The 107,017-nt window shown below is 40.7% G+C and overlaps 1 protein-coding gene across 1 annotated transcript; it reads left to right on the forward strand.

Annotated features, from left to right (window-relative positions):
* Positions 1-21,808: 21,808 nt before the first annotated feature.
* On the forward strand, positions 21,809-101,544 carry IRAK3 (interleukin 1 receptor associated kinase 3). Its single transcript, XM_049883793.1, has 12 exons — positions 21,809-22,193; positions 48,604-48,786; positions 55,477-55,541; positions 56,164-56,218; positions 60,469-60,620; positions 64,499-64,563; positions 69,115-69,229; positions 73,340-73,458; positions 92,655-92,853; positions 93,115-93,177; positions 93,265-93,429; positions 95,785-101,544. Exons 1-12 carry the CDS (start codon positions 22,049-22,051, stop codon positions 96,202-96,204), a joined length of 1,746 nt encoding a protein of 581 aa, XP_049739750.1. The 5' UTR covers positions 21,809-22,048; the 3' UTR covers positions 96,205-101,544.
* The last annotated feature ends 5,473 nt before the right edge of the window (positions 101,545-107,017 follow it).

The raw sequence follows: 107,017 nt of genomic DNA on the forward strand, positions 1-107,017 counted from the left end.
TAGCTGCTTGCTTTGTTTTGTTTTGGTGTACCCCTATGGGTTGCTTGAGTGAGCTAGCTTGATTATTTTCACCTTTGGAGCTCTGGTGTCCTGTCCCCAGCTGGCTAGAGCTGTTATCAGGTATATCAGTCCAGGAGTCCATTCAGTTTTCTTGAATGAATTCAGCTCATGTTTCCAGGTAGCTGATCAAGTGTGTGGTACAGGCTCTGTCCTACAGTCTTAGAGGTGCAGGGGTGATTGGCGTATATACCGGTATCTGATTGCCACAGGGGGTCATGCTCTGAACAAGGCAGGGGGCTGAGAACCAACCGCCAAGTGTCTCTGAGGGAAACGCATCTCTTTTTCCTAAAGAGTGCTGGTGGGTGGGTTCTGCAGAGGGAATGTGGTCACCCAAAGTTTTTGGTTGTAAGGACTGGGAGGTACCAGTTATCTTTGGACCCCTGTCACGGGTGGCTGGGTGACCTGAGTGGAGCTATAAGTCCTTAGGTCCCTGATGTGGGTAGGTGAGGACCTTGTTTAATAGGCAAAGCAATGTCAGACATCAAATACACACCTCTCCACCACACAGCTGAAATCGTTGAAGTTTGCCAACAAGGGCCTATTCTCCCAAAATACGCCCACACAGGTCCATGCAGAAGGGAAAGGTGCTCAAGGTCCACGACAGTTTATGCCTGGACAGGAGCCCCTTCTGTCCTGAGCTCCCCTGGTTAATGGAGCTAGCAAACTATCTTTTCCCCCCAGTTGCAAATTTTTTCCTTTCCCAAGGCTGGGAGGATGGCTCTAGGTGGTCACCAGGGTCTATCTCAGGCCCAGGGATTCAGCTGCTGAAGCTGGCTTGGGAGTGCGGGGGGGTGCAGTAAAATATACACAAGTACTTAGCTTTTGCCAATAACGCTGTTCTCCTCAGTTTCTGGAGGTGTGAGTAGGCTGTGTGGCTGGCTGCTTCTCTCTGAGGAAACTGTGGCCGAACGCTAGTACCAGCCCGCTGCTGCTGCCACCACCCCCACTACTGCTCCAGGAACGGTACCTGAGGGCTCCCAGCTATTCAGGTCTGGTAACTCCTCTCCACTTCTGAGCAGTCTCTTCTTTCCCCTGCCCCTCAGTTCATTGTCTAAGCTTGCCTTTGATGCTCAGGGCTCCCAGTTTGTCACAAATATACTCGTTTCATTTGTTTTTACTGGTCTTTGTTGTACAGAGGGCTCGCCGGAAGCATTTGTCTATTCTGTCATCTTGGCTCTGCCTTACTTACTTTTTGAACAACAGTCCCACATTTTTATTTTTCAGTTCAACCCACAAATTATGTAGCCAGCCCTGCTAGTGGGAGTGTAAAATGGAGAAACACCCTTGAAGAATTTTTTGGCACTATCTTTTGTTGTTGTGTGCCATCAAGTTGATTCTGACTCATAGACACCCTACAGGACAGAATAGAACTGTCCCGTAGGGTTTCCACAGTCAACATCCCTGGAAACAGCAGTCAAGAAATCAAATGATGCATTGAATTGGGCAAATATGCTACAAAAGTCCTCTTTAAAGTGTTAAAAAGGAAAGATGTCACTTTGAGGACTAAGGTGTGCTGGACCCAAACCATGGTGTTTTCAGCTGCCTCATATGCATGTGAAACTTGGACAATGAATAAGGAAAACTGAAGAAGAATCGATGTCTTCGAATTGTGGTGTTGGTGAAGAATATCAAACATACCATGGACTGCCAAAAGAATGAACAAATCTCTCTTGGAAGAAGTACAGCCAGAAAGTTCCTTAGAAGCAAGGATGAGGAGACTTCATCTCACATACTTTGGACATGCTCTCAGGAGGCACCAGTCGTCCTGGTAAAGTGGAGGGTCAGTGAAAAAGAGTAAGCCCCTCAATAAGACTGACTGACACAGTGGCTGCAACAATGGGCTCAAGCATGCAACTATCAAGGGGATGGTGCAGGACTGGACTGAGTTTTGTTCTGTTGTACATAGGGCCACTGTGAGTCGGGATTGACTTCACGGCACTTAACAACAGCAGTCTTTACCAGGGAACCCTGATGGCACAGTGGTTAAGAGCTCGGATGTTAACCAAAAGTTTGGGAGTTCGAGTCCACCAGTCGCTCCTTGGAAACCCCATGGGGCAGTTCTACTCTGTCCTATAGAGTAACTATGAGTCAGAATCAACTTGACAGCATCAGGTTTGGTTTTTTGTAATCTTTGTAGGAGCAGATTTCCAGGTATTTTCTCCTGTGGAGCCACTGGTGGGCTCGAACCACCAACCATTCAGTTACCAGTTGAGTTCTTAACCATTGTACTACCAGGGCTCCTAAAATATACACAAGTTCTATGATCCAGCAATTCTGCTCCTAGGTAAAGCATAGACCCAATTGAAATGCATGCATATGTTCACAAAAGATATGTAAAAGGATGCACGTAGCAGCATTATTCATAATAGCCCAAACCTGGAAACAATCCAGATGTCCACCAATGGAAAAACAAATTGTGATATATTCATATAATTGCATACTTTATATAATGAAAATAAACAGATTACTACTACATGCAACATGGGTGAATCTCACAAACATAATGCTGAGCAAATGAAATCAGATACAAACAATACAGATTGCATGACTATGTAAAATTCAAAAGCAAACAAAATTAATCTGTGGTCTTAGATGTCCAGAAAGTATTTATCTTTGAGGAGGTGAGAAGGGTAATAATTGGGAGTAGGCACTTAGAAGGGCTTCTGGGATCCTGATAATGTTCTATTTCCTGGCTGATTACATGTTTTTAGTTTGTGATAATATACCAAGCTGTATATAGGATGCATATACCATTTTACATGTTATTCTTGAATTTTAAAAATTATTTTAAAAGAGTGAAAAAAATTATTTGTTCCCTCCTTGTTTAGATAAGAAAGTCATCTTGTGACACTAAAAAAAGCATTTACTTACAGACCTGGAATCCAGTAACTCAATATCTGATTGTTCCTCTATTTCTTTTAAAGCTGCAATTTCAAGGAAAGTGCTTTGTAAATAAAATCACTAATCTAAAACAAATTTTAGTGGTTTTAATGACCTTCCTCCTAAACTTTTCTTCCTGTTTCTCTCAACTTTTTCATCTGTTTGTTTTACAAACCCAGGCTAAAATCTCTTCTAGGCTATTCTCATTCTATAATAATTCTGTCCCTATTCCTTGGCCGATTAGAAAACACTTTTTTTTTTTTTTTTTGGCTTTTAGATTATAACCTACTTCCATCATTAAAGGCAATGGAGATTTAAGCTGCAATGATCTTTTTTCAATTTTTCATCTATAGAGTTTTACCTATAATGGAACTTTAGGGTCAGACCAGTGGAGGTTTATAAGTCTTGTGGGTTTCTGAAAAACAGCATGAGATTTAGAGCCAAATAAAATTAAGTCAGAGTCTTAGCTCAGTCACTTGCTAACTTTTAAGCACCTAATCTCTTTAGGCCTAACTTTTCTTTACTGTAAAATAAGAATTAGAATATCTAACCTATGGATTTTTTGGAGAATTAGATGAGATAATATATGTAAAACACATATCTCTGTGATAGAAGGTGCTCAATACATGTTACTTCTCTCCCTCACTGAACCTAGGATTTGTTCACTGTTGAGGAATGAACACACCAACTGTGAAATGGACTTAGGGAGCCTTGAATGGTAAGGCTTTATCATGTAATGGAGAGCCACGGAAGACCAAAGAAGCAATGTGATGAAAACCTTGTTTTCTGAAGTTTAAACTGGAGATAAAAGAAAGTTTCACCACCCATCTGTCATTTTGTCATACCATGGTGGCTTGTGTGTTGCTCTGACACTAGAAGCTATTCCACTGATATTTAAATATCAGCAGGATCATCCATGGGGGCACGTTTCAAGCAGAGCTTCCAGACTATAACTGACTAGGAAGAAAAAGGCTGGCAATCTACCTATGAAAATTAACCACTGACAACTCTATAGACCACAACAGAATATCATCTGATATAGTGCTGGAAGATGAGCCTCCTAGGTTGGAAGGCAGTAGCAACATGCCAACAATCACGAAGATGGCTCAAGACAACATTTCATCTGCTATACTTAAGGTCACCATGAGTTGGAGCCAACTCAATGGCAACTAACAACAACAAAAAGAAAGATGAGGAGCATAGCCAAGATGGCAGAGTAGTCCGACACTTCCTGTAGTCCCTCTTACAACAAAGATCAGAAAAAACAAGTGAATCAATTATATATGACAAGCTAGGAGCCCGGAATAACAAAGGCAAAGTTCAGGAATCAGACTGAGTGGCAGTAGGAGTGAGAAATGGTTCAGAAGCAGCAAGAAGTCCCCAGGCCTGAGCTGGCAGGATCTGGTACCCCGCAGGCCAATTCTGCTGCTGCTGTGAGCACCGTGAGGCAAGCAGAGGCACTCGGGACACGTCTTCCACATCAGGGGAGGCCAAAGAGTGGAGAGACTGTTCAACCCTCCAGAACAAGCTAGAAGTGGCCCAAAATCAGCAAACGATAAATACCTGTGTTTAACCTACCGTGATACAAAAATATTCCTTTGGGAAAAACCTCTAACCCATGTACCTGCTCCCTTCCTGCTCTGCACTGGATCCCAGCTGGCTACATTCTGTGGGCCAGAAGAGGGACTCTGCACTCTTCTGAGCCATTCTCCTGTCCTTAGAGAGGGTACAAATTAACAAACAGGGAAAAAATAATCTGCTGGATCCCCTAAGCCAGGAACTCAGGCCAAAAGAACTCCTTTGCCTGGGCACAGGCATAAGGGGTCCATGGATTTCGAATGCCTTTCACCCCTGTGTGGGCCCATTTCAACAGGGTAGGCACTCATTAGCATAGTACAACAGTGCATGTACCTGAAGCCTAACTTCAACTGCTTCAGCTACACGGTGAAGAGGCAAATTCATGGCATTTGACTCTACTCTGCCTGTTAAGCAGAGTCCTTACCTATCCACATCAGGGGCCTGAGGACTGGTAGCTCCATCCATGACACCTAGCCACCCTCGACAGGGGTCCAAGAATAAGTGCTGCCTCCCAGTCCTTACAGCCAACAGCATTGGGTGCCCATAGCTCAGATGCAAAACCCACCCACCTACATGCTCTAGGGAACAGGGACACTGTTTCATCACAGACACTCAGGGGTAGTTGTCAGCCCCCTGCCTTGCTCATTGCGTGACTCCCTACTGTAGCCAGATACCTGCGCCTACACCAATCAACCCTGCTCATCTAGTACTCTAGGTGAGAGCCTGCACCACACACTTGGTGACTGACTATCTGGACATGTGAGCTGAATCCATACAAGAAAAGTGAATGAACTCCTGGGCTGACATACCTAGTAACAGCTCTAACCACCTGGCGACAGGATGTTACAGCTTCAAAGGCACCGATAATCAAACTAGCACACTCAAGCAGCCTACTTGGGCATATCAAAACAAAACAAAACGAGAAGCTAGAACACAGTAAGTAAACATAAAATAAATGAGTCCAATAACTTATTGATGGCTCAGAGACAACAGTCAATATCAAATCATATAAAGAGGCAGACCACGATGGCTTCAGCAAGCTCCCAAAACAAAGAATCAAGAAATCTAGATGAAGAGAACTTCCTGGAATTACTGGAGGTAGAATACAAAAAATTAAAATACAGAACGCCTCAAGAGACCAGGCAAAATGCAGTAGAAGCCAAGGACTCACAGACAAAGCATTAGAGAAACTAAAGCAGATTAGACAAGAGCATAATGACAAATTTAATAGGATGGAAGAATCCACAGAGAGACAGCAAACAGAAATTCAGAAGATTAACAATAAAATTTCAGAATTAGACAAATCAATAGAAAGTCATAAATGCAGAACTGAGGCACTGGAAGTCAGAATTAGTGACAAGGAAGATAAAGCACTTGGCACTGACAAATTTGAGGAAAAATCAGATAGAAGAATCTTAAAAAATGAAGAAACCCTAAGATTTATGTGGGACTCTATCGAGAGGAATAACCTACGAGCGATTGAACTACCAGAATAGGGAGGGATAACAGAAAATACAGATAGAATTATTGAAGATTTGTTGGCAGAAAACTTTCCTGATATTGTGAAGGATGGGAAGATATCTATCCAAGATACTCATTGAACCCCACACAAGGTAGATCACAAAACAAAGTCACCAAGACATATTATAATCAACCTGGTCAAAACCAAAGATAAAGAGAGAATTTTAAGAGCAGCTAGGGATAAACGATTTTTTTTTTAGGTAGGGATAAACAAAAAGTCACCTACAAAGGAGAGTAAATAAGACTAAGCTCTGACTACTCAGCAGAAAGCATGCAGGCAAGAAGGCAATGGGATGACGTATATGAAGGCTTGAAGGAAAAAAATTGCCAGCCAAGAATTATATAACCAGCAAAACTGTCTCTCAAATATGATGGTGAAATTAGGACATTTCCAGACAAACAGAAGTTTAGGGAACTTACAAAAACCAAACCAAAATTATAAGAATTACTAAACGGAGTCCTCCAGTTAGAAAGTCAATAACATCAGATAACAACCCAAAACTAGAACACAGGACAAAGCAACCAGATATCAACCGAGATAAGGAAATCACAAAAATAAATCTAAGCTAAAATGCTCAAAACAGGGAAACACAGACATAGTTATGTAAAAGATGGCAACATTAAAACAATAAAGAGGGACTAAAAAAAAGTAGTCATAGATCTTTCATGTGAGAGGAAATCAAGGTGATATGAAGAAACAAAAGACTGCTTTAAACTTAGAAAAATAGAGATAAATATGAAGGTAACCACAGAGAAAAGTAACAATCCTACACATCAAAATAAAAAAACAAGAAAAACATAAAGACGCAGCAAATACAAAATCAACAAAAATGAAAAAGAGGAAAAGAAAATATATAAAGAAAAACAACTCAGCATAGAAAATTAAGTGGAACAAAGAAATTGTTGACAACACACAAAAGACCTCAAAATGACAGCACTAAACTCATAAAAAAAAAAAACTCATACCTATCAATAATTATACTAAATGTAAATGGACTAAATGTGCTAATAAAGAGACAGAGAGTGGCAAAATGGATTAAAAAACAAGATCTGTCTATATTCTGCCTACAAGGGACATACCTTAGACTTAGAGGCTCATCTTCCAGCACTATAGCAGACAGACAATGTTCTGCTGCTATTCATAAGGTTTTCACTGGCTACTGCTTTTCAGAAGTAGACTACTGGGTCCTTCTTCCTAGTCTGTCTTAGTCTGGAAGTTCAGATGAAACCTGCCCTCCATGGGTGACCCTGCTGGTATCTGAATACTGGTGGCATAGCTATATGAGGGATATTGGTAGGTAATTTTCTTTTTTTGCTGTGTCTTTACCTGGTTTTGGCATCAGGGTTATGCTGGCTTCATAGAATGAGTTTGGTAGTATTCTGTCCTTTTCTATGCTCTGAAATACGTTTAGTAGTAGTGGTGTTAACTCTTCTCTGAAAGTTTGGTAGAACTCTCCAGGGAAGCTGTCAGGGCCAGGGCTTTTTGTTGTTGTTGTTGTTGATGGGAGTTTTTTAATTACCTTTTCAATCTCTTCTTTTGTTATAGGTTTAGTTGTTCTACCTCTGTTGTGTTAGTTTAGGTAGGTAATGCTTTTCTAGAAGTTTGTCCATTTCCTCTAGGTTTTCAAATTTGTTAGAGTACCATTTTTCATAGTACTCTCTTATGATTGTTTTAATTTCAGTTGGGTCTGTTGTGATATTGCCCATCTCATTTCTTATTCAGGTTATTTGCTTTGTCTCCTGTTTTTCTTTTGTCAGTTTGGCCAATGGTTTATCGGTTTTATTGATCTTTTCAAAGAACAAGCTTTTGGAAGACAGCTACCTGGCCAACCGACTGGAAGAGATCCATATTTATGCCTATTCTCAAGAAAGGTGATCCAACCGAATGTGGAAATTATAGAACAATGTCATTAATATCACAAGCAAGCAAAGTTTTGCTGAAGATCATTCAAAAACGGCTGCAGCAGTATATCGACAGGGAACTGCCAGAAATTCAGGCCAGTTTCACAAGAGGATGTGGAACCAGGAATATCATTGCTGATGTCAGATGGATCCTGATTGAAAGCAGAGAATACCAGAAGGATGTTTACCTGTGTTTTATTGACTATGCAAAGGCATTCGACTGTGTGGATCATAACAAACTATGGATAACATTGCGAAGAATGGGAACTCCCGAACACTTAATTGTGCTCATGAGGAACCTGTACATAGATCAAGAGGTGGTTGTTCGAACAGAACAAGGGGATACTGATTGATTTAAAGTCAGGAAAGGTGTGCATCAGGGTTGTATTCTTTCATCGTACCTATTCAATTGTATGCTGAGCAAATAATCTGAGAAACTGGACTATATGAAGAAGAACGGGGCATCAGGATTGGAGGAAGATTAACAACCTGAGTTATGCAATGACACAACCTTGCTTGCTGAAAGTGAAGAAGACCTGAAGCACTTACTAATGAAGATCAAAGACCACAGCCTTCAGTATGGATTACACCTCAACATAAAGAAAACAAAAATCCTCACAACTGGACCAGTGAGTAACATCATGATAAACGGAGAAAAGATTAAAGTTGTCAAGGATTTCATTTTACTTGGATCCACAATCAACACCCATGGAAGCAGCAGTCAAGAAATCAAAAAATGCATTGCACTGGGTAAATCTGTTGCAAAGGACCTCTTTAAAGTGTTGAAGAGCAAAGATGTTACCCTGAAGACTAAGGTGCACCTGGCCCAAGCCATGGTATTTTCAATTGCATCAGATGCATGCAAAAGCTGGACAATGTATAAGGAAGACCGAAAAAGAATTGACACCTTTGAATTGTGGTGTTGGTGAAGAATATTGAATATACCATGGACTGCCAACAGAACGAACAAATCTGTCTTAGAAGAAGTACAATCCTTAGAAGGAAGGATGGCAAGACTGCATCTTACATACTTCGGACATGTTGTCAGGAGGGATTTGTCCCTGGAGAAGGACATCATGCTTGCAAAGTACAGGGTCAGTGGAAAAGAGGAAGACCCTGAATTAGGTGGATTGACACAGTGGCTGCAACCATGAGCTCAAGCATGACAACAATTGTAAGGATGGCTCAGGACTGGGCAGTGTTTCATTCTGTTGTGCGTAGGGTCACTGTGAGTCTGAACAGACTCGACGGCACCTAACAACAACAGCAACAATATCCTTCATGAACTTAGATGCAAAAATCCTCAAGAAAACTCTAGCCAATAGAATTCAACAACATATCAAAAAAATAATTCACCATGACCAAGTGGGATTCATGCCAGGTATGCAGGGATGGTTCAACATTAGAAAAACAATTGATGTAATCCACCACATAAATAAAACAAAAGACAAGAACCACATGATCTTATCAATAGATGCAGAAAACGCATTTGACAAAGTCTAACACCTATTCATGATAAAAACTCTCAGCAAAGTAGGAATAGAAGGGAAATTCCTCAATATAATAAAGGGGATTTATACAGAGCCAACTGCAAATATCACCCTACATGGAGAGAGTCTGAAATCATTCCCCCAGAGAACAGGAACCAGATAAGGATGCCCTTTATTGCCACTCTTATTCAACATTGTGCTGGAGGTACTAGCCAGAGCAATTAGGCTAGAAAATGAAATAAAGAGCATCCAAATTGGTAAGGAAGAAGTAAAAGTGTCCCTATCTGCAGATAATGTGATTTGGTACACAGAAAACCCCAAAGAATCCTTAAGAAAATTACTGAAACTAATAGAAGATTTCAGCAAAGTATCAGGCTACAAGGTGAATATACAAAAATCATTTGGAGTCCTGTACACCAACAAAGAGAACTTTGAAGAGGAAATCACCCAATCAATACTATTTACGATAGCCCCCAAAAGACAAAATACTTAGGAATAAATCTAACTAGAGATGTAAAAGACCTGTACAAAGAAAACTACAAGACACTACTGCAAGAAACCAAAAGAGAACTACAAAAGTGGAAAAACATACATTACTCATAAATAGGAAGATTCAACATTGTGAAAATATCTATTCTACCCAAGGTGATCTACAGATATGATGCAACCCCGATCCAAATTCCAATGGCATTTTTTAATGAGATGGAGGAACTAATCACCAACTTCATATGGAAAGGGAAGAGGCCCCGGATAAGTAAAGCATTACTGAAAAAGAACAAAGTGGGAGGCCTCTCAGTACCTTATACCGCCACACCAGTCAAAACAGCCTGGTACTGGTACAACAATGGATACATAGACCAATGGAACAGAATTGAGAATCCAGACATAAATTCATCTACCCATGAGCAGTTGATACTTGACAAAGGCCCAAAGTCCATTAAATTGGGAAAAGACTGTCTCTTTAATAGATGGTACTGGCATAACTGGATATCCATCTGCAAAAAAATGAAACAAGACCCATGCGTACCTCACACCATACACAAAAACTAACTCAAAATGGATCAAAGACCTAAATATAAAATCTAAAATGATAAAGATCATGGGAGAAAAAAATAGGCACAACATTAGGAGCCCTAATACATAGCATAAACAGTATATAAAACATTACTAACAATGCACAAACACCAGGAGAGAAACTGGATAACTGGGAGCTCCTAAAACTCAAACACTTACGCTCATCAAAAGACTTCACCAAAAGAGTAAAAAGACAACCTACCAACTGGGAAAAATTTTTGGCTACCACAAATCGGATCAGCATCTAATCTCTAAAATCTACAAGATACCGCAAAGCCTCAACAACAAAAAGACAAATAGCCCAATTAAAAAACGGGCAAATGATATGAACAGGCACTTCACTAAAGAAGACATTCAGGAGGCTAACAGATACATGAGGAAATGTTCATAATCATTAGCCATTGGAGAAATGCACATCAAAACTGCAATGAGATACCATTTCACCCCAACTAAAAAAAAAAAAAAAAAAAACTAGGCTGAGATTAATCAGAAAAACACAAAATAATAAATGTTGGAGAGGGTGTGGAGACACTGGAACACTTATACACTGCTGATGGGAATGTAAAATGGTACAATAACTTTGGAAATCGATTTGGCATTCCCCTAGAAATCTAAAAATAGAACTACCATACGATCCAGCAGTCCCTCTCCTTAGAATATATCCTAAAGAAATAAGAGCCTTCACACAAATAGATATATGCACACCCATGTTCATTGCAGCACTGTTTAGCAAAAAAAAAAAAAGGAAACAACCAAGGTGCTCATCAACTGATGAATCGATAAACAAATTATGGTATATTCACCCAATGGAATACTACACAATGATAAAGAACAACAGTGATAAAGAACAACAATGAATCTGTGAATCTGGAAGGCGTAATGTTGAGTGAAATTAGTCACTCACAAAAGGACAAGTATTGTGAGACCACTATCATAGGAACTCAAGACAAGGTTTACACACAGAAGAGTGAGTATGGGAGAGGGTATTCACTAATTAAATAGTAGACAAGAATTATTTTAGGTGAAGGGAAGGACAACTCACAATTCAGGGGAAGTCAACACAACTGGACTAACTCAAAACCTAAGAAGTTTCCTGAATACAATCAAACACTTCGAGGAACAGAGCAGCAGGGGAGGAGGTCTGGGGACCATAGTTTCAGGGGACATCTAGGTCAACTCGCATAACAAAGTGTACTAACAAAATGTTCTGCATTCCACTTTGGTGAGTGGTGTCTGAGATCTTAAAAGCAGCAAGTGGCCATCTAAGATGCATCAATTGGTCTCAACCCACCTGTAGCAAAGAGAATGAAGAACATCAAAGACACAAGGAAAATGTGAGCCCAAGAGAAAGAACGGGCCATATAAACCAAAGACTCCATCAGTCTGAGACCAGAAGAACTAGATTGTACCTTGACAGGAACCACAACAGAGAGTCACTGATAGAGCAGGAGAAAAGTGGGATGAAGACCTTGAATTCTCAAATTCTGGTAAAAAGACCGTACTTAATGGTCTGACTGAGACTGGAGGGACCCCAGAGTTCATGGCCCCTGGACTCTCTGTTAGCCCCAAACTAAAACCATTCCTGAAGCCAACTCTTCAGACAAAGATTAGACCAGATTATAAGACATAAAATGGTACTGGTGAGGAGGGTGCTTCTTAGCTCAAGTAGATACAAGAGTCTATGTGGGCAGCTCCTGTCTGGAGGTGAGATGAGAAGGCAGAGGAGGACAGGAGCTGGTTGAATGGACAAGGGAAATACAGGGTGGAGAAGAGGAGTGTGCTGTTTCATTAGGTGGAGACCAGCTACACACGTACATAGCAAGGTGTATATAAGTTTTTTGTACGAGAAACTGACTTGAATTGTAAACTTTCACTTAAAGCATAATTAAAAAAAGAAAGAAAGATGAATTGTGAGAGCACAGGGTTAGAGAGACAGTATGTTTGGTGGTTAGGCCTCAGCTCTCTTGTCTGTAAAGTACAGGTGGCAATGAGACCTACTTTAAGGAGTCCTCGTGTAATAACATATATAAAGTGCTAACACAGTGAGTGCTCAATAGATGGTAGCAATAGCTATTATGGAAACCCTGGTGGCATAGTGGTTAAGTGCTATGGCCGCTAACCAAAAGGTCAGCAGCTCAAATCCAGCAGGCACTCCTTGGAAACCTTATGGGTCAGTTCTACTCTATCTTACAGGGTCGCTATGAGTCAGAATTGACTTGATGGCAATCGGATTTTTTTTTTTTTTTTTTTTTTAATAGCTGTTATGGAGCCCTGGCGACACAGTGGTTAAGAGCTTGGCTGCTAACCAAAAGTTTGGTAGTGTGAATCCACAAGCTGATCCTTGGAAACCCTATGGGGCAGTTCTACTCTATTCTATAAGGTCGCTATGAGTTGGAATTGACTCGATGGCAACAGGTTTGGTTTATTTGGTTTTTACAGCTATTATGGATGCAGTGGTTAAGTAACAAGCAGCTCGGCTGCTCACTGAAAGGTCAGTGCTTTCAACCCACCAGCTGCTCCACAGAAGGAAGGTGTGGCAGTCTGTTTCCATAAAGATTACAGCCTTGGAAAACCTATAGGGCAGTTCTACTCTGTTATATAAAGTTGCTATGAGTTGGAATCTACTTGATGACGATGGGTTTTCAATGATACAGTGGTGGAATTCTTGCCTTCCGTGTGATTCCCGGGGAATGCTCCTCATGTGCAGTCACCTTCCACCTGTCAATGGAAGCTTGTGTGTTGCTAGGATGCTGAACAGGTTTCAGGGGAGCTTTCAGACTAACAAGGAGTAGGAATAAAGGCTTGGCATTCTACTTCCAAAAATCATCCAATGAAAACCCTATGGATTACAGCATCTGATCCATAATTGATCATGGACAGGCAGCATTTTTTTCTGTGTATGGGGTCTCTGAGTCGGGGACTGTCTGCTCAGCAGCTAACAACATAATTATAATTGGCTAGAGTAAAGCCCTTTACCAAAAGGTCGGCAATTGGAATCCACCAGGAGCTCCTTGGAAACCCTATGGGGCAGTTCTACTCTATCTTATAGGTGGCAATGAGTTGGAATCGACTCGCCGGCAATGGGTTTTTTTGAGAAGAGCAAAGCCATCACTTCTTTCATTTGCTGGATATTTATTGAGTAGTTTATCTGTGCCATACCCCTACCATCATCAAGCCAACAGGAAAAAATGTGAACAAATGATAACAAAAAAAGTAAGGGTTATAATAGAAATAAGGGCTGAGTGTTATGGAACCAAGAAAGAAATGATTAACTTTGAGGAGATTACAAATAGCTTCACAGAGGTTGTGACTTTTCAATTAGATCTTAAAGGATAAACAGGGATTCACCAGGCTGGAGATACTGTAATAAAGGAGTTACTCCAAATGTGAAGTAACTAGTACAGGCAAATTGGAAAAGAGCCAGATGGTATGAGAGACTTTAGAGAAGAAAAACAAGATTGGGATATAGGGATCTAGCACAGCGCCTGACACAGTGGATATTTAGTAATTCCTTTTGCATATATTGGAAACCCTGGCGGAGTAGTGGTTAAGAGCTATGGCTACTAACCAAAATGTCAGCAGTTCAAATCCACCAGGTACTCCTTGGAAACCCGATGGGACAGTTCTACTCTGTAGTATAGGGTCACTATGAGTCAGAATTGACTAGACCGCAATGGGTTTTTTGGGTGTTTGAATATATCAGCCAAAATTACTCAGAGTTCCCCTGGCTCATGTGACCAGAAACAAAGAAGTTGGCTTTCTAGGAGATGATCAGCCCTGGGCATGCCAATTTCAGTTGAAAGCAAGAACTCCAAATGGAATTGTTTGAAAAATACTGGAGACAGGAGTTGAGAATGGAATTTTCTGGCCAGGAGGTATTGCTGAGGGCACAATCAGTCAAGTGATCCTCTTAGAGATAACTGGTGAAGAATGAGATCAGATGAGATGTTCAAGGCCTAAAATGAAAAGGTCAAAGAATTCAGCCTTTGTGTGCATAGTACAGGCCAGAGTGTGGAGGGGGAGCCAGGGAAGGAAACAGAAGCAACAGTCAGGAATGTAGGAAGAAAACATTGCATATCATCGCGGAAGTCAAAAAGACAGAATTTGAAGAAGGGTGTTGAGGGACACATACTGTGGAACGGACAGAATAAGGCATAAAGAAAGAACATTGGACCTGAAAAATGACTGTTACTTTTAACCTAAATATACTGAATATTTTCTTATACAAATGTTATTGTTGTTTTCACTATTAAGAAACCAAATTAAATTCTAATCTTTTATTTTTCTTTCAAGAGCTCAAAAAAATGCTGTAAATTCTGTAAAAGAAGAACAAGAGGAACTACGACCACTATCAATGGCTAAAAGATGTGAATAACTAATTGCAAATCATTGTTAGTATGTGTACTCTGAAACCTGGTGTTGTAACATAATTTCTTGAACTTCCTGCAGTGGGTTTATTTGGGGGATTTACCCACTAGCAAGGAAGAGACAGCCAAATCCTTGAGAAGGAAAATACACAAGATTTATACCCGTAATACGCCAAGGGATTTCTGGAAATCTTGAATGAGTCTTTTTGTAAGCATTTTTCTGAAAAATATTACACCTAGAATTCTTACAGCCAGTTGACAGTTTTTTCATCGGTAAAATGTAGCAGTTGAACTCAGACCTCTAAATTCTTTTTTCCAGCCTCAAACTACAGTCCAAGTAAATATTTTATTGCCAGAGAAATATTTTTGTTATAATCTCATATTTCTTCATGTCTTGGCTTCTTCCAGAGATAAACTTTTGCTTAAAAAATAGCACTTTAGCTAATATTAAAATTATGGAGGGCCCTTGGTTGAAACCTATTCAATTATAAAAATCAGAATTTAAAAAATCACTGGTAAATAGGCAGAGGTCATTATAGCAACATACCCTGAGTTGAAAAGTACCATGGAAATGATCAAGAAAAAAGAACAGTCAATTAAGTCAACCATGAAAGTATTAGAAGAAATTATTTTTTATAGACAAAGGTTTTCTAATCGCAGGGACAATAAACGTTAACTGCAGAAACTTTTGAAAGCACGAAAAGCACAAGTAAAAAAAATAAATTATTAATAATTCTTTCCATTGCCCTAAAAGTATAATCATTAAAATGTTAATATATACCATGTTGTTAAAGAATAGTTTTTAGAAAAACGTTTTTGATATTGTAAATGGAAAAAGTTGAGTTATAAGACAATGAAACCATAATTTTTTTGAATATTATGTATATAACTGGAGGAATAAATTAGTTCTTTTTTTAATGAGGTCATTTTGGTGAAAAACTAAGAAATTATTCAACTTTCACTTTTTTTAATTACCAAGTAATGTATACTACAAATGTCCTAACCCCATTCCTGATCTTCACCCTATTCCTGAACCCCAACTGTTGTGCAAAGAATCACTTTTATATGGTCTTTCTTGCTATGGTTTTGTGACTTCTACAAAATGATCGGGTGGGACTATGCAAATATGGTGCTTATAGCTCACCAAGAAGCATGGACAGCTTGTTAATAATGCAAATAAGGCACATGGAACCCCCGTGGGGGTGGAACCACACAAACAAGGGGATTGGTCAGTTTTGCCATCCTGCTAGGCTTAAAAGAGAGCCAATCCCAGAGAGGGGACCTCACTACCACTAAGAAGAAGAGACAGGAGCGAAGCATGTCCTTTGGACCTGGGGTATCTTCATTGAGACCATCCTAGACCCAGGAGATAGAGAGAAAAAGCTGTACCATTGGAGACAGTGTGAAACAGTGACACAGAGACAGTGGCAGCAGAACTAAGAGATTGGTGTGAGATGGCAGTTACAGTGGGCTACCCAACCCATGGAGTGAGAGAGCTGAGTGCCTTTAGACAAAAGTCTTACTAGCAGAGTAGAGTGCCCCCAGGCACTTATTGGTGGAGCTGAAGAGCTTTGTAATGTTTGATGGAGCAGGGAAAAAGACAGGCCCAGGGTCTAGAGGTCTAGGGGCACAGGGGCCGAGAGAGAGGCCTCCCTACATGCATGGCTGAGAAGCTGTCCTGACAAAAAACTATAGCCTGAGTCAATCTTGATCCTGAATTTAACCTGTTATTTCCCTAATAAACCCCATAACTAGAGTATGGTCTGTGAGTTTTGTGTGGCCATTGCAATGAATTATTGAACACAGCAGAGAAATAGAGAATGCTGCAGCAGAGATGGCTTGTGTCAGAATTGGTAAAAAGGTTGAAGAGAGGAGGTATGTCATAGGAATCAGCCTTGGGCCATTGATTTTGATTCTCCTCTCCCCTTGTGAAGTTAGATGAGCAGGCCTGATGCCCCTACCACGCCATTTTTATACCAACACACCCATGACCTTCTGGGGTAAGGCTCAGGAACCGGAAGAGGCTCGAAGATGGAACAGTGCTGCTACAACAGAAATACCACAAGTGGATGGCTCTTACAGTCTAGGAGCCTAGAAGTTCAAATTCAGGATGCCATTTCCAGGGGAAGTCTTGCTCTCTCTGTCGGCTCTGGAGGAAGGTCCTTGTCATCAATCTTCCCCTGGTCCAGGAGCTTCTCAGCACATGGACCCTGGGTCCAAAGGACATGCTCTGCTCCTGGTGCTTCTTTCTCAGGGGTTAGGAGGTCCCTCTCCTCTCTGCTCACTTCTCTCTTTTATATCTCAAGAGATTGACTCAAAATACAACCTAATCCTGTAGATTGTGTCCTGCCTCATTAACTTCCTCTAAGCCTGCCTCATAACATCATAGAGGTTAGAATTTATAATACATGGGATAATTACATCAGATAACAAAATGGAGGACAACCACACAATACAGGGAATTACGGCCTAGCCAAATAGACACACTTTTTGGGGGGACACAGTTCAATCCATAACAGATACGTTAATGATCATTTTTTCAAAGTTATTTCCCAAACCAACAAATAACCTAGGTCTCACAAGCCTGGCTGTCCTTGGTAAATTAGAAGATCTGGCAAAATAGGAGAGGAGCCCTGGTAGCACAGTGGTTAAATGCTCAGCTGCTAACAGAAAGGTTGGCAGTTTGAACCTACCAGGTGCTCCGCAGGAGAAAGATGTGGCAGTCTGCTTCTGTAGAGATTATAGCCTGGGCAACCCTATGGTGGCATGACAATTCTACTCTGTCCTGTAGGGTGGCTATGAATTGGAATCAATTCGATGGCAATTTTTTTTGGGGGGGAGGGGTTGTGAGGGTGGGCAAAATAGGCCTTATTGACCAGTTCCCTCATTTACAGTGATTTCCTGGCTCCTCTCTGACTTTTTTCTCTGTATTTAGTTTGCAGTACAATTCCCTGTTCTACCAATTCAAGAATTACTCTATACTTAATTATGTCTTGCCTCTGTCGCTTGGCTCAGGCAGCTAGTCCCTCAGTCAGGTGTAGGGTTTCTTAAGTGTGTACAGAATGGCAGTGAAGGCCCTAGTAATTTGAACACAGGGATATTGAAATTCTTGCCTAAACAATATTATTGGCTTTGCCAATTTTCTAATATATTTTGTGGAATGCTTTAGCTGAAAATTCAGGTAAGAGTACTAAATGATAGTGTGTCATCACTGTTCATCTCTAGGAAGCACCATTCCCCAAAACCACAAAGTAAAGATTTCACATAGGTGTTGCTAATATTTTCCAGTTCATGGCCACTGCCCATTTTTCAGCTCATTAAAGTTGGGGTTTTTCTCATCACTCTCCCAGTATTTCCTCTTTTTGACAGTAGCATTTGTATCATGCCTGCTGTGGGGGATATTACAGGTATAAATGTTAGAAGATTTAGAAACAATAGTCAATTTTACCTAAACTTCATGCTGAAAAATAAAGGGAAATATATATATATATTTTTTTCTGTGAAGCACCTTGAGGAAGGAGTAAGTGGTCAAACATTTCATCAGGAAGCCCAGGTAGAAGCGAGTACAGCAAAAACAAATAGCGGTATGGATGAGGGGCAGCCTTGTGAAGAGGAACACAACTTTATTCTGATTTGGTATCTCTTCTGTTTTTCTCTTGTTGGTACCTATATAATCCAATAATCACGCCATATATGCACATTATCTGTTAAAAATCAGGAAAAATTGGGAGGGAAACATGCCAAAATGTTTAGAGTGGTTGTCTTCAGCTGAGTGAGGTTATGAGTAATTACTTCCTTCTTTCAATTTTTATGTTTTCTAAGTATTCCTCAATGAATGTATATCTGACAGAAAAAAAAAAAGACTTTTTAAAGAAGTAATGTTGTGCTGATGTCCCCCTTACTTTGTATTTCTTTCCCCTTACCCAAGCTATGAGTTGGCATCAACTTGACAGCAACAGGTTTGGCGGTTTGGTTAAGTTAATACGTGTCTAGTGTCTGGTTAATGATTTTCCCTGCTCCTCCCCCCACCCCCCCATCCCTGGTAATCATCAAAGAATGTTCTTCTGTGTGTAAACCTCTTCTTGACTTTTTATAAGAGTGGTTTCATACAATGTTTGTCCTTTTGTGATTGACTTGTTTCACTCAGCATACACCTTCCGAGTTCGTCCACGTTGTGAGATGTTTTGTGAATTCATCATTTTTCTTTAATGTTGCATAATATTCCATTGTGTCTATGTATTGTAGTTTATTTATCCATTCATCAGTTGATGGGCACTTAGGTTGTTTCCATCTTTTTGCTATTCGGAATAACGCTGTGATAAGCATGGGTGCGCATATATTTATTCATGTCACGGCTCTTATTTCTCTAGGATATATACTTAGTAGTGGGATTGCTGGATCATATGGTATCTCTATTTCTAACCTTTTAAGGAAGCACCATACTGTTTTCCACAGTGGTTGTACCATTTTACAATCCCACCAGCAATGTATGAGTTCCAATCTCCCCACAACCTCGCCAGCATTCGTTGTTTTCTGTTTTTTGATCAGTGCCATTATTGCCAGGGTGAGATCATATCTCATTGCTGTTTTGATTTGCATCTGTCTAAGGGCTAATGATTGTAAGCATTTCTTCATGTATTTGTTGGCTGCCTGAATATCTTCTTTGAAAAAGTGTCTGTTCGTATCCTTTGCCCATTTTTTTAAGTGAATTCTTTGTCTTTTTGTTGTTAAGATGTTGAAAATTTCCATAAACTTTAGAGATTAGTCACTTGTCAGATACATCGTTCCCAAAATCTTTTTCCCAGTCTGTAGGTTCTTTTACTCTTTTGATGCACATAAGTGTTTAATTTTTTGAAGGTCCCAGTTGTCTAGTTTATCTTCTGTTGTTTGTGCATTTTTCAGTTATGTTTGATAGTTGATTTATGCCATAAATTAGGGCCCCTGGGTTTGCCTCTATTTTTTCTTCCGTGATCTTTACGGTTTTAGGTTTTGTATTTAGGTCTTTGATCCATCTTGAGTTAGTTTTTGTATATGGTGTGAGGTATGGGTCCTTTTCCATTTTTCTGCAAGTGGATATCCAGTTTTGCCAGCACTTTTTGTTAAAGAGACTCTCTCTTTGCCATTTAATGGATTTCAGTCCTTTGCTGAAGATCAGCTGTCCACAGGTGGATGGATTTACTTCTGGGTTCTCAATTCCATTCCATTGGTCTATGTGTCTGTCATTGTGTCAGTAACAGGCTGTTTTGACTACCGTGGCTGTATAGTAGATTCTGAGACCAAGAAGTATGAGTCCTCCTACTTTGTTCTTCTTCTTCAGTAGTGCTTTGCTTATCCAAGGTCTCTTGCCTTTCCATATAAAGTTGATGATTAGTTTTTCATCTCTTTAAAGAATGTTGATAGATTAGGATTGCATTACACCTATAGATTGCTTTGGGTAGTACTGACATTTTCACGATGTTAAGTTTTCCTATCCATGAGCATGGTATGACCAAGGCAAAGGAAGACACTGGGGGGTAGGCAAGAGTAAAAGGCAACAATGGTAAATACTGCTATACACAGAATCCTGCAGTAACAATAATAACAAATAATTTGAGTGGATACATAGGTAGATATGTAAGCTGAACAGGTGTGGGACAGTGTATGGGAGTACACTCATGAGCATATACAGGTTTGGCAGAGGATATTTCTACATACATATCTGTATGTGCTGCAAAATATCTATGTATATAGTAGAGCACACAAGGGGCACAGTTATGAAAACTCCTTAGCTATAATCGAACACCTTCAGGAACTGAGTCACTGGTCTTGAGGGCTTAGGATCATAGTCTCGGGGGACATCTAGGTCAATTGGCATAACAGTCCCTAAGGACAATGTTCTACAACCTACTGTGGTGAGTAGTGACTGAGGTTTTAAAAACTCATAAGCAGCCATCTAAGGCGCAACTATTGTTGTCTTCCTCTCTGTAGCAAACGGTGAAGAAAATCAAAGACTCAAGGAGACAATTAGTTCGAAGGACTAATGAACCACCTGAACCACCAGCCTGCGACCAGAAGAACTAGATGATGCCTGGCTACTACTACCAACTGCTTTGATCAGGATCACAATACAAGGTCCTGGAAAGAGTGGGAGAAAAATGTAGTACAAAATTCAAACTCATAAAAAAGACCAGATTTACTAGTCTGATAGAGACTGGTGGAACCTTGAGATTATGGCCCTCATACACCCTTCAAAGCTGGAACTGAACCCACTCCTGGAGATCCCCTTTCAGCCACAAACAATAGACAGGCCTATAAAGTGAACAGTAACACCTGTGAGGAGTGTGCTTGTCAGAACAATCAACCATAGGAGACCAAAAGGGTAGCATTTGCCCAAAAACAAAGTTCAGGAGGCAGGAAGGGCCAGAAAGGCTGGGCAAATGTAAATGGAGAACTTTAGGAAGGAAGCAGATAGAGTGTTGTCACATTGAGGGGATTGTAACTGTCATGAAACAAAATGTGTATAAATTGTCAAATGGGAAACTAATTTGCTCTGTAAACTTTCACCCAAACCACAATAAGTTGTTAAAAAAAAAAAAAGTAATGGCTGTTTCCATATCCATTCACACCACAAGACAGCCCATCCTAGGGCAGGCAGACAGGATGGTGATGTTGTTGTGAATTGCCCTTGAGTCAATTCTGACTCATGGAGTCCCATTTTGTGCAGCTGTGACCCTTCAGAAGCAAATCGCCAGGCCTGTTTCCCCAGTTGTCTCTAGGTGAGTTCCAACCAGCAATCTGCTGGCTAGTAGCTGAGCACTTGTCTGCACCACCCAAGAATTAGTTCTGCAGTTCTGGTCTTTCTCCAGCTCTTACTCTTTGCCTTGTCTCTTCTATCACACTCTAAACCCAGAAGTATGAAAGGACTCTGTTCGAAACAGGAAGTCAAAAAGGAAGGGATAACCAGAGGAAGGGAGACCCCACAGCCAGGCTGGCCGTCCGCGGACGCATCCCTGGGGAGAGGCGCCTTGCGTCATGTGGGTCCGCCCCTTGAACGGCCTGAGCACAGCGAGTTCTGCTACCTTGGCCTCTGTCGTGGAAGGAGGATTTCCGCGGTTGTGAAACAGTAGCTCGCGGGCGTGGAGGCAGACTGGGCTTTGCATCCCTCCTTTGTTTTCCCTGGTCTTCGGCTGCCGAACCATGGCCTGGGCGGCGGCGGGGAACCGCGGAGCCCGCGGCGCGCTCTCGGCGCGCACCTTACTGTTTGACCTGCCGCCCGCGCTGCTAGGCGAGCTTTGCGCGGTCCTGGACAGCTGCGACGGCCCGCTGGGCTGGCGCGGCCTCGGTGAGTGCGGCCTCCTCACGGGGGCGGAGGGGTCGGGGAGGCGGGGGCCGCAGTGCGCAAGGTCCGTGCGAGCTGCTGTTCGCGCTGCTGGATGAGCTCTGCGCGGCTGTGGGCAACTGCGACGGTGCGTCTGGCTGGCACCGCCTACTGAAGGTTCCGACGGTCGGAACCGTCCTTTCCGTTCCTTGGGAATTAGGCATGAATATTCCCTCAGACCCATACAATAGCTCCCACTCCTCTTTTAAGGAAACGTCGGGTATCGTAATATTAGCGACCAGAAGATTGGAAAAGGAGCCCTGGTTGCGCGATGGTTAAGCACTTGGCTGCTAACCTAAAGATTGGCGGTCGAAACCCACTCAGCCACTTCCCACGGGAAAGACAGCCTAAGAAACCCTATGGGGAGCAGTTCTACTCTGTGGAATGACTTGAGGGCACACAACAACGGCGGCTTGGAAAAGGAAGATAAACCAGCGTGATACCATCCTGTTTCTATCATTTTTCAGCTTTATCTGCTTCGGAATATTTTGTCTTTTCTCTCCGCACAATTACCCCAGAATATAATTTACATGTTAAAACATTTTTATAACTCTAGAATATTTATTCTTTGGTGTTTTCAGTGCACCCCCAAGTCCTCAATTAAGTTGCAGGTGAAATTCTAGGTTAAAGTATTATTTGTAATTAACTTACCTTCCAATTTTCTTAAATAAATGTATCTTGCTTATTTTTTCCAATTTGGTGGAATGAAGGTTTATGTTAAAGAATGGCTGTTTAATTTAATCTACAAAATTGGCTGCAAAACTTCATTTTATGCAGACCTTGTGGAAAGCTGAGCAAATGTCAGAAGTGTTAAAGTGTTGAATGTAATCATCAGAAATAATTCAGACAAAACCTTTTGTTTTATTAAGTGTAGGCTTTTTGCTGTTGGTTTTTAATGCTTCGTTATATCACTTTTAATGCTAATTCATAATAAACATTATGTCAAAACATTAAATTCTCTGAAATAGCTATTTTTCTTTCCAAGAATAGCGAAGACCTATGAAGAGAACAGTTTTGTTGTTTGTTGGTTGATGAACGAGGTAGTCACACTTTCTGGAATTGTAGCATTGGGCTTCCAGTTATTTTATAAATTGTTTATATATTATAAACTCTGTAGTTTTAAATTATGGCCCTTAAGTAAACATCTCAGAAAAGAATACTCAACTCTTTGGTTCCTAGGAAAAAAAAGGGAAACTTCCAGTAGTCATTTGAGGGATAATATCCTTCCGCCACCAGATCTCCTTTAAATGGATGATGGTGTAAGCAGTATCTGCACCCACAAATTTTCTACAGTTACTGAATTTGTGAGAGAAAAATGCTCTTCATTCATTCAGTCCATGGATAGTGAAGGGGACCAGGTAGGTAACGTTCATGAAGCAGGTTGGTGGAGACTGTGAAAATGAAAAAATACATACGCCCCATCTAAAAGGAACAGCGCTCAGCCCCAGGTCATTGCTGCTTCTCGGAAGTACAGCCCAGTGTTGCTGGATCTTATCTTTTTTTTAATTTTTAACTTATTTTTGAATAGCCAGAGAAATCCAGATATTCATGCTTTACATCGATTGTCTCCTATTTCAGTTTCCACTTGTCCAGTGAAGCAGTTGCTGTTGTCACCACCAATGTTTTAACAGGTTATGAAACTGAAGTACAAAGAGGTTAAGTAACTTGCTCAAGTTCAACAGCTAAGAGGAGGCAGAGCCAGGACTTGAACCATGGCAGTCTGGATTCAGAGCCTGTGCCTTAACCACATCCGCCCCACAGTTCCCCTCGACAACTTCCTCAAGATTACAGCTACTGCTATGCTCTTTCCTGCTGCGTCTCAGAGCCTCCCTGAAGTACAGCCATTTCTGACAGGAAAGAACAATTCAGTGAGCCATTTCATGCATACAGCCTTGTCTTCCCAGTGGAAAGGGCTGGAGTGTTGTTTACTCCTTGATACTCCAGCTATAATTTATTGGGCAAGAGGTTGTGTCTACTGAGTGCCTGGACCACGTAGCTCTGAAAAGGACTGGAACTGACAAGCCGCTTCATGAATTGTTGGCTTGGTGAAAAGGGAAGGCTGGCTCAGCCCAGGGCCCTTGAGGACAACTGTGTTTTCATATTGGTACAGTGAAGGGAGAGAGGGCTAAGAGGTGCAGGACCCTAGAGGGGAACGGGAAAGCGTTGGAAGAGTGAATTAAGCACCAAAACCAAAGTCATTGCCCTTGAGTCAATTCCAATTTATAGCGGCCCATGGGACAGAGTGGAATTGCCGCATAGGGTTTCCAAGGCTGTACTCTTCACAGAAGCAGATTGCCACATCTTTCTCCTGTGGATCGGCTGGTAGGTTCGGTTAGCAGTTGGACACATTAACCACTGTGCCACCAGGGCTCCTTGAGTTAAGGACAGTCCCTTTTATACTCAGAACAGCTCAGGGCCTAAAGGTACAGAGGGCCCCACATTCCATATAGAAGACAACTGGAACAATGATAGGCAAAGCTGCCTCAAACTGATCATGATTCTTGGTAGTGAATATCAGAGCTGTGTTTACGAAGGTGGCTCAGAAAAAGACAGATCATATAACAATATATATGATATCATCAGTGTGTACAGGATTAAGTAGGCCAGATGTTCACAAGCCTGAAAGCTGAGGAAAGTTGGGCAAGTGTTAAGTGTAATCATCAGAAATAATTCAGACAAAAATCTTTGTTTTTCTTAAGTGCAGGTTTGCAGTCTGGTAAAGATACAAATGCTCAAGCTCTCCCCCTGAAGCTGTTGATTCAGTAGGTCTGGGTTGAGGGTACAGCACCTCTCTGGTTATTGCCAGGCCCCACCGTGATTGTTATGCAATGTGGTTTGGGAGCCATTGCTTAGGTCAAATTCTCCTCTTTAATAGTATCTTAATATTTTTTTAATATAAGTTAGTTTGCTATACTCTTTTGCTACTGCACTTAGTTCTTTGTATCTTTAAACATATTCTACATATGATCTTCAAATCACTTTTGTGAAGTATTGCTATTAGAAATATGGAATGTCAAGATAATGTATCTTCTGGCTGACATTGATGATTTTGTGGTTTTATAGTGAAAGCGGGAACTTAGATTGGAAAATGTTAACTTATAACGCCTTACAGACATGATAACGTCTACGCAGAGCCTCTGGTGACAGTTCATTTCATTACATTACCATAGATGGGTATTTAAATTGTTTGGAGCAGTTCATTGGTGGCACAGTGGTTAAGAGCTCCATTGCTAACCAAAAGGTCACCAGTTCGAATCCACTAGCCACTCTTTAGAAACCCTGTGGGGCAGTTCTGTTCTGTCCTATAGGGTCGTTATGAGTCAGAATCATATCGACAGCAATGGATTTTTTTGTTTTTTTTAGTTCATACCGTAAAACCTCTCAACACTTACAGTACACTAAGAAACTTTTTTTTTTTTCCAGATAGGTTGTATTCAATTTTCTTCCTCTCAGGAAAGAAAAAAAAAAAAAAAAACTATCATAGAAATTATTATTAATAACTTTAAAACAGTTAAATGTAGAATCACATTAAATTTGTAGTTGAATATTCAATAAAGATAAAAATAATAGTAATTGTAAGTACAGCTGCCATCTATGAGTGCTTGGAGCCCTGGTGGCTCAGTGATTAAGTGTTAGGCTACTAACCAGAAGGTTAGCAATTCGAACCCACCAGCTGCTCCACAGGAGAAAGATGTGGCAGTCTGCTTCCGTAAAGATCGCAGCCTTGGAAACCCTATGGGACAGTTCTACTCTGCCCTACAGGGTCTCTATGAGTCGGAATCCACTTGACAACAGTGGGTTTGGTTTTTGGTTTATTGAGTGCTTTACTATCTGCCAAGCACTGTGCTAAGTATTTTATATGAATCATCTCATTTACTTAGCACAAAAAATTCTATGAGGCAGGTTTTCCTATTTCCATTTTATAGACAGAGAAACTGAGTCTCAGAGAATTTAAGTAACTTGCCTTCAGTCACAGTCTCATAAATAGTGAACTAGGGTTCTAATCAGGTGGACTCCAGAGGCTGTATTCCTCCTTTTAAGAATAGTTTTAGATTTACAGAAAAATTTAGACGATAATACAAAGAGTTCCCATGTAGTCCACACTCTTCTCTATGTCCTTGCCACTCATTTTCCCCTATTATTAACATCTTACATTAGTATGGTGCGTTTGTTGCTATTGATACATTATTGTTAACTGAAGTCCATACTTTTTTTGCATTTCCTTAGTTATTACCTAGTGTCCTTTTTTTGTTCCAGGATTCCCTCCAGGATAACACATTGCATTTAGTTGCCCTGTTTCCTTAGGCTCTTCTTGGCAGTGATGGTTTCTTAGACTTTCCTTATTATTGATAATCTTGATAGTTTTTTGTTTTGTTTGTGATTTAGGTGAAATTTTACAGAACAAATTAGTTTCTCATTCAAAAATTTATACTCAAATTGTTTCATGGCATTGGTTGCAATCCCATGTTGTGTCAGCACTCTCCCCCTTTCCCTTTCCATCCTGGGTTCCATTGTCCAGTTTTCCTGTCCCTTCTCTCCTGCTTTTGTTTTGGGACAGGTGTTGCCCACTTGATCTCTTATACTTGATTTATCTAAGCAGCACGTTCCTTACGTGTGTCGTTGTTTGTTTTATGTTGTTGTTAGGTGCCATCAAGTCAGTTCTGACTTATAGCTACGGTACGTACAACAGAACGAAACACTGCTGGGTCCTGCGCCATCTTTGCTATGCTTGAGCCCATTGTTGCAGCCACTGTGTCAATCCATCTCATGGAGGGTCTTCTTCCCCTTTATTGCTGACCCTCTGCCTTACCAAGCATGATGTCTTTCTCCAGGGACTGGTCCCTCCTGATAACATGTCCAGAGTAAGTGAGATGAAGTCTTGCCATTTTCCCTTCCGAGGAGCACTCTGGCTATATTTCTTTTAAGACAGGATTGTTTGTTCTTCTGGCAGTCCGTGGTATATTCAATATTCTTTTTCGCTTTATAGGCCAAAAAAAAAAAAAATTTTTTTTTTTTTTTTTTAATATTTGGCTGAAAGGTGAACTTCAGAAGTGGCTTCAATTATCGAGTTAGAAGGGTGTTCAGGTACCATAGTTTCCAGAGTTCCTCCAGTCTCTGTCAGACCAGAAAGCCTGGTCTTTTTTGTGAATTTGGTCATTTGTTTTGCATTTTTCTCCTGCTCTGTTCGGTACTCTGTGTTGTACTCCCAGTCAGAGCTATCCTTGGAGTTTTGAGGAGTCAGGTATTTTGTGGAATGTCCCTCAACTGGGAGTTGCCTGGTGTTTTTCTCATGGTTAAACTGAGGTCCTGGGTTTTTGGAAGAAAAATCACAGACAGGTGAAATGTCATTTTCTTTACATAGTATCAAGGGTAGATACTATCAACATGACTTATCACTGATGATGTTGACCTTGATCACTTGGATGAGGTAGTGTTTGCCAGGTTTCTCCATTGTAAAGTTGCTCTTTACCCTAGCCCCGCTCTTCATACTGATGTACTTTTTGAAGGAAAGTCACTATGTATACCCCAAAGTTAAGGAGGAGGGAATTATGCTCCTTCTCTTTGAAGGCTGAGTGCAGTCTGTGTTCTTTTGATCACTTTTTTCTTCTATCCTACAATGTCCTCGTTAGACCTCACATCCAGTCTAATCTACCACCCATTTCTATGTTCCCCTTAAAGGCAAAATTCTTCAAAATGTCTATTTATATTCCAGGTTCTCTCCTCCCATTCTCCCTTGTCTGTTGCCCTGGTTAGGCTCTGACTCATGGCGATCCTCTGTGCAACAGAATGAAACGTTACCCTGTCCTGCGCCATCTTCATGGCTGTTGGTATGCTAAAGTCCGTTGTTGCAACCACTGTGTATTTTGAGTGTCTTCCAACCTAGGGGGCTCATCTTCCAGCAATATATCAAACAATGTTCTGTTGTAATCCATGAGGTTTTCATTGGCTGAATTTCAGAAGTAGATTGCCAGGCCTTTCTTCTTAGTCTTAGTCTGGAAGCTCTGCTGAAACCTGTCCATCGTGGGTGATCCTGCTGGTATTTGAAATACGAGTGGCATAGTTTCCAGCATCACAGCAATATGAAAGTCATCACAGTACAATAAACTGTCAGATGGGTGGTGGGTTCTCCCTTGAACTCACTCCAATACAGCTTTCACCTTTACCGATCCACTGAGATTCCTCTCTTCTAAGGTCAACAAGATTAAATCCAATGATCAGTGCTCCGTCCTCACCTTATTTAACACGTTGAAGCACTTTTTTTTTTTTTTTTTACTTTCAGGACATGACAGTCCTATTTTTTGTCCTTACAGGTTCCTCTTTATCTCTCTCATCTCTTGAGTGCCTATCATGGATTGAATTGTGTACCCCCAAAATAGGTGTATCAATTTGCCTAGGCCATGATTCCCAGTGCTGTTTGATTGTCCACCATTTTGTCATCTGATGTGATTTTTCTATGTGTTGTAAATCCTATCTTTGTGATGTTGATGGAAACCCTGGTGGCGTAGTGGTTAAGAGTTCAGCTACTCACCAAAAGGCCAGCAGTTTGAATCCATCAGATGCTCTTTGGAAACCCTGTGGGGCAGTTCTACTCTGTCCTATAGGGTTGCTATGAGTCAGAATCAACTCGACATCAGTGGGTTTGGTTTTTTGGTTGTGATGTTGATGAGATGGGATTAACGGCAGTTAATGAGGCAGAACTCAATCTACAAGATTGGATTGTGTCTTGAGCCAGTCTCTATTGAAGCAAGCAGAAAGGCATGGGGATCTCATGGCAGCAAGCAAGAAGTGCCAGGAGCAGAGCATGTCCTTTGGACCTGAGGTGCCTGTGCTGAGCAGTTCCTAGTCCAGGGGAAGATTGATGACAAGGACCTTCCCCCAGAGCTGACAGAGAGATAAAGCCTTCCTGTGGAGCTAGCGTCTTGAATTTGGACTTCTAGCCTACTAGACTGTGAGAGAATAGATGTCTCTTAGTTAAAGCCATCCACTTGTGGTATCTCTGTTATAGCAAGCAGCACAAGATGTCTAAGACAGTGCCCCTGGGTTTTAGCCCATGGACCTTTTCTGTTTATCTACTACACCCATTACCTTGTAAATTCCATCTATATGCTAATAACTCCCAAATTTCTAGTGCGGGTCTCTTTCTTAAACTCCATTCTCATCCATCTACTTGTCTACTTGATAGACATCTCAAACTAAACAGTTGTCTGTATCTCAGTTATTGGCAACTCCATCCTTCCATTTGTTCTGGACAAAAATATTAGAGTCATCTTTGACTTCCCACTTTCTCTCACAAACCCACATCCTGTCTGTCAGCAAATGTTGTTGGCTTTGCCTTCAGAATGTTTCCAATGATCTGACTATTTCTTACCACCACCACCACAGCCATTCTGTTCCAAACCACTATGAGATCCCCCCCGAATTATTTCAGCAGTCTTCTAACTGGACTTCCTGCTACTGCCCTTGTCCTCCTTAAGTCAATCATCAACACAGCAGCCAGTAAGCCTGTTAAACATTAAAATCTATTTCACCATAATTCTACTCAGAACCCTCCAATAACTTCCTGTCTCATCAGAGTAAACAGCACAGCCCTAGATGACTTTTCTCACTTTGTTCTCCCTCTTATCCATTAACTGCAGCCACACTGGCCACCCTTGCTGGTCCTTAAACATGCAAGGAACATTCTTCTCTCAGGTAACCATGAGTCTTGCTTCCTCACCTTCTTCGTGCGTTTGTTTAAACATTACCTACCCTAACCACTCTTTTAAAATGATATCCTTACTTCCTTAAGAGCATTTTCTACCTTGTTTTTCTCAATAGCGTTTATCACCTCTCACATACTTTGTGTTTATATATATTTGTGTTTACTGCCCATCTATCCCACTAGGAAATAAGCTTCATGAGGGCAAGAATTTTTGTTTGCCTTGTTTCAGTGTACCCTGCTGAATTCCCTGGCATCTAAAATTACACCTAGCACAAAGCAGGCATTCAGTAAACATTTGTTGCTGAATGAATTAATGAATGAACAGACATTTATTAAGCACCCAAAACTTGTTGGGCAGAATCTTAGACAAAGCACTGTTAGATACAATGTCATAGTCCCTGCTTCTTAAGGCATTTCCAATTTAATGTGGGCAACACACTCTTTTTTCACAGATGTCACAGAGAAGTTTATCAAGGGAATAAAGTATGAGGAAATAGTAGGGATTAAAGCTTGGGTGTGGTGGTACAGTGGTTAAGAGCTTGGCTGCTAACCAAAAAGTCGGCAGTTCAAATCCACCAGATCCTTGGGAATACTATGGAGCAGTTCTACTCTGTCCTGTAGGGTCGCTATGAGTTGAAATCAGCTTGATGGCACCAGGTTTGATTTTTTCGGCATGGAATTACACAGCTTTTGAGGTCTAGGCTGAAATCGTGGTGTTGAGGAGTGAACTGTTACTAAATTCTCTCCCAGAGATAGTTACTGTCAGGTCCTTACCTGGGTCTAGGAATACGAGCAGGTCAGATGGAAGAGGGACAACTGAAAAATCACGCACAGTCCTACCCAGTTGTGGGGTATGAGTCCTACTCAGGTATGGGGTGAAAAATACAGATAGGCTTAAGCGTGCATATATTATTTTTTTTGTAAAACTTAACTGTTGTTGTTGTTGTTGTTCAGTGCCATTGAGTTGACTCCAATTCATAGCGACTCATGTGACAGAGTAGAACTGCCCCATAGGGTTTTCTTGGAAGAAGTGCAGCCAGAATTCTCCTTAAAAGCGAGGATGGCGAAGCTTTGTCTCACTTACTTTGAACATATTATCAGAAGGGACCAGTCCTTTAGAAGGACATCATACTCAGTGAAGTAGAAGGTGAATGAAAAAGAGGAAGATCCTCAATGAAATGAGTTGACACAGTGGCTGCAACAATGGGCTCAAACATAACAGCGATTGTGAGGATGGCACAGGATGGGGCAGTGTTTCTTTCTGTTGTACCTAAAGTTGCTATGAGTTGGAAGCGACTTGACTGTGCCTAACAACAAATAGCAAATCTTTACCGAAGGAGCCTTGGTGGTGCAGTGGTGAAGCACTTGGCTGCTAACTGAAAGATCAGCAGTTCAAACCAACTAGCTTGCCCTGGGGGAGAAAGATGTGGCAATCAGCTTCCATAAAGATTACAGCTTTGGAACCCCACAGGGCAGTTGCTGAATGGGTTCAAACCGCCAACCTAATGATTAGCAGCTGAGTGATTAATATGAACAGTCGAGCTAAATTACACTTTTGAGTTTTGTTTTCTTCTTCTTTATTTATTTATTTATGGAACTAAAAATATCTTCAATCTTGAATGTTCTTTTTTTTAAAAATTCATTAATTTCTTTGTATGCTTTATAGAAAGAAAGAAAAAGGTCGTCTTTCCTTTTTCTATTACGTTCTTAAAACAAACCTTGCAAGAATGCAGTCAATTTCCTAGGGGTTTTGGCATGTGGCTATATGCAAATATAAAGACTGTAAATAGGGTGTGTTGCATTGGTCTGAAAAACCCCTTTAAATACATATTTGCATATGGAGATGTGATTTCTACAACTGAAATCCGCAGGGGTTAATGTTACCTAGACAAGCCTGCATTCTCAAAACATCCTCTGTGGACCTCTGAGTGCTGAGTAGTTGTTAAAACCATCAGTTATCTTCAGGTGAACTGATTTCTGAACTTCTCAGATGGACTCTTTGGCTTATATTATGCCAAGATGTCTTGGAACAAAAGAATATTTGCTTTCTAAAACTCTGCTTAACTTAGGCACATTTTTCTTAATTTGCCTTTTTATTTTATAATGCTCTCAAGTTTACAACACAATTAGTCATTTTGAACTTCCTCTTAATTTTTATTTGTTTTATACTGTGAATAAATAAGATCCTATGTTTTGGAAGGAAACAAGGAAGGAAGGATGGAAGAGCCTATGAATATCAAGGAAGATAATTAACATGTCAAGAGTTTGCACTCCCGGAGCATCAAATTGCAGCTATTGTTTTATAGAATTTGATCTACATGGATTATACATGGTACGGATGCTAATAATAGTCTTTAGTGGTGTTTCAATTCAGAATGCATCATCATTAGAGAAAAGCTATTAAGGTTGCACTGTGCATCTCCAGGTAGAGAAAGGGACAGTGTATTTCATTTCTAATCTTTGAAGCAATCTATGCATGGAGCCAGCATCCATTTTAACTGAGCCCTGGGTCAGTTTCACACCATGAATTTGTAGGACTAGAAAGCTGCCTTGGCCTAATCTAGCTTTCTTTAGCCTTAGTACAGACTCGGAACCAAGAGTTCTGAGAAGGTGATGTGAAGATGGAAGCATCAGTGTTGGAGAACTAAAAAGCCCAGCTCATTTGGCATCTGCTTATTTACCCTCCAGCTGAATCTCAGACACGTGCTCGAGAGCCTCTTATATGAGCAGTTTCTCAGCCACACCAATGGTGGGAGAGCACAGAGCCATGACCTGTTGCACTTTAACAGGGAAAATCAGAAAATTTAAAAAGCAGAAGCAATATGGGGAATGGATTGATTTGGGAAAGCTGACAACCCCTGAATTTACTTAATAGTTATGAACTGTCCCTTTCCTACTGTGAGAACTGTCGTAAGCTATAAAATGATTTTGCTTTTGAATGTGCAAATATTGTATAAAAGACTGCTACTATTGCCACCAGATGGATTTCCAAAAAAATAAAGCTTCTGTCTTTGAATCGCTTTCTCAGAAATCTTAGACTGGTCCAATTGCTTCCAGAATGAAGTTTAATTTCTTATGCTTATACCCAGGACCTGCCAGAATTTGCCCGCTTATGCCCTCTGCCATTACTGGAACAACTCCATGTGTGCGACAGGCCTTTCCTCTTCCATCAGCCTATTTAAACCTTGCTCTACGCCATCCACCCCTGTTGCAGAACCAGCTGATGTCCGATCACCCTTGCTTTCCTTCCCTCACTTTGCTGAAATGTGATAGATTTCCCTTGTTGGAATGTTAATTTTGAGGCAAGGAGGTATTTTAAAGATTTGAGGTGTTTTAAAATCACCTCAAGTGCAGTGCAAGGAAGAGCAGCTAAATTTAGTGTATGTTTTTGGTGGGACTACATCAAAGGACTGGGGTCCCAGGGTAGTGCAAATGGTAAACTGAAAGAATGGCAGTTCAAACCCTCCCAGAGGCTCCTGGGAAGAAAGGCCTGGTGATCTGCTTCCGAAATGTCACAGCCTTGAAAACTCTGTGGAGTGCAGTTCTACTCTGTAACACATGGGGTCACTAAATAAGATAGAATTGACTCTCTAACCCATTGCCATCAAGTTGATTCCAACTCATGGAGACCCTGCAGGATAGAGTAGAACGGCCGTATAGGGTTTCCAAGGAGTGGCTGGTGGATTAGAACCGCTGATTTTATGGTTAGCAGCTGAGCTCTTAACTACTCCGCCACCAGGGCTCCAACTGACTCTATAGCAACTATTTTTTTTCCCAAAGGACGTTTACTAATGAGAAGCTTGAGATTGCTCATTAAGGCTGAGACTTGCCTGGTGCTGCACTGTAGGTGGGTGGTAGAGCTCCCACTAAACCTGGGTGCACCCACATGCACCCAGAGGCCTGCAGCAATGCTCTATTTTCACTGGTGGCTTTTCTCCTTAGAAGATAGTATAGTCTCTGGGGCTCAGAGTTCATTCTTTTGTGGAATTTTCAAACTTAAACTCAGGTGATTCCTCCCCTCCCTCAGGAGAGCACACCCTATCCAACAATTCCTTAAATATTGGCCTCTCTCTAGACATACTCGTAATTATAGACTTGGCTCTAGACTTGCCTTCTTTCTCCCTCCTTTGCCTTAAAGTACGCTTTAAAATTCGGAAGTTGTACAAAAAGGCAGTATAATTTTTTACTTGAAGAACTCTGTTAACTCAGGTGCGGTAAAACTCATATACATTCAGTACAACTTTAAGATATTTATAGCACACCCGAAATAAGTCATATATAATGTTTTTGAGCAACTAAAAGCCAAGAGTCTTCACAGAACATTTTCCTGATCCTACCCAGATGTATGGGACAAAATTTAAAGCAGCATTCCTAACTAAAATAACTCTAACTGTATTACAAATGAGTAACCACACTGAAGGGTGTGAGGAAGAAAAGAACCAACCCAAATAACTATGGAAAATAGTATCTTAACTGAATAAGATTAAGGGCAAAAAGGATTTGTACGTAAACCCTCTAATTTAGTTAGTGAACATGTTTCTCACAGGGCAATTCTGAAACTATGTGTATAGTTGAACAATCAAGTAAATATATTGTACATAGTGAGGGCAGAGTTTCTCATTAATCGAGAACAAAGTTATAATGAGGAAAAGCTACAAATATGTGATTGGGACCAGAAACAACAGTATAAACTCATTTTATTTTTTATTGTGCTTTAGGTGAAAGTTTATGGCTCAAGTTAATTTCTCATAAAAAGATTTATACATATATTGTTTTGTGACATTAGTTGCAATCGCCATACTGTGACAGCACACTCCCCCTTTCCACCCTGGGTTCCCTGTGTTCATTCGTTGGTTCCTGTCCCTTCCTGCCTTCTTATCCTGCCTCCGAACAGGAGCTGCCAATTTGGTCTCGTGTATCTGATTGAAGGAAGAAGCAGGCTCTTCATATGTCTTATTTTTTATTTTGTAGTCCTGTCTGATCTATGTCTGAAGAGTGAACTTCAGGAATGGTTTCAGTTCTGGGTTAACAGTGTGTCCGGGGGCCGTAGTTTCAGGGATTCCTCCAGTCTCTGTCAGACCATGAAGTCTGGTATTTTTATGAGAATTTGGTTTCTGCTCCACACTTTTCTCTTGCTCTGTCTGGGACTCTCTGTTGTGTTCCCTGTCAGGGCAGTCATTGGTGGTAGCCAGGTACCATCTAGTTCTTTTGGTCTCAGGCTTGTGGAATCTCTGGTTCATGTGGCCCTTTAGTCTCTTGAGCTAATATTTTCTTTGTGTCTTGGGTTTTCTTCATTCTCCTTTGCAACAAGCGGAATGGAACCAATTGATGCATCTTAGGTGACCGCTCTAAAGCTTTTAAGATGCCAGACCCCAGATGCCACTCACCAAAGTGGGATGCAGACCATTTTCTTAATAAACTTCATTATGCCAATTGATCTAGATGTCCCCTTGTAAACTCATTTTAGTACGTACTGTTGTTGCTATTATTAGGTGCCATTGAGTTGGTTTCTACTCATAGTGACCCTATTTGCCACAGAATGAAACACTGCCAGGTCCTGCACCATCCTCACAATTGTTGCTCTGTTTGAGCCCATTGTTGCAGCCACTATGTCAGTCCAGCTTCTTGAGGGTCTTCTTCTTTTTTGCTGACCCTGTACTTTACCAATCATGATGTCCCTCTCTAGGGACTGATCCCTCCTGATAACATGGTCAAAGTTCTTGAGACGAAATCTCACCATTCTTGCTTCTAAGGAGTATTCTGACTGTACTTCTTTCAAGACAGATTTGTTCGTTCTTCTGACAGTCCATGGTATACCAGTATTCAATATTCTTCACCAACACCATCATTCAAAAGCATCAGTTCTTCTTTGGTATTCCTTATTCATTACCCAGCTGTTGCATGTATATGAGGTGATTGAAAATACCATGGCTTGGGTCAGGTGCACCTTAGTCCTCAAAGTGACAGCCTAACTTTTTAACACTTTAAAGAGGTCTTTTATAGTAGATTTGCCCAGTGTAATGTGTCGTTTCAATTTTTGACTCATGCTTCCGTGGGCATTGATTGTGGATCCAAGTAAAATGAAACCCTTGACATCTTCTGTATATATATATTTTTAATCATGATGTTGCTTATTGATCCAGTTGTGAGGATTTTTGTTTTCTTTATATTGAAGTGTAATCCATACTGAAGGCTGTGGCCTTTGATCTTCACCAGTAAGTGCTTCAAGTCCTCTTCAGTTTCAGCAAGCAAGTTTGTATCATCTGCATATCACAGGTTGTTAACGAGTCCCCCAACAATCCTGATGCCGTGTTCTTCTTCATATAGGCCAACTTCTCGGATTATTTGCTCAGCACAAAGATTGAAAAGTATGGTGAGTCCCCCAACAACCCTGACACACACCATTCCTGATTTTAAACCATGCAGTTAACCTCGTTGTGTCTGAAAGGCTGCCTCTTGGTTATGCACAGATTTGCAGGAGCACAATTACGTGTTCTGAAATTCTCCTCAGTGTTGTCCATAATTTGTTATGATGCACACTGTCCAATGGCTTTGCATAGTCAATAAAACCCAGTATTTTACTGTGTGATTGTGATGGTTAAGATTGTGTGTCTGCTTGGCTGGGCCATGATTCTCAGTGTTTATATGTGATCACCCCCATGATGGAATCTGGTCTGATAGGCAGGCAGTTGAAAGGAAGTTTCCTTGGGCTCGTGGCCACATCTGAATGTAAATGGACGCTCTGGCTTTTGCCTGCTCTGGATGCTGCAGCTGCCTCCTGTTCGTCTGACCTCTGGTTCGTGGGACTTGAGCTAGCAGATTGTCTGCCAGTCTTGGGATTTGTCTATCTTCGCAGCCTGTGAGCAAGAGCCCTGCTCTTTGACCTGCTGATCTTGGGTTTGCCAGCCCCTGAAGCTATGTGATTCAGGAGAAGCCTTGCAGTTTTGCCTGGTAATCTTGGAATTCATTGATCTTCAGAGCTTGTGAACAAGAGCCCTGTTCTCTGACCTGCCGATCTTGGGTTTGCCAGCCCCTGTGGCTACATGAATCAGGAGAAGCCTCTATCCTCATCCACGGACTTGGAACATTCTAGCCTCTACAATCACTTGAGCCATTTCATTAATATCAGTCTCTCTCTATGTATATTTATATGGTTTGCTTCTCTAAAAAACCCAGCCTAAGACAGTGGTATTCTCTGCTTTAGCTAAGATTCATCTGAGATCAGCCAACAATATCCTTTATCCCACATTCTCTTCTGAATCTGGCTTGAATTTCTGGCAGTTCCCTGTCGATGTACTGCTGCAACCATTTTTGAATTACCTTCAGCAAAATTTTACTTGCATGTAATATTAATGATATTGTTTGATAATTTCCACATTCTGTTAGATCACGTTTCTTTAGAATAGGCACAAATATGGATCTCTTCCAGTTGGTTGGCCAGGTATCTGCCTTCCAAATTTCTTGGCATAGACAAGCGAGTGCTTCTAGCAATGCATCCATTTGTTAAAAACATTTCCATCAGTATTCCATCAATTCCTGGGGCCTTGTTTTTCACCAATGCCTTCAGTGCAACTTGGACTTTTTCCTTCAATACTGTTGGTTCTAGATTATATGCAACCTGCTGAAATGGTTGAATGTCAGCCAATTCTTTTTGGTACAGTGACTGTGTGTTCCTTCCATCTTCTTTTGATGCTTCCTTCATTGTTCAATATTTTGCACATGGAATCCTTTAGTATTGCAACTCAAGGTTTGAATTTTTTCTTCAGTTCTTTCAGCTTAAGAAATTCCGAGTGTGTTCTCCTCTTTTGGTTTTCTTACTTCATATCTTTGCACATTTTATTATAATGCTTTACTTTGTCTTCTCGAGCTGTCCTTTGAAATCTTCTGTTCAGCTCTTTTACTTCATTGTTTCTTTCTTTTTAGCTGCTCTAAGCTCAAGAGCAAGTTTCAAAGTCTCTTCTCACATTCATTTTGGCTTTACTTTCTTTCCTGTCTTTTTAATGACATTTTGCTTTCTTCGTGTATTATGTCCTTGATGCCATCCCATAACTCATCTGGTCTTTGGTCATTAGTGTTCAGTGCATTAAATCCATTCTTGAGATGTTCTGTAAATCCAAGTGGAATACACTCAAGGTCTTACTTTGGCTTTCATGGACTTATTTTATTTTTCTTCAGTTTCAGCTTGAACTTGCATGTGGTCAGTTGACAGTCTGCTCCACAGTCAGTCCCTGGCCTTGTTCTGACTCATGATATTGAGCTTCTCCTTCGTCTCTTTCTACAGATGTAGTTAACTTGATTCCTGTGTATTCTGTCTAGTGAGGTCCACGTGTATAGCTGTCATTAATATCGCTGAAGAAAGGTATTTCGAATAAACAGGTTGTTGGTCTTGCAAAATTCTATCATGTGATCTCCAGTGTTGTTTCTGTTACCAAGGCCACATTTTCCAACTACAGATCCCTTTTCTTTGTTTCCAACTTTTGCATCCATCACTAGAAATTTCAATGTATCTTGATTGCCTGTTTGATCAACTTCAGACTGCAGAAGTTGGTAAAAATCTTCAATTTCTTCACCTTTGGCATTAGTGATTGGTATGTAAATTTGAATAATAGTCATATTAATGGTCTTCCTTGTAGGTATATGGATATTATCCTATCACTGACAGCACTGTACTTCAGGATAGACATTGAAATATCCCTTTTTACAATGAATACAACATTGTTCCTCTTCAGTTTGTCATTCCTGGCATAGTAGACCATATGATTGTTCATTTCAAAATGGCCAGTTTAATTTCTAACAACTTCCAATTTTCCTTGGTTCATACTTTGTACATTCCATGTTCTGATTATTAATGGATTTTGCCACTCTTTCTTCTCATTTTGAGTTGTGCCACCTCAGCAAACGAAGTTCCCAAAAGCTTTATTCCATCCACATCATTAAGGTCAACTCTACTTTGAGAAGGCAGTTCTTTCCCAGCCATATTTTGAGTGCCTTCCAACCTGAGGGGCTCATCTTCCAGCACTATGTCAGACATTGTTCTGCTGCTCTTTATAAAGTTTTCACTGGCCATTTTTTAAAGAAGTAGATCTCCAGGACCTTCTTCCAAGTCTGTCTTAGTCTGGAAGATCCACTGAAACCTGTCCACCATGGGTGACCCTGCTGGTATTTGAAATACTGGTGGTGTAGCTTCCAGTATCACAGCAACATGCAAGCCACTGTAGTATGACAAACTGACAGGTGAGTGGCGGTTAATATGTATACAGACAGAGGAGTATAGATGCATGGATTAGTATACATACATATATTTCCTAGCTCTGTCTGCTTGGAGAACTTACAAGCAATGAAACCTGGGCAGCAATGTGCACATCTAGCATCCATATTTTGGCTTTTAAACACCATTCTACAATAAAAGGAATCAAGGCAAAAGTAGTTAATTCTAGGGCTAGAGCAGGGGAAATGTAAAATGAGTCTGGATTATCTTGCTGTGCTAGAATATAAGAAAGTGCTCAAAAAAGGGTGTGGGAGCTTGTCAAAAAGACAGAGGCACCAACCTGAATGGACAAGGGTTAAACAATTTTACCCATGAAATAAATAATGATAGTTGGAATTTAACTTACAAAATAAAATAGATGTACACAAGTCCATACTGATATAAATAAATCATCGAGTATATAAATACATGGAGGAGATGGAACAGCTTTTTTTTTAGCTGAAGAATTAATAATTAATAAACACAGAAGGAAAAGTGAAATAGAAAACCACCATTATACAAACATCAAGGTGATAATTGTGATGAACACGATCCACTGATGAAAGCTAAAATTAGTGGGCAAAGTTTGTGGAGAAAGAGGATATTTCCAGAGTCTCAAAGTATCTTCCCAAAGTAGTTATTATTTATAAAGAGAAAGATAAATTTTTAGTGTAGGAACTTGGCAGACACTACCTTAAACCAAACCCATTGATGTCGAGTCAATTCTGACTCATAGCGACCCTTTAGGACAGAGTAGAACTGCTCAATAGGGTTTCCAAGGAGTGCCTGGTGGATTCAAACTGCTGACCCTTTGGTTAGCAGCCTTAGCTCTTAACCACTACACCACCGGGGTTTCCAGACACTACCTTAGCCAAGTATAATAAGAGTAACTTACCTGTAATGAGACATCCACATCATGAACCCGTTGATATTGTGCCCTGAGAACACATCATTTTACTGTTCTGAAAGACAAGTAAAGGCTGAGGAACTGTCACAGATTGAAGAAGACTAAGGAGAAATATAGGAGCCCTTGTGACACAGTGGTTAAGTGCTTAGCTGCTAACTGAAAGGTTGGCAGTTCGAACTCACCAGCTGCTCCTCAGGAGAAAGATGTGGTGGTTCTCTTTTGTAAAGCCTTGAAAACACTATGGAGGAGGCGGGGCCAAGGTGGCTGACTAGGTAGATGCTACCTCGGATCCCTCTTGCAACAAAGACTCAGAAAAACAAGTGAATTGATCACATACATGACAATCTATGAACCCTGATCATCAAACACAGATCTAAAGAGTTGACCTGAGTGACAGAGACTCAGCCAGCGCAAGCAGGCTGCACACTGACACGGCTAACGAGAGAATGAGCAACCACGGGGAAGCAGCGACTGTTTTCAGAGCCTGGAGCCAGTGTCCCAGTCAGAAAACCTTGGCGCTGGGCTTTGGACTGGGTGCAGGGGAGCTGAGCAAGGCATCCTGAGACGGCGCAAACACGGGACGCAGCCCTAGCCCCGAGAAGTGACCTCGGGGGAAGCCCAGCCAGTGCACGCAGGCAGTGCAGTGACGCGGCTGACAGGAGGAGAAGTCATCAGGAGGCAGCAACTGGTTTTGGAGCCTGGAGTGCAGCGTACCAGCTGGGGAACCTTGGCACTGGGCTTTGGACTGGGAGTGGAAGAACTGACCACGGCTTCTGAGACAGCACAAGCACAGGACGTGGGCCTGCCCCTCGGGGGCAGTCTTGACCCAGCCAACGCACACAGGCTACACACCCCTCAGGAATCTCAAATAAAACAGCCATCACCAGGCAAGATAAGTAACTTTGTCTGTATTCCTGGGTGCTACTCTCTCCTATCTCTCTGATCCCTCCCCTCCCCTTCCCAGGTGGCTTTATTAACATTGGAATTTCCTGGGCCAGAGAGTGAAGTGCTCTGCGGTTTTTTTTTTTGTTGTTTGTTTGTCTTTTCCTAACAACCCATTCTCCTGGCCTGAGAGAAGCAGGGACCAAAAATCCTTCCCTAAGTTCCCGAAATTGGACTAAAAATACAGAACCAGCTCCAGCCAAGCATAGGAGATCCACAGTCTTGGGCTTTCATCCCTACAGGGAACAAGGTGGCTACTATAATGCAAAGGTACTTCTGATAGTGATCTGACTGTAATTGTTTTAGTAGATTACTGGAAAGACAAGTGTCCCGGGTCTGATATCTCTACCTATTAAACAGAGCCCTCACTGACCCACAATGGGGAACCGAGGGTTGAAGCTCCACTCAAACCACCTAGCCTTCTGCCATACAGGTCTGAGGATAGTGACACCTACCAATCTGTAGAGGTACATGCATTGGGTGCCTAAGGTACAGCTGCAGAGCCCACCCACCAAAGTGCTTTAGGAATAGAGACACACCTACCTCACTGGCACTTGGGGGAAGCCTGTCAGCATCCTTCCCCCCCGGGGTGTGACCCCCTGCTGCTACTAGAATCTGGTGCACACAACTATCACCACTACTCCTCTAAGTGAATAGGTGACAGTCTACACCACACACTTGGTGACCCAAAATCAGATTCTACTCAAGAATAGTGAATGGACTCTTAGGCTTATACATCTGGTAACAGCCCAAACCAGCTGGTAATAGGACATAAGTGATTCAAAGCCTACAACAATCAAGACAGCGCAATCTAGTAGCCCATTTATATATATTGAAAGAAAACAAAACAAGATAAGACTCAGTGAGCAAATATAAAATAAATCACTACAATATCTTATAGGTGGCTCGGAGACAGCAGTCGATATCAAACCACATAAAGAAGGAGACCATGATTGCTTCTACAACTCCCCAAATTAAAGAATCAAAATCTTTCCCAAATGAAGATACAATCCTGGAATTGCCAGATGCAGAATATAAAAAACTAATTTACAGAATGCTTCAAGACATCAGGGATAACCTCATAAATGAAATAAAGCAATCTACAGTAAAAGCCAAGGAACACACTGATAAAGCAGTTGAAGAAATCAAAAAGATTAAGAACCTAGTGGAAAAATTAATAAGCTGCAAGAATCCATAGAGAGACAGCATTCAGAAATCCGAAAGATTAACAGTAAAATTACAGAATTAGACAACTTAATAGGAAGTCAGCGGAGCAGAATCAAGCAGTTGGAATGCAGAGTGGAGGAGTTGGAAGATAAGGCAATTGACACCAATACAGTTGAAGAAAAATCAGATGAAACAATTAAAAAAAATGAAGAAACCCTAAGAATCATGTGGGACTCTATCAAGAAGAATAACTTGCATGTGATTGGAGTTCCAGAACAGGGAGGGATAACAGAAAATACAGAGAGAATAGTTGAAGATCTGTTGGCAGAAGACTTCCCTGACATCATGAACGATGAAAGGGTATCTATCCAAGATGCTCATCGAACCCCATATAAGATTGATCCAAAAAGAAAATCACCAAGACATATTATCATCAAACTTGCCAAAACCAAAGATAAAGAGAAAATTTTAAAAGCAGCCGGGGATAAAAGAAAGGTCTCCTACAAAGGAAAATCAATAAGAATAAGTTCAGATTACTCAGCAGAAACCATGCAGTCAAGAAAGCAATGGATGACAAATATAGAGCATTGAAGGAGAAAAACTGCCAGCAGGTGTTTTAAGAATCATTTATCCAGCAAAACTCTCTCTCAAATATGAAGGTGAAATTAAAACATTTACAGATAAACACAAGCTTAGAGAATTTGCAGAAATCAATCCAAAGCTACAAGAAATACTAAAGGAAATTGGTTGGAAAATCAATAATATCAGATACCAACACAACACAAGGTCACAGAATGGAACATCCTGATATCAACTCAAATAGGGAAATCACAAACACAAATCAAGATTAATTTTAAAAAGAAAAAAATGCTCAAAACAGGGAATCACTGAAGTCATTATGTAAAAGATCACAATAATCAAAAAGAGGGACTAAATACAGGAGGCATAGAACTGCCATATGGAGAGGAAAACAAGGTGATATAGGATGATACAAGTTAGGTTTTTACTTAGAAAAATAGGGGTAAATAGTAAGGTAACCACAAAGAGGTCTAACAATTCCATAACTAAAAATAAAAACCAAGAAAAACATAACGACTCAGCAAACATAAATACAACTACTATGAAAATGAGGAGCACACAATCTACAAAGAAAAACGTCTCAGCACAAAAAAGTAAGTGGAAAAATGAAATTGTCAACAACACACACAAAAAGGCATCAAAATGACAACACTAAACACATACTTACCTATAATTATGCTGAATGTAAATGGACTAAATGCACCAATAAAGAGACAGAGAGTCTCAGACTAGATAAAGAAACACGATCCATCTATATGCTGCCTACCAGACACACACCTTAGACTTAGAGACACAAACAAACTAAAGCTCAAAGGACGGAAAAAAATATATCAAGCAAACAACAAGCAAAAAAGAGCAGGAGTAGCAATATTAATTTCTGACAAAATAGACTTTAAAGTTAAATCCACCACAAAGGATAAAGAAGGACACTACGTAATGATTAAAGGGACAATAGACCAGGAAGATATAACCATATTAAATATTTATGCACCCAATGACAGGGCTGTAAGATACGTAAAACAAACTTTAGCAGAACTGAAAAGTGAGATAGACACCTCCACAATAATAGTAGGAGGCTTCAACACACCACTTTTGGAGAAGGATAGGACTTCCAGTAAGAAGCTCAATAGAGACATGGAAGACCTAATTGGTACAATCAACCAACTTGACCTAATAGACTTATACAGAACACTCCACCCAACAGCTGCAAAGTGTACTTTTTTTTTCTAGTGCACATGGAACATTCTCTAGAATAGATCACATATTAGGTCATAAAACAAACCTTTGCAGAATCCAAAACATCAAAATATTACAAAGCATCTTCTCAGACCACAAGGCCATAAAAGTGGAAATCAATAACAGAAAAATTAGGGAAAAGAAGTCAAATACTTGGAAACTGAACAATACCCTGCTCAAAAAAGACTGGGTTAAAGAAGACATTAAGGAGCAAATAAAGAAATTCATAGAATGCAATGAGAATGAAAACGCTTCCTATCAAAACCTCTGGGACACAGCAAAAGCAGTGCTCAGAGGTCAATTTATATTGGTAAATGCACACATACATAAAGAAGAAAGAGCCAAAATCAGAGAACTGTCCCTACAACTTGAACAAATAGAAAGCGAGCAACAAAAGAATCCATCAGGCACAAGAAGAAAACAAAATTAGAGAACAGAAAAACAATTGAAAGAATTAACAAAGCCAAAAGCTGGTTCTTTGAAAAAATTAACAAAATTGATAAACCATTGGCCAGACTGACTAAAGAAATACAGGAAAGGAAACAACCCAAATAAGAAACCACATGGGCCATATCACAACAGACCCAACTGAAATTAAAAGAATCATATCAGATTATTACAAAAAATTGTACTCTACCAAATTTGCAAACCAGAAGAAATGGATGAATTTCTAGAAAAACACTAGCTACCTAAACTAAAACAATCAGAAGTAGAACAACTAAGTAGACCCATAACAAAAAAAGAGATTGAAAAGGTAATCAAAAACTCCCAACAAAAAAAAGCCCTGGCCCAGACGGCTTCACTGCAGAGTTCTACCAAACTTTCAGAGAAGAGTTAATACCACTACTACTAAAGGTATTTCAAAGCATAGAAAATAATGGAATACTACCTAACTCATTCTATAAAGCCACCATATCCCTGATACCAAAACCAGGTAAAGACACCACAAAAAAAGAAAATTACAGACCTATATCCCTCATGAACATAGATGCAAAAATCCTCAACAAAATTCTAGCCAATAGAATTCAACAGCATATAAAAAAAAATAATCCACCACGACCAAGTGCGATTTATACCACGTATGCAAGGTTGGTTTAATATTAGAAAAACCATTAATGTAATCCACCATATAAATAATACGAAAGACAAAAACCACATGATCTTATCAATTGATGCAGAAAAGGCATTTGACAAAGTCCAACACCCATTCGTGATGAAAACTCTCAGCAAAATAGGAATTGAAGGAAAATTCCTCAACATAATAAAGGGCATCTATACAAAGCGAACAGCCAACATCATTCTAAATGGAAAGAGCCTGAAAGCATTTCCCTTGAGAACGGGAATCAGACAAGGATGCCTTCATCACCGCTCTTATTCAACATTGTGCTAGAGGTCCTAGCCAGAGCAATTAGGCTAGACAAAGAAATAAAGGGCATTCGGATTGGCAAGGAAGAAGTAAAATTATCTCTATTTGCAGATGACATGATCTTATACACAGAAAACCCTAAGGAATCCTCCAGAAAACTACTGAAACTAATAGAAGAGTTTGGCAGAGTCTCAGGTTATAAGATAAACATACAAAAATCACTTGCATTCCTCTACATCAACAAAAAGAACATCGAAGAGGAAATCACCAAATCAATACTATTCACAGTAGCCCCCAAGAAGATAAAATACTTAGGAATAAATCTTACTAAAGATGTAATAGACCCATACAAAGAAAACTACAAAGTACTAGTGCAAGAAACTAAAAGGGACCTACATAAGTGGAAAAACATACCTTGCTCATGGATAGGAAGACTTAACATGGTAAAAATGTCTATTCTACCAAAAGCCATCTATACATACAATGCACTTCCGATCCAAATTCCAATGACATTTTTGAAAGCGATGGAGAAACAAATCACCAACTTCATGTGGAAGGGAAAGAAGCCCCGGATAAGTAAAGCATTAATGAAAAAGAAGAAGAAAGTGGGAGGCCTCACTCTACCTGATTTTAGAACATATTATACAGCCACAGTAGTCAAAACAGCCTGGTACTGGTACAACAACAGGCACATAGACCAATGGAACAGAACTGAGAACCCAGATATAAATCCATCCATATATGAGCAGCTGATATTTGACAAAGGCCCAGTGTTAGTTAATTGGGGAAAAGATAGTCTTTTTAACAAATGGTGCTGGCATAATTGGATATCCATTTGCAAAAAAATGAAACAGGACCCATACCTCACACCATGCACAAAAACTAACTCCAAGTGAATCAAAGACTGAAACATAAAGACTAAAACGATAAAGATCATGGAAGAAAAATAGGAGAACGTTAGAAGCCCTAGTACAAGGCATAAACAGAGTACAAAACATAACTAAAAATGACGAAGAGAAACCAGATAACTGGGAGCTCCTAAAAATCAAACACCTGTGCTCATCTAAAGACTTCACCAAAAGAGTAAAAAGACCACCTACAGATTGGGAAAAAATTTTCAGCTATGACATCTCCAGTTAGCACCAGGTCTCTAAAATCTATATGATTCCGTTAAAACTCAATCACAAAAAGACAAACAACTCAATCAAGAAGTGGGCAAAGGATATGAACACACACTTCACTAAAGAAGATATTCAGGCAGCTAACAGATACATGAGAAAATGCTCTCGATCATTAGCCATTAGAGAAATGCAAATTAAAACTACGATGAGATTCCATCTCACTCCAACAAGGTTGGCATTAATCCAAAAAACACAAAACAATAAATGTTAGGCTGCGGAGAGATTGGAACTTTTATACACTGCTGGTGGGAATGTAAAATGGTACAACCACTTTGGAAATCTATATGGCATTTTCTTAAAAAGTTAGAAAAAGAACTACCATACAACCCAGAAATCCCACTCCTCGGAATATACCCTAGAGAAATAAGAGCCTTTACATGAACAGATACATGCACACCCATGCTTATTGCAGCTCTGTTTACAATAGCAAAAAGGTGGGAGCAACCAAGGCGTCCATCAATGGATGAATGGTTAAATAAATTATGGTATATTCACACAATGGAATACTACGCATTGTTAAAGACCAGTGACGAATCTGTGAAACATTTCATAACATGGAGGAACCTGGAAGGCATTATGCTGAGTGAAATTAGTGAGATGCAAAAGGAGAAATATTGTATAAGACCACTATTATAAGATCTTGAGAAACAGTATAAACTGAGAAGAACACGTTCTTTTGTGGTTACGAGAGAGGGAAGGGAGGGAGGGTGGGAGAAGGTTATTTACTGATTAGTTAATAGATAAGAACTACGTTAGGTGAAGGGAAGGACAATACTCAATACACAGAAGGTCAGCTCAAGTGGACTGGACCAAAAGCAAAGAAGTTTCTGGGATAAACTGAGTGCTTCGAAGGTCAGCGGAGCAAGGGCGGGGGTTTGGGGACTATGGCTTAAAGGGATTTCTAAGTCAATAACAATTTGGCACAATAAATTCTATTATGAAAACATTCTGCATCCCACTTTGAACTGTGGTGTCTGAGGTCTTAAATGCTAACAAGCGGCCATTTAAGATGCATCAATTGGTCTCACCCACCTGGATCAAAGGAGAATGAAGAACACCAAGGCCACACGATAACTATGAGCCCAAGAGACAAAAGGGGCCACATGAACTAGAGACTTACATCATCCTGAGCCCAGAAGAACTAGATGGTGCCCGGCCACAACCGATGACTGCCCTGACAGGGAGCACAACTGAGAACCCCTGAGGGAGCAGGAGAACAGTGGGATGCAGACCCCAAATCCTCATAAAAAGACCAGACTCAATGGTCTGACTGAGACTAGAAGAATCCGGGTGGTCATGGTCCCCAAACCTTCTGTTGGCCCAGGACGGGAACCATTCTCGAAGACTACTCATCAGACGTGGAAGGGACTGGACAATGGGTTGGAGAGAGATGGTGACGAAGAGTGAGCTACTTATATCAGGTGGACAGTTGAGACTGTGTTGGCATCTCCTGTCTGGAGGGGAGATGGGAGGGTAGAGAGGGTTAGACACTGGCAAAACCATCACAAAAGGAGAGACTGGAAGGAGGGAGCAGGCTGACTTATTAGGGGGAGAGTAAGTGGATTATGGAGTAAGGTGTATATAAGCTTATATGTGACAGACTGACTTGATTTATAAACTTTCACTTAAAGCACAATAAAAATTATTTAAAAAAACACTATGGAGCATTTCTGCTCTGTAGAATAGGGTTGTATGAGTCAGAATTGACTCAATGGCACATAGCAACAACAAGAAGAAATAACTAATTGCAATGTGGGAAACTGGATAGGTGCTTAGGACAGAAAAAGGATAGTGGAAAAACTAATGAAATTCAAATAAGGTCTGTGGTTTAGTTACTAGTATTCTACCAATATTAATCTCCTGGTTCTGATGATTGTGCTGTGGTTATGTAACATGCTAATGTTAGAGGGGGTTCAGTGAGGGGTATACACTAAAATTAGTTCAAAACTAAAAGTTTTAAATAAAATAAAACATATAAGGTACACAACAACAAGCATTCCAATAAAAGTAAACTATTCTCTGGTTCTTCCTTTTGCAATGTCCACAGCGGAGCGGCTTTCAAGCAGCTGGCTGGATGTTCGTCATATTGAAAAACATGTAGAACAAGGTAAAAGTGGAACAAGAGAATTACTTTGGTCCTGGGCGCAGAAAAACAAGACCATCGGTGACCTTTTACAGATTCTTCAGGAGATGGGTCATCATCGAGCTATCCATTTAATCACAAACCATGGTAAACACTTATTATTATAATATGGCTCTCTATCCATCTTATGGGAATTGTAAGTGTAAATATTGCCTTTTCTCCAAGAGATTGACTAGTCATGCTATGTCAGTGCTTTTATCTGGTGGGCCCCCTGCAGCTTCACATTTTTTTTGTGACACATACTTTCTTCCTTCATTGTCTAACTTATTACAACACATTTTTTCCTACCAATTTAGTTTTCATTTTTAACCTTTACTTACGAACTATACTTCCCTATGTATCTCATTTTTTGCTAATAGAATCAGCTGTCTGTCCAAAACTCTGAGACTCTGAGTCATAAACATAATCAGAATCACATTTGGGTAAAATATAAAGCCCGCTGCTGTGAGCTGATTCTGACTCATAGTGACCCTATAGGACAGAGTAGAACTGCCCCATAGAGTTTCCAAGGAGCACCTGGTGGATTCGAACTGCGGACCTTTTGGTTAGCAGCCGTAGCACTTAACCACTATGCCACCAGTGTTTCTGGGTAAAATATAGCTATTGTTATAATTTGTTTTATCATATGATTAGAAGCTAAAAAGAAAATTGGGACTGTTTCCTCCTGTATTTTGGTGCAAATGATACCTGCAGAGTAATCCTGAGGTTTATCTTCACTGCTGTTTTTATGCCACCGTCTCTAACTCTGCCTAACTTGTTTACTATCCATTCCACAGTGCCCTAATTCTCTCCTTTGTTTGGCTTGTCTGTCCGTCTATGTCATGACTTATGTTTAGAACAACTTCATAAGTAAAGGTCATGAAGTGTTCTCCAATCTTTTTCTTTGTCAATAAGCCTCCAAGTGTCCCTTGTTCTGTTTGTTTCACTTAGATTTTTTCACACCAACAGTAATGGTAGTGCGTGGTATTGGGTCTGAAGTTATAGATGCAGGGCTTTTAGGTTGGAAACTCTTTGGGGTTAACATCTTTGTTCTTTGATTCTTTTCATCTGGGCATATTTTTAGTTCTGTATATTTGCACACTTGTTCTTTAATAGTATATTTAGTGCACACGAACCTCTACCTTATCACACAAAGAAGCTTTGCATGTAACAAAGAAGAAATCCTGAGAGATTTGTACCAGAAAACTGAAACTTCAGATTGACTTCTATGTTGTGGGGTTTTCTTGTTAATAGGCTATTAGACAGTTGCCAGTACATTTCTACCATCTATGTTCTTGGCTAGGCCCTTTTGTCTTTTGTACCCTGTCTCTTCACTTAGTTTGGTACAGAAGCTGATTGGTCCGGTGAAATGCAGTGAGTACCTGAGAACTATTAAATGCAATGCCTTGTCATTATCTGGGCCTTTTCCAGTCACTGAAACCATCCACATAGCTTGCTGTTTACAATATAAACTCATACCACTTTGACAGGACGTGTGGGTATGTTTTATACCTCAGTGTTCTGGAACAGATTTTAGGGTATCTTTTCACTCTCTATGTTGTTTATTTATACCGTGGAGAATGATTTGGACTGTGAGTAGACAAAAATTCCACATTCTTGGCTAGCTCCCAGTTTGTTGCATGTGCCAAGTTGATTTTTTTTTAAATGCGATATTAGCTACTTGGTGGAAAAACACTCCTTTACTGGCTTATTACAAAGAGAGAGGAAAACATCAGATTAAGAGGAGGTAGTGTCTTGCTCTGAGTCCTTTACTAAGTAATACAGCATTATTCAGTTGTAATTATTGAGTTGATATTTTGAATTAAATTACAACCTTGAAAAAATTATGTAAGTTGTTCAAGGCAAAGATACAATGACTCATTGGAAACATGCAGGTAACTTGCTGAGCAGGTGTCCCCTATGATAGTTACTCACTGAGTTAGGAGTTGGAGCTCCTAATTGAAAATGCATGAAAAGATTTAATCTTTCTTTGATGAGCAGGTTTATCAGTTATCCAAATAATCCATTTTTTCCTACCTTTCCTTAAAATTTTGTTTAGTTTGGTGGCATGGCTTTTATTTTAGAGAAAAAAATTTTTTTTAATTGTACTTAAGCAATTAATACACATATTGTTTTGTGACAGACGTTGCCAACCCCACAGCATGTCAACATCCTCCCCTTCTTGACCTTGGGTTTCCCATTACCAGCTTTCCTGTCTCCCCCTGCCTTCTTGTCCTTGCTCCTGGGCTGTGTCCATTTAGTCTTGTTTTATGGGTCTGTCTCATCTTTGGCTGAAGGGTGAACTTCAGGAGTGACTTCAGAACTGAGTTTAAAGGATGTCCAGGGGCCATACTCTTGGAGTTTCTCCAGTCTCTGTTAGGCCAGTAAGTCTGGTATTTTTCTGTGAGTTTGAATTTTTTTCTACATTTTTCTCTGGCTCTGTCTGGGACCTTCTATTGTGATCCTTGTCAGAGCAGTCAGTGGTAGCAGAGGTCATTTTGTGGATTTGGATTTACTTATGAGTCCTATAAGGAGCCCTGGGGGCACAGGGCTCCTTACAGGACTCAAAAGATTGGTAGTTTGAACCCAGCAGCTGCTCCGTGGAGAAAGATGTGGCAGTCTGGTCCATAAAGATGACAGCCTTGGAAACCCTATAGGGTAGTTCTACTCTATCCTATATGTTGCAATAGACTCAACGACAACCTTTTTTTTTTTCTTAGAGGGGTCTTATTAAGAAAGGCCTTTTATTTCCTTCCAGGCACTATCCCTGCAATTCAGGTGGCTGCCACTAGGTGGTTTCTTCATATCCTTAAAACAGTCCTCAAGATCACAGGGGAACCCTGGTGGTGTAGTGGTTAAGATCTTGGCTGCAAACTGAAAGGTTAGTAGTTCAAATCCACCAGCTGCTCCTTGGAATCCCTGTGGGACAGAAGACCCTGTCCTTTTGATAATACAAAAGGACATGACCAAATCGTTCAAGGAATTAGAATGTTTACTTACTGTTTTATATTTTTGGCATGCATGTTCTTTCGTTCAATTATCAGCAGTTGTGTCCCAGTTTTGACATGCAACTCACAGCTTTCTGCTTGCTTCTTAGAAGAATAATTTTGAATCTTCCATTTTATATGACATTGAAGTATTATGTCTTCTTTCATGAACAGCAACAAAAGGACTATGACTTTTAGTGCTCTTACAGCCTCCAAACTTTAAATTTTATTTTACACAACAATGCCTAATTCAAGTTGTTTATTATTTCTTTTTATTTTGCTTAATTGCCCCGGCTAGAACCTCCAGTGTAATGTTGAATAAAAGCAGCAAGTTAAGGGGAAAACATTTCAGTTTTTCACCACTGAGCATGATGTTAACCGTGGATTTTTCATAATTTTTTTTTTTTTATCAGGTTGAAGATATTCCATTCTATTCCTAGTTTGTTTAGTGTTTTTGTCATGAAAGGACATTGGATTTTGTCAAATGTTTTTTCTCCATCTATTTAGATGATCATTTGAGTTTTGTCTTTTAGTCTATTAACGTGGTGTATTACATTTATTGATTTTCAGATGTTAAACAAATCTTGGATTCCTGGGACAGATCCTACTTGGTTATGGTGTCTAATCCTTCATAGAAGTTTCTGGATTTGGTTTGCTAGTATTTTTATTGAATATTTTTGCATCATATTCGTAAGGGATACTGGTCTATAGTTCCCCTTTCTTGTGATGACTTTGTCTGGTTTTTGTATCAGGGTAATACTAGCCTCATAATATGAATTGGAACTTGTTCCTTTCTTTTCTATTTTGGAAGAGTTTGTGAGGGATTAGTATTGTTGTTGTTGTTAGGTGCTGTCGAGTCGGTTCCAACTCATAGCGACCCCTTTGCACAACAGAACGAAACACTGCATGGTCCTGCGCCATCCTTACAATTGTTGTTATGCTTGAGCTTATTGTTGCAGCCACTGTGTCAATCCACCTCATTGAGGGTCTTCCTCTTTTCCGCTGACCCTGTACTCTGCCAAGCATGATGTCCTTCTCGAGGGACTGATCCCTCCTGACAACATGTCCAAAGTATGTAAGACGCAGCCTCACCATCCTTGCTTCTAAGGAGCATTCTGGTTGTACTTCTTCTAAGACGGATTTGTTCGTTCTTTTGGCAGTCCATGGTATATTCAATATTCTTTGCCAACACCACAATTCAAAGACGTCAATTCTTCTTCGGTCTTCCTTAGTCGTTGTCCAGCTTTCACATGCATATGATGCGATTGACCCTCTACTTTACCAAGCATGATGCCCTTCTCTAGGGACTGGTTGCTTCTGATAACATATCCAAAGTACTTGAGATGAAGTCTCACCATCCTTGCTTCTAAGGAATATTCTAGTTGTACTTCTTCCAAGACAGATTTGTTCATTCTTCTGGCAGTCTATGGTATAGTCAATATTCTTCACCAACACCATAATTCAAAGACGCCAATTCTTCTTCAGTCTTCCTTATTTATTGTCCAACATTTGCATGCATATAAGGTGATTGAAAATTCCGTGGTTTGGGTTCTGCGGACCTTAGTCCCCAAAGTAACATCTTTGCTTTCTAACTCTTTGAAGAGGTCTTTTGCAGCAGATTTGCCTAATGCAGTATGTCCTTGGATTTTTTGACTGCTGCTCCCATGGGCGTTGATTGTGGATCCAAGTAAAATGAAATCCTTGACAACTTCAATCTCTATTTCTTTAAGATTGGTAGTGATGTCTACTCTTTTATTCTTGATTTTGTAATTCGAGTCCCCTCTTTTTCTTTGTTGGTCAGTCTAGCTGACTGTCAATTTTACTGATCTTTTCAAAGAACTAATTTTGATGTTATTGACATTTTCTTTTGTTTTTCTAGCCTCTCATTTATTTCTTCTGAAATTTTAATTATTTCATTCCTTCTGTTTGCTTGGGTTTAGTTTAGTCTTCTTTTCCTAGTTCTTTAAGGTGAAAGGTTAAGCTATTGATTCGAGATATTCCTTCTTTTTGAATGTAGATGTTAGCAGCTATAAATTTCCCTCTAAGCACTGCGTCTGCTATATCCCGTAAGTTTTGGTATGCTATGTTTTTGTTTTCAATCATCTCAAAGTATTTTCTAATTTCTATTTCAATTTCTTCTTTGACACATCGGTTATTTATGAGTTTATTGTTTTATTTCTACGAATTTGTGAGTTTTCCAGTTTTCCTTCTCTTATTGATTTCTACTTTAATTCCTTTGTGGTCAGAGAATATACTTTGTTTGATTTAAATCCTTTTAAATTTACTGTTGTTGTTGTTAGGTGCCGTTGAGTTGGTTCCGACTCATAGTGACCTTATGCACAACAGAAAAAACACTGCCCGGTCCTATGCCATCCTTACAGTCGTCGTTATGCTTGAGCTCATTGTTGCAGCCACTGTATCAATCCATCTCGTTGAGGGTCTTCCTCTTTTCTGCTGACCCTGTACTTTGTCAAGCATGATGTCCTTCTCCAGGAACTGATCCCTCCCAACAACATGTCCAAAGTATATAAGACACAGTCTCGCCATCCTTGCTTCTAAGGAGTATTCTGGTTGTACTTCTTCCAAGATGGATTTGTTCATTATTTTTTGAGACTTATTTTATGGCCTAACATATGATCTTTCCTGAAGAATGTTTAATGCGCACTTGAGAAGGATGTGTGTATTCTCCTGAGTGTGTGGATGTCTGTTAGGTCTAGTTAGTTTGTAGTATGTTCAAGGAGGCTTCTTATTAATTTATAATGTTTTGTTGCTAATCGTCTAAGAAAAAGAATCTAAGAAACACTAGAATTAATCTCAGAAAAACTAGATGATAAAAAAAATTTTTCTAAAGTCAGAATTGAAATGTCAGAAATAACAGCAAAACATGGCAGGTTTTACTCTTGTAGGGAAAGCTACATAGACTACCTCGGTGCAGACTGAAATCTAAACATTGGGCTAGAGTCTACAATTGGGGATGGGTGGAAGGAGCCCTGGTGGTATAGAAGGTCAGTGGTTGGAACCCAGCTTTTGCTCTGAGGGAGAAAGATGTGGCAGTCTGATTCTGTAAAGATTTATAGCCTTAGAAGCTCTATGGGGCAGTTCTGCCCTGTCCTATAGGGTTGCTATGAGTCAGAATTGACTCAATGGTAGTGGGCTTGAGTTTGGGGATTGTGGTGGTTATCTGTGGTTAATCACAGACACACACACACATATACAACCACCTCTAATAACTCATGGCACAAGATGGTATAAAAAATAAATAACCAGGAAAATATAATCCTGTAATTGTACAATTTAAAGTATGTGTTCAAAAAGCCAATAACAATGTTGCTTTTATCCTTTCAGTTTTCCACTTTATGTTTTAATATCTATGATGTCTGATAATAATAATAAAGTATTCATGTTTTAAATGAATGAAACTATGTTTATATTATATTTGATCGTAATAAAACTATTACACATATGTAATTTTGTAACTATTCTATGGGAGTAAAACTGAACTTTAGAAATGAATTCTACTATTGAGGTATTTGGAGCTCAGGTGGTGCAGCGGTTAAGAGCTTGGCTGCTAACCAGAAGGTTGGCGGTTCAAATCCACCGGTGGCTCCTTGGAAACCCTATGGGAAAGTTCTACTCTGTCCTATAGGGTTTATATGAGTTGGAATTGACTCAGTGGCAATGGGTTTGGTTTGGGTTTTATCAAGGTATATATTAACACAGTCTCAGAAATTTAAAAAATGTTCATTAGGGACATAATTTTTATTTAACCCCTTATGAATATGATGCAAAAATCTTTTTATTTCTTTTTCAGGAGCAGCCTGGAATCCTTCAGTGCAGAGTCATCAGAGAAATGAATTTCCAAACATGCCATCCAAGGTACAGTGTGTGTGCCTAGATAATGACCCTTGAACTCGGTCATATATATAATTGAGCATAAAGAATGAAATTATCAGACAGAAAAATGCTGGATTTTCAGAACCCTTTTCTAAAATCAGAAAAGCCTTAGTTCTCTCATTCCTCTTTGTTTAGGTAAAGAATCAGGGAATTAGAGATTCATAAGTGTTTGAAGAGTTAAGCACTTTCTCCTTTTAGTGATCTCTCAGAGTTAAGGCAGAGTTACTAAGGGGACTGTGAGTTATGCATTTGACTTAACTCAGATTTTCATTTTCCTGTTCTAGTTAGTGTTTTGCATGTTGGTATTCATTTTCATTAGAGAAAATTAGCAGCAATCATTTATATAGCTTTAGATGTCATTTCAAATTGATTATAATGGACCATGACATTGATACTTTATAGTAGGTATGGAAGCCTTAAATGTACATGGCAATGAATGCTGTTGAATAAAGTGAAAGAACATTGCCTTCTACTAGCTTTCTTCTAAATTAAAATTCACTTTATTGCACTGTATAGTCCCGGGGGAGCTTTGGATTTCTTTTGAGGCTCTGCTCTTTCTAGACTTATGAAATGGAATTACTTTAGTATGTATTTCTTCTCATAGGAAACAGCAAATGTCACAGTGGATAATGTTCATGTTCCTGAACGTAATGAAAAAGGTAAAAACAAAACAAACTTTCCTTAAATCATGCCTTCCTTTAAGTTAATTTAAAAGGAGAAATGTCAGTAAACATGTTGTCTATTTATTAATATGCAGATTCAGTATAAAATTTTTTGTAGTTATTGAAATGTTCATAATATTGACTGACCTTTATTGTTGCTGTGTGCTGTGGAATTGATTCCAACTCGTAGTGACCCTATAGGACAAAGTAGAACTGCCCGCATAGGGTTTTCTAGGCTGTAATATTTATGGGAGCAGCTTGCCAGGTCTTTTCTCCCACGGAGCCACTGGCGGGTTTGAACCTCCGACCTTTTGGTTTGCAGCCGAACACTTAACCATTGTGCCACCAGGGCTCCCTGACTGATGTTTGGCAAATAAATAATTGTGGTCTCTTCACTTAGTGGGATTTCGTATTGTACATGAATGAAATTTGCTGTTTTTATGTATCATCAGAAAATATTTTAAAAATTACATTAGATCTTAAATAGTTCTGGAAAATTTTGTAGCAAGGATCTCTAGAAGTGATTACAGAGCAATACAAGGGTCAGTATGAAAACCCAGTTATTTTCTGTGTGGAAAATCAGCCAAATTCTACTTTCACTTCTCTGACCAAACTGTAAGGATCAATCTAATCAATTCAGTTCTCTCCCATTTCTGTTCTGACACCATCTGTGCATGCAGTACTTCTTTCTCTGATGCACCAGTTATAGGGCACAGTCCTCCACTGACACACCAGCTATCGGGGACAGTCCTCCGCTGGCACACCAGCTATAGGGCACAGTCCTCCGCTGACACACCAGCTATAGGGCACAGTCCTCCGCTGGCACACCAGCTATCGGGGACAGTCCTCCACTGACACACCAGCTATAGGGCACAGTCCTCCACTGACACACCAGCTATCGGGGACAGTCCTCCACTGACACACCAGCTATAGGGCACAGTCCTTCACTGGCACACCAGCTATAGGGCACAGTCCTCCGCTGACACACCAGCTATCGGGGACAGTCCTCCACTGACACACCAGCTATAGGGCACAGTCCTCCGCTGACACACCAGCTATCGGGGACAGTCCTCCACTGACACACCAGCTATAGGGCACAGTCCTTCACTGGCACACCAGCTATAGGGCACAGTCCTCCGCTGACACACCAGCTATCGGGGACAGTCCTCCACTGACACACCAGCTATAGGGCACAGTCCTCCACTGACACACCAGCTATCGGGGACAGTCCTCCACTGACACACCAGCTATAGGGCACAGTCCTTCACTGGCACACCAGCTATAGGGCACAGTCCTCCGCTGGCACACCAGCTATCGGGCACAGTCCTCCGCTGACACACCGGCTATCGGGGACAGTCCTCCGCTGGCACACCAGCTATCGGGCACAGTCCTCCGCTGACACACCAGCTATAGGGCACAGTCCTCCGCTGGCACACCAGCTATAGGGCACAGTCCTCCGCTGACACACCAGCTATCGGGGACAGTCCTCCACTGACACACCAGCTATAGGGCACAGTCCTTCACTGGCACACCAGCTATAGGGCACAGTCCTCCACTGACACACCAGCTATCGGGGACAGTCCTCCACTGACACACCAGCTATAGGGCACAGTCCTTCACTGGCACACCAGCTATAGGGCACAGTCCTCCGCTGACACACCAGCTATAGGGCACAGTCCTCCGCTGGCACACCAGCTATAGGGCACAGTCCTCCACTGACACACCAGCTATCGGGGACAGTCCTCCACTGACACACCAGCTATCGGGCACAGTCCTCCGCTGGCACACCAGCTATAGGGCACAGTCCTCCACTGACACACCAGCTATCGGGGACAGTCCTCCACTGACACACCAGCTATAGGGCACAGTCCTTCACTGGCACACCAGCTATCGGGGACAGTCCTCCGCTGGCACACCAGCTATCGGGCACAGTCCTCCGCTGACACACCAGCTATCGGGGACAGTCCTCCGCTGGCACACCAGCTATCGGGCACAGTCCTCCGCTGACACACCAGCTATAGGGCACAGTCCTCCGCTGGCACACCAGCTATAGGGCACAGTCCTCCGCTGGCACACCAGCTATAGGGCACAGTCCTCCGCTGGCACACCAGTCATGGGGCACAGTCCTCCGCTGGCTCACCAGTCATGGGACACAGTCCTCCGCTGGCGCACCAGCCATGGGGCACAGTCCTCCGCTGGCACACCAGCCATGGGGCACAGTCCTCCGCTGGCGCACCAGTCATGGGGCACAGTCCTCCGCTGGCGCACCACTTATGGGGCACAGTCCTCCGCTGGCGCACCACTTATGGGGCACAGTCCTCCGCTGACGCACCAGTTATCGGGCACAGTCCTCCAGACTGCCAAGTCTGCCCAAGACCTCAGATGCTAGCCGCAAGCTTGGAGGGTCCCTATCTGCACCCCCACCTCCCACCAACTTCTGACCTGTTGGCCACAAACTCAGGTGTTCGCTCTGTCCCCTTAAGGTACCAGCCATAAGCTCAAGGGTCCCCAGCCTCCCTCACTTTTGACCTGCTGGCTCTCGCTACTCCCTCAGGTTTGATAATTCGCTAGAACAACTCATAGAACTCACAGAAAGTGCTATACTTATGATTACAGCTTATTATGGGAAAAAGGATACAAATGAAGAGACACATAGGGCAAGGTCTGGGAGGGCTCCATGTCCCAAAAAAGGACATTGTACCCTCCCACTTGCATCAATGTCTTTTACCAACCAGGAAGCCCAAGGAGCTTCTCTGTCCAGAACCTTTATGTAGTCAGGATTGATTCAATCAGCCTGCTTCCCCTGAGGTCAGCTGATACCAAGAGGTGGTCTTTCTGGCCTGGCCAGCCTCTACCTGAGTCACCTCATCAGCATAAATTCTCAGGTCTGGTCTGGAGGCCTATACAGTGAAACCTGTGAGAGCTGAACTTCATGGGACTACTTTGTTTTTCCAGGTCTCACAGGTTTTCCTCCTTTGACCAGGTGCAGTCTTGCCACTTTTCTAACGCTTGTTCTAGTGGAAAATATTTGAGTTTTCCTTCTCTGACAAGTTTCTGCCTTACACAGGTTCCAACTTTCATAGGTTTTACCGTATGTAACAGTGGCACCTCAGTTACTCAAGAAATTCCAAGGTTTTAGAGTTATTTCTCAGGAACCAAGGACAAAAACCAAATTTCTTTAGGTAAAGTTAATGTTAACCCCACATTTTCCATGTCAACTCTCCTACTTTATTAGCATGGAGAATAATTTAGTCCCACCTGGGAATTATTCTAATAAAATTAAATGACTATTTAAGGCTGCCTTGGAAACCTTGGTGGTGTAGTGGTTAAGTTCTATGGCTGCTAACCAAAAGGTCGGCAGTTCGAATCCACCAGTTGCTCCTCGGGAACTCTATGGGGCAGTTCTACTCTGTCTTATAGGGTCACTATGAGTCAGAAATGACTCTATAGCAATGGGTTTGGTTTTTTTTTTTTTGCCTAATCTTAGCCACCAGGTCTAATTGTTGCTTCTTTGGTTCAAAAGAGAATTAGAAAAGTTAGATAAGGCTTTAGTTCTTCAGCAATAAGATTTAAACTAAACGTTAAATGTCTTTAGAGAGCATATTGTGTTAGTTGTGGAGATATAACCAAACTTGGGCTCTGCAGGATTTAGCCAAGCTTTTTCTTTTGAATTTTTATTTGATTACCTTTTAAATGTTTTCCCCAACCTCCACTTCGGATGATTAAAAAAGGAAAATTGAAGCAGCTTCCTAATTTACTCTGAGGAAGTGAATTAGACATTTAGAGAATTTGGCTCATAAAAAGTGGTATCTTTAAGTCGTGCTTGGAGACTATTGTTTAGGCAAATCAAGATTTCCACTCCCATAGTTTCATATTGGTTTTAGGTTCATAGTGGGTCAACAGCGATACGTTGTCTTAATGCTAAGGAAACAGAACCTTGGAAAAGCTTTCCCAACTAAGTGTTTTGGCTGATCTCTTTGGAGAGGTGATAGAATCACAATGCTACTGTTCAAATATCCGAAATGCCACACTTGCTCTGTGGAAAATTGGGACCCAGACCCAGTCTATGTGCGGACAGCATGTGGACATCTGCCTCCTTAGGGGGATTCACTTATGGTTCCTGGGGCCCACCTTTACTGACCTACAACTGGGCTGTTTCTGAATGTTCATCTTGGTTCTTTATAATGATGGCTTAGATTCTTAAAAGTGAAAAAGTAACTTATCTTCTCCTGGCTTTTCTTCCTAAGGAATGTTACTCAGATCCTCCATCAGCTTTCAAAGCATCATAGAAGGAACCCAAAATTTCCACAAAGGCTTCCTAATAGGAGAAGGGGAGGTGTTTGAGGTCTACAGAGCGGAGATTCAAAACCGAGCATATGCCATTAAATTATTTAAACAGGTATGGAAAGAATTACCACTACAGGATATCAATTCCATTTATTTGTTCATATTTTATATTAAAATGTGTCATTTTTTTCACCAATATTGAGAGGAAGTATATTTTAAAATAAAGTGTCATAAATGGAAATAAGATATGTGGCCTCAGATGTCTAGAGAAATGACTGGAAAATGAATGCCTATTTTGCAGGAACATAGAAGTTAAATTCTTCCCAGGCCCAGATGTATTGCATAAGAAATATTTTTCTGACAAACCTTATGGGACTCCTGGGACTTTGTTTAAGATGGTCAGGTTATAAATTGTCTTCTGTCACAGTTCAGGAGCGTGGGAAGGAGGAAGCTTCAAGTAGGAACGGTAAGCCAACAATCAGAATAGGAGGTTAGAAGACAGCTGTATTTGTTTCCCAGGGCTGACGTAACAAAAGTACCACAAAAAAAAAAAGCAGGTGGCTTAAAAGAACTTAAAAGAACAGAAAATTATTGTGTCACAGAGGATGGAGGATGGAAGTCTGGATTCAGGGAGTCAGCAGGACCATGCTATCTCCAAAGGCTCGAGGGGGAATCCTTTCTTAGCAGGTACAAAGACCTAGATATGCATGTATGAAAACATATGTCTCGTTCATGAGTAACAGATCATTTAGTGTATCTGGAGTGTAGTGTGGGGGTGGGGAGGTAGCGGCAGAAGATGATACCGGAAAGATAAAGTCTGTAGGTGGTTTTTCAGTAAGAGAGTGAAAGGCCTAGATTTGTGTTTTTGAAGTATAACTTTGGTCACAGGTTAGATGATGGACTAGAACTTGGCAGGGGAAAAAACGACAAGAACTAGACTGGAGGCAGAAAGATCTGGTAGAACTATATTTCAGATGTGTAAACTAAGAAATGGATAGGGCTTAAACCAGTCATTCTCAGCCCTAACTGCATATTAGAATCATCTAGAGAGCTTTTAAAAAATGAACCCAGTAGAGGCAACTGGTTAAGTCAGAAAGGGGTGGTGGTGACAGGCAGCTGTATTTTTTAAGAGCTCCCCAGGTCCTTTGAATGTATAGCCAGTGCTGAGAACCACTGCTGTAAGTCAGGGCAGAGGCAATAGAATGGTGAGGAGAAGATAAGTGTAAGAGATGAGGTGAAATGGACCAAATCTGGTGACCCATTGGGTAGGACTAGGGAAGTGGAAAGAAGGAGGAATCTAAGGTGTTCCCTAGTTTGCAGCTTAGGTTATAGGGCCTTTTTGCTATTATTAACTCAGTTTCTCCATTTTCCCAAATTGTGTTTTGCCCCACTCTTTCAAAACGTGGTAGAAGGAACCAAAAATGTTCACAAAGACTTCCCAGATAAAGAAGGGGGGATTTTTGCGGTATACAAAGTAGAGATGCAAAGGTTTTCCACATTATAGGCATTCAAGACTCCTAAGAGGTAAGCCATCTAATCAAGAAATGGGACAATCTACTGGTAAAACCATTCACCAGATAGAATGGGGTTACTGTAGAAGTGGCCTACTGAAGCCTGTTTCTTAGGGTCAGAGGGTCCGTGGCTCCATTTGTACACTTCCCGTAGTTGAGTCCCAAGGACACCTCCCCAAAGGCTCCATCCACTTTTTTCCTTACTTTGCAGCTACCACCAAGTCACACTCTTTGTGAGTTTTCTCTCCACAAGTATGGCTTCAGAATAGTGTGCCATTGGCTCAAGATCCTCATCCCTTCCTGTCCTGAAGACGGGTGTCATTTTATTGACTGCCCTTGACCTCGCCCTCCACCATTATCTCGTAGTGTTGATTTTCTCAACCAGCTCTCCCAACGGACTAGGTTGTTAAGTTCTCTCAAGAGCTCTTATTTATCTTTGTGTCCCAGTGCCTTATTGCAGGGCCTGGTCCATAGTAGTTTCTCAGTAAATGTTTGTTGGATGAATTGGATGAATGCACATATGCCCTGTTCATGAATTTAGTTGCTAATCACTAGGAGTAAATAGACAGGAGGTAATGTACTAAGTCTTGCAAACCCTGTTCCCACACTGTCTTTTAACGGCCTTTTAAGGTAGTAAAGGAAACCCTGGTGGCATAGTGGTTAAGAGCTACAGCTGCTAACCAAAAGGTCTGCAGTTCGAATCCACCAGCCACTCCTTGAAACCATGTGGGGCAGTTCTACTCTGTCCTGTAGGGTTGCTGTGAGCTGGAATCGACTCGAGAGCAACAGGTATAGTTTTTTGTTTTGGTTTTAAGGGGGTGAATAAAAGTATGGTTGGACTTTTGCTCTCTGATTTTATCTCCAGCCCCTCCTCTGCTTCAACGCATGTGTGTATGCATGCACACACGCACATTTGCATATACACACACACACACTTATCAGGAAAGATTTAATGAAACCACAGACTGAGCAGTGTTTAAAGAAATACGATTTTGTAATATTGGGACATTAATTTCAATCACCCTTCTTAGAGGGACTGAGGTGGTGAAATACACCAGATGTGTTAAAGCCGTGCTTCTCCACTGTAATATGCACCTGGATCACCTGGGGCTCTTCTGCCAATGCAGATTCTGATTCATCAGGTCTGGGCCAGGCCTGAGATTCAGCATTGTCACCAGCTCTCAGAGAAGCCCACGCTCCTTGTCCAACAAACAGTTTGAGCAGCGAGCCATTAGAGTGCTAGGTTAGCATAAACACAAAAAACAGCTGCTTCATTTTTCAGGTGAAGGAAACTATGACCTTAGCAAGATTAATAGGTACCTAATTTTTTTAACTTAGTGTTAGACATGGGACTGATAAACAATCCTCTTGGCTCCCAGGCCCATGCTCTTTTAAAATGTAAATTCTGATCAAGTGGTCCTTGAAAATGGCTTGTTAGCCTGGCTTATCGCTTCTGACTTCCTGGCTTCACTTGGAAAATAGTTTCCAGAATTCCCGTTGGATTTCTGTTCCAGTATTCCTGAGAATAGGGTTCTAAAAACTCTGCCCTCTTTAGTGATTTTCAAATGATAGGACGTAGGAGCGTACTTGTTAGCTGCCTGTAAGTCAGAGTTGCAGATGTGACCATTGTGATCCACAGGGGTTTTTTGAAAGGAGATCTTCCTAGTCTGTCTTAGTCTGGAAGCTCTACCAGAACCTGCACTGTAGCAACAGGCAGGGCTCCACTGACAGATGTGTGGTGGCTATGCGTGAGGTGCGTTGGCAAACTGGATCCCCGGCACGGGAGGCAAGCATTCTACTCCTGCCCTCAGCACCATACTTAACTTCAACCCTTTCTCTTTTGTTTTAGAGGTTAGGGACCTGAGGCCCAGACACATGCAGTGATGTAAGTGTATTAAAGTATGGACAACAGTGCCAGGTACAGAGTAGGTGTGAATTCATTATTTGCTCAATAAAAATTCATGCGTCAGCCTCTGAACTAGCTTCTGAAGCTTTGAAATAAGGGGATACATTTTTCCTTTGCATCATGAACCTGTCTTTCCAAAATTAATACAAAGGTGAACTCGAGCCTGCACATCCAAATGACCCTCAAATGCCGAATTAGTGAAATTTTGCAGCAATGGCAAGTCTCAAAGAAGCTGCCACTTCTAACCAAAATATAGCCATTGTGAATTAGATTCTTTGTGAGATCAAGTGGGGTGTTTCTGTCATGGGATTTTCTTTGAATACATATACTATATCTGAATTTATGTAAATGTTTGCAAAATATGGTAAGAGTTTGAATATAACATTTGGCAATGTAATAAATTTTTTGAAAATCTGATGAAAGCTAAGGCTGCTCTGCCCGGAAAAATGTTCATATGCACGTACATCAGAACGTGCCTATCATTTCAGGGAGACCACGGGCCCTGGCTTAAGGATCCCAGAAATAGAGATGCTTTTCTTAATTTTTTTTCTTGTCTTTTTATATGATATTTAGGAGAAAAAAATGCTATGTAAGAAACAGTGGAAGAAGTTTTTATCTGAGCTTGAAGTTTTACTACTGTGAGTATATTTTGTCTGGAATTTCCTGCCCTTTTTGCCTGGTCTTCATCTTTGTTCATCTTTGATTCTACAGCACAGTGCTTGGCATGGTTGGCTATAATAAATGTGGGTCAGATGTTAGAACTCTGGGTAAATTTTTGACATCGGCTTTAGTATATTCCTTAAAATACATTTTAAAATAGACCATTTATATAATTCACTTGACCATATTTTAGCAAGAACATTGAAACTGCCACCAGGAAGTGGGTTAAATCATGTGTGACTAACATGGTTGAATGTAAAATAATCCTTAGAACAAAAAAAAGAACATTAGAATTGTATATATTTCACCCTTTCCTTAGAGACATTCGAGTCCAGAAACTGTTTCATCATTATAGTCCTTTGCAGAAAGAGTTTCAGACAAAGGACTCAAGTGCTTTTGATGTGCATATTATTTTCTGGGAATTCATTTATGAGTCTAAGGGTCCTTGGAGACAAATTAAAATGACTTCATTTTCATATATATTCATATCTGCAGCTGTGCAGCCTGCTTCATCAAAGGCCCCTAACCCTATAGAATCCACTCATCACCCTTTACCAATACAAAATGTTCTTTTCAGATGTTTTCTGAGCCAATGTGGTGGTGGGGGTGGGGGGGAGCATTATGCTGAGTCCCTCTCTTTTTATATCCAGGACCAAAAACCAAGAGGTGCTAATCTTAAAAACTTAATATATATGTGTCTTAGCTAGCTAGTGTTTCTATAACAGAAATACCACAAGTAGATGGCTTTAACAAGCAGAAATTTATATTCTCACAGTCTAGGAGGCTAGAAGTCTGAATTCAGGGTGCCGGCTATAGGGGAAATTTTTCTCTGTTGGTTCTAGAACAAATGTCCTTGTCTCTTTGGCTTCTGCTTCCTAGTTCCTTGGATATCTCCATGTGTCTTGGCATCTGTCATACCCCATCTCTCTTGCTAGCTTGCTTTTTCTCTCTTTTATATCTCAAAAGAGATTAAATGAAGATACTCCTGCCTAATTAACATTACAAAGACAACTCATTCCCAGATGGGATTATAACCATAGACAGAGAGGTTAGGATTTACAACATGCATTTTTGGGGAGACATAATTCAATCCATAACAATACCATTTAGTCCATAAAAAACCAAAATTGTAATAGTGGAGGATTTTTATGTTTAAGCTTTATTTGTTTACGAATAAGTAAGAGAGTTAAACCTTTGAAAAGTACAAAAGGGTAAACTGAGAAAAGATTTCCTCCCACTGTTATCGTACAGCTACCCAGTTGATTTTCCCAAAGGCATCAGTGTTATCAGGTTCTTGTATATCTTCCCAGATTACATCTTTGCATAAGGAAATACGCATTTTGTTTTCTTATTTTCTTCTTTTCTCAGGAGAGGTAGCATATACATACACACATAGTTCATTTTGCTTGTTTTAGAATTCTGTATTTTATTGATGGATGTTAAATTTTTTCTTTTATTATTAAAAAATAATGCTGCAAATGAGGAAACCCTGTGTGTATGTTATTTTGTACATGGTTAAATACATAAATTTCCATAAATAATGTTACAGATCAAATGTGTATTACATATTACCAAATTATCCTCCAATACATGTTATACCAGTTTACACTAATACCAGTAATATATGAGATTGTGTTGTTCCCCACATTCTTGCCAAGCTAGTGTGTTTTCTTACCTTTTAATTTTTGCCATTCTGATAGATAAAAATGATTTCTCAGTGTATTTTAAATTTCCTTTTCTATTATAAGTGAGATTAATAATCTTTTCATACATTTAAGAGATAGGAAACCCTGGTGGCATAGTGATTAAGTGCTACAGGTGCCAACCAAGAGGTTGGCAGTTTGAATCCGCCAGGCGCTCCTTGGAAACTCTATGGGGCAATTCTACTCTGTCCTATAGGGTCGCTACGAGTCAGAATCGACTCCATGGCAGTGGGTTTGGTTTTTTTTTTTTTTTTAAATATACTATTTTAAAGTTGGAAACCCTGGTGGCGTGGTGGTTAAGTGCTATGGCTGCTAACCAAAGGGTTGGCAGTTTGAATCAGCCAGACACTCCTTGGAAACTCTATGGGGCAGCTCTACTCTGTCCTATAGTTCTACTCTGTCCTTCTTCCTCTTCTTGGACATTAAGGTATGGATAAGGCAGACACAACCCTCTCTTCTTGGAGCATACCATCTGGAGTGGGGTTGGGAAAGAAGTATGTGAGTGAACAGGCAATTTCAGTAAACTGAGTGATGAGATGAGGTAGTATGGAGCTTGGGAGAAAGAGGAAATGATCACTTGGACTTGGGGTAGGGGAGCAGCAGATTAGGCTTCTAAGCTGACCTGAAGGTTGAGTATTTCTGTTTTAATCTTAAGAGAATCACTTAAGACCTAAGACTTTGTACTGTAAACTCTTTAGAATCTGGCTTCTGTTGCCTTTTATCCCTCCTTCCTCAAGGGAAGGAAATGGAGCTAATAATTTTTGCTGATTTGGCACTTGTCTAAGTTTTACCTTTCATTGAATTTTCATAAGAACCTCAGGAAGTAGACATTTTAAATACTATTTGCGTTTGAGTAAACAGGCTCGGAGATGCTAAATAACTTGCCCAAATTCACACAGCTGATAAATAGAAGAACAGAGATTCAAACCCAGGTTTTTCTGTCACTCAAGTTGGCTTGCTCTGCCACACCGTGGTGCCTTACGCCAAATTCAGTCTGTAGTAGTCTATAGTAGGTACTCAAAAATATTTATGGAACCGATTTTGAAAGGTATCAAATCCTGCCAACCTTCAGGTCTGTATAATCTAAAATCCTACTGGTTTCAAAGTTTGTAGCAAAAGGATGGATAGGGCAGGTCCGTAGGCTTAAACCCATGATCTCTCTTCATGGCATCTCCTTGTTCCATACCTTGCTAACTCCCAAAGGATCCATTTTTCTGCTTGATCTATAATATTTTAAAAGAAGCAGTTGGTCCTTTCTGCTCTGTTAGTAAGAGATCAGGGCACCGAACTATGGCTGTGTCTATATGAGGTCTTCTATCTACTGCTTTCCAGAGGATTTCTTTCCCTTTGAATTGTCTTAAATTGCAGGAGAATCACCCAACTGGTGGTATAGATCAGTTGTTTAGACAGCCAGAGACACCAGCTCAATTCCTTTTTCAGTCCAGTGCTTTTCATTTTGTAGATACGGTCTGAATCATAATAGGTGTACGGATCTTACACATACCTTTTGTCACTGAAGTTTTTGACTTTTTTTTAAAGTTTCTCTGTGTTTGTGTATGTGTTGTTTATAGGAAAGTTTTACTACTGAAGAAACGAATTATAGACCTATATTTCAAAACTTTTTAAAAACGGCTTTATTTTAATATACCCAAGCATGCCAAGGCATAGTAGGTGTTCAAGAACTAGTTGTCAAATTGAACCAGGTTCACCCTGTGCGTGAATTTCATGTTTTGTATTTCACGATTGTTACTTGGTTCCATTGGTCTCTATAGTGATGATACATTCATTCAAGACGTAGAGTCTTTGTTAATCCAAAACCAATTCCAATTGATTCTGACTCATAATGACCTATAGGACAGAGTAGAACTGTCCCATAGAATTTCCAGGGAGTGGCTGGTAAATTCGAGCTCTTAACCGCTGTGCCACCAGGGCTCCTCTTTGTTAATAAGCTAATAAATTATTATTAGAAAGGAGTCTGAGGAATGTATACTGTAAAAAAAAAAAAAAAATGTAGTAACATAAAAATCTGTGATGTAAAATTAGTGATGTTTTACAGCATTGAACTTTACTATTCACATGGATTATGAAATTTGGTGACGATATTGGATGTCTCTTTTAGCTGTGTGACTGGCATCTAGCACAGTACCTGACATAGTACCAGAAAAAAAAAAAAATCATTGCTGTTGAGTTGATTCCCAACTCATAGCAACCTATAGGACAGAGCTGCCTCACAGGATTTCTAAGAAGTAGCTGGTGGATTCAAACTGCCCACCTTTTGGTTAGCAGTCATAGTTCTTAACCACTGTGCCACCAGGGCTCCATCTAACCTGGTAGTACTCAATAAATGTTTAATGAAAACAGTCTCTGTTTCCTTTTGTTTTCGTTAATTTACTTACACATGATGCCTAAAGCAATGAAGTGAATAATTTCAGTTGCATTATGTTTAATATATTAATTTATTTAATAAATAAGTCATATTGTGCTTAATAATAATAAGTTAATATCAAATAGTGTGTATTTTTTGTAAAGTTTCCAACATCCTAAATCTTAAAAATTTTCACTTTCTTTAAATTTTCTGTTTTACATTAGGCTATTTTATTCATAGTTCTATGACCACAGCCAATCAAAAAGAGTACCTAGTATTTTTAGCACTCTGTAGACCAATTTGGAAAGCATATCTCTGTGTGATGGGTCCAATGAAATTACTTCTCCCTTGGTCGGGTTTGTATCCTGCTTTAGGCTCATTCCCCATCCCCTCCTAACCCCCAAACCAGAGTATTGTTCATTTCCTATTTGAATATGGCTTTGAAAATCTTTTGTTTCAAGGTTTCATCATCCAAACATACTGGAGTTGGCTGCATATTTTACAGAGACTGAGAAGTTCTGTCTGGTTTATCCGTATATGAGAAATGGATCACTTTTTGACAGATTGCAATGTGTAGTAAGTAGTATCTGTTACTCTGCCTGGTCCTCTGATTCTGTGTAACCCCAGGGAAGCTGTTAGAAACCTGAGCGCGCTGGGAGGCCAAGGTGTGTTCACAAGAGGGGATAGCAAAGGATGCATTTTCCAAGGAAGGACAGCACTTCTGCATGAACTAATTTCTTACTCTTAAAAGGCTATATAAATATCTGAGTTATTATGTGTTGTGCCACACAGTTGCCAAAAATTTGCTAATCCTTACTCATTATTGATTCTATATATCTCTAGAGACTTTATATCAACCACGCTTATTTCTCGAATAATTTTTATTTGTATAACTTTATAAGAAGTATCACTCAATACAAAATACAGATATGAAGGTGATACAAACTCCTGAAAGAGGAGAGGTTTGAAGAACACCATGATTTCTCACAAGATTTTTTTTTCCTTTAAATAATATTTTGTTGTGTTTTGGGTGAAAGCTTACACAGCAAGTAAGGTTCTCATTTGACAATTTCCACATAAATTGGAGTGACATTAGTTAAATTTTTCACAATGTGTGAGCGAACTCTTTAATTGTGTTCTGGTTGTTCCATCTCTAGTTTCCCTGCCCCCTTACCTTCTCATCTTTGCTTTAGATTAAACGTTGATCTTTTGTACTCATACAGATGGTTTTTTAGTAGAGCACCGATCCAATGAATAATATCCTTTATTTTTGTGTCCCTCTGCTTTTCTCTAAAAGGTGATCTCAAGGGATAGTTTTGGTCTGAGATTTAAGGAGTGTCTCAGGGCAATAATCTTAAGGAGTCCTCTGGTCTCAGGTGGTCCGGTTAGTCTGGCCTTTTTTAAGCATTTGAGTTTTGTTCTACATTTTTCTCCCATTCTTTTTGGGATCATCTATTCTGACCCTGGTCAGATCAGTCAGTGGCAGCAGCTGGATATCATCTAGTTCTTCTGGTCTCAGGATAGTTGAGGTTGTGACTCCTGTAGGCTATTAGTCTTCACATGATATTTTTGAAGGATAAATTTGAAAATCAATTCTCAATAGATTGTTTCAGTCAGGAGGAAAATAAAAACAGATTACTCTCAACTACCCACACTATTGTGCCACAAATAATTTAAAAATCTTAATGAAATTTAAACATAGTTACCTCAGTATCCATGTTTTGATAAAGCTAATAAATATTAAAATTATTTGGTATTTCTATTGTCTCTAAAGAGGCCTACAGCCATTACTGGAAATAGAGGAAAACTCATCTTGAATTAAAAATAGGTTGTGGCAGAATGAAGAAAACCAATGACACAAGGAAGCAATTAGCCCAAAGGACTAATGGACCATATTAACCACAGGCTTCACCAGTCTGAGACCAGAAGAACTAGATGGTGTCTGGCTTCCACCACTGAACATATCGCTTTGACCAGGATCGCAGTACAGGGTCCCAGACAGAATGGGAGAAAAGTGTAGAATAAAATCCAAATTCACAAAAAAGACCAGACTTATTAGTCTGACAGAGACTACAGAAACCCTCAAGACTATGGCCCCTAGACACCCTTCTGACTCAGAACTGAAGCTACTTCCGAAGTTCACTTTTCAGCCAAATGTTGTTGTTGTTAGGTGTCAGTGAGTTGGCTCCAACTCATAGCGACTCTGTGTACCAAAGAATAAAACACTGCCTGGTCCTGCGCCATCCTCACAATCATTGTTATGCTTGAACCCGTTGTTGCAGCCACTGTGTCAATCCATTTCGTTGAGGGTCTTGCTCTTTTCTGCTGACCCTGTACTTTACCAGGCATGATGTCCTTCTCCAGGGACTGATCCTTCCTGATAACATGTCCAAAGTATGTAAGACACAGTCTCGTCATCCTTGCCTCTAAGGAGCATTCTGGTTGTACTTCTTCCAAGACAGATTTGTTCGTTCTTTTGGCAGTCCATGGTATATTCAGCATTCCTCACCAACACCACAATTCAAAGGCTTCAATTCTTCTTCAGTCTTCCTTATTCGTTGTCCAGCTTTCACATGCATATGATGCGATTGAAAATACCATGGCTTGGGTCAGGTGCACCTTAGTCTTCAAGGTGACATCTTTGCTTTTTGGCACTTTAAAGAGGTCCTTTGCAGCGGATTTGCCCACTGCAATGCATCTTTTGATTTCTTGTCTGCAGCATCCGTGGGCGTTGATTGTGGGTCAAGTAACGTGAAATCCTTGACAACTTCGATCTTTTCTCCATTTATCATGATGTTGCTTACTGGTCCAGTTGTGAGGATTTTTGTTTTCTTTATGTTGAGGTGCAATCCATACTGAAGGCTGTGGTCTTTGATCTTCATTAGTAAGTGCTTCAAGTCCTCTTGACTTTCAGCAAGCAAGGTTGTGACATCTGCATAACACAGGTTGTTAATGAGTCTTCCTCCAATCCTAATGCCCCGTTCTTCTTCATATAGTCCAGCTTCTCGGATTATTTGCTCAGCATACAGATTGAATAGGTATGGTGAAAGAATATAACCCTGACGCACACCTTTCCTGAGTTTAAACCACGCAGTATCCCCTTGTTCTGTCCAAACAACTGCCTCATGATCTACGTACAGGTTGTTATCCATAATTTGTTATGATCCACACAGTTGAATGCCTTTGCATAGTCAATAAAGCACAGGTAAACATCCTTCTGGTGTTCTCTGCTTTCAGCCAGGATCCATCTGACATCAGCAATGATATCCCTGGTTCCACATCCTCTCCTGAATCCGACCTGCATTTCTGGCATTTGCCTGTCAATGTACTGCTGCAGCCACTTTTGAATGATCTGCAGCAACATTTTCCTTGCATGTGATATTAACGGTATTGTTTGATAATTTCTGCGTTCAGTTGGATCACCTTTCTTGGGAATAGGCATAAATATGGATCTCTTCCAGTTGGATGGCCAGGTGATGAATGAGCACTTCCAGCACTGCATCCGTTTGTTGAAACATCTCAATTTATATTCCGTCAATTCCTGTAGCCTTGTTTTTCGCCAGTGTCTTCAGTGCAGCTTGGACTTCTTCCTTCAGTACCATCGGTTCCTGATCATATGCCACCTCTTGAAATGGTCGAACTTCAACCAGTTCTTATTGGTATAATGACTCTGTGTATCCCTTCTATCTTCTTTTGATGCTTCTTGCGTCGTTTAATATTTTCCCCATAGAATTCCTTCACAATTGCAACTCGAGGCTTGAATTTTTTCTTCAGTTCTTTCAGCTTGAGAAATGCCGAGCTTGTTCTTCCCTTTCGGTTTTCTATCTCCAGCTCTTTGCACATATCATTATAATACTTTACTTTGTCTTCTGGAGCCACCCTTTGAAATCTTCTATTTAGTTCTTTTACTTCATCATTCCTTCCTTTTGCTTTAGCTGCTCGACGTTCAAGAGCAAGTTTCAGAGCCTCTCCTGACATCCATTTTGGTCTTTTTTTTCTTTCCTGTCTTTTTAATGGCCTCTTGCTTTCTTCATGTATGATGTCCTTGATGCCATGCCACAACTCATCTGGTCTTTGGTCATTAGTGTTCAACGTGTCAAATCTATTCTTGAGATGGTTTCTAAATTCAGGTGGCATATACTCAAGGTTGTAGTCTGGCTCTGAAGAAAATTAGAACAACTCTACGAGAGCCAGAGTACGACCTTGAGTAGTTGAAGTTGAAGAAATTTAGAACAGGTCCATGAGAGCCAAAGCCAAATATTAGACAGGTATATTAAACAAACAGTAACACCTGTGAGGAATGTGAAGAATGTGCTCCTTGGAACAGTTAGGTACCCAAGAGCAGATGCCCAGAAGCAAAGGTGAGAAGGTAGGAAGGGAGGGAAACCGGAGGAATGGAAACAGAGAGCTCAGGGTAGAAACAGGGAGAGTGCTAACACATTGCAGGGATTGCAATCAATGTCATGAAAGAGTTTGTGTATAAATCGTTGAATAGGAAACTAATTTACTCTGTAAACTTTCACCTAAAGCAAAAAAAAAAAAAGGTCGTGGCACACCAAAATGTTGATTCACCCAACCACACCTCCACTTCATTATCTGTTTTGGCACACTTCTGTATAATGTATGTATACATGCATAGTTTTAACTCAGAAAATGCAAGCAAACCAATTACTGTTGTCTTTTTAGGGTAAAACAGCCCCACTCTCTTGGCACATTCGAATCGAGGTATTAATTGGAACATCCAAAGCCATTCAGTACTTGCACAACACTGAACCATGCTCAGTCATCTGTGGCAGTATATCAAGGTAAATTATCCTAGAGTTCTTTATACCTGAAAGCCTCCTTTATCACTGAAGGTGAGTGCTACTTCACACCATTCTCTGTCGTTTTCCCGGTATGTATGTGTGTGTTTTTAGAAATCTCATCTAAGTATTTAACTTCTTACATTTTTGTTAATGAAAATGTGTCTACCAAAGTAAAAAAGCTAAATTTATACTGCCAAAGGGAGAGCTTAGATTATCTTTAGGAATTATTAATGAACAATGTGTGATAGACTGTTCTACGTATTTTATTAATTATACCTGAGAGCAAAATCGTATTGATCTCACTTTTTTTTTTTAGATTGAGGTTTAAGTAACGTATGGGGAATTCCTATAATAGCAGTAAACAGCAATTAAGGCAGCGTTGGATGGCACAAATGGTTAAGTGCTCAGCTGTTAACTGAAGGGATGGAAGTTCTAGTCCACCTAGAGGTGCCTTGAATGAAAGGCTTGGCAATCTACCGCTGAAAAATCAGCCGTTGAAAACCTTACGGAACACAGTTCTATTCTGATACACGTGGGGTCACCATGAGTCAGAATCAACTCAACGGCAATGAGTTTCTTTTAAATAGCAATTAAAATTCTTAGTCCTTGTGTCTCCAGTGTCCCTGATTCCACTGAGCCTGCTGCCTCGTAGCTTTATATATTAATCTGTGATAAATCGAGCTGTCCTCTAGTCTTCATTTTTGAGACATGAGAATATTAGAAGCAAAGTGTTGTATCTTTTATCTTCTCCAATAGACATAAAGAATCATTCAGATAGAGAGTAGGTATCCTGTAGCAAAGCCCCACCTGGTGAATTTTTCCTATGCGCACTTTCTTGGCTCTATCCAAAAGTAGGTAAATACGCCTTTGCGGAAGAGCAGTGAGGAGTGAATTTAAAGGCTGCTATCTCTTCTGAAACATCTCCCAGTATCCTGAAAAGGCTTTTCATGTGCTTTTGACTCGAACAAAAGAGGAACTGATTGCTTATTTGTTTGTTTTTCTGGTGAAATTAGCTCCATATAAAGACTCTAGATTTTCCCTTAGTCGTGGGGGCCGAGGGGACACCGACAGATGTCTGCTCCAGTTGCAGTGTGGTAATTCATCAACTGCTAGTGACTCCAGAGTATCAGTATAGAATCAACGCACCCTCATGGCACCTGGGACATTGTGGGACAGTGAGGATCCCAGGGGTTGGTGGAATCACCCGTTAGGGTTGTGTTCTGAAGGGCTGAGATGGCCACCCCCAAGCTAACACACCCCTTTTCCACCCAGCCAGCATAATGTCTGGAGTTTTGCTGTACATACTTGTTATGTATTGAATTGTGTCCCCCCAGTATGTGTGTTAGAATCCTAACCCCTATACCTGTGGATTAATCCCATTTGGCAATATGGTTTTCTTTGTTATGCTAATGAAGCCCTATCAGGGAAGGTTGTGTCTTAAACCTAGTCGCTGCTGAGTTATAAAGAGAGCATAGACACAGAGAGAAGGGAGCACAAACTGGGGAAGATAGAAGCACATGCGAGAGTTGCCAGGAACCAAGGAACACTGGGGCTGTAGAAGCGGAAACAGGGATGCCAGAGAGACAGCCTCCCCCCATGGCTGGTGCCTTGAATTTGGACTTCTAGCCTCCTCAACTGTGAGAAAACAAATTTATGTTCTTTAAAACCACTCTGCTGTGGTATTTCTGTTACAACAGCACTAGGAAACTAAGACAATTTTCTTCCTTTGGTGTAAACTTTAAAAATAAAAGCATTAGCTTATTTGAAATCCCAAGCAGTACTACATTAATTTTATTAATTTTCATTTTGTGTGGTTGAGTTCAGCAAATCCTTTCCTAAATGTAGAGTTTGGGAGAGTGGGAAGAAGGAAGAGAGTGTTGGGGTTCTGGTACTTGAAGGGTGAGGGAGAAGGGAAGGCCAGCACCTGGAGCATCAGGGTGGAGAGGGGCACAATACGTGCACTGGCTGTTTCACAATTGTTTTTCATGCCAGCATTGGCTGAGGCCATTTGGATGTGATTCTCCAGCATCTCTCTCCAGGTGTTAGTTAGAGCACAGGCTGTCGGCCCTGATTCCACCATTTTCACTCTTGGTTTGCATCTTAGTGGCTCTTAGTGTCTTCACTTAGTGGTTAGTTTCTAGGCAGGTGCCCAGAAAATAGTCTCGGAGGGAGAGATTTGCCTGCAGGAGGCCCATTAGGGAGTGCCCTTATGAAAAACGAACATAAAGGAGGGAGGGAAGGGGACAGGATTGGGCAGGGGGAGAAATCGAGTTGTGATTTTACTGTAACAGAGGCCTCACCTGATGCCACGTGGAGCACTGAAGCTGTGTTAGCCCTTCAACGATATTCCAACCCAGTTAAGATTATCAAGTATTTGCACCCCCTGCTTCCCACCAGTCTTGGAGTAGGGCTATAACCTTGGGTAAAGCAGGTCCCTTCCGCCAAAAACAGTTCCCAGGTTGGGACTCACTTGTGAGCCAGTCCTTGCTGTGCTGGGGCACAAGTGCCTCGGTCCTGGGTGGGCACTACTGCAGCCACCACAGTTGTGGAGGAAGGTTTGACAGGAAAGAGCTCTGAGAAAAGTGACCCAGGGATTTTTCTTTTTCATGTACCTTTCTCCCCACCTTCTTCCCATCCTTTCCTCTTAGCTCCATGTCTCCTAATGTTTAAATCAGACCTTCCACTTAAAATGTGATTTTTGAGCAAGTTGCTTAACTTCTCCAAGCTTCAGTTTTTTCCTCTGCAAAATGCTAATAATAGAATAATCATTTCTATCTCTTAGGATTAAATGACATAATGTACACAGTGCTTAGCAAAGCGTATGCACTTATCAAATGGTAGCTCCTATTGTTATTGGTCAAGAAGTGGTGGGAATGGTTGTGGCAGAAGCTAAGAGATGTGGTGGCCAATCAATGCTTTTACTTATCTCTCTTGTCAGTTTATTGTGTTTCAAAAGTGAGCCCACAAACTAGGCTCTATTTTAAGTAGAATCACTTCTCCTTTGCTAACATATGCTTACTGAGCATCTTTTAGCTTATAAATATTTCTGGAACATCTGTTGTGTGTAGAGCATTGTATTAGGCCAAAATGGGGGGAGGCATTGACAATAACAGTCTTCTCCTTAAAGGTTCAACCTGGTGACCAGAGGGATAACATAAACTTAGAAAATATATAGTACAAAACCAAATATGCCCAATGCGTGGTTGGTCTGAGAAGACTTCCTCTATTTGGAAGTTCCAAGCCAAGACTTCGAAGAGATGGGTCATGACAGTAGGTTGGTAGAAAGAAGTGGGGAGAGTATTCCCAGTGGAGGCAATCATTTTCTCAAGGGAATAGAGTAAGGAATTGACAAATATATAAAGAAAGCGAGAAAAATTGGTTGGTTGGAGGGGAAAGGACTAAGCCAAGATGAGACTGAGGAAGAATAAGGAATATGGTGGGCAGGTGATTGTATGGGAGCCTTGGATGCTAACTAGGCTGGTGAATCAGGCTCTAGGGAGGGACTGTGAGGCATATATGGAGCATAGGTTGGAGTACAAAGGTTCCGAGTCTCTTAGGTGGTCTTACCAGTTAAAAGAAGGCCAGATTTCCAGCAGGTATGCCAGGTACATGGCTGGATGTACCAAACAGTAAAATCGTAAATACCACTACTGGACAGAATGCCGAACGGGTAGTGTAGATACAGAGTACTGGGATGGTTACAGTTATGTGCCAACTTGGCTAGCCCATGGCGCTCATTGGTTTGGCAGATATTGTGTAATCATCCATCATTTAGTGATTTGACGTGAGTGGCCAATCTGTTGAAAGAGGAGTTTCCTTGGGGGTGTGGCTTGCATCCAATATATATGAATGTTCTGTCAGATCTCTCTGTTTCTTGATCCTGCATCCAACTCATTGTCCTCTGACCTCTGGTTCTTGAGATATGAGCCAGCAGCCTACCATCTCACCTGCCGATTTTGGGTTTGTCAGCCCCTGCAACCATGTGAGTCAGGAGAAGCCTCCAGCCTGATGCCTGACCCACAGATTTAGGACTTGCCAGCCTCCATAACTGTGTGAACCATTTCCTTGAAATAAATCTCTCTTGATATATGTTTATATACATACGCTTCACTGGTTTTGCTCCTGCAGAAAACCCAGGCAAGTACTAAGGCAAGTACCAAAAGAGATCTGATCAGAAACAGAAAGAATTACATTGAGGAGGTAGGATTTGAACTGGAAATGCAACTGGCAACATATTTTTTGTTGGTGAGAGTGCTGCTGATGACTGTTGACATTCTGGGTTTTCCAAAGCATTCAAGGACTCAGGGAAATCCTGGTGGCGTAGTGGTTAAGTGCTACGGCTGCTATCCAAAAGGTCGGCAGTTCAAGTCCACCAGGCACTCCTTAGAAACTCTATGGGGCAGTTCTACTCTGACCTGTAGGGTCTCTGTGAGTCGGAATGGACTTGACGGCAGTGGGTTTGTTTGGTTTTCAAGGACTTAAACTGTCGAGCTAAGGTTCGGGGTCACCAATAAAAAGCATAACTTACATACACTGGCAGTGTAACAATGCCGTACTCACGTGGAGAAGAGACAGACAGGGTTGGTGTTCTGCACATACTCCTCTTATGCCTCGCCAGGAGTAGATATAGGAATGGGATTGGCCAGGTGCCATATAACACACACATGAACAGAGCCAGAGAGCCTATTTGCTGTAGCAGGGAGGGAGTTTTCCCAATAATGAGAAGGAAGAGGGAGAGAGAAAGAGACATCATTCCCAGACTCCATTATCAGGGCCCGAGGCTTCTGTTCAGGTAGTCCAGGTCGGGGTTGGAAAGGTGCACCATAGATTGCTTTCCTACTTTCCCAGCATAAACAGTTCACCCGTAGACTTCACCACCCAGGCATATGTCAAAGGGTGGAGTTCTGGGGCTGTGGACATTTGTTAGAGGATTGTGATTTCACAAGGGCTCATCAGTGCATCCCTGCCTGTTCCAAAGCAAATCAGCTCCTTCCACAGGCATTGAACTCTCACCTTTCTGCTGAGCCTGCCAGCAGAGATGTTAATTAGTGCCAACTATAACGATTTTTTTTTTAAAACGGTAGAGTCACCCTCTTTTGTTTGGTGATGTGCACACCTGTTCTCTGGAAACTGGAATGAAACCAATTCATTTCATTCAGGCCACTGAACGTCTGTCAGATGGTAATGACATTCAGTTCCCAGTAGTCACAGCCCAGTGTGAGTTGGCTGACCTAGATTACCTTCCTGAGGCTCTTTTAAATGAATTCTTCACCTAGTGCTAAACCTGGACCTCCTTGGTTCTTGGTTCCCCTGTGTACAGCCCTGTGCTTTAGGAAGGTCTGAAATTCCTTCTTCTTCTGCTTTTGTCATATGAATTTTCTAAATCTTTGTAAGAAAGGCAGCTTCTCGGAGGGATGCCACTTCATTGCATAGCCACGGTATTTGGTTTTAAAAAAAGGGCGTCTCAAAATCTGTGCTCAATAGTGACCTTTTCCTTGAGTGAGTGAGGGCTCTATTTTGTTGGAGTGAGAAATGGAAGATACCGTTATCTTTATTTTCTTTTCTGTATTTGGGCCTCTGGCTGATGAGTCACAGGAGACTTTATCATAAGTCATTTGACATTATTAAATAATGGTTTTTAATAAAATGAAATAACATGGAACAATGTGCGTAAAGCGAGATTAAGTGAAAAAAGCTGAATTGAAGTAGTATACAGTATATAACTTTGTAAAACCAAAAATTCTTGCATAAAAGAAGATTTGTCTGCCTTGGGGATTGTGCTCTTTTAACATCTGTCTCTATAGAATCAAACCGACAACAGCACCTCGAAAGATTGTGAAGGAAACTTAGGGGGCAGTGAGTTTATGTTAATGGGGGGAGGAAAATGAGGATGGTTACAACTTGAAGAATGTAATCAATGTCACTGAATTGTACATGTAGAAATTGCTGAATTGATGTTCTGTTGTGTATATTCTCAACAATAAAAATAAAATAAAGTATTAATTTTTTTTTTTTTTTTAAGTTTAAAAGTAAAGCCTACCAAAATATCAGTAAGGCTTTATTTGGATGGAGGGGCTCTGGCTTATTTATTTATTATAACTCTTTTCTACTTCTGCTTTTTTATATTTTAAAGTATTTAAGAAGGATGTTCTACTCTTAAAATTTAAAAAAAAATTATAAAAAAATGATTTGGCATTAAAACCTTTCACTCTTAAAGCAAATAATTAGTAGAAGGTCCAAGAAAGAGTCTGAAGTTACTAAATGAAATCCTAATGTTACAATTTGACTCATTCTCTGTAGTTAATCCCATCTATAAAGAAGCCTGATAATCTTATACCTCTGTGGTTTTTAAAAATAGTTTAAGAAATGGAGATTGCAAGATACCCAAAGTATGAGCAATACTTTTGTCTAAGCAAAATGAAATGGTGTCCACTTTGTCACTGGGGAGGGAGAAGAACACAGGAAATCTGGACTCAAGCTCGAGTCCTACATCATGCGCTTGGGCCACAGTTTTCTCACGTGTACATTTAAAGCCAACGAGGGTGATCCCAAGTGGAATGTCTCCCTTACAAATTCTGTGACATTTACACCTGCATGTCTTCATACTGTGCTCTATACTCGCAAATCTAGAGATTGTGAGGAGGGTGATGTGACCCCACACTCTCTTATAGCCTGGCCAAGCCTTCCCCCATCAGCTTCTGAGCTGGGATGATCAGTTAGGGAGGTACTTTCAGAGACCAGCCCATCCGAGCGCAGGCCTTAGGCAAAACCCTGAAATGCCTGTTGTCCAGAAGTACCTTTTCCCTGCTCTCTTCTCTGCCTTTCCCCAGAATCAGCAACCACCCTAGTGACCTCATTGTTGTCTCTATCTCTTGTTAAAGGTATGGCCTTTGGGGTCACACAGGTATCAGAGCAAATCCCTGCTCTACACTTCCTAGTAGTTTGACCTTGGGCCAAAGCAAAAAGACCAAACCCATTGCTGACGACTCGAGTCCATCTCATAACAACGCTATAGGACAGAGTAGAACTGCCCATAAGATTTCCTAGGCTATAATCTTCACAGACGCAGGCCACCACATCTTATTTGATTTCCTTGGAGCTCTGTTTTTCCTTGTCTGGAACTGGGCATGATAGTACCTGGTCTCCTCACAAGGCTGTTACAAGGAGTGAGTGAGATAATTAAATAAGCACAGCCCAGGGCCTGACGATAAGCTGTAATAATGGTTTGCACTTGACTACTAACAGAGACTGGCAGTTTGAACCCACCCAATAGTGCCATGAAAGAGAGTCCCGGTGATAGGCTTACATAATGATTACAGCCAAGAAAACACCATTGAGCTCAGTTCTACTCTATAACATGACATACTCGCCATGAGTTGGAATCAACTTAATGGCAATGGGTTTGGTTGTTTTGCATGTGTGTGTGTTTTGGTTTAACGCAAGACTTGAGGTCCCTGTGTGGCACAAACAGTTTGCGCTTGCCCCTTCCACCTCCCTAAGCGTCTCATCTAACTTGTCCTTGGACCCTTGCCATCATGGAGGGCCCAGTACATTGTAAGCTGGCCTGCTCCATTTGGGAGCAGCTCTGGTTATTAGAACTTCTTTTATATTGAGCTGAAATCTGTCATCCTGTGAATCGCTCATTAGCTTTGTTTTACCACTGGAATTATGTGTATACAGCTAAAGGAAAAAAAAAAAAGAGATAAAAGTTTATTTCAATTCTGCTTTATAATCAACAGTTTCATAAACTTTTATGAGTAGTTGAAGGAAAAGATGCTTCTTTCAGTTAACTGTAGTAAATTAAAGAGGACAGGGAAGTAGGGCTAGGTTTTAGTCCTTGCTCTGCCCTTAACAAGTTATTTTGCAAAGAGCAAGTCCTTTCAACAATCTGGGCCTCATTTTCCTCTTTTGAAAAAGCAGCAGTTATACTGATGACAAATCCGTTTCATCTCACATTCCATCTCTGATTGATTGGTAGTGACTTCCCAGGCACAGTGTTGAAAGGGAGTCTGGGGTGAGTGCTCTCTGAACTCAGTGTGTCTGCCAAGGATATGGGAGGATGACTTGGCAATACTTGGGCCATATATGGAGCCCTGGTGGCACAGTGGTTAACAGCGCAGCTGCTAACTGGAAAGGTCGGCTGTTTGAATCCACCAGTGGCTCCTTGGAAACCCTATGGGGCAGTTCTACTCTGCCCTGTGGGGTCACTATGAGCTAGAATGTACTCAACGGCAACGGGTTTGGTTTGGGGCCACATATTTTCTATTCCTATACTGAGTGATCTAAGCTTACTCATGGTTTCAAGTCTTCTTAATCAACAAATTGATTATCAACAAATATTTACTTAGTATCTTATAGACTTCAGGTCCCTATGTGGTGAAGCTGATTTGCGCTCCACTTACTAACCTAAAGGTTGGCAGTTTGAACCCACCCAGTGGTGCTTCCAAAGAAAGTCCTGGTGATCTGCTTCTGTAAATATTATGGTCAAGAGTACTCGATAGGATTCAATTCTACTCTGCAACACATGGGGTCACCATGAGTGGGAATCGACTTGACAGGAACGGGTTTGGTTTTTTTGGCTTATTGTTGTTGGTACCATCAAGTTGATCTTGACTGATAGCGATCCTGTAGGACAGAGTAGAACTGCCCATAGGGTTTCCAAGGCTGGAATCTTTACGGAAGCAGACTGCCACACCTTCCTCCCATGGAGCAGCTAGTGGGTTCGAACTGCTGACCTTTCAGTTTGCAGCCAAGTGCTTAACCACTGTGCCGGCAGGACTCCTCTTGGGTTTATTAGGGTCAATGTTATGCTTATGCAAACAACATAAGATGGTATCTATGTAAGTGCCAAAGGGCATAGTACAAGATGTACAATAGGAGCTTGGAGAAAGGAGTCAGAGTAATCCAGTGAAAATTTCATGAAGGAAGGAGTCTTATGGCTGCATAGAAGATTTGGATAAAAATAAGGGAATGAGGAGTGCTTTGCAGGTGAGGGGAACAGATGAAAGCAAGCCCAAAGCAGCAACAAGCCCAGTTTCTCCTGACTACATTGGTAAACACTGTTATATTAAGGGTAGCCGGTAGCCTGTAGGAGGATTAAGGAGCATGATGCAAGCCAGAGGACGTTAGACATAAAAGCTCACTGAATAACTTATTATTAATCTTCTCAGCAACCCTGAGATTAGGTATTTTTGTTATTATCTCAGTTTGACCGCAGAGAAAACTGAGGTTTAGAGAGGTTAGTTACTTGCCTCTGTCACCCGGCTGAGAGGTCTGATCCTATGTCTGTGTGAGTCCAACAGTCATGCTCTTATTAAGTAATTAAAGGTGTGCAGCATTTTTTGTGGGGGGGAGGTTAGCATTACTGGGGAAACCCTGGTGGCATAGTGGTTAAGAGTTTGGCTGCTAACCAAAAGGTCAGCAGTTCAAATCCACCAGATGCTCCTTGGAAACCCTGTGGGGCAGTTCTACTCTGTCCTATAGGGCCGCTATGAGTCAGAATCGACTCAGCCGCAATGGGTTTGGTTTTGGTTTAGCATTACTGGGAAGCCCCGGTGGCACAGTGGATAAGGGCTATGGCTGCTAACCAAAAGGTCTGCAGTTTGAATCCACCAGCCCCTCCTTGGAAACTCTGTGGGTGGTTTTATTCTGTCCTATAGGGTCACTATGAGTTAGAGTTGACTCCACGGCAATGGGTTTTAGCTTTCCTGGAGGAATCCCTGGAGTGCAAACAGTTAAGTGCTCGGCTACTAAATGAAAGGTTGGCGATTCAAATCTACCCAGAGGCACCTCAGAAGAAAGGCCTGGTGACCTACTTCTGAGAGGTTACAGCCACTGAAAACCATCTGTAGGGCAGTTCTGCTCTGAAACATACGGGGTTGCCATTGTGTTGTCAGAATCGACTTGACAGCAGCTGCTTTGGTTTTTTGCGTTAACATTATTGGGGGAGACCCTGGGTGGTGCAAATGGTTAACGTATTCAGCTGCTAACTGAAAAGTTGGAGGTTCTAGTCTACCCAGAGGTGCCTTGGAAGACAGGCTTGGCAATTTACTTTGGAAAAATCAGCCACTGAAAATCCTAGGGAGCACTTCTACTCTGACACAATGGGGTCGCTATGAGTCAGAGTCGACTAGACAGCAGCTAGGAAGCATTACTGAGCATACCTGGCCGGGATTACTGGGAGCAAGTTGGCTTCATCAGCAGAGATGGTGAAATTGGAAAGGAGAGGAGAACGAACATAATTAGTATGTGCAGATTTGGAAATGTTGATGTTGGATCCCTAGTGAACGGGGCAGTAGGCAGCCGATCTTGCGGTGGAGATTAGGCCTGGAGATAAGTATTTGGAATCTTAGCCTTGTTCAAGGAGTGAGAGAGTCAATAATAGCTTTCTAAGAAGAAACTGTCAAGGGCAGGGCTCAGAACACCCACAGGAGGAAGCAAAGCCACATTTCAAAAATATTTTCAAGATGTCTGGTGGTTTATTTGGCCCAAAAATGTCTTAGTAATTTGAACCCTTCAAAGAGAATGTTATAAAAACAACATTTGCTTCCAGATGGCAAAATTTCAGGAAGAAAAGGATTTAAAGAAAAGAATCTTGAAGAGTTGCAGTCTGTGTTCTTGGCAAAAGACCCTCACAGTTTTATTTGGGAAACGAAGACGTTTTTGAATTACTGGATCACATAAAAGCATCTGAAAGCTGTGAACCTCCTTGTTATTTACATCCAGTTCCTTAGTGAGCTTAATTGCTTTCACATTTATGAACAATTTTAAATGGAAATGCATTTTGTCTCACAGCATCGCTTTCGGCTTTTCATCCTTGGCATTTTTCATCCCTGACATTCATTCCTGTTAATGTTTCCAAAGCAAGGAGATAGTCTTGGTGAGCATTTCTCATGTTTTCTATAAGGTCATGTTCTCTAATAGGTATTGCTGTTTGTCTCCTGCCAAGTGAAACGGTTTCTCATACAAGGGAGGTGGTCTGGGAAAGAAAGGAAGGTAGAAGCTAGTTGCCGAAATGTGGATTTCTTAAAAAGGGAAATTAGTGTATAGATCATTTCCCTTCTGAGGAACTAGAAGGCCTGAGTGGCTGGAAAAGGGATAGGGAGCCACAGATTGGCCCCTTCTAGATGAAGGGCAATGCCCTACTGGACACCAAGCCGGCAGACCTGGTTCAGCGCTTGTCCTGAAGACCCAAAGTTCCCCAGATTTAAATATATATATATATATATATACGTTTAAAAACAATCATGCTCTTCCATGGCAAACACAGCATTTACACTTAAATTCAAATCCTGGATTATAATCTAGGCATTTTGTCTCACTTTAAGGTCTGAGAGAGTCTGCTAAATCAGGACACAAACTGGTGACCAAAGAAAGCAAGTCTCATTACAAAGTGGCGTTTGTTTGCAGGTGTGCAAAAAAAAAAACCCAAACCCACTGCTGTTGAGTTGATTCTGATTTATGGCAACCCCATGTGTTACAGAGTAGAACTTCTCCATAGGGTTTTCTTGGCTGTGATCTTTATGGAAGCAAGTTGCCAGGCCTTTCTTCCATGGCACTGCTGGGTGGGTTTGAACCACCAACCTTTAGGTTAGTAGTTGAGTGAAAGCCCCTGAAATAATTGTCCCAGAGACCCCTGCAGATAGAAAAATTAAGCAACATTCCCAATCATGATCCAAAGTCACCAACTTATGTAGGGTCTCACCATCTCTTCAATGGACAAACCACTGTTCCTTCTGCTAGAAGAATTATCCAGAGAGGTGATGGCCTTTCTGTTGCTGGAAATGGCCTTGTGAGGGAAAAAGAGAAGAAAGAGGCTGTAAAAACGCTAAACTGAAGGTATGGAAACCTTGGATTTTTTTTCTGTTTCTAGTGAAAAGCCGTCCTTTTTCATTATATTATGATTTTAGTTATTTTATGTTGTCTTTATTTTGTTAGTCCATTTTCTCCCCACAGGATAAACGTAGTCAGTTGACCTGCTTGGTAGCTGAACGTACTTTATATTTGAAAATTCTGTTCAAGGAGAAAGAATTAGGGTAGAATTGATTGTTGAAGGGCCTTTTGTGATTCCCACTTTTCTAAAACGGAACATCCCTCTTCCTCAGCTACCATTAACCTTTATTTAGAGCAGCATAAATCACAGGACTCAAAATTTATGTTATACTCTGAAGTTGGCTTGTAAACAACTTGTCTCTTCACCAAATATCATTATTCAAAGAGTAAATTCAGTGCCCTGGAACGATTTCAGATTCTTACCGATGGCTTCTCGCTGAGTTTAAGCCCTTCGTGGGTTTTGTCATATAACACATCGTCTGTGGTTCCGAGCTCACCTCTGCCTAACTCTAATGGAAGCATGAGCCACCTGTTGCTGAAAGCTTTCTACCAGTTTGGGGGAGGGTCAAAGAGATGGAATAGATTATGGGCTTTGTTTTACTTGTGTATGTCTGTATGTACTTCGAGAAGATCTTCCGGGATACCAAGTATATCACAAAGTCAGCTTTTTGTATTCTCATGGTTCTCGCGGCATTCTAAGTTATGATTCTATACCTTCTTGTTTGCTGGCTAGGGTGGAGGAAGAAAAGGGCTAGGTGCTCAGTATTGGAAATCTTGAATTCAGAGCTTTTCTATCCTTCTCCTATCCTGAAATGAAGTGGGAGTGTATGGAAGAGAGCCAGGGTCTTGGGTCCTGGCAGCAAGAGTGAGTGAACCTCTCTGCCCACCTCACCTCCTGGTGAACCCAGCAAAATCTTGTATTAAAATGCCGCGACATCCTGAAGGATCAGGGCACTGCCAGTAGCTCCAGACTTGATCTGAGCATGCGCATCGTAAACCTTTGGGGAAAATAATTAGAGCTGAATGTTTGTTCTCGTCTAGCACTGTGAAGAAGGTAGAATCTGACTCCAGTGAGTCCTCACCTTGAAAGGGGTGTCAGGACAATCAATATTTTTCGAAGTAGGAAAATGAATGGTAAGGAGTGACCCAGATGGGCCTGGGTAAGACCCAGGCTGGCCTTAGCAGCTGCCAGGTTTGGAATATCTGGAGAGAAACGATAAGGTAAGGAGAAGAATGAGAACTATGCTCAATGATATACATCTTGGGGCCTCTCTGACTGTCTCCCTATAAATGCAAGGGTCACAGCAAGATAAGGGGAATTAGGGCTTACAATAAGGTAGGATTTTTGGATATTGCAATTCTCCTGCCACACTTAAAGGAGATAAGAGTGAAATAAACGCTAATGTATGTTATTCTCTATATATACTCCAAGGGCTCTTGGGAGTCATTTTATTTTCCCTGTTGAAAACCCAATCTTAGACAAAGTATGGGCTAGATTATTGTGGCCTTAGCTTCATATAGGATTCCTCAAACTGCAATTTCTCTCTATATAGGTAGTATTCAGAACAGTTAGGAGCCCTGGTAGCTCAATGGTTAAGCACTGGGCTACTAATTGAAAGGCTGGCGGTTTGAACCCACCCAGCAGCTCCAAGGGAGAAAGACCAGGAGATCTGCTCTTGTAAAGATTACAGCCTAGAAAATCATATGGGGCAGTTCTGCCCTGTCACATGAGGTCGCCACAAATCAAAATCAACTCAACAGCACCTTACAACACAACTCTGAGTAGTAATAACCCCTACAATTCAGATCTTTGGAACTGCCTGTTGGCCTGCTCATACAGGAACAGCAAGACCTCTGGGACTTTTTGTAAGATCCACTATTTGCTTCAGAATTGAGAATTCATTGTTCTTATCCAGTATCTATTACCATTTTTAATAATAATATGGAGTACTATAAATATACCTACTGACACCTTGGGTGGGTGGTACAAAAAGCAAGCCTTGAATAGCCTTAAGGAGAATTGAGAAGAAGGCAAATTTTTCTTGGCCTACCCACCTCCTCTGTCAATAGCCATCTGCTCTCTTATGACTGTTTACTAATTGTCATCTTTGTGATTGTTAGCTGCTTTCGCGTCGCCCCTGACTTGTGATGACCCCATACCCAACAGAATGAAATGCTACCTGGTCCTGCACCATCCCTATGATCCTTTGTGGATCAGACCATTGTGATTCATAGGGTTTTCATCGGCTGATTTTCAGAAGTAGACCATCAGGCCTTTTTTCCTAGCCTATTTTAGTCTAGAAGTTCCGCTGAAACCTGTTCAGCATCATAGCAACAGAGTGGCCTCCACTGACAGACGGGTGGTGGCTGCACACGAGATACACTGCCCAGAAATCAAACCCAGATCTCCCACATGGAAGGCAAAAATTCTACGGCTGAACCGCCAATGCCTCGCAATCGTCAGCCTCCTTTAGCTCAGCATTAGGCACTAGGCTGTGCACTTTATATTGTCCATATCAGTCCTATAAGTTTCGTTGTTTCCCTCAATTTCACATGTGAGAAAAGAGGAAATTGAGGCTTATGGGGTAAAGTAACCCACCAACAGTCACCCAGCAAGGAAAAGGCAGAGCTGGGGCATCTCAGGTGGAATGTGTCTCCCTCTTGGTTTGTCCTTTCCCATCTCTGCTAAGACAGCCCTTCTGAGGTAATAGTAAGCTGATCCTTACTCTTAGCCAAGATGTTATGTGATTATCAAGGTTTTTAAGTGACTACAGCCTAAACCCCCCCACCATGTGTCTGTCAGCGTGTCGTACTGTGGGGGCTTGTCTGTTGCTGTGATGCTGGAAGCTATGCCACCCGTATTCAGATACCAGTAGGGTCACCCATGAAGTACAGGTTTCAGCTCAGCTTCCAGACTAAGACAGACTAGGAAGAAGGACCCGGCAGTCTACTTCTGAAAAGCATTAGCCAGTGAAAACCTTATGAATAGCAGTGGAACATTATCTCATAACAGTGCTGGAAGATGAGCCCCCCAGATTGGAAGGCACTCAAAAGATGACTGGGGAAGAGCTGCCTCTTCAAAGTAGAGTCGACCGTAATGACGTGGAGGGAGTAAAGCTTTCAGGACCTTCATCTGCTGATGTGGCATGACTCAAAATAAGAAGAAACAGCTGCAACCATCCATTAATAATCAGAACCTGGAATGTACAAAGTATGAATCTAGGAAAATTGGATATCGTCAAAAATGAAATGGAACTCATAAACATCGATATCCTAGGTGTTAGTGAGCTGAAATGGACTGGAATTGGCCATCTTGAATTGGACAATCATATAGTCTACTATGCTGAGAATGACAACTCAAAGAGGAATGGTGTTGCATTCATCGTCAAAAAGAATGTTTCAAGATTTGTCCTTTAGTACAACACTGTCAGTGATAGGATAATATCCATATGCCTACAAAGAAGACCAGTTAATACAACTGTTATTCAAATTTACGCACCAACCACTAGGGCCAAAGATGAAGAAATAGAAGATTTTTATCGGCTGCTGCAGTCTGAAATTGATCAAACATGGAATCAAGATCCATTGATAATTCCTGACTATTCAAATGCGAAAGTTGGAAACAGTAGTTGGAAAACACGGCCTTGGTGATCGAAACAATGCCAGAGATCGAATGATAGAATTTTGCAAGACCAACGACTTCTTCATTGCAAATACCTTCTTTCACCAACATAAATGGTGACTATACACATGGACCTCTCTAGATGGAACACACAGAAATCAAATTGACTACATCTGTGGAAAGAGATGATGGAAAAGCTCAATATCATCAGTCAGACCAAGGCCAGGGGCCGACTGTGGAACAGACCATCAATTGCTCATATGCAAGTTCAAGCTGAAACTGAAGAAAATCAGAGCAAGTCCACGAGAGCCAAAATATGATCTGGAGTGTATCCCACCTGAATTTAGAGACCATCTTAAGAATAGATGTGATGCATTGAACGCTAGTGACCAAAGACCAGACGAGTTGTGGAATGACATCAAGGACATCATCCATGAAGAAAGCAAGAGGTCACTGAAAAGAAAGAAAAGACTAAGATGGATGTCAGAGGAGACTCTGAAACTTGCTCTTGAGTGCTGAGCAGCTAAAACAAAAGGAAGAATTGATGAAGTAAAAGAACTGAACAGAAGATTTCAAAGGGCAGCTTGAGAAGACAAATTATTATAATGACGTGCAAAGAGCTGGAGATGGAAATCCAAAAAGGAAGAACAAACTCAGCATTTCTCAAGCTGAAAGAACTGAAGAAAAAATTTAAGCCTTGAGTTGCAATAGAGAAGGATTCCATGGGGAAAATATTAAATGACGCAGGAAGCATCAAAAGAAGATGGAAGGAATACACACAGTCATTATACCAAAAAGAATTAGTTGATATTCAACCATTTCAAGAGGTGGCATATGATCAGGAACCACTGGTACTGAAGGAAGAAGTCCAAGCTGCTCTGAAGGCATTGGCAAAAAACAAGGCTCCAGGAGTTGATGGAATATCAATTGAGATGTTTCAACAAAGAGATGCAGCGCTGGAGGTGCTCACTCGTCTATGCCAAGAAATATGGAAGACAGCTTCCTGGCCAACTGACTGGAAGAGATCCATATTTATGCCTGTTCCCAAGAAAGGTGATCAAGCTGAACGTGGAAATTATAGAACAATGTCATTAATATCACATGCAAGCAAAATTTTGCTGAAGATCATTCAAAAATGGCTGCAGCAGTATATTGACAGGGAACTGTCAGAAATTCAGGGCAGTTTCAGAAGAGGACGCGGAACCAGGGATGTCATTGCTGATGTCAGATAGATCCTGGCTGAAAGCAGAGAACACCAGAAGGATGTTTACCTGTGTTTTATTGACTATGCAAAGGCATTCGACTGTGTGGATCATAACAAACTATGGATAACATTGGGAAGAATGGGAATTCCCGAACACTTAATTGTGCTCATGTGGAACCTTTACATAGATCGAGAGGCGGTTGTTCGGAGAGAACAAAGGGATACTGATTGGTTTAAATTCAGGAAAGGTGTGTGTCAGCGTTGTATTCTTTCACCATACCTATCTAATCTTTATGCTGAACAAATAATACGAGAAGCTGGACTATATGAAGAAGAATGGGGCATCAGGATTGGAGGAAGACTCATTAACAAGCCGCGTTATGCAGATGACATTGCCTTGCTTGCTGAAAGTGAAGAGGACCTGAAGCACTTACTAATGAAGATCAAAGACCACAGCCTTCAGTATGGATTGCACCTCAACATAAAACAAAAATCCTCACAACTGGAGCAATGAGCAACATCATGATAAGTGGAGAAAAGATTGACTTTGTCAAGGATTTCATTTTACTTGGATCCACAATCAACAGCCATGGAAGCAGCAGTCAAGAAATCAAAAGATGCTTTGCATTGGGTAAATCTGTTGCAAAGGACCTCTTTAAAGTGTTGAAGAGCAAAGATGTCACCCTGAAGATTAGGGTGCGCCTGACCCAAGCCATGGTATTTTCAATTGCATCATATGCATGTGAAAGCTGGACAATGAATAAGGAAGACCGAAGAAGAGTTGACACCTTTGAATTGTGGTGTTGGCAAAGAATATTGAATATACCATGGACTGCCAAAAGAACGAACAAATCTGTCTTGGAAGAAGTGTAGCCAGAATGCTCCTTAGAGACAAGGATGGCGAGAGTGCGTCTTACATACTTTGGACGTGTTGTCAGGAGAGATGAGTCCTTGGAGAAGGACATCATGCTTGGCAGAGTACAGGGTCAGCGGAAAAGAGGAAGACCCTCAACGAGGTGGATTGACACAGTGGCTGCAACAATGACCTCAAGCATAACAACGATTGTAAGGATGGTGCAGGACCGGGCAGTGTTTTGTTCTGTTGTGCATAGGGTTGCTATGAGTTGGAACCGACTCGACAGCACCTAACAACAACAACAGCATAAACTAACTCTAAGCACTTTCCCTTTGCTTCTACGAATATTCGTATTTAAATAACTCAAAAACAGAAAAGCCGTAGTGATAGAACAGTGATGTCAGGGTTATCATTAAGGCAGGGGCTACTTACGATTCTTCAAATCACTCCAGGTCAGTGGCTTTGTGCTGATAAGCCTAGCATTCCACAGCACAGTTCTATGTACATTGTTGTTGTTAGATGCCATCAAGTTGGCTGCAGTTCAAAGCCACATTGTGTGTAACAGAAAGAAACGTTGCTTAGTCCTGTGCCATCCTCACAATTGTTGCTATGTATGAGCCCATTGTTGCAGCCACTTTATCAGTCCATCTCATTGAGGGCCCCCCTCTTTTTTGCTGAGCCTTTATTTTATCATGCATGATATCTTTCTCCGGCTCTTGGTCCCTCCTGATAACATGTCCAAAGTAAGACAAAGTCTCACCATCCTCACTTCTAAGGAGTATTCTGGCTGTACTTCCTCCAAGGCAGATTTGTTCATTCTTCTGGCAGTTCCTGGTATATTCAGTATTCTTTGCCAACACCACAATTCGAACATGTCAATTCTTTTGTCTTCCTTTTTCTTCATCCAGCTTTTGCATGTGTATGAGGTGGTTGAAAATACTATGGCTTAGGTCAGGTGCACCTTAGTCATCAAAGTGACATCTTTGCTTTTAATGCTTTAAAAAGGTCATTTGATTTCTTGACTGCTACTTCCATGGGCATTGATTGTTGATCCAAGAAGAGTGAAATCCTTGGCAATGTGGACACTTAATTGATCAGCTGATTAAAAATCAGTTAATGTTTTCATTACTTCTAAAAAAGAGCTGAAGGAAGGCTCTTTTGGTTAACTATAGTTTCTCCTACTGACAAAGCATCAACTTTATCCATCAACTCTAAATATGTATCTGTAAATTTTAAACAAAACCAAACCTGTTGCCATTAAGTTAATTCAGACTCATAGCACACCTATAAGACAGAGGAGAACTGCACCATAGGTTTTCCTAGGCTGTGATTTTTATAAAAGCAGACTGCCACATCTTTCTCCTGTAAAGCAGCTGGTGGATCCGAACCACTGACCTCTTGGTTAGCAGCTTAACCCTTAACCACTGTACCACCAGGGCTCCTTCTGTAAATTTTAAATGACCGTTATTCCTAGGTCAAGTTTCTATTTTAGATTTTCTATAACTTTTGAATTTATTCTTTAAGAAAAATGAGTAAATGTCTTCTAGTTCATGAGAAATCATGTTTTGCTTTATTTTGTCAATGTTTGGAATTAACCAGCTATGAAGGTAAGCTTGTCATGTTGCTTTTCACTGAAATGCCTTTATGATCTTTTGTCTTATTTGTGCTTGATCACAATTTAGTGCAAACATACTTTTGGATGATCAGTTTCAACCCAAACTAACTGATTTTGGCATGGCACACTTCCGAACCCACCTAGAACATCAGAGCTCTACCATAAACATGAACAACAGCAGCAGTAAACATCTGTGGTACATGCCGGAAGAGTATATCAGACAGGGCAAACTTTCCATTAAAACAGACGTCTACAGCTTTGGAATTGTAAGTGCCAACTACCAGCTAACAAAGGGGGAGAGCTTATCACCAAGAATATTATAAATTCTAATAAGAATTTTTTAAAGGCCTGTAACTTAGACTTAATTCCTATTACTCGTCTTATACATTAATTCTGAATACATTTAATTCAGTAATAAAACATAAAGTGATTAATTAAAATGAACTCTTCATTGTCATGGGTAATAGTTGCAACTGCTATTTGTGTTGTATTAAGATATAGCCTAACTTTCTCTATATTCCTTGTAGGTAATAATGGAGGTTCTGACAGGTTGTAAAGTGGTGTTAGATGATCCAAAACATATCCAGTTGGTAAGAATTTCTTCGTCTCTGCATCTATCTCTCGGTCATTTTTCTGAAAGAGTCCTGTATGATAAGGTTGTCTCCTTCTCTTCCTAGAGGGATCTTCTTATGGAACTGATGGAGAAGAGAGGCCTTGATTCATGTCTTTCATTTTTAGATAAGAAAGTAGACCCATGTCCTCGGAATTTCTCTGCCAAGCTATTCTCTTTGGCATGCCAGTGTGCTACAACAAGGGCCAAGTTAAGGCCACTGATGGATGAAGTACGTATACACATGATTTTATCCAAAATTGCACCCACAGAACCATGGAAAATTTAAATTGGATTAATTGTATATCTAAGTGAATTCTTTATTGAGAGACAAATCCAGCCCCCAACAGAGAATTCCAACCTAATAGATAGCTTTTCGAGATCAAAAAATCCTATCATTTGGTACCCTGGTAAACCCAAAACCAAACCTGTTGCTATCAAGTCGATTCCAACTCATAGCAACCCTGTAGGACAGAGTAGAACTACCCCCATAGAGTTTCCAGGGAGCACCTGGTGCATTTGAACTGTAAACCTTTTGGTTGACAGCTGTAGCTCTTAACCACTACGCCACTAGATCCTGGTAGAGGTCATTTATTGGGTGAAACCAGGACATCGTAAAAGATTTAGTAAAAAGACATAGGTGAGTAGTTGAATATAATATCCGTTGATTTATTTGTCTATTTATTCAACAAATATTTATTTAGTGACTACTTTGTATTTTTTCTATTATATTTGCCATACCCTGTACTGGGGATACCTCAGTGATCAAATCCAGTTCCGGCCCTCATGTCCAGAGGGCTAGTCAGAACAATAAACATGGAATTTCAGAACACGAGATAAGCATTATGATAGATGGAAGTCCAGGCTGATAGTGGAGCATAGAGTCAGAATACGTAGTAGCCTGTGGAACTCAAGGGAGCTTCGTAAAGGGAGGTGACAGTTTAATTATGACCTGAAGAACACGTTGGATTTAGGCAGCAATAAGGATGTTTCATGGCGTTTAGACTGCAAGTGAAAGTGGAATGGGAGTGAGGGAAAGGCTATAGTGGTTGAAGTACTAGAAGGTTCTAGGTGATAAAGGGGCATGAAATCCATGATAGAAGTTTAGATTTTATCCCGAGTCCATCGCAGAGCCATGGAAGGTTTGAAACAAGGAGTTGACATGATCAGACTGTAGAGGAGCCTTGGCCTGGGAGTCACACACCACACACACACCCAGTGCCATCGAGTCGATTCCGACTCACAGCAACCCTATAGGACAGAGTAGAACTGCCCCATATAGTTTCCAAGGAGCGCCTGGCAGATTTGAACTGAAGACCCTTTGGTTAGCAGCCGTAACACTTGACCACTACGCCACCAAGGTTTCCTGGAAGTCAGGAGACCTGTATTCCAGGACTGATATCACCAATAAGAGCTGTGTGACCTGGAATCTTGGGCCCAGAAAAGACCTATGAGATGTTTAGTGGAGGGAACATGGAATTGGAAACCAGGTGATCTGAGGTCAGGCAGATGTTGATTACCTTTTGTGAGCCCTAGCTTTACTATCTATAAAATGAGAATAATAATGTTATGTGAAGACTAAATGAGGTAATGTTTGTAAATCCACTTTGTAAATTATAAAGCTTTCTGTGTTATTAAAAAGTGTGTGTGTGCATTTGTGTGTGTGAAGGTATGTTATATGTTATATTATTTTCGGCCTAGGGTTCTCAAATTGAGTTGCATATTCATATCAACCGAGGAGTTTTTAAAGTATAAATCCCTGGGTCCCAACCTCCAGGTTTTTTGGAATGAGCATCTCTAGAATGGGTCTAAGGGAGCTGTATCATAAGAAAGTTCCCTAGATAATACTGACTCAACAGTACACCAACTGGCATTTGAGAACTACAGATTGGGTCCACCCCACCTCCCACCCCAATCCTCCATATATTATGATTGAAGTAAAAAATGTAAATAGACTCACCCAAGATCACGAAGGGGGTAGTGGCAAGCCTAGGACTAACATTCAAGTCTCTTGATATATAATTCAGTGCAGTTTACTTTATAGTTTGCATCAAGCCACTTAATTTATTCATCATTAAAAGGAAGAGGTTTAGTTAATCTTTGGGGGCGTTGATGGTTCAGTGGTAGAATTCTTGTCTTCCATATGGGAGACCTGGTTTCAATTCCTGGCCAATGCACCTCAAGTGCAGTCACCACTCACCTGTCAGTGGAGGTTTGTGTGTTGCTGGGTTTTAGTAGTGTATCCAGACTAAGACAGATTAGGAAGAAAGGCCTGGCCATCTACTTCCAAAAATCAGCCAATGGAAACCCTATGGGTTACAGCATTCCAGTCTGCAGCCCATCATGAGGATGGTGCAGGACCAAGCAAATTTTCATTCTGTTGTGCATTTGGCCGCCATGAGTCAGGGGCCAACTTGATAGCAGCTAATAGCAATAGCGGCTAATCCTTAAGGTCTCTTCTAGTTCAAAATTCTATAGTTGAACTTATTTCATGAAAGTGAGGGAAAATATTTCAGTAGGAAGACTAAGAAAGGAAACAAGAAAAGTTATTCAAGCTTAACTCGGTGTTTGTTTCTTTGTTAATCAGGTCCTAAATACTCTTGAAAGTACTCAAGCCAGCTTATATTTTGCGGAAGACCCTCCTACATCGCTAAAGTCCTTCCGGTGTCCTTCTCCTCTTTTCTTGGATAATGTACCAAGTATTCCCGTGGAAGATGATGAAAACCAGAATATTCGTTCACTGCCTCATGGTAAAGACTTGAGAGAAGATAGAATGACTCAGAAAATTCCTTTTGAATGCAGCCAGTCTGAGGTTACATTTCTAGGCTTTGATGGAAAGGCGGGGAGCTGGAGAAATGAGGATGCTTGCAACACACGTGGTTCTTGTGAAAAAAGTTGGTCCCCAAAGCATGAAGCACCATCCCAGGACTTAGGGGCCTGTGATATGAATGTGGACACTTCTTCAGAGGCTGCCGCCGATTCTCATGGGACTGGGCTGGTGGAGTAGGGCTGCTCCTTTGAATTTTCCTGGAATGAATGTGAACAGTAGAAAAGCACTGGATTTCACCAGAAGATAAAGAGCAAGTTATGTTGAGTCCCCTGTCTATATGTATTATCTTGGGCAGGTATTGCCTCATAGGTAATGCCAAGACAATGATTTGATGGTGAGTTTGGATGGTGTGGATAAGCAGTCTAGACAATTCCACTCTTTCCTTCCCAGCCCCCAAAACAGAGTGGCTTAAAAAATAGTTTCATCAGGATAATTGCCTCATGATCAAACCCAAATTAAATTATGGAGAAAACAATTAGAGCCATTCAAACTCACTTGAGATCATGACCTATGACTTAAGACACACAAAACACTCAAAACCTATTAAAAAGGGACTGAATTCTAATGTCTTCTTCCAGCCAGTCATCAGTGTGAGTTTTTGTTCTGCTAATATGTTTTGTTGGATTTGATTGTTTGGTTTCCTTTCTTGCAAAGGTTGTAGGAAAGGTCTTCATTTGTAAATATTAATAGATGTCTTTTAAAGTAATTACCATTTTGCTTATTTTGACTGGTCTGAAAAAGTGTCTCGGCTGACTTGGGGAAATTAGAATCATGTGAAGTTGCCACAAATAATTCACAGAAGAGATAATCAAGAATTGACTCAAGAAACTCTTTTTCACTTTGAATCTGGACCTACCCAGTACCTTCAGTGAAGGGTCATTAAAGAAGCTTTGATTAACATCAGGCTGAGCTATTATTCAAGGAGCCCTGGTGGCACAGTGGTTAAGGCACTTGGCTGCTAACCAAAATGTCATCAGTTCGAACCCACCAGCTACTCTGAGGGACAAGGACGTGGCAGTCTGCTTCTGTAAAGATCTACAGCTTTGGAAACCCCAGGGGGCAGTTACTCTGTCCTATAGGGTCACTATGAGTTGGAATTGACTTGATGGCAACGGGTTTGGTTTGGTTGGCTTGAGCTATTACTCAGCACGTGTGTCACCAGTTGGTGTTACGCTGCTTTGAACATGCTTAGTCACTTTAAAGCAGTGGTTCTCAAAGTTTAGCACACAGCAAAATAACTTAGAACACCTGTTAAAAACACAACCCAGTTTCTGATGTCTTAGGTGTGAGGTGAGAAATTTGCCTTTAAACACATTCCCAGGTGTTGGTGATGTTGCTGATACGGGGCTTACACTTTGAGAACCACTTCCTTAGAGTGTTCTCACATTGGTACAGGTCAGGGTGTTCTGCCTTTCCATCTAGGTCATATGTTTTTTAGAAAAGAACCATTTCTTTTAATTCTTTTATATTCACCCTGTTATCTAGGATGCTGCTTAACATACAGTAGGAGCTTGTTATGGGTTGAATTATGTCCCTCCAAAATATGTGTTGTAAATCCTAACCTGTGAGTCAGAATCAACTCAACGGCAACTGTTTTGGTTTTGTTTTTTTATGCCTGTGGTTATCCAATTTAGGAATGTGTTATCTTTGTTATGTTTATGAGGCAAGATTAATGTAGGGAGTATTTTGAGTCAATCTCTTTTGAGATATAAAAAAATTAAACAAGCAGAAGGAGAAGAGGTGAGGGAAGAGAGATTTCAAGCCACGTGAAGTTTGCCAAGGAGCCGAAGCTCAAAAGACAAGGACATTCCTCCAGAGCTGACAGAGAGGGAAAGCCTTCCCCAGGAGCAGGCACTGTAAATTGGACTTCTAGCCTCGTAAACTGTGAGAAAATGTAATTTTGTTTGTTAAAGTCATCCACTGTGGTATTTCTGTTATAGCAGCACTAGATGACTAAGGCAGAGCTCTAAAAATATTATTGGCCAATGATCTTATTGACTAGATCACCCTGCTAGGATCTGTTTGGATGACTTAAAGACCAAGTCATACTAGCTGGAAGTGACCTGATTAATGATACGGTGAACAGATGCCCCTATGGCTGGGAATACCAGAATCTTCTATTGAGTGATCCAGTCCTCCTGACCAGACTTGCCTTCTAGCGGGTGCTTTAATAAATGTCAATCGTTAGAAATTAAGTCTTCCATACTGCTATAGGTAATAGGAGGATATCTTTATGGTTTTATGATGTGGAGACTAAAATACACACACACACAGACACACACACACAAAACAAGAATGAGTGTTTCTTCTGATCAGCAAATATGAAGTAGTAAAGAATTTCACTCATCTTCATCCTTGTAACACACCATGGGCAATCCTCCAGGCAAGTCCTATTTATTATGCTGTTAGGCCTTTTGTCCCATTTATAATGCCCAAAACATGGAGAAAATGTTTTTTTGTTGTTGTTGTTTTATTTTGTTTTTGAAAATAGGTTTGTAATTTCTGACGTAATCAATTTTATTGACCTCTTGAGAGCTGTTTTAATGATCTGTGACTCACTGCGTAATAGTGGAGTTTTATGGGGTAATACATCAGCCTGTATAAAACAACTTTTATGACCCGGCGTGAGGTTGTATAGGAAGTGAGGCTTATCACGAGTAGCATTTACTGAGCATCTGCTATAATCAAAAAGAAGCCCTGATGGCACAACGGATAAGTGCTCAGCTGCTGACTGAAAGGTTGGCAGTTAGAACTTGCTTAGCAGCTCTGATGGTCTGCTCCCATAAAGCTTACAGCCTAGAAAACCCTTCAGGGCAGTTCTACTTTGTCACATGAGGTCACTGTGAGTCGATATCAGCTCAATGGCACCTTACAAGAACAACACTAGAATCAAGGCACTTGTGTTAGCTACCAAGTTAACAAGTAAGGAGCAAGCTATTTAGTAAGGGAAAAAAGGCATATACCTAAGTTAACAGTTAACTTTGGTGTCATCTGTCATTTGAACCACAAACCAGTGGAACTGAAAGTAAGTGCTGAAAAGAGCAAGAAGGAGGCAGAAATTACTGTGCACTTTAGAGGGGGTAAGGAAGTCTTCTTAGAGATGGCTTATTGGAAAGAGAAGGGATTAAGAGAAAATAGAAAAGAGTACTGGAGAAGCATTCCAGGAGAGTTATCCAGGGAATTGGAGGCCCACACCTCTTCCAGAGTCCTGCACAACCCAGTCTCTGGGGTGAAGTGAAGGTAACTGTGTCAGGAACTTAATTTTTTTCCTGTTTAAAGCTCAAATCACCCTGAAGGTATGGATCCCATTTTATAGGTGAGGAAACTGACACAAGGAGGTTAAGTAACTTGTCTAAGGTCCTCCCAGGATCTGGAGGGATCAGAATTTGGACACACATCCATTGACTTCAAAGCCCTTCCTCTTTCTTGTACTCCACATTGCACAAAGAAGCCACTGTAGGTGCAAACTCATATGAAAAGGAATGTGAAAAGTCGTTTGCTAATTCCACATGTATCATTAGACACACAGGGCTCCCCATGGCTTCTGCCTTTTCACCATCCTGCTACTCTGCTACAAGCACCCACATCTGCAGTCATTTGATGTGAATTAAATGAATTTATCCATCCATTCATTCATTGAATAAATATTTATCAGTGGCCTCCCTTATGTCAGGCACTGTTCTAGGAACTGGGGATACTGTGAAGATCAACAAAAATTCCTGCCCTCATAGTGTTTACATTTGAGTGAATAAATGAATGAGTGAATAGGAAAAACCCTGGGAGAGATTTAATCCCAATTTTAACACGAACTGATTGCTTTCCCTGAGCCCTGCTGCATTGCAGTGTGCTATCTCAGAATGTTCTCTGGATGTAGGCCCCAGCTTCTCTGCCAGCTCTTTGGAAGAGGTCCAGAGATGTTTCCTCCTCATCCTGTTTTGATGACCCCTTGGTGGCCTATGGCTTTGCTATTCACATGCACTAGCTAGTCTGTAGCATGCTGTTTGGTAGTCATGACAGGTTACCCTATTCTATTGACTTATGTTTTCTTCAGGGCATATATTTGGCTACTAATGGAAACTTCAGCGAGCTTCTTCTAAGGAATCTGAAGCACCTACATGCAATTCACCTCACTATCACACTGCACTGGAATTTGCCTGTTGACTTATCTCTTCTCCTCTACAAAGCTAAAAGTTTCTTAAGGGCGGGGGCTATGTCCTGCTCGTTTTTATATCCCCGGTACCTGGCACATCATATGGCACAATACATATTTGTCGAGTGAATGAATGAAATTGTCTTCAAAATTATTGGTATCTAGTATTTTTTTTTAGTACTTCAAGACATTCATCTGGGTTTTTCCCAAAGGTTGTCTTTCTAATATTCAGACTATCATCAGTCATTTACTTAAATGGTTTCATGTCACCATTCTTGGACAGAAATTATTAATTTTAAATATTAATATATGAGATACCTTTGAAAAGAAGAATTAGACATAGTATAAATTGCTTATAAATTTGCGTCATGGCGGAAAATATTCCTGAACCATATGTAAGCAATGATAAACCAACATTTTAGCAGAGGATAAACTAATGTCTGTTGTGTTTTGTTTTGGCCTTTCTATCCCAAATTATTTATGTGTATTTGCTTGTTCATGGATTTGACTTGCAAGTATTTTACTGGGAGGTATTTTTAGTCCAAAGATCTATACTGTCTACTAAACCTTCACTTAAGGGCCTTCTTACTGAGGTCATCTGCCTCATTGCAAACTTTTGCGGTCCTCTCCATAAATAGCAAGAGACTATTTCCAGAGCTTTTTTGGCCCATTTACATATCAATATTAATTTGAATCAGGGGGCAAGGAGGGAGGAAGAGCTCCCCTACAGGAGATTCAGACTCAGTTAACTTTTATGTGTCTAGTTATGTGCTAGGTGCTTTCGTATATCACTTAAGCTTTAAACAACCTATTGAAATGGGTTTTACATGTGATGCTTAAAGAAGTTGACACTTGTCCTTTGTCACACAACTGATAGAATGGGAAAACAAACTGAAACTCATCATTCAAGTCCAGGGAATGTTTGCCCTGGAAAGAGGTAACTTAAAAAGTAGAAGTATCACCAATTTGAAAATAAAAATAGCTACTTAATGTGAATGTTTATAAGTTTATTATTATTATTAATTTTGTCCACCCAGGTTGGTAAGAATTTAAACAGTTGACAAGAATACGGGCAAATGAACGGGCTTTCTAGTTCACTGTTGGCAGTAGTGAAAATTGATACAACCTTTCTAGAAGGCATTTATATCAAAAATGTAATGGGGATACCCTTACCTAGCAATTTATTTAGGAGTTTATCCCAATGAATAAAAATGGCACAAATGTGTAAACATGAGCCCAAAGATGTACTTCATGATATTTATGTTGTTAAAAATTGGAAAACAGCCTAAATATTCACTAATAGAAGATGGAATAAATGAGTTATAGCACTTATATACAATTGAATAGTATGCATCTGTCATTAAAAATTTTGTAGTTCTATGTTTATTGCTATGGAAATTCGTCCCTGAAATATTGCAGAATGAAGAAAGCAGATTAGAGAATAGCATGTTTAATATGAGGCCATTTATAACATTGGGTATTTTAAAACAACATAGGTTTGATAAAGAGTTGTTCACCAAAATGCTAATGTTTTTTTTTTTTCCAGTCTGTGGTATTTGGGGTGGTCTTTACTTTTTTTTGTACTTTTATGTATGTGAAACTTTTATAATGAGCATTTATCATTTTTATTATCAAAAAAGAATAAAGCTATTTTTATTTTGGAAAAATTTCTCTATTTGCTTTGTCCTTTGCTGTCTACCTTAGTTGTATCCTTGGTAATGATCTGCAACTAGTAATAACGCTTGTATTTCATTGCTCTTTATTATTTTAAATAAATAATAAGTAACTGAAGCTACCAAATGGATTTGTCTGGTACCCTTTGAGTAATGAGCTTTGAGAGGGCGTATAAGAAAGCAATCCAAGAGGCAAAAACCAGACAAGCTGAGATACAGACGGGTGGAGAATAGATCACAGTGCACACTGAGAGTATTTTGTAGTTATTAGTTGATTTCGGTAAAGTTTTAAAAACAATTACCCTTAATATTTATACTTATGAATCAGCACTTAAAGCAGTAATGTATAGTTAAATTAAAAGATCTTTGGGAAGATCAATTTTTAGACCATAAAATATCCATTCCCCAGATTTGTGCCAGAATCACTTTGAGTTGGAATTGGCTCGACGAGAATGGGTTTTATCAGTTTTTAGCCTATGTAAAATTTTTGACTTGCTGAATTTAGTAGACTCTGAACTGTACTTATCAGTTGGAAAAAAAAACTTGCCACAGTGCAGAGAAAGTGTGACTGAATACAGTGCTCTCCTCTAGCAGGTAGAGATGGAGCCTGTGTAACGTTGCTAATGGGGTCCACAATGGTGCGTTAATTATAAAGCGAAATTGCAAAGTATACTCCAGAGTAAAATACCAACTCCAATGAGTTCTATCTGGAGGGACTGTTTTGTGGACATAACTAAGTTACAGAATGTGTAAATATGATAAAAGCACTTGCTAGTCAAATCCAGCTAAAAGATAAGCGAGTGATGGGTTTTTAAGAGCATAAAACAGCTACACATTTTGTTCTTTTGATACCAAATGAATGTGTTGGTGCTGTTTTGAGTTTCCTGGAAGGGAAATGCCAGATGATAACAACTGCACAAACCATCACTGCAAAGATTTCAGCAAAAGAGAAGTTAAGGAATCGAATACATGGAATAGCACAATGGAAAATAAAATCACTTCTAAACAGCACATTGGAATGAGGTATAAATAACCTCTGGTGGTCTTCTTAGTCCCATTATTCTCTAATGATAATTTTATGTCATTTTAAAAGTGTATGGGCTAATTATAGTGCAATTGCCGGACCATTAAACACTGGATCTTGTGATATTTTTCTTTTATGATTGTAGCACAAGAATTTTTAGAAGAGCTGAAATGGCTTCAGCCAAGGGCAAATATTAATCTATGACCTTTTAGTGTTTTTATTTTGTAAACCCTGGAGGAAACTTTAAGATTCCAGTGTGTTTACAAAGCGAAGTACTGTTTATAGTAACTCACTGCTGCCAAGTCTAAGGCTATCGCTTTAGACAAGAGGCACAGCAATCTTTGACATTGTCCTTATGCATTGGCCCAGCAGTTTGAAGAGGGGAAAAATAATTCCTGTGATTATTAGTAGCCTATCTTGGCCATTAAAATATGTTTTTTAATATGAAATTATCATCGTAGTTTAGAAGACATACTCCAACATTTCTCCATCTTTTTCCTTAATTCCTATTCTGGCATTGTTTTTCTTGATTTCAATAGTCACCTGAATCAACCAAGTGGTGTCATAGTCTCAGAGTTAAAAGATCTCACTGATTACAGTGAAACTACACTTCCATTTTTCTTTATCCACTTTTCACAAGGCCACACTCAGGCCCTTGTCACCCCCGAAGCTGCTACACATCGGAAATCACAGTAGGTGGTCTTTGACCTGGTAAAGACATCCTATCGTCCAATTTGTCTGTCTTTTTTCCTGGCCCATCAACCACCATCTTCTTCCTCATCCCCCTACTCCATGTTTTTGTTTGTGTAGGCTGGGCTTTTGTTTCTTCTGGATCAGTGATTGCCCCTATAGGGAGTAGAAACCCTAAGGGTTTCTATTTCAAACAGAGAGAATTTAATATTGGGAACTGGTTATCAAAGGGTTGGAAGGACTTGAATAGCAAAAAGGAAAACTGTGAAGTTATCCAGAGTAATACCTCCAGGAAGCTGCTCTCACCCACAGGGATAAAAGATTAAAAAGACAGACTATAACTCAGAATCCATGACCATTATGCTGCAGAGGCTGCTGAGAACCTGCCGCTGATGCTTCTGGAACTGCGCTTCCAAGGAGAGAAGCAGGAACATGGACTGACCCACCACCTGTGCTGTTGCTACCGTCACTTCCAGAGGCCCAATCAGAAGCAGGAAAGGAAAAAGCCTCTCCATTCTTCCACTTTCCATGAGAAGCTGGCTGAGAAGGGCATCTAAGAAATACAGTTTTCAGGCATCCAGCCCTCTGAACTACAGAGAACAGCACAGAGGGTCAAGAATGGAGCTAAGAGCCAATAAACAAATCCTACCCTTTGGCTATTCAGCATTTATTCTTACCCTTCAACCCCATAGTTAAACTTCCAGTAACAATTACAATATCATACAAGCTTCCCTCAAATAATTGAAGATGCTGTTACTCTCTCGAAGACACGGGCTCATCAGTCATCATTCTCATCTCTAGGTGACCTTAATTTTTCTTCCAGTTTAGTCATACCCCATCTGAATTTTCTAAGAATAAAGGTAAACATCACAAATATTTTCTGTATAACACAGGAGAAGTGAGAGAGAAAAAAATAATCGGTTCATATATACAAATAAATACAAAATAAGCAAAAAAACGAAATATGCGCAGCTGCTATAGTCCTTGTTTCTTAACTTGTCATAAGACTACAATTTATATTTATAATGTGTTCCTTCCATCATCTCCCCATGTTCCCTTTGCCCTCAGGCAGCACATTGGCTCTTTGGGATTCTTTACCTGCCAGTGTGCACCAAACCTTTCTTCCTGCCTTTATTGGGTCCTGCCTTTTTTGGGGAACCCCTGGTGGTGTAGTGGTTAAGAGTTACAGCTGCTAACTAAAAGGTTGGCAGTTTGAATCCACCAGGCACTCCCAGGAAACTGTATGGGGCAGTTCTACTCTGTCCTGTAGGGTCACCATGAGTTGGAATCTACTCGATAGCAATGGGTTTGGTGTTTTTTTTGTTGTTGTTGTTGTTTTTTGGTTTGGGGTTTTTTTTGGCCTTTATTGGGATGCTGTAATCTTAACATTAACTTTCACTACAGGATATGGAAGGATTAGTACCCAGCATCTACTTGACTCCAAACTTAGCCCTTCCTGCCCTCATTGTGCTCACCAACCCTATTTCCCCTTGAAAAATGCAATGAATACCCAGAGCCAGTATAATAACCTTCTTTTTTCATCACGGTTCAGTGGTGTGAAGAGCACAAATGAAAATATCAACTTCTAGGTCAGAGGAACCATTGCTCTGTGTACATAGAAACATTCCTGCCTTGAGATCTAAGACCTTTAAACCAGCAGAGCCTGCTATTGTAGGAATGGGAAGCAAAACACTTTTGAGTGGCTACCTAGATGTAAAAGTGAGAGGAGCATTCCTACTTCACCCCTTAATTCCCAGGCCTGAATGTTCTGGCTATGAGAGAAATAGTACCATATGTTGGCCTTTGATTTAATACATATACTTCATTCAGACCTGAAGAGTGTTATTTTGAAGCTAACACTATAAGTGAGTTTTCAGTAGGCCATTTCAAAGTTCTGTATGGCCAATTCTTCTTGACAATTGTTCTAGTTGCTTAGTGATGCTATAAGAAAAACACTACAAGTGGGTGGCTTTAATAAACAGAAATTTATTCTCAGTTAAGGAGGCTAGAAGTCTGAATTCAAGGCACTGGCACTAGGGGGGAAACCCTGGTGGTGTAGTGGTTAAGTGCTATGGCTGCTAACCAAAGGGTCAGCAGTTCAAATCCACCAGGTGCTCCTTGGAAACTCTATGGGGCAGTTCTACTCTGTACTATAGGGTCTTTATGAGTCGGAATCGGCTCGATGGCACTGGGTTTGGTTTTGGTTTTGGTTTGGCACTACGAGAAGGCGTTCCCTGTCTGCTCTGGGGGTGGGTCCTTATCTCTTTTCAGCTTTTGTTCCTCAGTTTCTTGGCGGTTGATGTTCTCCTGGGGTGTTATCTTCCCCTTGTTTGTGCTTACTTGTTTTTGTGCCTTATCTTTTTTTTTTTGTATATATCTCAAAAGTGGTTGGCTTAAGACACATCCTGTATGTCCTCATTAACATATAGGAAATCATTATTCCCAAATAGGATTACATCCACAGTATAACCAAAAGCAAACCCATTGCCATCAAGTCAATTCTGACTCACAGTGATCCTGTAGGACAGAGTAGAACTGCCACAAAGGGTTTCCAAGGCTGTAATCTTTATGGAAGCATACTGCCCATCTGTCTCTTGCAGAGCAACTGGTGGGTTTGAACCACCGACCTTTCGGTTATAGCAGTCACTGCTTAACCACTGTCCCACCAGGGTTCCTCATACATAGAATAGGGGGTTAGAATTTACAACACATATATTTGGGGACACAATTCAATCTATAACAGTGATGAGGTACAATATAAGAATAGCAATTTCCATGGGTATGAGCCCATTGACACACTTATTTTGCTATAAAATGAGTTCTCAGAGCCATGTTTTAAGAGATACTATATATCTACCAATAGAGGTCCTGGCAGAGGCATTGTGGGCAGGGAAAGCAAATCCATATCCATATCTATTCTGGTGAGGACAAATCACAGTTCCCTCCATGATAAAAGGGGTCCAATGTAATCAACCAAGCAGCTAGTTGGTTGGTTCCCCTAAAAATGGTACCAAATTAGGAACTAGCATCAATTTCCACTGTTGGCAGTTTAGGTATTCATGGCAGGAACCACAACAGCGTTGGTGTAGAGAAGTCCACACATAACTGTCATGGATTGAATTGTGTCCCCCAATTTATTTTGTGCCCCCCAATTCAATTTGTGCCCCCCCCCCAAAATATGTGTATCAGTTTAGCTAGGCCACGATTCCCAGTATTGTGTGATTTTCCTATGTTGTAAATCCTACCTCTATGATGTTAATGAGGTGGGATAGGTAGCAGTTATGTTAATGAGGTAGGACTCAATCTACAAGGCTGGATTGTGTCTTGAGCTGATCTCCATTGAGATATAAAAGAGAGCAGAAAGACAGGGAGACCTCATACCACCAAGAAAGTAGTGCCAGGGGCAGAGCACATCCTTTGGACCCAGGGTCCTGTGCAGAGAAACTCCTAGTC

The sequence above is a fragment of the Elephas maximus genome, chromosome 4 (assembly GCF_024166365.1).
Source record: "Elephas maximus indicus isolate mEleMax1 chromosome 4, mEleMax1 primary haplotype, whole genome shotgun sequence".
Lineage (NCBI taxonomy): Eukaryota > Metazoa > Chordata > Mammalia > Proboscidea > Elephantidae > Elephas > Elephas maximus.

Excerpts from the sequence above, each read along its gene's own strand:
- IRAK3 (XM_049883793.1), top strand. The coding sequence starts at position 22,049 with ATGGCCTGGGCGGCGGCGGGGAACCGCGGAGCCCGCGGCGCGCTCTCG. Across the intron at positions 73,459-92,654 it reads ATCTGTGGCAGTATATCAAG|TGCAAACATACTTTTGGATG; the intron begins GTAAATTATCCT and ends ATCACAATTTAG. Across the intron at positions 92,854-93,114 it reads ACGTCTACAGCTTTGGAATT|GTAATAATGGAGGTTCTGAC; the intron begins GTAAGTGCCAAC and ends TATTCCTTGTAG.